Source organism: Triturus cristatus, chromosome 10, assembly GCF_964204655.1.
Source record: "Triturus cristatus chromosome 10, aTriCri1.1, whole genome shotgun sequence".
In the NCBI taxonomy this organism is placed as follows: domain Eukaryota; kingdom Metazoa; phylum Chordata; class Amphibia; order Caudata; family Salamandridae; genus Triturus; species Triturus cristatus.
The window spans coordinates 1164775481-1164919659 of NC_140593.1; the positions used below are offsets into that span (position 1 = coordinate 1164775481).

The following is a 144179-nucleotide window of genomic DNA, read 5'->3' on the forward strand; positions in this document are numbered from 1 at the left end:
ATAATACAGATAAGAATACACATACGTAATGAAAAGTAGGCGTAAATACAGGCGTATACTAGAAACGTCATTTAAAATGATGTCACAAGTGGGTGGATCCATAAGAGAATCCTGTAGTGTCAGCAGAAATATTTGGCAGAGATGCGCGAGCAGCCGCATGACGTGTGATTGACGTGCAACTAGAGGGTGAAGGGGAATTGACATTTAGCTCTACATGTGGAGACAAAAGTCTGGGGGGTCAGGTCAACCTAATCCCAAATCGTATCTAATATCTTTGTTTAAGGAACTGTGTTATCCAAAAGGAATTACCTGGTACTAGGATGCTTGTTTCCAGTCCAGGGAAGACCTGGCCTGGCAATTGGGCTGGACTGTTCCTGTTGGGCGCAAGGTCAACTCCGATTTGCATATGGCTGGGTCTAAACTGGAATGGCATGGAGAGAAAAAAAACGATGGATTTAGACCCAGATCTCAGGACTGGGGTTAATGTATGACATTGTTCTGCATACTGTCCATCTATTGTTCTTTTTGCATTTGTCACCCGGAGTGGGAGGGGTAAGACCCGATGTGGGTCCTGTGCTCTCCATGCCACTGGAGTCAAGCTTTCCTGGCCGATGAGGGCTGAAAGCCCGAAACCGGTCCTAGGATGCTTGTTTCCAGTCCAGGGAGGACCTGGCCTGGCAGTTCCCGCTGGGCAATTCCTTTTGGGCGCAGGGTCAAGACTGATTTGCATATGGCTGGGTCCAAAATGGAATGGCATGGTGAGCAAAAAAAAGATGTATTTAGGCCCAGATCTCAGGACTGGGGTTAATGTATGACATGGTACTGCATTCTCTACATCTTTTGTTCTTTTTGCATTTGTCACCCCAAGTAGGACGGGGATGCCCAGACATGGGTCCCGTGCTCTCCATGCCACTGGAGTCAAGCTATCCTGGGTAATGAGGGCTGAAAGCCCGAAACCGGTCTTAGGATTCTTGTTTCCAGTCCAGGGAGGACCTGGCCTGAAGTTCGGGTTGGAGTGTTCCCATTAGCCACAGGCTCAAGACTGATTTTCATATGGCTGGGTCCAAACTGGAATGGCATGGTGAGCAAAAAAACAATGGATTTAGACCCAGATCTCTGTACTGGGGTAAATGTATGACATTGGTCTGCATTCTGTCCATCTATTGTTCTTTTTACATTTGTCACCCCGAGTCGGACGGGTATTCCCAGACATGGGTCCCGTGCTCTCCATGCCACTGGAGTCAAGCTATCCTGGCTGATGAGGGCTGAAAGCCTGAAACAGGTCCTAGGATGCTTGTTTCCAGTCCAAGGAGTACCTGGCCTGGGAGTTCAGGCTGGACTGTTCCCATTGGTCACAGGGTCAAGACTGATTTGCATCTGGCCGGGTCCAAACTGGAATGGCATGGTGAGCAAAAAAACGATGGATTTATGCCCAGATCTCTGTACTGGGATGAATGTATAACATTGTTCTGCATTCTGACCATCTATTGTTCTTTTTGCATTTGTCACCCTGAGTGGGATGGGTATGACCAGACGTGGCTCCCATGCTCTCCATGCCACTGGAGTCAAGCTTTCCTGGCTGATAAGGGCTGAAAGCCCGAAACCGATCATAGGATGCTTGTTTCCAGTCCAGGGAGGACCTGGCCTGGCAGTTCAGACTGGAGTGTTCTTATTGGGCGCAGGGTCAAGACTGATTTGCATATGGCTGTGTCCAAACTGGAATGGCATGGTGAGCAAAACGATGGATTTAGGCCCAGATCTCTGTACTGGGGAGATTGTATGACATTGTTCTGCATTCTGTCCATCTATGGTTCTTTTTGCATTTGTCACCCCGAGTGGGACGGGTATGGCCAGACGTGGGTCCCATGCTCTCCATGCCACTGGAATCAAGCTATCCTGGATGATGAGGGCTGAAAGCCCAAATCCGGAGCTAGGATGCTTGTTTCCAGTCCAGGGAGGGTCTGGTCTGGCAGTTTGTATTGGACTGTTCCTATTGGGCGCAGTGTCAAGACTGATTTGCATATGGCTGAGTCCAAACTGGAATGGCATGGTGAGCAAAAAATGATGGATTTATGCCCAGATCTTTGTGCTGGGGTGAATGTATAACATTTTTCTGCATTCTGTCCATCTATTGTTCTTTTTTCATTTGTCATCCCAAGTGGGACGGGTATGCCCAGACGTTGATCCAGTGCTCCCCATGCCACTGGAGTCAAGCAATTCTGGCTGTTGAGGGCTGAAAGCCCGAAACTGGTCCTAGGATGCTTGCTTCCAGTCCAAGGAGGACCTGGCCTGGCAGTTCGGGCTGGACTGTTCCCAATGGGCGCAGAGTCAAGACTGATTTGCATATGGCTGGGTCCAAACTGGAATGGCATGGTGAGCAAAAAAATGATGGATTTAGGCCCAGATCTCTGTACTGGGTTGAATGTATGACATTGTTCGGCCTTCTGTCCACCGAATGTTCTTTTTGCAGTCGATATTTTTGTGTCATGATATTTACATCTCAATATTTGTGTAGGCTTGATATTTTGTATAAATATCCCTCAAAGTTTTGAAATATTAGATTGAACAACCAGAAACCATTGTTGCTGAGATAGCCAAGGATAGTTCACAAAGCAGCCAAAGTTCTGCCTCAGCGAGCCACGATCCTTTTAGAGAACCAATTGTTTAAAATGAAGCAGCTATAGTTACGAATGAGGTGGAGACTGCAATGCAGCAAGCAAGAGATAAATCTGTGGATTTTGAACACTTAATAGAACAACTGAACAATAAGCAAATAGAAATGTACAGCAAAGTTAAAGTAAAAATAGGGCATGGTTCTCTCTATGACAAGAAATAATGTGAATGTTCCTTGTTTTCAATTAATCAATCAGGGGTTTGTAGAGAGCAGATACTCACCCAAAGAGGGTCTCAATGTACTGAGGGTGGCAAGGGGGGGCCAACAACTCCTGATTATCATGGAGCTCCATCGAAGATCCAGGTCTTGAGGTCCTTCAAGAACTTGGGGAGTGATGGCGTCTTTTGGAGGTGGAGAGGGAGGGATTTCCATGCTTTGTTAGTGAGGAGGGAAAAAGAGCGTCCTCCTGCTCTGGTCTTCTTTATGTGAGGTACCGTCATGAGGGACAGTTGGGCCGAGAGGAGGGAATGGTGGGGTGCGTGTAAGGTGAGGCAGTGGTTCATGTAGGCAGGTCCGGTATTGTGAAGGGTCTTGTGGGTGTGGGTGAGAAGCTTGTAGGTGATTCTCTAGGTTTAGGTTTAGGTTTAGGACTAGCCTGGTGGTGGGTGAGGTTCCTGTTGATCCTGGCGTAGAGTGTGTTGCCGTAATCCAACCTGCTGCTGATGAGGGAGTGAGTGACTGTTTTCCTGTGTTCTCGGGGGAATTCAGTTGAAGATCTTTCGGAGCAGGCGGAGGGTGTGGTAGCAGGTGATGGCGTTTATCTATCGTTCCATTTTGAGTTTGAAGTCCAGGGTGATTCAGAGGGGGTGTGTGTGGTCCATTGGGGAGGGAGGGTTTCCGAGGGCAGGGGCCACCAGGTGTCAATACAGGCGTTGGGTTTGTGGGCCCATGATGAGTACCTCGGATTTGACTATGGTGAGTTGTAGGCTGTTCTTCATCCACCTGGTGACTGCTTCCATACTGTCTTGAAAGTTGTGTTTGGTGATGTTGGATTCATTTAATAGGGAGAGGATAAGTTGGGTGGCATTTGCTTATTATGCGATGTTGAGTCCGTGTGATCTGACAATGGATGCGAGCGGGCCATGTAGACGTTGAACAGGGTCGGGTTGATGGAGGATCCTTGTGGGACTCCACAGGTAGTCGGTGTGGGTTCAGGAAGGAAAGAAGGGAGTATGACCCGTTGCACTCTGGCGGAGAGAAAAGAGCGGATCCAGACAAGGGCCTTGTTCCAGATTCCCGCGTTGTGGAGTCTGCGGGCTAGCGTGCAATGAGAGACTGTGTCGAAGGCTGCAGAGAGGTCCAGGAGGATGAGGGTAACAGTCTCTCCTCTGCCAAGGAGGGAGCAGATGTTTTCTGTCACCGCGAGGAGTGCGGTTTTGGTGCTGTGGCTCTTCCTGAAGCCTGGCTGGGAGGAGTCGAGGATGTTGTTTTCTTCTATGAAGGCGGCAAGTTGACTGTTGACTGCTTATTCCATGACTTTGGCCGGATATGGAAGTAAGGAGATTGGTCTGAAATTCTTGAGGTCGGTTGGGTCCACCGAGGGTTATTTCATGAGAGGGTTGATCTCAGCGTGTTACCAGTCATGGGGGAAGGATGCGGTCTTGACAGAACGGTCGATAATTTGTTGAAGCTCGGGGGTGATGATGTTTGAGGCTCTGTGGTAGATGTGGTGGGGGCAGTAGTTTGAGAGGGCCCTGAGTGGGTGGTGTTCATAGTCTCGAGGGTGTCTTCAATGCTGAGGGCTGTCCAGCTGTCTAGTGTCAGCTGCGTGATGCTGGGAGGGGTGGGAGGGGGTTCCTTGTGGAGGTTGTTGTTGTTGAATTTGACATAGATGGTCTTGATTTTGTGGTGGAAGAAGGCGCTGAGTCTGTCGCAGAGGTCCTATGAGGAGGGGATGTCTGTAGTCTCGCTGTTCGGTTGGGCACACTCTTTGATGAGGCTGAAGAGTTCCTTGCTATTGTGTGGGTGGGTGGAGATTCTGTCCTGGAGTGCTTTCTTCCTTGAGTATCTAATGAGTTTTGGTGGGTGGAGGTGGCTGTTTTGAAGTTGCTGAGGTCTGCTTGGGTTTTGGAGTTCCCCCATAGCTCTTCGAGGTGCCTGCAGGTGTGTCTGGATTCACGGAGTTTGGTGGAGAACCAGCTTGCTTTCTTTACATGAGGGTTGTAGGCTTTCTTGAGGGGGTGATGGTGCTGGCGCAGTTGATGATCCATTTGTGTAGAGTGTGGGCGGTGGTGGTAGTGTCGTAGTCTGTGGGGATGGGAGCAGAGCTGTTGAGGGTGGCGGCAAGCTGGTCGTCGGAGATCTGGTTTCAATACCTGCACTGGAGCTGGTGTGTATGTCTGCGTGAGATGGTAGCTTTGAAGGTGATTGAACGCTGCAATGGTCGGTCCGAGGGAGTTCGGAGTTGTGGCTAAAGGTGATTGAGTTCACTGCTGTGAAGATGCGATCGAGGGTTTCCTGCTGAGTGCGTTCATTCTGGTACAATCAGTTTGAGTCCGATGACATGGAGGTTGTCCAGGTGAGAGGTGGAGTTGGGGTCTTGGTGGTTGTCAAGGTAGAACTTGAGGTCTCCAAGCAAGGAGTAGTCGGTGGAAGTGATGGCATGCGGTGTGATGATGTTGGTGATGGATTCGCAGAAATGTATGTGGGGTCCAGGCGGTCTGTAGATGAGGGTGCCTCAGAGAGTGGTGGACGGGTTGGTCTGTATCTAGAAGTGTAGGTGTCCAGCAGGTCTGTGGGCCTATCAGTGTAGGTGCTCAGATGAAGGTTGGCCTTGTGGGTAATGGCAATACCGCCCTTGGGGCGGTTGGGGCGTTCCTCCCAGGTGATTTTGTATGCTTTGGGGATGGCGATCGCGATGTCTGGTCCAGAGGTGGCATTTGCCCAGGTTTCGATGAGGAAGGCAACATCCAGGGCGGTGCTGTTGACGAGGTTCCAGATTTTTGTGGGGTGTCTGTGAAGGGAGCGGACATTGAGGAGGATACATCGCAGGGTCTGGGTATGATGGAGTTGTTGCTGGAGGGTGGGGGAGGGTCCTGGGTCTCGGTGAGGGTGAAGGAGTGGCGGCAGTGACAGTGGTGAAGAGTCCATGAGTGTCACAAGGTGAGGAGAGTTTACAGTTGTTGTTGTTGCTGGTGTAAAGTGTGCAGAGAGCCGAGGAGCTGTAGCGCTGGTGGGTTGGGGTACCAGGGTTCCTGGTGCTGGTCACGGTCTGGTCACGGATGGGCGCAGACGGGCTTGCCTTTGGTGAGGCGTCGCAGCGTCCGCCTTTAAGTAGGGGTCGGCGAAGGGTGGAACAGCTGGCAGGCGGGTGTGGGAGGGGCCACGGGGCAGCAGCAGCAGGGTCAGAAACAGCACAGGAAAAAGGGCAAAAAGTGGAAAACCGAAATAAAGGCAAACAGAAATAAAGTAGAACTAGAGGAAACAGAAACAGAAATAAGGAGAAATAAGGAGCAAGGAGTGGGGAAAGGAAGATTCTCAAACAAAAGCAGGTATAAAAAAGGCAAAATAGGAAAACAAGAGTGTAGAAGAGAGAAAAAAGCAGAGAGAAAGAAAACACAGAAGCACAGGAACTCGAACCGGGGTCTGCGGCGGTGCTGAGCGGGGCACCTGCGGTGGAGCTGTCCATCAAGAGAGCAGAGTCCTGCCCAGAAAGTCAGGGGTCTTGCTCAATCTGGCGAGCAGTGTCTGCCATTAAGTAGGGGTCGGGAGGACGGCAAGACAGCTGGGAGGTGGGTGCGGGGAGCAGGAACACTTGGGAGTGGAAGAGGTCACGGGGCAGCAGCAGCAGGGAACGGCACGGGAAAAAGGGCAAAAAGTGGAAAACCAAAATAAAGGCGGCATGCTGAGCGGGGCACTTGCGGTGGAGCTGTGCGCCGAGAGAGCAGAGTTCTGACCAGAAGGTCAGGGGTCTTGGTTGTTTTAACCAATACCACTTTACATCTGTGGTCAAGCTGGCACTGAATAAAGCTTTGTATTTAAAGTTCTAACTGCTTATCTAAAGGAGACTTCAGAATCAAACTTGTCATGTGTAGCAACAGCACCAACAGGATTAGCTGCACATACCATTAAAGGAATTATTTTACATCTACTGCTAATACTACCTGTTGACAACAAACTGGAATACCAGAACCTGGTGAAGCTTGCCATGAGGTATGAAGAGTATTGAAGAAACTGCAGCTTTTAATCATTGATGATGTCATCATGGTATCCAACTTAATGCTTTCTTTCATACACTAAAGAAACCAGCAAATGTTGAGAACAAAATGTGATCTTTGGAGGAAATCATTTAATTGTATCTGTTGCCCTACTTCAACTCACCCCCATAAAAGGACAACCTGTTTAAAAAACACTTGTGCATAATGAAACAAGAAATTCTCTTGACAGTATTGGCAATGTAAATATTTAGTTACACTTTGAATACAAGGAACTAGTCAAAGGTATGCATCAAGCTTCTGATGTGGATTATGCAGATATACCATAGGACATTAGAACAGGAGTTCAAAGAAAACAGTGGAAACGTGTTATGAATAAACCATTTCCATCTAGTATTTCAGTAGCTGAACTAATGCAAAATTTCTTGGAAGAACAGAAGTCTATAGTTTGTTTCATGTCAACACTTGAAGTGTGCTCCAAGTTCAATAAGCAATTACTACAACTGGAGAAAGAAGACATTTTGGAAATTACAGGCATTGATAAAATGGAACATCAAGGAGTCACAATACTACTCACAGATAAATTGTTTCCAAAACCGCAGGATTAGAAAAGATTTCACTCCTTTCAAGAGCAAGTACATTGAAAACAATTGTCATTTTTTTTCTGTCTTGGAAGAAGGTATTTCACTTCAGCATAGGAAAACAGCCATTCAAGAGTGTGTAACCTACGAACTAGACCAGTACAATGAATTCTACTAAGGACTCCCAAAGAAACAAACCAGACATTTTAAGCTAATCCCGAATGTCCTTCTCACCTACTTCTGGGTCTAGACACACATTGTAATATCTCAAAACACTGGCTTGAAATTGAAAAGAGATGTCTCTCTTCAAGGCACTGAATGTTTTAAAGGCATTTTGTTTCTACCATAGGGCAGTGAATCTCCCTGGCACGGGTTATATTTAAAGACGATCTTTACACTTACTGCTCTCTCTTAACAATCTAGCAACTCTTATTTTGTTTGCTTCCTACACCTGATTGCTGAGGCTATGTGTCCACTCTTTAGCAATCCCACATCTGAAGCATGAAACTAATTGGTAGTTCTTATTCACCAAGTTACCTAACATCGGGAATATAGAAAACATTTGAAGAATTTTCTCTTCACCCAGTAATAATCTGGACCTCTGCCCCTCTGTATTGTTTTTGTCCTTCTAGCAGTCTATTGGCAGGACACCCAATTGTGGGTATTTTCTGCACTGTATTTCCTATTCATTCATTCATTCATTCATGTGTACAATAAATAAAAATACAGTTAGGAGGGTAAGAAAGTAGAATGGGTGAAAATGACTCACCAAACTTGGGGATCACTGTAGTGCCTGTGAGTTAGCAGTGGGGGTGACATTATATAAAATGTCACTTTTTACATTTGCAAACACAAGGAGATGATGGACGGAGCAGTGAAACTTTTCAGACACTCACAGATCTGGGTTGAATCCATCATCGTTCTTTAGCTCACTTCGCCACCCCAGTTCAGACCCAGCCGTATGCAAATCAGTCTTGACCCTGCTCTTCATGGGAAAAGTCCAGCCTGAACTGCAAGCCAGGTCTTGCCTGGACCGGAAACAAGCACACCGGGACTGCTTTGGGGTAACACCCCTCATCAGCCAGGCTAGCTTGAATCCAGTGGCAAAGTGAGCAAGGGACCCACGCCTGGGCATAACCTGCCAACTTAGGGTGAACCCAGCAAACACAAGGAGATGATGGACAGAACGCTGAAACTTTTCAGACACTCACCCCCAGTCACAGATCTGGGTTGAATTCATCAATGTTCTTTAGCTCACTTCACCACTCCAGTTCAAACCCAGCCATATGCAAATCAATCTTCTCTTGACCCTGTTCCTCATGGGAACAATCCTGCCCGAACTGCCAAGCCAGGTATTCTCTGGACTGGAAACAAGCATCCTGGGACCAGTTTCAGGTTAACACCCCTCATCAGCCAGGCTAGCTTGAATCCAGTGGTTAAGTGAGCCAGGGACCCACGTATGGGCATACCCTGCCAACTTAGGGCGAACACAGAAAACACAAGGAGATGATGGACGGAGCGCTGAAACTTTTCAGATACTCACCCAAAGTCACAGATCTAAGATGAAACCATCGCAGGTGTGAATAGCAGAATCCTATACAAAAATAGCACAATATACCGGCAGGAGACTTGGTTTAGGCAGAATATATCTCCCAATACAGATATTTTCTCATCAGAACAGTGTCTGCAAGTAACAACTGTTGCAAAGCAACACAGTGCAAAATCTTATGAAGTTTACAAATTCCTAATATTGTAAAATTTTAAAATTTTGCAAATGTCATTAAGATTTGTATGGGCATATGCTACAGGCATCATCAGCCTCAAAATCACTATCCATATGCTGGTTTAAAGATTTTGTATTTTGTATTTTGGGTTTAAGGTCAGGATCAGTTAGCCTCATGCATTGCCACAACGTTTGCCATTTAAGAAGCCTCCTCTTTTTGCTTTAATGTGTTCATCATTTATGTAAGAAATTGGCTTTAGTTGTGAGGGATGTGAGTTCTTCACAGGTAATATGTCTATAACGTTCCCCTCACTAGGAATAAAGAACCCCATTGCAAGACTTGACTGTCGCAGGGTAGCAAAGCAGTGCGTTCAAAGGCCTACTCGGTGGAGGTTGTGTCGGCTAGTACACCAGCTCACTGGTACACAACAATACTCAACAAATCATTGTCCAGTCAGTGGCGTTATTCTAAAAACAAAGGGGCATATTAACAAAGGCTTTATCTCTTATATCTATATCTATCTATATCTAAAAGCCAAAGAAGCGGAGCTAAAAATATCACCCTATCAACAACAGGGTGCTAACATGCAAAATCGCATGTTAGCACCCTTTTTCACTACGCTTCCCTTTGCATCTCTAATGAGATGCAAAGTGGGCGTTCCAGAGCAAAATAATAGGAGAAATGTCGCTAAGTGACATTTCTCCTATTATCAAGCTTCACGCTAACCCTGTTAGAGACAAAAAAAGCAGCGCTAACCACGGTTAACGCTGCTTTTTTACGTCTGCTAATTTCCAGACTTAGCCATGTAATCCAATGGGAGGTGGATTACATGGCTAAATCCACCATGGGCTATCAACAAGGATATCCCTATTATTGTAGTTTTATCGCTGCATTACCAGAGATAACCTCCCAAAATGCCGCTATCGCTGGATTTTTTATCGCCTAGGCGGTTAGCGTTGTTAATAACGTGATAACCAGGCGATATTATCCAGCGATAGCGGGCGTTAAAAAAATTTACGCTAAGTGCCATTAGCGTTAATTTTCCCTGTTCCTTGTTAATATGCCCCAAAGTGCTTTATTACACTCACACAACTAAATCCTTTGCATAAATGTACAAATATGTACCCATCAGATAGATGGAAAAACATTTTGTGACACTCTCAGAATAGTTAACTCCCCGAGCAAGCCCTCAGAGCTGAAAGCAAAGGACCGCTCAAATACAAAACACATAATAGGGGATGTCATCAAAAAAGCATTTTTACTACTTTGTCCAGGTGTCACCACATTATTAAAAAGTACCAACATTCAATAGCATTCAATAATACATATAACCTTTCATTGTCAATTAAGAATTAAAGCTTTATTAACATATGCATAACAGTTCTATTTCTACTTTTAAAAATGCTGCTGTGGCAGCCATAGAACAAAGAAGCGCGAGCCCTGGCATTCCAGAGCCTGTGTGCAAAACCACCAACTTCAGAGTTACTTTAAAACATTGAAAATATATCCCAGGGGCATTAATATTACCCCCATGGAAGACTCAGGGGACAGTTTTTAAATTAATTCCTGGGGAATTATGCAAGGTTTGTTGCAGAGCCCAAATGTTCTGACAGCCAACACAATGCATATTCAATCATAGGTTGCACTTCTGCCCTTCTCTGGGGCACCACAAAGGGCAAGATATGCAAGTTTGAAAGTCCTCACAGAGGCTTCTAGGGCACTTTCCTGGCCTAGGAAATTAATATTTAATAAACGGCATTGCTGCTACTCGAAATGCTTTTTTTGTTTTATGTGAAGCCTTACACTGTTAACTTTACTTTTATTTGAGGCTTGACGGTCCTACCTTTTAATGAAGCACCCGGCATGCATCCATTGCTGGGGCTGTGCAGGGAGCATCACTGCTGGCTCTTGCTGGCCTGACATCCTCCTTCTCACTCCCATCCAGGCCTAAGTGGGCGGGGGAATGCCGGCAGTGGGCTTTGAGCTTCGCCAGACAAAGGCACGAGGAGCAAGGGCAACACACCACCAAAGAATGGAGCCTGCCGCTTGGAGATGGGTTCTCAAGGGTCATAGATTTTCTAGGGAAAGGGGCCTAAGAATGCACATTCCCCATTGAATAAAAACAGGAGGATACACGTAGCTCTGGGGGATGTTCCCTTCCGTGGGGAAATATTAGGATTTCGTGGCACATTGCTACACACTGTGTTTCATGCCTGATCTCCCGGGGGACAAGGTTCCAGCTGCCATTTTCTCTGGCCCAGTAGGGACAATTTTTTAAAGAAAGAAAAAGGTTTCATTGGCGCTCTTGGCCCTTAAACTTAAAATTGGTTTCTGGGGCTTAATTTCATGCCCCTGCTGCAGGACCTGTTGTCTGTGTCATCTTCTGGCACCTGCTTACACCCAGGGGCTTCCACAGCAGCGCGTCCACAGCGTGCCAGAGGAATACCTTCCCAGCTGCAGTCTTCTGGCCCCATGGCTGTGACTTCTCAAAGGAAAGGGCACCTAGATTTCATTGGTAGATTTAGTGGCCATCCTTCTGTGGCGTTTATCTAGCTGCAAAGCCAGTCCACAGAAGATCCAGGGAAACACTCCAGGGTCCCTCAAGCAGGTCCATCATTTTAATGTCCCTCAGATGGTAAAAGGGGCCAGCACCACTGGCTCTGCTGAAGCACTCTCTATCCCTGGGTGCCAGCTGTAGTCAAGTCCTTCAGTCAATTCTTGCAGTGGCACCAGGTGTCTTCTCCTTCTAGCTGGGCATTCGTTCACCATTGTCGCTCTCAGGGCCAGTAAAGTCCCCACTTTTTCTCCCATATGTAGGGTTTTTTACGTGGGGGTGCGGAGTTCTGAAATGTAGGCACCTCTGCCAAATCTTAGGGTGTCACATCATCACTCTATACCTGCACAAACCGTCCTGCAAATCACTGTGGGATTACACATCGTAACTTGAATTAATCCATGGAAAGAACTTCCTGAGAGCTTTAGCCTCCCCCCAACTGACCCAGCTGCCGGATCGCTTCTCCCGAAAATTTCAAATGAGAGCCCCAGGTATGTTTGGGTCCAGAGTAATGGCCGTTGTTTCTGGGGCCTTGGACGTTCCTAGTCCAGGTGCCATGTGAAGAGTTCCTTAACATATGTACATTTCCTTCCCACCTCCTCCTTTCCCAGAAATGGACCAAGCACTGGCAATTGGCTCTGTTGTGTGGGGAGCCCTTTGAAACTTCTGCAGGCCAGAAGAGTAATTAATTGGGCCAAGTCGGGGTTGTGGGGGGCAAAAGCCTGGAATCTGATTATGAACTGAGGCCTAGAAATATGACAGTTTTGCAAGTGCCATAAGGAGAACAGATACCATACCAAGTGACTTTGGATCTGCTCCTGGGGTACATTTGTATCCATGGATTGATATCTGGCTGGTAGCTCTATTGCTGCATAGTGCAAAACTGTACTTTGGTGCATATTTCACCCATAATGTGTAAATCAGTAAAGCACACAGACCTTTCAGTAATTATTACAGATTTATACTTTGAAAGCCCACTCACATTACAAACCGAGTCTACATCAATGCCTAAAGCCATGTTGCAGAGAGTATTTTATTTCAGATAATATATGTTCACATCTGTAAGAGAGATGAATCTTCAATTTCATTGAGTTTTTATTGAAGGTACATGCGGCAAATGCCTTATCCCACTTCCAGCTCTAGCTAATGGTCTCAGTTGTCCGTCTCAGTACCCAGAAAGCCATCACCCTTCTCAGCTCAACATTCGAATTCTATGTCAGGACCGGAGGCGAGGATTATGCTTATATCTCTCTTCGCTTTATTATTACAAAACTCACAGCAGCCAGAGAGATCTCAGAGAAATCAATAAACAATGCAAAAACTACAACTCCCTACAACCAGGGAGGAATCCAAGTACGTAGTCCATCAACTATTTCCATTGCCACCAATATATAGTCCCATGTCTGTCTCCTCCTTTCCTCTTTCTTTGCTGCTTCGCAGCCAGTTAAGTGATTTTCCCTACTTGCTTGTGTTGTATGGTCGTACATAGCTATTTGGATACAGGCGCTTCTTTGACCATTGTATTATTGCAGCGCTGTGTGTTTGTTTAGTGTGGGCAACATTATTGCCTTCGCGAGCGCTGTCGGCGTTTTCTTTTAGATCCCCAAGCCAGCCGCGGGAATGTTCTTCGCTCTTTACGCGGCCGGCCCCCCTGCTTTCGCGCCGCGGTCCCTCAGATGAGGAGCCAAGCCGCGAGAGAAAGGAACAACGAGCCTTGTCCCCGTCTGCCTCACCTGATTGTCCGTTAAAAATGGATTGTATTCCCGCATTGTTAATTTTGAACGCCCCGCAGGGGGTGTGTATTGCGGGTTTTACCCGAGGAGAATGCGCTTAGTAGCGCTGTACATTGCACCTTCAATACCCAGGTATTTTTCCTCGCGGTGAGCGCGAGCACACGCATTTGTGGGCAATTATATAGTGTTTTTCTACGCGCTGGGAGGCAGTAACCCGGGCAGGTTTTTTCCTGAGAGTTTTGCGCGTTGCTGGTTTGGTCTGTGGTCGTTTGGGCTACCCCAAAATTTGTGCAGCCTTCGGCCTGCCCCTAATTACCTTCGTGGTTTTCCTGTGCACTGCACGCTTTACAAGCTCAATAAAGGTGGAATTTTTACTTGCCTTTATATAATTACCTACCTTAGCGGTATGAATGACCAGACAGAGTACTATGAAGAGGAAGTCCAGGAGTACCTACCTTACGATGATGATTTCTTGGATGCAGTGGATTCCTCCATTTACCGGGTGGTTAACGAGGTAGTTGGCCCTATGGAGAATGCCTCTCTGACAGAATAGTGCAGGAGTGCAATAGGGTGACCGCAGTGCACGCAGGTATCGCGGCGTCCCCTGGCGCCATCTCTTTATGACACTTGGCCAGACTGGTGGGTCTTCTGTCGTCCTTGATCCAAGCAATCTTTCCAGGGCCCTTACATTACCGGGCCCTCCAGCGTCTCAAGGCGTATCATCTCTGGAGAGGTCGATCGTTCGATCATGTGGTTCCTCTCTTGGCGTAGGCCAGGGACGAGATTGCATGGAGGTTGTCCCATATGGAGGCGTGGAACGGACGCGCGATATTCGGCTCAGTTCCGGATTTGGTCATCTAATCCGACGCCAGCAGGTCAGGCTGGGGCGCTCGGTGTGGAGATTTTTCCACTGGAGGGGTTTGGTCTCTGGACAAACCGGACCTTCATATCAGTTGCTTGGAACTTCTAGCGGGTTCCTTCGTGGTGCGATGTTGGACCAAGGACAGAGTGCAATCATGCGTCCTATTAAAAATGGACAACATCTCCGCGGTTCGGTATGTCAATCGGTTGGGAGGTCCCCGTCCCTGGGCGTTGGCAAATCTAGCAAAAGACTTTTGGGGTTTCTGTCTGGAACACCATATCTCGGTGACGGCGGAGTATCTTCCGGGCCAGTCGCGGACTGGCACTCGAGACATCTCCACGACTCCAGTCTTTGGAAGCTGGACCCTGCGATCTTCCAGTGGTTGAACAGTATTTGGGGACCTTGTTCGGCGGATCTCTTTGCCTCTCACCTGGACCAAAAGGTCCTGAGGTTCTTCAGTTGGAGGCCGGATCCGATGGCTCTTGCCACGGATACCTTCCTTCAGGATTGGAGCGCAGAACGGGGCTATGCGTTTCCACCCTTTTCAATGATGACGAGGACGGTGGCTCAGATCCGCCGGCAGGGCGCGGAAGTAATCCTGGTAACGCCCTTTTGGAGGTCTCAAGTTTGGTTTCCAGTTCTTCTGGAACTTTCCTGGGATTTTCCAGTCCTACTCCCTCTGTATCCTCACCTTCTTCTGAACCCGGACGGAGATCCTCACCATCTAGTAATGCAGGGGATGCTCCGTCTCATGGTGTGGCGGCTTTCAGGCAACGGGGGATGTTGCCGGGCCTTTCGGGACAGGCTGAGGCCCTCTTGTCAAAAGCTTGGGCAGATAGCACCACGAAGCGTTACCGGTCCGCTTGGATGAGATGGGTTCGTTGGTGTCTTCGAGGAAACCCGGATCCCGTGGTCGCAGTTGTTCCCATCCTGAATTTCTTAGCTAGATTAGCGTCGGAAGGTTTGGCGTATCGCACCATTAACGTGATCAGATCCGCAATTTCAGCCGGTCACGTTCTGCTGGATGGCTCTCCGATTGGAGAACATACATTGGTTTACAGACTTCTGCGGGGTATAAGATTGTTGTTGCCTCCGGAACCTCGCTATTCCATTCTGTGGGACGTCAATCTTGTCTTGAATATGTTTCTTTCTTGGCAACCCAATAAATATCTTTCTTTGAAGGAATTATCCTCCAAGCTCGCCATGCTCCTGTGCTTGGTCTCCTGCAGGAGAGTTTCAGACGTTCGCGCTCTGGAAATCTCAGCACGGACCTTTTCCCCGGAAGGGGTAGTTTTTACGGTAGGTCGAAGTACTAAATCTCATACCAGATCGGTTTCGTACCCGGCTTTTCAGGACACTCCAAAATTATGTGTGGTGGATTGTCTGAAGGCGTACGAAGACTTAACGCAGGAACTCCGCCCTCCAGGTGAGCAGCAACTCTTGATAGCTCTCAAGAAGCCACACAAAGCTGTCTCTTCTCCCACCATAGCTAGGTGGGTGCGCTGGGTCATGCAGGAGGCTGGTATTGACACTAAACAGTTTGGTGCCCACTCAGCAAGAGGTGCTATGGCCTCAAAAGCTTTTGCGCTGGGTGCGCGTCTGGAGGATTTAATGCATGCAGCTGACTGGTCTTGGGACTCTACTTTCAAAAGGTTTTATTTTAAACCGGTACTGAATGTGGCGCAGTTAGTGGTAAGTAAGCTTTGAACTAGCATAATCCGAAGCCTCCGGGCCTGACAAAGAATCGGAATTTGCCAAGCATCGTGATGGCAAGTTCCAATTCTATTAAGGACACGGAGGCAAGGATTATCCCTCCCAGGGCACAATGGTGCAAACCCACCCGTATGGCAGTAAGTAATCAGTCTATTGTTCCCTTGTGGTGATGCTAAGTCTTTAATCTACTTATAACATAGTTCTTGTATAATGTCCCGCATTGTGTATCACATGTAGTCTTGCGGTTTTGTCACAAGAACTTACATTGTTTTGTTGTTTTCAGGAAATAATGGGTCTAAACAAGATCAATGATGGAGTGGCGTGACTTGCGCGAAGAAAGAGGAAGGGAAGAGACAGATATGGGACTATGTATTGGTGGCAATGGAAATAGTTGATGGACTACGTACTTGGATTCCTCCCTGGTTGTAGGGAGTTGTAGTTTTTGCATTGTTTATTGATTTCTCTGAGATCTCACTGGCTGCTGTGAGTTTTGTAATAATAAAGCAAAGAGAGATATAAGCATAATCCTCGCCTCCGTGTCCTTAATAGAAATGGAACTTACCGTCACGATGCTAGGCAAATTCCGATTCTGTCCCTCTAGCTGCATGCAGATACTACACAACCTTTATCCTTCACCTTAAAAAAAGAAAAACATCATTGGTCTTTTCCTCATTCATATAAATATGAATGGTTTACATTTTGTAGAAATGCATGCACTCTAAATTAAAACACACCAATATGCAGCTAGTAATTTATTCATGGTACAAATTATATGTAGTTGTCTTATAAGTCCCTTTTAAAAAAAGTTATTCTTCAGAATGTGAGGTACAATACAGAGGCATTCTGCTTTTGTGTAAAAAACTACGGAAAAAAATGAACATGCTGCATAAATAATTCCTATATTCTAATGCCTGCTCATTTAAATAAATTTGCTGGCATTCGGGCTTTCATTTTCATTGTTTAACAGTTTTTTTCAACCCTGCTCCAACAAATTCATTTTACACTGTCTGCTCCCTTCAGCAGCAGTCATTGTGGCTATACAGCTCTGTCATAATAACACAATACAGCAGAGCGGCTATGTCATTTTCGTATTACAGATTAGTTTAGTAAGAAATGTAGAGACATAGTTTTATACAGAGATTTATACATGCATGTGGTATTGTATAATATGTTATGTTATAGTATGGTAATTTCGCATTAGCATTTAAGATTTTACATGGACATATACATCATGAGCCTCAACATCATTTTTCTAGATTACTCAATGTGACTGGCCAGAGTTTTAACCAATCAAGAAGCTTATTTAAAGATTTTCCAACTACTATTGTCAACTAGGTTGAGCACCAGGATGAACTTGCCCTTTTAAATGCCACTGTTTTTGAGGTAAAACAAGCCTCCTCTCTTTGCCTCATTTTGAAAATCATTTATGTACAAAATTGGGCTCTTAGTTGTGAAGGGTGAGAGTCCTTGACAAGTAATAAATATGTAACGTTCCATTTACTGGGAACCAAGTACGCGGAACCCAAGTAATAATGTTTCCCACTACCTTTTCCCCTATAGTCCCACTTCTATCTCAGTCCTTCTGTTTAATTTGAACAAAATGTCCCTCTGATCACATCTGGTTCGTCTTCTCATTGGTAAAGTGTTCTTTTTTGTCTGAGCCTGTAGCACTATTGGAAGGAAACACATATTATTTCGGAAATGAGAAAAAATGAAGTACAGATGCGGGTCCAAGGGTGTGTTCTTTGTTCAAGTGGTAGGTTTTCTGAAAAAGGTAAATACGCTTTCCCATGATTTCTTTTGAATTTTCATCAGAGTGCGTTTTCTTTCATCTTTATTTGTAATTAATCTGTCTAACGCGGCAGTTATACAATGCATCAACATAATTATTAGTCAACATATTTTCTTTATAAAATTGAGGCTATGAAAGAAAATCTCACTCTAGATTTACACAAGGCAAAATAACTTGCAATAGGGCAAGAAGCCAAGGCTACATAACTTCCACATAGCTGACTATTTTTTGTTATTGGAAATTGCTGATTTGTTCATTAAATATTCTCTTGTGTTCTTATCTGGTCTCAGGAAGATGATGTACATTTTAGGGACAAAGATGCAATAGAGAAGGCCAGCAGCAGAGGATAAAATTGCAAAAATTTCAACAGCCACCAGGTATTTTCCTTTTGTGCTGAGATAGGCTGGTATAAAAGAGAGCCAGACGCTGACAAACACCAGCATGCTGAAGGTGATGAACTTAGCCTCATTGAAGCTGTCAGGCAAATTCCGGGATAAAAATGCAATCCCAAAACTCACACAAGCCAATAGACCCAAGAAGGCCAACATAGAGTAGAACATCAGAATGGACCCTTCTTTGCATTCTGCTATCATCTTTCCATTCATTGTGGTTGTGTTAAGGTCAGGATAAGAGGGTGCTGTGCAAAGCCAGATGGCTCCAATGACAGACTGCACAAAGGAAGGGACCAAGATAATGGAGTTTGAAGTCCTGGTGCCAATCCACCTCCTTAGGTTGCTATTGGGTTTTGTGGCCCTGAAAGCAATGATCACAGTGGCTGTTTTAGCTAATACACAGGAAACAGAGAGGGAGAACAAAATGGCAAAAATAATCTGTCGGAACATGCAGGTCACCTTCCCAGGCTGTCCCATGAAAACCAAGGCACAAAGGAAGCACAGCATTAGAGCAACAAGGAGAATGTAGCTAAGCTGGAGGTTGTTGGCTCTCACCACAGGGGTGTGCCGATACCGTATAAAAATCCAGAGGAACGAGGCATTTTTGAGGAAGAAGAAGACAGAGATTAAAACTAAGGTGAATCCGAGTGGTTCAGTGAAGGAAAGGAACTCCATTACCCTTGGGATGCAGTGATCTCTTTTGCTGCTTGACCAATGGTCAGCTGGGCACTTCATGCGGTCAAACAAATCTAAAGGAAGGTAAATGATATGTTGAGTGTTTCTGCGAGTTTGATGGCAATTACAACAAAAAAGTCAAAATCAAGAAATGTAAATTTCACTAGCAATAAAATACATTTTCAGTCAAAAGACATTATATAATATTGGTCTGTGGAATTGTAGCTGCATATAAGCCTGTGTCATTACATTTCTGGAGTTTCTTACAGGCTGGTCACTCAATTGCCTTTCGAATATGAGAGAAATGGGAAATTTGTGAGTATTCCCAAAAACTTAGCATGGTCCATTTACACTCTGGGACATTGCTAAATCTACTGTTAAAAATTTTGAGCAAATGTGTTCTAAGCCGGAAATAGAATCGGGAGGGAAGTTTCTCCACCTGGGTCCCTATCATACACTGTGCCCCGAGGGCACAACAGGCTTGTGCAACCGCGTTAAGTGCCCCTGGGGCACAATGATATTGTGCGTCCCCATCTGTAATAAAAATTAGCGCTGGCACATGTGGCAAGAACGCTATCATGAGAGGGCATTCCCACATGTGCATAGGGACATGGTCCCATGCAAATGAGGGAATCACTTTGCCTCTGTGACTGCACCACATTTACCAACGTGGGGGGCAGGGGCAAACATGCCTTTAAGAGGCATACTGAAAGTTTGCCACAAAGAGGTGGCACACTTTAAGTGTGCCTCCTAAAGGCAGCCCATGGGGGTAAAGGGAGTCACATGGATCCTTCAGGCATGCCCCTGCAGACGGGCGCAGTCAGTCACTAATTATTGGTCCACAGCACCTTGTTGACATTCCGGGTCTGGATAAATGTATCAGCGTCTACTGAGACAGCCTACAATTGAGTACCATCAACTTCTTGTGCATCCCAAGAAAGACTTCAGCCTCCAACTAAAGTCATGGACGAAAGCTGCTCCTATGACCTTGTCAGCCGAGAGCCACCATCCTCACTGACAAAGAAGGGTAAGTGAATCTACTCACCCTAACCACTGCGTGGGATGTTCTGAATTAAGACCACTCACTCACACTACGGTCCTGATGAAGGCTAGCTGACTCTTATGCGCAATTCTTTGGCTGAAATATATCAACCTTCCACGAGGTGCTGTGGACCAGTAATTAATCCACTCAAGCACCACTATTTAAAAATGAGATATGTTTAATCACTAGTCACTTTTTCATGACTGCGACCACCCAGACAGTCTCCCTCCTGGTGGAGGTTGGTTAATCACTTAAAGAAGCGAACCCTCAAGAGCTTACGACCTGATGAGGACACTACCAAATGAGTGGAGAAAAAACATATTCTGCACACTTTGAAAGAGAAGTTGAGGGTCTCTGATGCAATATCCTTGAGACTTTGGATTGTTGACACAAGTGGATCATTCTTCAATAATTACAAGACTAAAATTCAAGCATACAGGGGAAAATCAGGTGTTTGCGAAATCGTAGTCATTTTATTTCGCATAATAATGTGAAAATGCAGAAAAATATAAACAACATTTTTTCATAATGACTTGGAATGCAAATACATAATTTTGCACTATATTTTAGATAGAAATGTATCCTTGCATCAATGTTTGTTGCAAGGATGTATTTAAACATGCATGTTGTGAATACCAGCAGCTTGCATTCCGTTGATCCTGTGCACTGCAAATTTGTACTGTGAACAATGCATAATTATGTGAAGTGGTGTAATGGATTAATTTCAGGAATATTCCTCACGAATTAATACATGTCAAATGATCACTTTCCATTTGGAAGAACATCACAAAATATAAAATGGGGACAGGAATAGTCCAGAAAAGGTGGAACTGACAAGTGCTCTGGGTCAAGAGCCAATGTCTGTATATGCTGACCCGGAAATTAACTGTACTTGATAGACTGTTTAAGGTCACTAAGATCGGCTGTTGCAAGTATGTGCAATAAAAGGGTAGGCCACATTCATATACCAACTGTTGCTTTGGTTGTTGCTGGAGCTCAAGAAAGTGGCAGTCACGTATGAAAGGAGAACATTGTCTGAGGTGGGAGTGATCAGCCTTGGAAATCTGTATGAACAGGGTAAACTTAATAACTTTCAAGGAATGGTAGAGAAATACAGGGCAGACAAAGTCAATTCTTGGAGTGTAATCATATTGCGTGAATACCAGCGTCTATGTGCAGTACAAGTGGACTAATAGAATGAACCTAGGTTTGTCTGAAAACCAGTGGAGAACATTTAAGGGATTATATAAGAAACGTGTCTCAGAACTCAAGTCTGAAATCTAGACAGTTTAATGCCTGTCATCAGGCTTACCTTACTCCGAAGTGTACTAGGTATATGTTTGTGGTTGCCTCTTCCCAGTGTCCCAGATGCAGTACACAGGAGGGCATTATTATCACATGGTGTGGTGGTCTCTTGGATTGTGAAGGCATGGGGAGAGGTCTTGATTGAGGTAGCCAAATTATTGAGGCTGGTTTATTAATGTACCCCTACTATGGACCCAGTGCCGATACTCGGTCGGAGCCATCCTAACCAAATTGGACTTACCCGTTCAGATTCCTTTCCGATGGGCTTGGTCGGAAAGGAATCTGACTCAGTTTTCTAGATGGCCCATCAGAACCTTTCAGTACTCCCCCAGCCGCTCTTTTCGGCCGAGGAAGTACGATAGCAGTTTTCCCACTGCCGGCCTTTCCAACACAGAAAGGCATTAGGAAACTGTCTTTAAGGGCCCCCAGCTGGGCCCCCATGAGTGCGAGGCCACCGAATGTTGATCCCTGCACCCGGTGGCAGGCACTTTTGGGTGCCTCCCACTGGACCCGGTGGCAGGCACCTTTTGATGCCTGCTATGGGGTGCAGGGATGAACTGCACCTCTGCACTTAACGATGCAAGCATGCATTCTGTTTGAAATGCATGGTCCAATTGTTAAGTATAGGATTGCGGCTGATCCTACTTGCAGGCCTGGAACTGACAACAAGAGGTTGTTCGGTTCCCATTCCTCACCAATGTTGGACGGACTCCGGTCCGTCCGACATCGGAATCGGCCCCAATGCTTGTTGGGCTTGATGTTCAGGTCAAAAAAAGCAAACCGGAGTGCAGATTTATAGATCTACCTCTTTTACTATAACAATTGTGCATAGCCATGACTTGGAAATCACAGATGGCCACTCTGGTGGGTACTTGGATTCAGGATCTAAAAATGTGGGCTGAGGCAGAATTAGCTATCATGAATGCAATAATCAGGCAGTTTGGAGAGATGCCAGGTGTACCGGTCTGGGACACCTACATTGCACAACTGGTGGCACAGTCGGTAAAGTATGAGAGTATGACAATAGGCATGTGAGTGTGTGCCCTACTCTTGATAGTATGTGCCACATTTGAAGATGTAACAAATTCATTGGCATACATGGTTACAGCGTATGATTGTAAAGTGTGTAGTAGTGGGTAAGTGGGATCAAGGGTAGGTTCGGAAAAGTTGTCAAAAAACAGCTTAATTATACCATATAAGTATAATGTTGGTCCGGCCTCGTAGAGTTTGTTTGCGTGGCACTTTTCACCCTAAGTGGGATGGGTATGCCCAGAAGTGGGTCCCTTGCTCTCCATGCCACTGGAATCAAGCTATCCTGGCTGACGAGGGCTGAAAGCCCGAAACCGGTCCTAGGATGCTTGTTTCCAGTCCAGGGAGGACCTGGCTTGGCAATTCGGGCTGGACTGTTCCCATGGGGCACAGGGTCAAGACTGATTTGCATATGGCTGGGTTCAAACTGGAATGGCATGGTGAGCAACAAAACGATGGATTTAGGCCCATATCTCTGTACTGGGGTGAATGTATGACATTGTTCTGCATTCTGTCCATCATTTGTTGTTTTTCCCTTGCTCACTGTGCCATTGGTTTCAAGCTAGCCTGGCTGATAAAGGGTAATACCCAGAAACCAGTCCCAGGATTCTTGTTTCCTTTCCAGGGAGGACCTGGTTTGGCAGTTCGGTCTGGACTGTTCCCATGAGGCACAGGGTCAAGACTGATTTGCATATGGCTGGGTCTAAACTGGGGTGGCATGGTAAGCAAAAGGACAATGGATTTAACCCAGATCTCTTGCCTGGGGGTGAATGTATGATTTATTCAGCATTCCGTCCATCATTTATTTGCGTAGCACTTTTCACCCTAAGTGGGATGGGTATGCCTAGACGTGGGTCCCTTGCTCACTGTGCCACTGGTTTCAAGCTAGCCTGGCTGATGAGGGGTAATACCCAGAAACCGGTCCCAGGATGCTTGTCTCTAGACCAGGGAGGACCTGGCTTGGCAGTTCAGTCTGGACTGTTCCCATGAGGCACAGGGTCAAGATTGATTTGCATATGGCTGGATCTAAACTGGGGTGGCATGGTGAGCAAAAGAACGATGGATTTAACCCAGATCTCTTGACTGGGGGTGAATGTATGATTTATTCAGCATTCCGTCCATCATTTGTTAGCGTAGCACTTTTCATAGCATAGCATGGAGAGTTATCAGCAAATGTGCATTCACTGACTAACTTGAAATGTGTGGGTTAGCAAAATTGTAGTAGGTGAGTATTTGATATTTGTAGTTTGAGGCTTGTGGCCAGACAGGCAGAGAGACTAGGTAAATTGTTGTTCGATATTGTTGGTGTGCAGTAACTTTATATCAGTACACTTGTAGTTAACATAGTGTATTTAAAATAGTTTTAAAAAGTGGACTGACGGGTGTAGCTTACGCACTGACCGCTAAGGTCCGTTTCCTCCTGGAGATTTCATTTCTTTTTTCGGCCATCTAGAGACCATCCTCAGCACTACCTAAGCTGGTCTCTTGATGTCTAAGGGCACTGCGTTCCTGCGGCCCGATGGAAACCTCTTTGTCCCATTTCTACACTGCTGCAGCCGCAAGTAAGTTTTTCCTCACAAAACGAGCAGTCGCCATTTTGTCAGCATGATGCTCATATCAACTTTATGAGCTCCTGAACTATTATCTTCGCATATGTGAGCCTTGCATCTACTTTCCTCACCACTTTTGTTCTTACATCTTTGGCCACAGATGCCCTGATACTGGAAGCCCTGAACCAATACTGTCTCTGCTGGCTGTACGATATTTCATTTCTCCTTGAAGACTCTCACAATATGGTGCTTCAACTTTATCCTGCTCTGAGCCTAATGCTCCTAGCTCATATATTCTAAAGACATTGTAGCACTAGGTTTTCGGCACACGCCACCTTATACGTGATTGAACTTGAAAGGATGTGGATGTGATTATATATAGTTGTTGGACGTTCCCTCAGAAGGTTTTCTGCTCCCTGTTTCCTTGCATACTTGCAAGCCAGTGGGAACTACTGTAAGCTCTCTACTCCACATCCTGCTTTGTAGATGTGTCCCTGCCACATAAACTAGTCATTTTCCTCTGCCACGCAGAGTGCGAACTCCTGTGCAACTATATTAACTATATTCAACCTCCTTTCACCAATCATCTAATATATGGGCAGACACTCTAATTCTAATAGTTAACACAACAATCCATGCGCATCATTAGGATGGCCAGTGACCCTCTTAATCTTGCTAAAGCATCTTCCTCTGGTACCAAACCCAAAAGAGTCAAAGATGATCCTCCATTTCCGATCCAGTCATCTCCTAATACGGTCTTGGACACAGTTCTAGATCAAATTTGTGATTTCAATCCATTCATGAAGGCTATTAATGATAAATTGCAACAAATTGAGGACCGCTGGATCACTGTGGAAAGCAAAATGCTTTATATGGAGCAGTGCGTGGGCCACCTCAGGACATGGCTACAAAAATACCCATGCTAGAACCAGAAAATCAAAATCCTAAGCTTCACACTGAAGACCTTGAAAATCGCAATAGAAGGAATAGTTTACACCTTTATGGTCTACCAGGGAATGTTGTATGCCCTGATCGTCTTTCCTGTTTGAAGACATTTTTATCTGATCTTCTCAGCCTACAATTCTCTGCACCTCTTAATATTCAGTGAGCACATCGCCTGGGCCGTCCTCAACCTCAATCTACCAAACCTCGGGGTAATATAATGCTCTTCTTTTAATTCACCGATCTCATGCATATTTTAAAAGCTGCCAGAGAAAAATGCCGCCTTATTTGGTCTGGTCATAACATCTACATCTCTCAGGATATCTCCAATGCAACCAATACTAGATGTATAGTGTTCTTAGCTCTTCACCCACAATTGAGAACTCTGAACATCCGTTATGGCATTCTTCATCCCTGTCTCTGCAAAATTTCTTACGAAGATGTTTCTTGTTCTTTTGAAGATCCAACTAAAATAAAATTGTTTCTGCATTCCATCACAAAGCTACCTATGGATACAAATGCGCAAACTTAAATTGTTAAATTGGTACTATTTTATGACTTCTCGTTTCTTGCTGTACTCTTAATTTCTATTCCTAAAATGGTTTATATGCCCTGAATTTTTCTACTCTATTTCCAGTTTTTTTTCCTCTGTTGTTTATCTTGAAGATTTCAGGTGCTGACATGCCTGGTTCTTATTTCTGTTTCTCTTTACTTCAGATCTGGATTTTTGTCCTTGATCTGCCTTTTGTTTCTTTATTTTCTTTACTCTTCTCCTAATCCCTATTTATTTCTATTCTCCTTCTCTTTCTTTTCTCTCTTTTTTGTCCATTTTTTCCTTCCTCTATAATTGTAGGAATATGGATTTGTTTTTCTTATTACATTTTCTGACAGCACTTTCATGCTATTCAAATGTTGACAAATGGCGTTTATTTGTTTCAATTGCTGTCTTTACAGTTCGTTTTCATTGTTCTTGTACCCCTGCCTGTGTTCCTCATCATGTTTAATGTTGTCTCATGGAACTTTCGTGGTCTGGGTCATTCTGTTAAACGTCAAACGGTTCTTTCACATTTAGCAAAACTTAATTGTCAAATTGTTTTTTTACAGGAAACTCATTGTAATGATGTTGAATCACTTAAACTTAAGTGTCAATGGGTGGGTTAGGTTGTTTTTTCTCCTGCTGTTAACTGTAAGGGTGGGGATTCTATTTTATGTCACAAATCTTTAAATATTCAAATTCTATCAGCTGAATGTGATGCAAGTGGATGATGGGTATAACTTAACGCCAATTTTCATAACAAGCAGATCACTTTTTCAATATTTATGGACTGGTTAAGTCTAATCCGGACTTTTTGCATGATATTAATCTCATATTGTCCTCCATTACCAACTCTGATATTATTGTTGCTGCTGATTTCAATGATTGGATAGACCCTTTTTCTGACAGGAAATCCAACTGTAAATTCAAACCAGATAAATTGCATAAAGCATTTCAATCCGCTATTACCTCTCATCCACTCTTTGATATATGGGGAACTAGTAATCTTGACCCATATGAATATACATTTTATTCTAATGTTCATCACACTATGTCTTGAATTGATTATATTTTGATCTCAAAATCTTTACTACCTTCCATCCAATCCTCTGAGATTGGCTCCATTTTTATTTCTGATCATGCTCCTGTCTTGTCCTTGTTTGATTTATCTCTTGCTACTTACAAGCATGCCCGATGGAGATTTAACAACTCTTTACTATCTGATCAAAATTTTATTCTAGAAGCTACCTCCTTTATAAAAATATTTTTTCCAGTTTAACAAAGCTAGTGATACTTCCATACACAACAACTGGGATGCTTTTAAAGCCTCCTTCAGAGCCTTTGCTATTGCTTACACTGCTAGAGAGAAAAAGTTGTTGAGCTCTCAATATCTTTCCACTCTTTCCACTCTCAAATATATTAAGACTCTGCAACACACTTGTTTCACTTCAAATCTTCTTCTCATCTTCATTACCTTATTAAAGCTAAATCCACTTTGAACAAACTGGCTACCATTGATGCTTGCAACATATTTCTTAAGATAAAATCCAAGTACCATGGGGGTCAGAAAAAAGCTGGTAAAATGGTGGCTAAGTATTTAAGTCAAATTGGAAAAGAAAACTATTTGGCCTTTTCGTAATGACCTTACTAATAAGTTATTCAATTCCGATTCAGATATTGTTTTTTTTAATAATTATTTTTTATTGATGACAGGTTCCACACTTTACAATAACACTACATATATGAGAATGATGGAGTACATCTACATTGGAATATGTGTCAATAAAGCCAGAACTTCTGCAATGTATCTATTGATGTCATGGCTGAACAGTATTGCTCACTATGTGGCATGTCTTGATGCTGCTTCACACGTGGAGACTCGCAAATACCTCCCCCTATATTCTTTCCATTTTCCCCATATTTGCGACAATTTTCTGTGACTCCCTCTTGATTCGTATATTGTCTTTTCCATCAAAATGCACCAGTCCATGTCCCTCTTCTATGCAGCAATTGCCGGTTTTTCCTGAGAACCCCACAATCTGGCAATGTTCCGCTTAGCGATTATTATTCCCAGCGTCATCCATGTTCTTTCTTTACTATTTAGGTCTTTAGGCCCCCAGATATTAAATAGGCATAGCCCTATCTTGGGTTCTATGTTAATCCCCATCACTTCCACTATATACTGGATCAGTGCGGACCAATATTTTTTTAATGTGTGTAAACTCCCAGACAACATGGGTGAAATGAGATAGTAATTTCCCTGGGGGAGGCCAAGGCCTCCAGCCATTCCTTGTCCTCCATATCTACAACATCTTGTTTCCAGCATGTGTGGAGCTGGATGAGTGGGTTAGGCATGTTATTGATTACCTTCTTGTATGTCTTAGAAATTGACTTATTCGGCATGTATTCATCCACGATTCTGTCTTCAAGTGATTTGCCCCAGCTGACCTGCCGGTACTATGATATAGTCAGTTCTTGAGAGGCTATGATGGGCTCTGGAGTAGAATGTAAACTGCGCCTACACGGGATGGAGCGAATACCCTACATCAACCCATCCCATAGCTCCCATAAAGGTGTGCATCTGTGTTCGTGAGGGCAGCATCTCCCTCGGGGCCCACCGGTCCAGGCGTCCCGACACGATCAAATTGAAATCCCCTCCCATGAGTAGCCATCCCTCGGGGAGGGCAAGTAAAAGCTCTCCCAGGTCTTTAAAGGCTAATGCGTGGAGACCCGGTGGTACGTGCACATACACTAGCTTTTACCCCTCTTAAGCTTGTCACCCAGACCTTTAACGTTCCAGGACAACAGCCTAATTCCCTGTTTTGCAGCTGGCCCCATGCCTGTTGTAGTTAGTTCCGATTCAGATATTGTCAATGCTTTTCAATCTTATTATAGCTCACTATACACGGAAGATACTCATTCCTCTGTACATCACACTCAATCATTGCATAATGATCTTCCTTCTCCTCCCTCCTTGACAGATGCTATGGCTCTCCTTGTAAAATATATAACTCTTCTGGAAATTTTGGGTGCTATCAAATCCCTGGAGAGGGCTAAGGCCCCTGCACCCGATGGTTTCACCTCCTTCCTATTGCAATCTAAACCTGAAGGCTCTTTTTTAGATGCACTTATTGTAATCACACTTTGTGTCAAAATAACCATCCTATCTCATTAATTAACAACGATTGTAAAATTTGTGCAAACGTTCTTGACTCTAGACAATGTAATACCCCTTCTTATTAAACCTGACCAATCAGGTTTCATTAAAGGGAGGCTCACCTCAGTAATGCGAGGAAGTTCTCCAATATTCTTATGTCAGGGAGAGGATATCCCGTTCCTCTGGCTGCACTATCTCTCGATGTTGAAAAAACATTTGACTGTAAAAATTGGCAATTTATGTTCAAAACACTTAATTGGTTTAGTTTTGGCCCCAAATTCATTTAGTTTATTAAGCTATTGCATTCTGAACCTTGTGCTTGTGTTTCGGTTAATGGGTTTCTATCCCCTTATTATAATTTACATAGAGGTACTAGACAAGGTTGCCCTCCTCTTTTATTTCTTCTTTGTGTCGAACAGTTTCTTGAACGCATTCGCTGTAACCCTTTGATTACAGGTTTCCAACATAATTCCTATGAAACCAAATGATCTGCTTATGCAGACAATACTCTAGTATTGAATCCTTTAACCTCCCTACCACCCTTTTTAAAGGAGATTCTCCCTCTGTTATCAATTCATGTTCTCTGACACTACATTTATGTGGTGTCTATCTAAGACTAAATACCTAGGTGACCGGTTTTCACCTACCATTCCTCAAACTCTTACCTATAATTTTAGTGCACTAAAACTTCAGATTCAAAATTTGCTCTCCTCTTGGTTTCCTCTCCATTTATCCTGGTAGGCAGATTGGATACTACAAAAATGATGTACCTCTTATTCTTTTTTTTGCTTTCTATATTACCTTTTAAAATCCCTAACTACTATTTTTACCAAATTAACTCTCTCTGTACCAAATTTCTCTGGAACAATATACCCGCCCATATTGCCCTAGCCAAATAAATTAAACCCAAAAACAAAGAGGGCGTACGCTTTCCTGTTTCTAAGCTCTATCATACTGCATTTTTAATCAGACAAACGTTTGCTCTAGATAAACAATATCAAGACTCTCCCATACCCAGCTAGATTACTTTTGAAAGCACTCTATTAAATACATTTTCTTTTTATGATATTAGCTTTTTGTCCAACTGTACTTTTATATCCATACACCCTATCTTAAAATATTCCCAACATCTATTGCACGCGTTGTTCACTTTTGGCTCTAACTTCTATCAAGCTTTTCTTGCTTCCCCTAGCTGGTACAATAAATTCATTAAGCTTTGTCATACATTATTCTACTTCAAGCATTGGAAGAAAAAGGATATTCTATATATTCATCAACTAGTGTCTCAAAATTGTCTTATACCCTTCACTACATTACAAGACCGCTATCCTCTACCTTCTTCTTTCTTAACCCAATACTCCCAATTCTCAAAATCGTTTTCATTTGCTAGAAACTTTCCTGCTGATTCTACTTCATTTTCTCCCTGACTCCCCCATATTATATCTCTTCTGGTTTTAACCCTAAAGCCTCTCTCATATATAAACTTGTATCCACTCCTATTTCTAACAGATTACAATCCTAAATTGAATCAGCATGGAAGCAAGACCTCTGGATGACCTTCTCGACTCAGCAATGGGACAAATATAGTATAACATTTTTACTACTTCCAAAGCAAGCCAATATTAATCAATCCCTATTTTTCTTTTACAACACAGTGGTTTGTACACCCATTTGTACCCATAAAATCAACCTTCCACCTCACCTCCCTGCTGGTCATGTCTTTTCGCTAATGGCACTCTACTTCATTTAATATATAATTGCCCTATGTTCTTAACATTTGGAAATCTGTCTGGTCTAAATGTTCAAAATATTTCAATGTTGTATTCCATTATCAATTCAGAATGTGTTTCTTGGATCCATGTCTGTAGATTTCCATAATACTTCCTCCAAGTCAAGGTTATTTGATCTTTTAATTGCTCTTGCTTTTAAGGTTATTCTTACGTGTTGGAAAGATACTTCTAAAATATGTACATTAACATGGTGGAACTTTATTTGTGATGAGCATGGAATTTCTACTGCTTCATCTTCAGTGTTATCTCAGAAAATGAAATCTGAATTATTCGGGTTACCCTTTACTACCTTTTTATCTTCATACTCACCCCCACTGTAATTTCTATTCACCTCCCCTTTCCCTCTCTTCTTTTACCCCTTTCCTTTTTCTTTTCCCCTCTTTCTCTCCTTTCTCTCTGTCTTAAAAAATATAAAAATGGCTAATGTTAAATAGATAATCTATTCTCTTTTCTTTACTTACCTTATAGCATAAGATTATATTTTCAGCTTTTTAATGTGACATCATCATATTTAGTATTGTATTAATCTTAAATTAGTGATTTTACTATGTTACTTTCCTTCCTTATGCTGCTTGTAACTTTAATACTTTTTATTCCTAATAAAAATTATTTGACAACAAAAAAAAAGTGGACTGACCTTGCACATTGTTGTGCATTGTGTTGTTAATCATCCACCACTGCGAGAAAGTTTCCCATGTCTTGAAGTAGCACAGAAACTTTGATAGAATAGGCTTGGTAGTTGTTTTGGGCAGGTTTTGGCTTTCATACTCTTTACTCCCCCAACAGAATAGTGGAGGATGAACCACCCTCTTTCTGTGACAGAAATTATATGCTGGATACTGTGGATGGATTAGTGATTCTCTGTTGGTCCCTATGTCATGTTTAGGGCATAACACAAATAAGGAAAATGCCATGGAGGTGGCAGACAGTTGATGGACTTTTGTCAATACTCTATATATGATAGGTGAACCTGTGGCAGCAGACTGACAAATAGATGGTTTTTGACTACCTGTCTGCACCCTCATCTAAATCAAGCCCATAGTTCTCCTGGTTGAGCCCTGCAACATCACCCTACTCTAAGTTATACATGGAGTTTCATCTCAGTGGATTTAATGGTTGAGTTGCCTCCACCAAAAGGATGTACAACAGTTTTAGTGGTCATTTTAGTGGTCATTACCTACTTCACTAGAATAGGTAATTTTATCTCTTTGAGGAACCTGCCCAGTGCTTAAAAATCACTCAACCTGTTTGGGAGGCTGAAGGAGAGGGAAGATGGGTCAGAAGAAAATTAGACCATTCAGAACACTAGACCACAAACCGTACTACTCACTTCCACAGTCCGAGGTCTGTTCTGGAACATAAGTGGCAGATGTCTGCACTCATTGAAAGGAAAAGGGCAGGAATGCACTCAATTTGACGTCCTTTCCTTTCCTCACGCTGGCTCTCATTTGGCTGCCTGCATTGTAAGCAGGATTGTTTTGTGAAAAACAATCCTGAGAGGCATTTACCTCTTTCTAAGTGTGCTGCACAATGCATCACACATACGAAGAGTAAAAAACAAGGAGAATAAAGATATTTCTCCTTGTTACATCTCCCCTGGGGAGGCATATAATTTTTATGCAATTCCAGGTGTACCACTAATGGTAAATATGGACATGCGCAAAAATCCATGGGTGGACCATGGAACACCTCCCTACTTGGGGCAGAATAACACAAGACTGCAATGTGCGCTGCCGTGCTTTACTCCAGATTTATCATGTCATGCAGGGCCATGCAAGTTGACCTTGAGTGGTTTGATGAACCTGACTTTAAAGTTGCGTCACCCTTGTGCCTCCTTGCATGGCGCAATGGTACAAGCATGACACAACACTAAAAAAGCCATAAGTTATTCCCCCCCTGTATCTAGAAGATGCCAAGACATTCCAATCTCAGAACACCTAACTATTGTACATAAAGAAGAACCATTCCTTCTACATGCCTACCACAATAATAACAGTAGAATAATCATATTTGCAACTGAAATTACTATTCTAAGGCTAAGATAATGTGAAACAGGCTTGATGTATGGAACTTTCAAAATGTGCTCTCCACCATTCACACAGAGATTTCACCATACGCTACAATATCCCTCATTTATGCACTGACGCCTTATAAACAAAATGCAACTTTGCCTGAACCATTCTAGAGGATTTAACATTGTGGGTAATACTAACCACATCATTTAATCAAACCAAACAAGCTTCTTCAAACATAGATGGATCCAACTATGCAAGACTCTCAGAGTACCTCTGCTTCATAGACTTCTGTGCCACTTTTGATTATATTGATCATGGAAAATTAAAGGGCGAAATTAGCTCATCTGCATGCCCCATCGGCCCTCTTGAAATTACTAATTTGATTACACACAGGTATGAGGGTGCAAGTCAAACTAGGGTCAGGGTCACATCTCTCCAGGCGCTTCTCACCACCAAGGGAACGAAGCAGGGCTGCGTCCTTGCCCCACCCTGTTCAATCTCATTTTAGCTGACCTAGTGACAAAACTGGACTGCTGCAATTCTCAGGCTCCGAAGCTGGGTGGGCTAACCCTTGCCAATCTCCTTTACGCAGATGACCTGGGGCTAAAAAGCCATACCCCGATAGGTTTGCAACACCTTCTTGATTCCATAAAAGCATATCCTGTAGAAAATGGCCTAAGAGTCCACTTAAAAAAACTTAAAAACAATGGCATTGCACAGCACGAAAAGAAAACCATTAAGCTGGCCAATCGCCTGCCAGCACCTGGAGACAGTGTCTAAATACAATTACTTAGGAATCATCAAAATCATTATTGATAAAAGGGGTCTTTCAAACCACAGAAAGAGGCCTTGAAATGAAAGGGAAATGTCCTAGCACTGACCCTAAGAAATTTGAAGAAGAAAGTGTTAGGACCGACTCTAACACCACTGCTCAGGGTAATACCGGCAAAACTGACCCTGACAATAACCTATGGGAGTGAGCCATTATGGGGAAGGGATGCATCAACGTTTGATAGGATCATGGTGGGATTCTATGGAGTGATCTTTGGTATCCCCAAAACCCCTCTACTGCACAGATGCAATTGGAGTGCAGACTTCAGAAACAATCCCTTGCCAGGGAAGACACATTCATCAAGTACTGGCATAGATTCAAGAACCTAGATACAAACAGACAGAACGCTCATGTATGGCTCGAACTATCTACCAGGATCCACTCTCCAACCATGGCCCATCTTAATGAATCAGTCACTGCACTTGGCCTCCAGGACGCTTGGGAAACATCAACACCTCACACCAGCTTCAAAAAGCTAGTAAATAAAACCATCAAATTGGTCTAGTCAATTGAGGACAAATCAGCAGTGGTGGGTAGAGCTACAGCAAAGTAACAACTCAGCCCTACTTTCATATGGGATACACAAACCCAATAAAAGAAACATTTCTGAGTTACCGACAGGGCTTATTACTATCACTTCTACACCATCCACCCTGGAAACGTACCACCATTATGACTGATTGCTGGTTGTGCCGTAAAGGGAAAGAAGACATGGTGCGCTTGGTGTGTATCTGCAAGGAGCTAAAGGCTGAGCGAGGAGCCATGTTACACCCACTTTTTACCCAAAGAAGCATTTTATCATTCAGACAAGTGGTCTTGGCCTTTCTTGGCCATGGCGCCTACTTAAACTGCCGTTTCATGAAATCTCCTGTACTGTCTGCCTGCACCTAGCTCGAAAGACCCCCTTATTTTTAAAACAAGGATGTACAAACACTACTGCAACCCCTGTTTTTTGTTCCTCTTCCTTTTAGAAAGTTATAGAAACACTGACTAATAAGTATATAGGTCACCTCAAGGTTAGGGGGCAAAGTTACTGTGGCCTGAACTTGCTATTTTGCACATAGACAATCTTAAAATTCTCTGTACTCACTTAAAAGCACTGATGATTGCTTAAATGTACCATAAGCCTTTATGTCCGTCATGACCAGCATGGCTCTTTGGTTAGATTAGAACAATTTGCTAATCTCACATACTGATAGACTAAATGGCCATGCCCCTGATTATCTCACTGTGCTTTAGTTTTAAGTTTGAAACAACAAAAACTTTCCCTTGCTGCTGCAAGCCCTATCTCTAATGGTCAGCCCTCCTGCACTATAGAATTAAAGACAATTTATAGATAGCTCAAGTCATCATGTTTTTTTAAATTACACTGGAAACCTCTTGACTTTGCACATTGTTGATTAATGTTTATGCATCCTTCTAGATATTTTAGATATACATTCAATATTTTAGATCGCCGAGAATGCACAAACAGATTCTATACTACTTGGAGTGTGTGCTGAGTGCTGATGTTGGAGTCCAGAAAGAGAGAATTACAATAGTCCAATCTGGACATAACCAGAGCTATTGCAACCTGCTTTCGTGCTGACTGAGGGATAAGAGGAAAGGTTTTCCTAAGCATGCTTATGAGCCAGAAACAGGTTGCTACAGTGTGATTGCCCTAGGCATTGAGTGTAAATTCAGTATATAGAAAAATTCCAATTTGTTTGTCTTTCCCCACTGGGATGGGACATATGCCTAAGGTGTCTGGCCACCAATTACTATTCCAGCTCAATGAGCATGGGCCAAAGAGCTAACCCTTAGTTTTGTCACCATTTAATTTCGGAGAATTCCATCCCATCCAGTCTGCCACTGCTGACGTGCATTGAGAGAAGTTTTCTGCCGTTGTGGTTAAGTTCTTGGGAACTGACAGAATAATCTGTGTATCATCAGCATATAATTGCACCTGCATCCCTAATCCTGCCTTATATCCGCAAGTGTTGACACATAGAGGTTAAAGAGCATGGGGCTTAATGATGAGCGCTGCAGCACTCCACATGGCAGGGGAAAAAAACTCTGAGTCGAACTGCTGTAACATCACCCTCTGCGAATGATCCCTAGGGATAGAAGACAGAAGGGCAAAAACTTGATGTGTGAAACCCATATCTTGTAGGCGCTCAATCAGCAGCAAGGGCGAGATGGTAACAAATGCTGTACATAGATAAAGGAGTATACAATCCGCGGCTGAGTTCAGGGAAGTTCCAGGTCCATGATACTTCCTGAAACCGAACTGAGAATTGTTCAGCCATCCCTGCTGTTCTACAAATTCCATCGGGGGATATTTAGATGTTTCTCTAGAATTTTAGCAGGACACACAAGCAGAGAATTAGGGCAATAGTTTTACAGTCCTTACTATATTGAGATAATTTTTTGTTTAGAAGGGGCAAGATGACTGCCTCCTTCCATCTCCGGGGTTAAGACCTGGAAAGAATAGCTGTGTTCATCAAAATAGAAGGTGGTTGAGACACAATGCTGGATACCACGTGTAGGATTGCTGGTGGATAGAATTCCAGAGTTGACCCAGATTTAGTATTAAGGATGTATTGCTTGGCCCCCTTAGGGGTAAGGGAGGGGAAGGGTGAGACTAATTTAGGCTCTTGGTCCTGATGCTCAGACGTCTTGGAGGGTACTGGTTGAGGCTCTCTAACTGGGGCTTACTGTGCATGCAGATTTGAGGGTTTAAGCACTTCAAAACCATCAGAGATGTCAACAATTTTAGATTGAAAGAAATAAGCTAGCTGGTTGCAGAATTTTTTTGAATCTTCGTGCTCTGCTCTCCAGCAGCCGGAGGGGTTGATCTGTTGGATCACCCTTCTTTGGCAGAAGTAGCATTTTCAATTTTCTGAGTGCAATATTTAGATTTCTCTTCAGTCAGAGCTAAATTTTATTCCCTAATTTGATTCCTATAGATGACTTTTTCTTGCTCTTCCTGGTTGTTCCTCCAGATTCGCTCTTTTCGGAGACACACCTGCTTGAGCAGTCTACGATTATGCCAAAGGGCTGATGGAGAAAGCCTTTTTTTCATGACTTCGCTAAGAGGGCTAGCCTGTTGGTTGCGATCTCCAGTCACTTAGCAAAAGCATCAGAACCTTTGTCTACATCTTCCGAAATCTCAACGGGTATGCCATCCAGAGTGTTGGACAAGGCTTCAACCAAAACCACTTTCCAATTTCTTACCCAGGATTTACTCTTAGGGGGCTGGCAACTTCTAAATGTGGAGGAAGACATAAAAGAAAAAGTGACTGCTCCATGGTTAACCAGCTTAGGGGAATGACTGATTGATAGGACACCCTAGAAAATATACCATCTAGGTTGTGACCTGCCTCTAGTGTGGGGGCTTTCACCAGTTTAGTCGTTCCCAAGCTGGACAAGGTTTTGATAAGTGCTAGAGAGTCTTGGTTGTTGTTCTCTTCAAGATGAAAATTAAAATCGCCCAGGATGGTCAAGCACCTATTAATCATAAAAAGTTATATGAGGTATCTTAGCTCATTTAAAAAAGGGAGTCTGGGTCCTGGAGGTCTATATACTAGCGAACCTCCAAGGGAACAGGTAGCTGATAGTATAAGCTTAAAATGCAGTGCTTGACAAGTCTTTAAATACTCGAAGAGACATTTATACTGAGTTTTAAACACAAGAGCCAATCCCCCGCCAGGACTAATCACCCTGTCCACTCTTAGGATTGAGTAATTTGTCGGAATGGCATCGACTGAGTCTGGACCAGGGGTTTCATTGGCCCACGCTTCAGTTATAATAACCCAGTCAACTAGAATATAAACCCCACATAATGCTTCTAAATACATTATTAAGCATGTATTTTAATCTAACAATTTGTCAATTAATACAACAAAAACTGAAAATAACATTGTAAAATTTATATACATAACATCATATGATTTTAACATTCAATACCTGAAATAATTATCAGAACTACCACAACTATTTAATAAGAATATTGCTAAAAATAACATTTTATACAATAATAGTTTATTAAGCAATATATTTCACAACAATATTATAAAAGCACTAAAATCAATATGGTTACCTTTGAAATATCTGTCCACAATATTTTTTATATCGCAAAATTCCTGCCACAATATTTCTGTATCACAAAATATGTTTTTCAGTATTCTGTCAAAATGCTCACCCAGCCTGATTTGAACAAAACACATGCTTGAAAATGAAGCCAGTGGAGCTGTTATCGGTTGGGGATCATGTCATTGAATTTCACCCTACTGTTAATCAACAGGTCCAATTTGCACCCCTGTTTTCAAGGATTCCGGAGCAGAGCTTTATAGGTCAGTCAGCAATGCACTATGAGCAGCTATCACCTCTAACTTGCTTTTAATTGTTGCACTTACTTTACTTCAGCCTAGTGGCATACACTATCACACTTCAGTCCATAAACTTTTGTATTCATATCTTAAAGTATTGTTGTGAGTTTGTGAATGAATTCACCTGAGTCATTGGTGATGCTTCCATCGGGGCAAGGCACACAGTTGAAACAGCAGATAGGACGCCCTGCTATAGCTGAAATCCTGTATCCGGCTGGACAGCTTTCACTGCAGACAGACCTCGGCACCTGTGAGAGAGTGGGTGTGTGGGGTTTGTGAGAGTGTATGAGGCAAACAATGAGAAAGAAAGATCATAAAGAGACACTTCTGCATTATATTAGTGGTCAGGCCATAACTAGTGAGCACACTATCACACTTCTTTATACTTCTTTATCTCATGCACCATAACAGTATACAAAATACACGTTTCCCCTTTCAATTCCTCACAGGTTATTTTAAATGTGGTTTTAGATACTAGCATGAATAACATTGGCAACTGTGTGCCCTGTGGGCCTGATGACATCTTTGTCGCTCTGCAGTGAGCCGCTATGCATTCCGCCCTTCTCCAGCACTGCCAAACCCGCCCGCGCTTTGCCCACCGGATTTAAGTCCGGCGGGCGGCCCTGTAGCGGCTAGCCTATAGCGATGCTTTTGAAAGCCTCATAGGAGTGTCTAAGGAAGGCAGCGCTGCGGGCCAGCTAAAGTGCGTTCCAGTATGGTATGGACCATAAACTCCATGCTGTCCTGGAACTGGAGGTGCATACAAACAGGGGGCACACTATGTGCCCCTGCATGCACCCCCATGCACAGGGGCAAAAGGGGGCCCTGTAGAGCCCTCTTTCTTACCTCACTGCCTCCAGTAACATGAAGGAAGAACCTCCATGACACCAGCGGCAGTAAGGAAATTCGTAATATGGCATATTGCAGCCTTCAGACTGCTGCTTGAACCCCAGGGAATGAGCTTCCTTGGCGGTTGATGTGGTCTAATAGCGGTTTAACCATCTCAGTTGTAATACAGCGGGTGGTCCTGCAGTCCCGCGGTTGTCAGACCACCATCCCGACTAAGGCGGTCTGTTGGACCGTTGTAGTCGTAATTCGGCCCAAGTGTTTATGTGCCTTTTAACATATTCAACTGTTTATTACAAGTATTTTGCTTTCATTATTCACCCTTTTCATATTTGGCTGCTCCAGCGAGCAAAGATTACAAAAAAGAGTCATTTGTGTTTAGAGAGGATCAGGTAGGGGTTTAGGAAGAGGCATGACCCACCCACACAAGAGTAAGCTGACTGGACTACGGGAACGCCCTCTACGCTGGGACCACGGCCAAACTACAGAAAAGACTCCAGCGCATTCAGAATGCATCAGCACGACTCATCCTGGACATTCCCCGACACAGCCACATCTCTGCACACCTGAGAAACCTGCACTGGCTCCCCGTCAACAAAAGAATCACGTTCCGACTCCTCACCCACGCACACAAAGCTCTCCACAACCAAGGACCAAGATACCTCAACGACCGCCTCAACTTCTACACTCCCACCCGCCAGCTTCGATCGACCAGCCACGCCCTCGCCACCGTCCCCCGCATCCGAAGAGCCACAACGGGAGGAAGATCCTTCTCCTACCTGGCCGCCAAGACGTGGAACTCCCTCCCCACCCACCTCCGCCTGACCCAAGACCACCTCGCCTTCAGGAAGCAACTCAAGACCTGGCTGTTCGAGCAGTAGCAAGTCCCCCTCCACAAGCGCCTTGAGACCCTCCGGGTGAGTAGGGCGCTATACAAATGCTTGATTGATTGATGGTACACAGAGTGATTCAAACTTAGATTTACCAAACCATGCAAGGCCACCGTGCATAACTCTAAGGCAGTGCAAGTCGACGCCATGTGTTACACTGTATGGTAGGGCTTTATGTGGGGGAACGTGGGTGTTCCCATGCATAAACCAATGCATTTTGATGCATTCCCAGATTTACTAACACTAGTAGACCTTGGAAAGCATCAGAATTGTAGGCTTTCCCAACTGAGGCACATTGAGGAGAAATATCTTTATGTCTCCTCATTGTTTCCTATTTCTAAGTGTGCTGCATTCTGCAGCACACTTAGAAGGAGGAAACTGTCTCTAAGGATTGTTTTTGTACGGTAAGGTGCCTGTTCCTGCACAAAACAATCCTGCCTAAAACATAGGTACCCTTGCACAATGATGTAAGGGTGCCTGGGTTGGCACACAGCATCAGATTAGGAGCTAGTGCAGTCAGAGAGCAAGAATGCACCATATATAGGGGGGAGTGGCCAGCCGGCAACTAAGATGGCTGCACCGGAGTAGAGCTCCAAGAAATTAACCCTAAAATCTGCTACAATTATCCAAATACAGCCCTTGATAACTACCTCCCTTGTCGTCCGGAGGGTGCTGGGATGACTTAGACCGAAGATCGTGATCTTCTGACTTGTCTGAGCTTAGGTACGGGGGAGCGGCCGTGGACCGGGGGAATCGACGGGTGGAGCCCCTGAACCACAGATGCCCAAGGAGGCGTTGGCCTGCATGGTGCGTGCCACAGGGGGTAGGCTTGCTGGTTCCTAGCTCTTCCCCCCCGGTTCTGGTTGCTGACAAGCAGGCGATTGGCGGGGGCACGAAAAATCGCAGAGCGGGGGCTGGCTGCGATCTCGACAGACGGGTCCAACAAAAGAAAAGCAGCCGCAGCAATCAAGGCCCATCTGGGCTGAGGTAAGCAGGAGTGGCCGTGGACCAGGAAGGTCGACGGGCGGAGCCCCTGAACCACCGATGCCCTGGAAGGCATCTGCCTGCGTTGTGCGCTCCGCTGGGGCTAGACTTGCTGGTTCCCAACCTCTTCCCACCAGTTTTGGTCGCTGAAGAACAGGTGATCAGGGGGCATGAAAAACTGCTGAGCATAGGCCACCCACGATCTTGAGGGACAAGCCAAACCAAAGAAAAGCAGCCTAAGCAGTCGGGGCCCATTGGCACGCAGTTCACGACTCACCCAGGACAAAAAAGATGAATATAGACATGGTGGGGAGGCAACAAGGGACATGCTGTGACGGGCCCCCCGGACTGTGCAGCGGAAATGACCCCTGGCTCAGGAAAGCCCAACATTGAGGTGAGGAGCATAAACTAAGGGTGGACCCACTTGGAGATCATAAACAATATTAATAGGGGACAGCAAGATACACATGGCCAGTACTTAGGTGGGTGGCGGCAGTCTGAAGTGGTCGTGAGAGATAGAAAGTGGACCCCATAAGAAGTGACACATTACAATATATCACAGGATTGGAGTCCCCCGTGAGGTGCCGTCATATTGGGTGATATACAGGAGGCGCCTGGTGACCATCCAAAGCGAACTCACAAGCCATATACAATAATACTCACCTTCACGTTGCAGTAATAATATAGACGAGCGAGGCAAAAGGGCCACACTGAACCTTTGACTATCATACACAGAGACAATGTTTAAGTGTGACCCTACGTCATAACTTCAAGGCCGAATCTGGGGAGGACAAAAATGAAACAGAGAGCACAAAGCAACAGTCAGAGGAGGTTGCCCTGACCTTGCAGGACACAAGGGGTACGCTCCACGCTCAAACATAAAATTGCCTCATTCACAACTGAGATGACGCTAATACATGCTGACCTGTGCAATTTGGGAGAAAGAGTGAAAACAACGGAAGTCTCTGTTATCTCACTCCAGTCTTCCACAAAAACACAGGAAGGAACAGTGGAGAAACTCAAGGCCATGACAGCGGACCTGGAAGCAAAACTCGAAGATTACAAAGGGCGAGCTCGAAGCAATAACGTATCCTGGGAGTACCAGAGAGGACTGAAGGACCGACCACGGACTTGTTTGTAGAAGACTTGATACAGAATCACTTACAGCCCCGCGCTCTCTCCCAATACTTCTCGGTGGAGCATGCCAACAGGGTGTCCGGAGGACCTCCTAAACCAGGTGCGCCCCCACGCCCCATTCTCGCCAGAATATTCAACTATATGGACAGGGACCTAATACTACAAACTGCGCGTACTGTCCCTCCACTGAAAGTAGAAAATTCTGCTATCCCTTTCTTTCCTGACTTCACAGGGAAGGTCCAGAAGATGCGACGATCCATCCTGGAGTTGAAACGTATCCTTCGAGAAAAGAACCTAAAATACGCTATGCTCTTCCCGGCAAAATTACGGGTGTTTGCGGAAGGGGGATCAGATTCTTTCTGGTCCATGAGGAGACCTGAGACTGGCTTGAGGGGTCAAAAACCCCAGGATCCCAAAGACCCAACTCACGAAGACATATGCAGGGGCAAGAAGGTCAACACAATACCCGAGAACTCAAGGACGGCCCTCGAAAGGAACTGGGTCAAAATGGCACAAATAAATAGAGAAGTGGTCTGCCGGATAATTATTGAATTGTGAGTGGGCCATAGAGACGTCAAGGAAAACTGTTTGTTTGGCAATAAAGAAACCAAAGTCAGTTAAGTAAACTGAATATGGGGAAGGGAGTCATATATTAGAATTTGGGACCACTCGGCTCCTCACCTACAATACAGAGCTGGGAGTGCAGTAATGTTAAACATAGTGCACTTGGCACATATTGCTTTGTTTTAAAAAAATGTAAGATAAGGGCTTAAAAGGAAGTGAATTTAGGGATGAATGACTCTTTGTAAGGTTTCGACTTGGACACGTTCCTCTACGCAAGGTTCAAAGGGAAGGGATAAACAGGCACTCTGCATAGTTGGAGGTGGGCGGTTTTAAGTCCACGTTGCAGTGAGGTGCGATGGGATGGGAAAGGTATTTGCGGGACTGTTACTGAAATGTTTAACGTTTACTATGTTATATGGTGGAGTGTGTCACAGTGCATGGTGCATTTGCAAATTGGTGGGTAGACGACCACGTTTGTGACTTTCAACAAAATGGAATGCAGAGCGGCTTGCATTCCGCAGAGGAGGAAGATTTAGATTAGTGCAACCACTTTCTCCGGCCCCCTGAGGCATAATCCAAAGCAACTGAATGAACAACGACCTTAATATGGCTTCACAGGTGGTTTGAATAAAGATACTTTCATGGAACGTCAACGTGTTGGGGGATAGAATAAAACGGGTAATAGTATTGCAATATTTGAAAAGACAGGCCCCTGACGTTGTTTTATTGCAGGAAACCCATAATCAAGGAACCTCAACCAATGCGGCTACAAATTGGTTGCTCAAGCTGGTTACACCAGGGGGTCACGGGGTTGGGCATTCTCATCCATAATTCATCCCCCTTACAGATCTAAACTGTGTCACATGACGCACTTGGTAGGTTTGTGACTCTGTCGGGAAACTGGGAGGGAAGGTTACTTACCATAATGTCCCTCCATGTACCACCTAGACTGCACCCCTCGACCTTGGCCGACTTGGAAACACACATACTTAATTTGCCCGAGGGTGATTTGTTGATAGGGGGACTAAAAGGATAGCCCCTACACCAGAAAGGTAAGTGAAATTCAATAGTAAGAATTAAAAAAGGAAAAAATGAAAAAGGTTTATAAACAACAAAGTACCTTGATAACTAGATGACTCTTACTATTGAATTTCACTTACCTTTCTGGTGTAGGGGCTATCCTTTTAGTCACTCTAAAGATGTAAGCTATATACATACAGAATTAAATCATGCTGGTTCTTTGTAAAATATCTGAGTGATCCCAGATTCACAATTACAGTATGAAGTCTATAAATTTTGTTAAAATACACTACCTGCCTTATTTATAATTATTATAATTAACCCTTTACAGATTCCTTCACATCATTTATGGCTTGTTGCCCCTCCTGTTGGTGGCCCTGAAGAAGGTGTTTTGTCACCGAAACGCGCGTAGGCCCCTTTCCATCCAGAGGAGAGGTCCCCAGAGACTCAATACTATCTGAAACAACTGTATTTGCTGTTACTTCTTTGTCCTGGAGACTATGCCAAACAACCAAATGTTTAATGCTATATTTTAATATGAGTATGACTGATGTATGTGTGAGAGTATGAATTGTTTTTTTTATATGATTAGCTACGGGATCATGTGTTAGGGTTTTGGATACTATCAATTGAACATATATGTGATAAGTTAAGAAAATAATGGAGAAAATTTCTCAATGAGTGTTTATAAAATTTAAAAAAACATAAATAAAAATTGTTAATAAATATATGGATTTCTTTGTTTAAATTTTTCTGTTGTTGGCAGGTGAGAACTCTTTGTAGTCTCAAATAAAATAACATAGGTCCTGAAAGAGCCTTTCTTTAATATTTTTAGTTTTTTCCCCCTTTCTCTTGGACCTCAAATTACTTTTAAGGGGGGCCTTTCGCTTAGATTTATTGCACAATCAGACTATTCAGATGTGTTGGGGGGTGGGGAGGGTGGTCCTGCTCCAGGAAGAAAGAGGTCCAAACATTAAAAAGCGTGTGTGTATGTGGGGGTGGTGGGATTGTTTCGAATAGGCAGATGCACAGTGCACGAACAGAAGGAGAGAATGAAGCTAGACAGATCTAGGACAAAAAACAATGTAAGGTTTTGATATAGCAGTGATGGAGCTCCACACCAGACAACATGTGTGATGTGTCTTTTGTACCAGTTACATCTTCAGCATGAGCTGCTGGGCATAGAGTAGAGGTGGAGACCCCCTCCCACATCGCCCAATCCTGTGTGCAGCCTAAAGGCTGCAGGGTGTTTTGAGTGAGAGGAGGGTGAGGGACTTGTCTGTCCCCACCTCTAATGGTCAATAATTAAATATAGGGGAGGGCAGAGCAGAACTCCACAGAATTCCATGGAGTTTTTATGCAGCTCTGCTGAATTTCGCGTAGTGCAACTCTGCGAGCTCCACCTACCCTTAGTCATTTTGGGCGTCTGGATTCTTGGAGTACAGGGGTGAACCAGCTCACTTTCTTCATATGTCTTCTGGTGGCTTTCTTGAAGGGGTGAAGGTGTCTGTGCAGTTGATGATCCAGCGGTAGAGGTTACGTGTGGCGGTGTTTGTGTCTACTATAGTCGGTGGTGGGGTGTTGACGAGGGCAGAGGTGAGCTAGTCTTCGGTGACCTTGTTCTAGCTTCTGTGGGGAGGTGCGGGGAGGTGGTAGGCATGCTTGTGTATGGTGTTTTTTTTTTGAAGAAGTGGATGCAGTGGTCATCTGTCCAGAGGGGTTCCATGGTGTGGCTGTAGGAGACGCTGTTTCCTTTGGTGAAGAAGGGTCGAGTGTGTGTCCCGCAGTGTGCATGGGGGTGGTGACTAGTTGCTGCTCCTCTGTTGGTGAGGTTCTCTAGGAGGGAGGCGGTGTTTTACTTGTCGTAGTTGTCCAGGTGGAAATTTAGGTCTCCGAGGAGGATGTTGTCTGTGGAGGTGAGGGAGTGGAGTGTGATGAGGTCAGTGATGGTATCAGTGAAGGGAGTGTGGGGGCTGGGTGACCTGTAGATGAGGAATCCATGGAGGGTTAGTCTAGATCTGGAAGTGGAAGTGGAGGCACTCCGTGAGGGACATTGTGTCGTCTAGGATGGTGGTCATTTTGTGGGTGTTTTTGTAGATGATGGCGATGCCTCCTCCTGGATGGATGGGGCAGTCCTTGCATAGGGTTTTGCATTCAGCTGGAATGGTGATAGGAAAGTCAGGTGCAGAGTTGGCATTGGTCCAGGTCTCTAAGGGGAAGGCAATATCAGGCGAGTAGGAGTTGAGGAGGTCCCAGATTTCAATGGCATGCTTTTGTAGGGAGAGTACTTTGAGGAGGATGCAGTTGAGTGGTTTGTGAGTGGTGAAGTCTGGTAGGCTGGGAGATGCTGCTAGGGTACGGAGGTGGGTGACGGTGCAGGGACAGCAAAGACAGGATAGAGGGTGTTGTTCGCCGTCAAGCGCAGGCAGTTGGCATTGGGTCCAGGGTTGAGATCTGGGAGGGTGCTGGAGTTGTAGCAGAGGCGAGTCGGAGAACCAGGGTCCCAGGCGCAGGTCGCAATTGAGCCTAGTTGGGCTTGCCTGTGGCATGCCAGCAGCAAGGCTGCTGCTTGGCTGCACAGCGGCCACCATTAAGTAGGGATTGGGGGGAAGGTGGGTCAGCAGGGAGGTGGGAAGGTCACACTGGAGGGGGAGGGGCAGCTGGGGCGGCAGCGGCAGGGAGAAAACATGGGAGAATGATGTAAAGGGAAGAGAGAGAGCAGAAGAGGGCACAGTGAAAAAGGCAATAGAGGCCTAACAGCGGAGTACTCTCACACTGGACCACAAGGAATGAGGCACAAGCAGGAGCCTGCAGGTGGAAGAGGGCCTCAAACACTCAACAGTAGAGTGTTCAGGGCTTGGGGGCAGCACTCAGTGGCAGAGCTGTGCATGGGGAGAGCGTTACACTGATTAGGTCAGGTGGTGCAAGACACCACCCAAGTTCAGTGCACCCAACAGCAGCTGATGCACCACTGGGCCAATATCATTGACTACGAGCAGGACCTGCTTGACTTGCTTGGTGTAGAGATTACGGGGCTCGGTGAGTAATTATTTTTTGTGTTTATGCTCTACAATGCTAACTTTTTTTTATGAATAGCATGCTGATCACACTCAAAAGTAAGTTAAGTTTAAGTTATTATCAAGTGATCCTGTTTGGGCTAGTCAGGTGTTTGGCGCTACCTGATCATACTCATCTGTGTTTGCTCTGGCAGATTATTTAAGAAGCCATTGCTGACTCCACTGTCCTCCTACGATCAAGATAGTGAATTAGTGATAGTGAGTTAGCTTTCTCTGTGACTTTCTTTATTTAGCTTGTACAGTCCCAAGCAAGCTCTCATTGATGTGCATTATGCATATATGCATTGCAAAAAAGGGAGACCGAGTTATCCCATCTATAGGGTTGAGAAATGAGAAAAGAATCAAAGATCATTCATTCAAATGGATTAGTTCCAAATGTAGTTTTTGTTAAGGAAATTTTGAATAGGGATTTTAGAATTAGTATGGCCAATTCATTAGTCAAGACTAGTACTATAGGGGATCTGATTTAGAAAAGTCAAATGCTACTGTGTTTGCCTGTCAAAATATTGTTGGTGAGATTAACTACTGTACCACTAAGTAATCTATTGTTTTTAATTTTCTTTATTTCTTATTCATTCTGTACCCTAGGGCAAGAAGAGGAACAGCTCAGAGGCCGGTCCGCGAGCCAGCGAGGAGGTGACCAGTAGTGCAGCTGCCAAAGTTTCTGCTCATCCCAGAAAGTCTTATTATTTATAATTTCCTTAACGTTTACCTCTTCCCACTATTATACTACTTTTAATTTTGCCTTGTTTATATTTTTTTATATTGTCTCCTTTTTTCCAACTCACCTATCCAGTTTTTGTTTGATGCTTGTTTTCCGTTCATTATCTTTTTATCCATATTTCATGTTTTTGTGACTTTCTCCTCTCTGCACTAGACTCTAGTTTTCTTCTGCTCTGTTAGTAAGCTTCCCCTCTGCCCTACATATCTTGTGGTAATGTCAGACTAAGAACATATTTTTGGTACTCTACTGTCTACTGTGAAGATTGCAGGCTCAAGGAAGCTAGTATTTTTCACCGCGCATGATTGTTGAGAAGGCTTTATTTTTCTAGCTCATGCTCTAACAGTTAACAAGAGAGTTGCCATAGTCATGGACCCCCACCCAATGTTGTGCTGTAATTCATTTATACAGTATACCAGCAGTTTCCATGACAGTGCAGCATGGCTGGAAAGTATGAGGACACATTGCATTTGCCAACCAACACCAGATGTTCTGCATTGACCATTATTCCACCCTTTCAATGTGTTTCAGTGACTTATTGTCAGAATCGTAGGCTATATCTCTGCCCCTCCATTATGAAACATTTGTGGTTGGCTTGACTACCTGAATTTTCTAACCTTGTCAACCAACAAAATTGCACAAAGTGATATTTTTGATACTGCTAACCGAACTTTAGTGATGTATTGCAGTTGTATTCTTTTGATCAAAAACAACAATATTGGCATCAAAAAAATGAGTCATTTGTTTTTCTACCCGCACAAACCACCAGTGCTTGGCCAAGTTCTGCTGTGGAGGAAGTTGGAGGGGGAGACACAGTGGTAGCAGTGATGTGAGACTCATGAACGCCTGCTTTAGCAGCTACAGTGTTGGTTCGGTTCTTATGGCCTCTTCTTTCTACAACTCAGCAAAAGCTCACATGATGAATGCTACAAATGATGGCTGGATGGAAAGAGGAAAGAATGGAAGGTTAAAAGAAAGGATGGGCGAAATAGTGAAAGGATGCATGGATGCTTGAAAGGATGCGCGGGTGGTTAAATGGATGGATGGACAAAAGGTTGGTTGAAAGTGTGGATACTGAATGGATCGATATATGAATAGATATATGGATTGGAAATTTGGGTGAAAGATGGATGAAAAAAGTAAAGCTTAAATCATGGTGACTATAGAAGAATGAAAAATGCAGCAAAGTACCTAATGTGCTGGCTAGCATGCCTCCATTAATTTAGCAAAACAACTTGTACTCCATGGTGCATAATGCCTTACTCATGAATGAGAGGTCATTTATGGTTATTTTTCCACACAAATTTCAGTTTTTTTCCTACGAAAGACTTTCATAGAAAAAAAACAAAATCACTCTTTTTTAATCTGGTAATTTTCTGCCTTAAATCTTTTCAGCCAGGCAGTCAGTGAGACATCTGGTTAAAAAATGGCCCAGTGACTCTACTAATTACATCAAATTCCAATGGTCCTAGGTGGCCAGCAATGTACTGCAATTGTGCCTCTATTTTATTTTGAACAAGTGTTTGCACATCATTGTTTACAATGTGTCTTTTTTATTTATTTGATTTTTTACTACTCCTGTTGGTCCACCACCACTAACGAAACTGCAGGAGATAGTGGCCTAGCTGTCCAGACTATCCAGAAAGAATACAGCCTCCTTGTGGCTCTGGAAGAAGAGAAGGTGGAAGCTTCTGCCTCTCACCCAAGTGCCACTTTCTCCAGCTTCCAGACCAACACATCAGTGTCAGCAGCGCCGCCAGCGTCAGGGGCCCTAATCCCCCCTTTCACTCAGACCGCCACTTGCTTGTCGCTTTCATTCAGCGTATAGACGAATTAGAGAGCAGGATGGCCCAGCTGGAGCAAAGCCTGTATTTCTTCCCTGCGTAGAGGATGCCCTCTTCTAGACCTTTTACATTTTTTTGATTTTGTGGGAGGGACATTTGTTGTGGTTGGGGACGGTGGGAATTGGTGAGGGCAGTTGTGACAATTTTACACTTTGTTTTGGACTAATTGTTGGAAGTTTACTTTGACCATTAGTTGGAGAGACTTTATATATTTGTTTGGGGAGAGGGGTGGGCCTTCTGTGGGTGGAGAAGGTGGGTTATGCTTTTGTTGTACAATAAAGAGGAAAATTATTTTATCATACTTTATGCCTGATGCAGTTTTTTGTGTTTCACTCTAACTTTGCGCTGCTGCCTTTTGGGGCAGCATGTTTTATTTTAATCTGCTTATCAAAGTGTATACTGTTTAGTTAAAGTTAGTTATATACTCCTGTCTTACTACCCTCTGAAACTATTATCGACCATATTGTCATGACCTATATTGCCTACAATAATGAAGATAAACAATTACTTATCTGAAGTAGAAGTTAGTTACTTAGTTAGTTACTTACTAACTAAACTTATTTATTTAACTCCATAGTTCTCTTACCTCAGTAGATGACGTGATGACTGCTACTTCTCTCAATCTTTTAAAACCTTAGTTCCTGCAGAGTTCCCCAAGGTGCCATACTTAATGGTGACGGAAGTAGTACGAGGCTAGTGAGCTATCAGAGAAGGCATCACAAGCGAGGTCCCACTCCCAACTAGGTGAACTGTAGGATTAATCAAAAAGATTATTAATCACAGGCAACTAAATTGTAAGAAAAACACAGAGTTAGTGGGTTATATATCTATATCATAGCTTTACAAAAATTGAGACCAGATTACCATCACCATGACACATCAACAAATCCTTGATAATATAACAAAAACTAGCAATTTTAACCTTATTCTGAGCTATGCAGAGTTGGCAATTAATTAAAACTAAAGTTATAAAATCCTTGAGTCAGAAAAAGTGGAAAGTCTGGAGTGGACAAGGTTATGCATTTATGCAACACAAGGCCTGAATGATGATGCTGCCGACTGATGTTCTTCTATATCAAAAATATGGATACATTTTATGTGTGGGTGGGTAAATGGGGCCTGGATGTGGGATATTGCTTAGACAATGGAAGATCCTGCAGTGAGCTGGTGTCTCTTTCACCACGTCCTCTCCTCTAAGTGTATGATCTGTTTATGGTGTAAATAAAGTCACACCTCAATAAATCACACAGCCCAGGAGAGGAGGGTTAGGGTTTGATGAATGGATGGGATAGGGTGGGAAAGGGTATCTGGGGAAAGGTGTGGCAAACACAAACAATGCACAAACACAGCAACAATATTCATCTGGGCGTTGAGCAGCACATCATCATCTGTCTGTTGTGAGATCTAGGAAAAAGTGGAATAATCCTTAAAAAATTAATGCTGTTATGTAGTGGGCACCTAATGCAGGCAGGGGGACGAGGGGAAAATGGAATAATAGTTAATGAAAGAATGCAATTTTGCAGCTGTGCTTCTATGGCGAGCAGGTGGTCGATGGCTGGTGGGAAGATGTAAAAAAAGAAATATAGATTTTTTTTAACAATCAATAAAATAAAATGAAAAAATCAAATAAAAGAAAAATAAGAACAATAACTAATTGCTGGTAATCCCAGGGAATACTATGGGACAAGTATCCTCTAGTAATGCATCCCTGTTGGGAGGCAAGAGCGTGCCGGTGAAAAATGCAAAAAGCATATATCAAACTGTTAATACACAAATGCCAAAATGATCCTCAAGCATAATATGACAGTGATATCAGGGAAAAGTAAAATACAAAAAGGCATAGCCCTCTCCTATCAATATCCCTTTGAAAACTGGAAAAAGGGTGACTTTACAAAATGGCCACCGGCCACGTATTCAATCAACAACAGCAAGCAAGGAGGCATGGCCACAACACATGCAGGCCTACGGCAAAAGCACACTGACTGGCTACACACAATGGCCGCTGGCCACATGGTCAAGCAGCAAACAAGGAGGTATGGTCACAACAAACAACACATGCAGGCCTATGGCAAAAGCACACTGGCTGGCTACACAACATGTTCAACAACCACTTGGTCAAGGAGCAAGCAAGGACAAATGGTGGCCTATGGAAAACACACACACTTGTTGAATACAGAAAATAGCCATCGACTCCATGACCGTTCAGCAAGCAAGGAGGCATGACCTCACCAGAGAACACATGCAGGACTATGGCAAAAGTGCACTGGCTGGCTATAGAAAATGGCCATTGACCACATTGCCAAGCAGCAAGCAAGGAGGCTTGGCCCCAAACAAAGAACACATGCAGGCCAACTTTGGAGAACAAAGATAAATTATGGTCTATGGGAAACATACATACACACATATGCACACACACATATACACATAAACACACACACTGGCCAGGCAAAGGAGGCATTGGTAACACTGAAGAGAACACTACCATTAATTCAGAAATCCCAAAAACATAAAATATCTTAGCTATAAAAATATACATGTCACTGCACATCCTCCCAAGACATCAAATAATACCCCACATATAAACTTATTGTACACACAAAAACCATGAAATACAAACAAATCCCACATTTGTAAATTAATCCAATGCCATCCCATCCCTAAATGATGTTTTGAAACTACATATAAAACAGAAACAGTTGTTTCATGCACCCATCACTAGTACTGGAATGGGCCTACTGACTGGATGACCCTTTGGCAGACTAGGCCACATAGTATAAAAAAAGAAATAGCAAATTTACAAACATAGAAAAAATGTACTGAACTGTGCAACATTGCTTCTTTACAAAAGAGAACAATTAAACCCCAAAATATAACTAGGCCCCTATTGAAACTGAAGGCCACCCACCACAATAATTTTTCAAAATCAAAAAAAGAAGAAATAAACACTGGTGAATGCCCTCTGTCAAATAAACAACACCCTTATACAAGAGTATTTAAACGTACTTATGAAATTTCAAAAACAATTTTCTTAAATCCAATTGTGTATATATGCATAGACAAAGAGAGTGATCCTTCCTGCTCCGAATGAACAATGAAAAGGAGATGGACAAAGCACTGGGAGGAGACCACTGGACAGGACAGGAAGTTGACGTCTCTGGGCCCCTTCATTTTTGTTGGGAAAAAAGTAAAATAAAAAAAGAGTTTTTTGCACTAAAAACCACCTTAATGGTCCGTTGGAGAATAGTAACTCGAAAATGCATTTTTTAGTAGATTTCTCTGCTTCCCGAGTAGAGAAGCTGCTCTAGGTGCAGCCACTGTCGCTTGTGCTTGCCAGTGTCATGACAAAGCGCCAGAAGCTGCGCTAGAGGCTGGTAATTCTCACACGCACTCGCTAGCGGCTGGCAAGTCTTGTCACGCTTGCACCAAAACAAGTCATGCGCGTGCCAATAGAAATAAAACTCTGCTATGCAGCAGAAGGCGCAATTTATTGGGAGCTCCACATTCCAAGTGGAATGCAGAGTTCCTGCATTCAAACTCCATGAGCAGCGTGAATTGCTCAAACCAACCCTACTTAGGGGGGAGAACTACTTTTCTTATTAAGCTCTGCTTCATGTGAGGATATGATTCCCCTTCTCCCCCTCTAAGATTAAGAGCCTATCTCACCCAGATACTGGAATCAGTTTCCATGAAAGTAAACCCCAATACTCAGAGCTCACTCTTCTCATCTTAAGGGCCCTCTCAAAAGCTGTCAGTCATTTGTGTATGATATCACCCTCATGGTACTTAGGGACAATCCCATTGGGTAGTCTTGGGTCAAACCCACCACTCTGGGACACTTCTGTCTCCTGTTTGCTTCCACCTTTTTTTTCTCTACCCGCCCTAGTGGTTCTCTTCTCCTCACATGCCCACTTCTTCTTGGCCAGGGCCAATGTCTCTGCTTCTAGCAATATGTAAGCCGGCTGTGCCTCAAGCTCTCTTTCCCTAAATTACAGATCTGGCTTACCTCTGATGGATCTTCTTCCTCCACTAGCTCTAGACAACGTCCTGGTCACTGTGTTTGCGGAGAGGTGTTCAATGTCCTCATCACTGATGTTTAGGGTCTTCCTCCCCCATACTTCTACCTATGGGGACTCATCTGTGTTAGAGTGTTGATCATCTAGCTGGGCTTCTGCCAGGCCATAACGGTCTTTATCAGCAATTTAGAAAAAACAATGGTTAATCAATTAATAGTATTCTGCATTGAAAAGTACAAACAATGTTTGCACTAGGTCAATTGTAGTTGTCCAACTAAAATACAGAGTTGGTGTTACTTAACACAAGATGTGAATCCCACCACTGTGCACCAAATGTAGGAAGGTGGGGGTATTCACCTTCAGTTAGTCATAATACCATGATCACTAATAGGTCCAGTCAAGTCTCAATTAATGAATCCTTTCTCAACCGCTGGTACCTTAGCAAACAAGCAGTCCGGCTTGGATTAAGTTAGGAGACAGGTATGTGTAAATAATTTAATATCACCAAAACAGAAAATACTTAAAAGACACATCAAATAACAATGCAACAACAATTCATACAAATAGAGAATATGTTTATCTTCAAAACACCAAGCAATAAAAATCCAATGTAGGGAACCGGAGATATGAATTTTTAAAGATTAAATCACAAATCATGCATTTGAAATCAAAAGCTTAAAGATCCACTCACGGCTATCTAGTCACACTGGACCAGGACAAAGTTAAAGTTTTATGTCGGCTGCGATGAAACACAGACATGATAAGCAGAGGGCTAGATCGCAGTCAAAAGTTTTCCTTCGGATTTAGATCTCAGCAGACGGGTTACTCAGTCAAAATGGTGACCGATATCCCATCCGCTGAAATTTAAATCGCATAGGATATAATGGGTTTTATATTTCGATGGAGTGGTTATCTGTGACAGAGTAATCCGTCCACCGAGATCGACATTTGGGGTGGGCAGAGCTTGTGGAGTTAAACCATGTGGAATTCCATGCATAAAAATTCCATGAAATTCGGCAAGCCAGCAGAGTAGCCCGACTCCCCAATGCTTTCACATGCTACATGGCCACACCTAACCCTATGAGGAAAGACCCCAAGCCTTTTCCAAAGCATTACAGGGCAGAGCACTGCTTTCAATTATCCTCAATGCAGCATCCGTTCCCTTGACTTTTCGCATGAAAAATGTTTACTTTGAAAACGTCACATGATGGCCTGTAGCACAACATCGGTGCAAGCCATTTAGAACGACAGAGGCAAACGGTAAAAATTTGCCTGTATTTTTTATTTTATGTTATTTTTTACTGGGTAGTTTGAGTAAGGAAGGTCGCGGTCTGCAGGAACAGCATGCCCAGGTGCTGACCATCTAGCCAGCTTTAATTTCAGCACTTGAGAGAGGCCGCATGTGGAGGTCAAGTCAGTGGTTCCTCTGAAAGCTGTATGATTTCCAGGATAAGTAGCATGCACACTGCACAGTGTGGGTTTTAAACTGCTGGAGGCCATTCATCCAGACATTAGTCCTGAGAAATTGCCTTTTTATAAATATCACAGGAATGTTGTCAATGTTTGGAGACATTTTTTCAAACAAAGGTTTCTTTGTATGGATTTGGATTTTAAAATGGCAAGTTATTCTCTCTCTATTTCCCCTCCTTTCTCTCTGTCGTGTCCACTCCAAGAGAATGAAAAAATTTTTTTTTGAGACCTGAAATGTCAGCCTACCCTCGTAGACGCAGCACTGGCATACACATTTTCCATTCCCAGACCCTGTACTGCATGAATTTTATGACAACATGTTCTTATTCCCATTTCTGTCCTGCCACATCGGTATTACTTTGTGAAGCTCTCACTTTAATAAAATCCTTTCAAAATGTGTAAAATGTCTAGAACCTAAGTCACAAAAAACAGATCCCGAATCATAAACATATGCCTCTGTGCCACTTCCTGACACAACCTCCTGTATACCATCACCAGTGTCAACTTCCTCTCATACCACACAGCACGGTATCATCCTAGTCCAACACTTGACTGCAACTCTCCCTTCACCCACTACAACACTGTCGTCTACACTGGGCCCCAGATCACCCCTTATGCCTTCCATCCATCTAACTCACCTCACCTCTCAAAGAGTAGCCTAACAACGAAGAACCGAGTGCCAGAGGAAGCACGGACACGGTGTGCCCTGCCCGTGGGTACTGCAGCGCACCTTCCACACAGCCAGACCACCCAGGTTACATTCTAACGAAGTCAGAAGCACTCATTACAAAACAAGGTCAACAACATCGCCATGTTCCGTCAAAAGACAGAGGAAGTGATGCACACACTGGGGGGATGGGGCAGTGCGAGGCCATGCGCACAGAAAGGGGCGAGCAGCACGAGTTGGGTTGAACGGTGGGGGCAGCTCTAGTTGAACCAGTGGATCGAGAGGCGGGGCATGCTAGAAAGGGCAGAGAGACAAGGAACTGCCCAGGGCTAAGAGACAAGTAGGAGACAAGAAACACTCACAAAAGCAAGAGAGGTACTATCAGAGAACATTGACAAGTTGATAAACTAAACCTCCATAGGAAATCATCAAGATAGTAGTCATGATCAACAAATGACAAACAGTCAGAGGAGAGATCATGAGACAAAGGTGTGGTCTAAGGCAAAAATGTAATCATCAGAAGAGATTTCACTTCCCTTTTGAAGGTGGTGGTAGACCGGATAGGATATTTTTTTGTGGAATATCTGTGGTTTCAGCAGCAGGGGGCGGTAAACAACGTTTACCACGAAACTTTTTCCCTGCAGGTAATTATAACGCGGTCGTAACAACGACTGCGTTGTAATTCCGCATACCATTACTCTGCAAGTTGGAACAACGACTTGCGGAGGGGGGGAGACGGTGTTGGATTTAAAATCCAACACCTTCCCTACTGTCCGCACAGACTGGAGTTGGAATAGTAAATTATACTATTCCAACATCCAGCGCCCCCCCTCCGCAAGCTGGACAGTGTAATGACTCGTGAGGTTACTTTCTAGTGCAAGGTCAGGCAGGTCTACTCATTTCACAGGTACCACATAGCAGGTTCGGCCGTCTTCTGATTTAACCCTGGTCCATCTATATGAATCATTATGTGTATACAGATGACACATTTAAAATGCCTCAAAGGTTTTTATAGAAAGGTAAATGTACATGTGTTATATATGTATTATTTTATATTTTTGTAATTTCAGTCTATTCTAGCACTGGCATGTTGTAATGCTAGGGGGGAAGAAAAATCCAAATAATTGTAGCTCACACTCTCTATTTCACCTTCCATTTCTGTCACCTCTTTCTCAAATCCTAGGTTCTCCTCTACCTGGCATTGTGACCAGAAAAAAAATATTAAACACTAGCTTCAAGTAAATAAAAAGCTTCTTGTTGACCCTAACCTGTTATGTGAGTGTAAAAGAAAGGATACTCTAGTTCAAAGGTTTCCTTTTATATTGTTTTTTTTAGTTGATTTAACACAGATATGAATGTTTTATTACATGGGGGTATGTCATATTGATGTTCGCATAGTAAAGTGTGATGGACATGTCTGCCATTTTGATGGAAGAATATACTACATACACACTCTTCATACCTAAACCTCCTCCATCATGCAGGTCCAACTAACTGTCAGCCCTGATGTGATGGCTTACACATCTAAATATGGCCCTACCAGTACCAACAAAGTAATAACCAAGGATGGTGATTCACTTTACAGAGAAAACTGATGGAGATGATTATTAAACTCTAGATATGGCAAATGGTATACTGTCTGCATGGCGGGTGGATGCATTACCCTGAGATGAATGATTAGCAGCCAGTACACCAAACTCAAGAACAGTCCCTTAATTTTACCTAGACATCATTTAGACTGCAAGCTTTTTCTGGAGGCTTGTTCGAAAGACCTTAAGCCAATTTCTTACCTGAGTGAATTTTCCTCCCCAGTAGATCATGCTTTGGTTGATGATAAGTTGATGGCTTTGTTGCGCTTTAGCATCGTAAGTGCCCACTCTCTCCAAGCTGCTGGTGTTACTGGATGTCATGTGCCAATATAACAAGTCAAAGAAAGCTGGAGAGTTTCCATTTGCATCAAAGTATAGGTCTTTTCTAGCAATATTCCTTCTCCGGACAGACTTCACATAGTGCAGCATCTGCAGACATAATTCATTTATGAACAGAATACCCCAATAGTAGAAAGGAACCCCAATAATAGCAGGTAACCAAAACTCATTGTGGCCAAGGAATATGGATCAATATGTAGCAGCCACCTGAATAAGTTCATGGACTCCCTGTGTTAATTATAACTACAGTTATTCAGCCATATTGCATGTGGCTTCCATAATTTGACGCAATTAATTATGTGGATCCTAGTTTAGATTGTTATAGGGAGGGGACATTGGTACTTTATAGGAAAACCTTCACACACAGCAAAGAACATAAATAGAATGTGCCAGAGACGTTCTGTAAACGGGTGACATGGTGAGTTCATTACCTTTGAACCTTAGAGGACCAGGTAGGTCGGATTGATCGAACTACAAAGGACATGCTCTATGTGTCTAATAATGGAGGGAGGAGGTGCATTTTCTGTAATTTCTGAAGACAGTGATGTGGTAATTTGGTAACTGGTCAGCTATATATGATTTATGGAAAGGTCTTTAATGACTATGCGTGTTTTCATTGTGATTAGGTGTTACCAATTCCATCAAGTGTAAGATCCCTTGAACTACTGAAGGGTTTGGCATAATTAAATCTGATATTATTGGTCCTTTTATGAGGGTGTGTGAAGTGGACTACCACACCAATGTATGGTGATGCTGAAAGAGAGAAAATGCTGCAGACAGAAGAAATAGGTTAAAGAGAGCACAATTGATGTGTTTTCAGTTTGTTTTCAATTTCTTCCTAAAGGTACAATGATGGAGTGGAAGGTGAGTGTCCAGGGGCAGAGCTTTCCACAGCCAAGGAGCAAGTGCCGAATACAAGCATCCTCCCTGGTTAGAGCAATGAAACAGAGCTTTTGATTGGAACATCAAGAAGTATAATATGGGGAATAGATTTTCAGACTGGGTGTAAAATCATGGATTGATTTACGAATGATTATTGCCATATTTTATGAATGGAGTAAAGGAGAATTTGCTAAATATGCAATAGTGCTAGGCATCAAGGAGAAACTCCCACTGAATGAGGTAACTTAAATGTTTCCTGTCTGCAGTGTTCTGTGAAACATCCTACCCATTATCCTGATGTTTCCATGGCAAAGGATTTGTTGGCAGGTGGTGTTACTAATGCATGTAGAGTGAGATCTAATAACACACAGAGATATACATGAAATATGGTCCATCTTTGACCAAGCAAGGAATCTCACTGTAAGCTATGAGCTTCTGCGGGAAAAACGTTTGGAATCTGTGGGGACCCAACGTTTCCTACCACCTAGTATTCTCCCAAGTGTTCCTATAAAAATGGTGCCTCTCTTGTGTGGGTTAAGGCTATTGCCCACAACAATAAAAGGCCTCAAAACACAACATGGACACATTACATTTTTCAACAGAAAACAAAAACAATTTTTGCAAAGCATCTAGCTATAGATTATGATCCTTAGTTCAGCTGTCACTCAAGGAAACATAGCAAATGCGTACATTTTTTAAAACTAGACAACCGTGGAAATACAGGGTGACCTTGTTTGACTCTTAAAAGGTTTTCTTACCATGAAACCCTTGCAAACGTCAAATTTCACCTGAAATACACATATCTTCCTCACATTTCTGTGATGGAAAGTTCTGGAATCTGTGGGAGCCTCCAATTTCCTATCATTTCCCCAAATGTCACTTATGTGAGTAGGCCTAGTACCTGCAATAGGAAAATCTCCAAAACACAATGAAGAGAAATCAACATTTCCTGTCACAAAAAATTATCTGATTTGACAATGAGGGAGCAGTTTTGTTTTGTCCAGGCATCGATGACCATCCAGTAAAACCTATCAAACACAGACATTTCTGAACACTAAACACCCAGGGGAGTCCTAGGGTGGTATGCCTCACGGGGATCCCACAAGGTTTTCTTACCCACAGTACCCTGCAAACCTGAAGCTTTACCTAAATTTGCATATTTACCTTGCATTTCTGTGATGTTAACTTCCGAAATCAGCAGAAATCCACAAGATTATTACCACTCAGCATCCTCCCACTTGTCTCGATGAAAATGCTACCTCACTTGAGTGGTTGGGCTTGGAGAAGTGCACACGGCAGGCACAAATTGGCAGGGCAGAAACGTTGCTGGGGGTTACATGGGTGGGTCATGCTTGAGAGGACCCTCCCAACACATTTGCCTTTAAAAATAATCCCTGGTGTCTAGTGGGCCAGATGAGTGCTAGTCCATTAAAAGGGGGTGTTTTCCAGCTAAAAATTCCCTCCCTATTGGTCTAATGGGTATTCTGCTCACCTTCAGGGGCAGATTGGAGGAAAACATCCTTCCATCTGCCCCTGACGAGGTGCAGAAAGACAGCAGGTTTTTTGGGGGTAGGGGTGGGCTAGGCTTGATGTCTGGGTGGCCCGCCACACCCATTTATTCCCCTAAAAACTTCCCTGATGTCTAGTGGGCTTTCTGCCCCCAGATGGCAGATTGGAGGTAGCTACCTCCAATCTCCCCCATGGGAGGCAGTAGACTTTTGAGCCGGAAGAGGAGGCATAAGGTCATTGTAAGGGAGACACCCCCCCTCAAAAAATTGGCCCTGGGATCTAGTAGGTGGATCCCTGCTTGGTGATCACCCTCCTGTGGCAATTTCCAAAGAGAGATCCACTATGGAGTAGTACCATGGAAAAGGGAGAGTTCCCATTTTCCAATGACAACTCCCCTTCCAGATCAGTGCCGCTTGCAATTGCGCTCAGAGATCTTAGACTCTATTTCTACCTAAAAATCTAAACAATCATATATCTGGTTTCCCTTATAATATTTTTATTGTGTTGATGTCATTTTGTTGATTGAATTTTAATCTATTTTCCAAATACAATTTGGGATTTATATTTTTGGGTATTTTGACTTTTTGGTGCTGCATGAATACTTTACACTTTGCTCTAATGTAAGCTTTTCTGCTCAGTGCCATAGATACCGTGGGGTTGTGTTCAAGTTATTTATTTATTTAATTTGAATATTTTGTTTTAAATGGTACAAAAAAGGATTGTCATTTTTTGGATATATAATATATAGAAAATGGTATCTAACCAAAACATGCAAACCGTTATTCATGTAATGATACAGTTTGCTTGAGGTAAACACTGAACCCCCAAAGTCCGTATTTGATCTGTGCTTAGCAGAACTGCTGAATAAAGCATGTAGTTGATGAGTCAAATAGTGAACCCCAGGCTCTCAGACATTTGTGAGTGGAGTCAGCTCAATTTGCATAAAGTTCTTCTCTCTGTGGTGCCTTGACCCTTTTATCAACCCTATCTGAAAAAGTGGGGATCCCTTTGGTTTTCCAGGGTTGCAATATTATATATGTGCAACTACCACTGCAATATATTTGAGTTTTTGGAACTTATGGGCTGGTCCTTATAAGAGAGAATAACAGAATAAGTGAATACATAGATTGCATGAAATTTGTGTAGGAAACGTTTTTTCAAACAATCACAAATCAAGTTTCAAAAAATGATATAATCTATCACGCACCCAGATGATTTGGGACCAGTTAGCTTTGCTCAAACTGCTACGTCTGCAGCAGGAATCTGAGTTGCTTGGAAATATCTTATGCACCCGGGTGGAGGAATAGTAAATGAACCATTTCCTGAAAAATTGCATTTTATGATAGTTAACACTACTTGGTGCTGAAAAATGAGCTCATCAGCTTTTCTACAGATGGTTTCTCTAATATTTCTATCTTCTTCTTTTAGCCATCTATTGGAAATTTTACCAAAAATGTTAGACGTTTTGGCACCCACCAGTGTGTGCCTCCAGCCCGCTTCTTTAACATAAGTAGGATTTTCAAAATAATTCTGCACTAATTTCTCCTGTTCATATGTCGATGACGGTGATATATTTTTAAGAAACCATTGCAACAATTTTTAAGCAGATAGTGTTAATGTGGCTATCTCATCCCATGTTTCCTACATACAGATCTGATACCTTATGATACCCATTCATTTTCCACCTGGCAACTAAAGCCTGATCTAGATGTAAAAAAAAATGTGAAATTCTCTCCATTTAGCTATCCCAACCCTAATCTTTGTGAACAATGGTTTGTAGTTCAATCCATAGAAATATTCAATACTATTTGTGAGTCTAATACTCAGGTATCTTTTCGGTTCTCATTTAAACAACATTGAAGGTTCTGTAATAAACCATCTGGGATTCTGCTTCTGCACTGAAGTATCTTGGTTTTCAACTTAATCATTTTATATCTCCCTAAAACTTGAAATAACGGAAATTTTCCAAAAACCGTAGTTTGGCAGTCTTTGTATTATTCATAGTGTTTTTTTTTGCATGCCTGTTAAGTCATAAACAGCCCTGAGTAATTGATGTCTTCATAAACTTTCTGCTGAAATGCTGATTTGCTCGAGATGTACCTAAAATAATAATTTTTTTAAAAAATCCCTGGAGCGCTTTTTCAGCATTCTCAAAACACTCTCTGTTCTTATTGCGGGTATGTTGGATCAAAGAGTCATATGTAGTTCTGTCTGATTTTCCAAACTGAGCCTTTCTGTCCTATAGCCTTTTTTCATAAACGTTTCCATTAAAATAAAAATGTGTGATCTTAAAAGCTGTCCAGATCACATTAAACAAGGAAGAATTCAGATGTATTTAAAAAAAGAGCTTTGAAATATGTTTTTATTAAAAAACCCTGTTTTTAGTATAAAAGTCCTATGAAAACAATGTGCTGAGCGTATGGAAACCACATAATCGAAATACCATTAGGTAAAAATAACATGGAATAAATTTTACTGGATTTAGTAGTCAAGAAGAAATCTATGCGAATCACTGAAACATATATATTCTCTTCTTCAGGGAAATTGCGCTCTCCTGGAATCAATAGCCATATAAGCTTGCTTGTTTTGTGCTAAGATTGTTAAACTCTGAAGGTTAACTTGTTTCTTTTGTGGAGTAGTAATATCTATCAATCAATCCTAGGAGATTGAAAAAGACAAGATAACGGCTTGGGGTTATCTTCTTTTTGGAGCATAATAACTGACCAATGTAGTTCGTACGACGGCAATTGTACAGTTAACCCAGCACCATTGCCCCCCTTTATCGCTTTTCTATCTGTAATCTGAGGTGATAAATGGTGAGCGATAAAAATAGCAATTCCTTATGTGCTGCTTCTAAGGATGAGAAACACTTGAAACCTGCCCAGGCCTTAAATATCTGCAAATTGCTTACCTTAGTGGATGAGACATGGGTCTCTTCAAAAAGGATTATATAGGGATAACATATCATAACCCAATCATCAATGACCTTGGCATTTTGCCTAATATTTAACATATTGGCATTGAATGATAAAATATACAATATTCTAATATTAGAGTCCAAATATAGCATCATCGTAAACTTATATTTCTGTTTCCAGACCCCTACCCTCTTTTTAACAATTCTAAAAACCTTTCAATGGAAAATCTTGATTTCTAATCTCTTAAAGTGCATTGAGAAATGTAAAGAGGAAGTTCATAACAGTGCTTGCTAATAAAGTGCTGAGTAGAGATATACCAAGTCTAAATACCCCTAAGAACAGAGAATGCAGCATAGATGACAGCTTCATTTTGCATTTGTACCTTTTTTCCCTAATGTGAACTCCCTGTACCCCTCCATTACCCCAAGCTATGGACAGGGATCTGCCTTAGCACCCAACGGGCCCCATCTCTAAGCCAAAGGGATTCTGGCATCATGACAAGGACCTGGTTTTGCAGCCCCTGTGAATGATTTACCTCCAACACTCCCAGTGGAATTTCTTCTTCTCTCTCTCTTTAGCAACTATCAGCTATCTCATGATTATGTAACCTCGTTGAGCAATTACTAGAGCAGTTACTAATACTCACATCAACCCCCCATGTCTTTCAAATACAACTAACCAATTATAGCAATTGTGAGACCCCAGAAAGAGGAAGCATGCTGTTTATAACTATCAAACAATCAGGGATTCTTTTAAGCTCGCTACTGAGACACTGGGGGTGGGAGCAGCTCTGGTCAGTTGAAGAGCCAGTTCTTGAGGGACTTTCTGAAGATGTGCAGGGTGGGGGCACGTCTGATGGCGATCGAGGGCTCATTCCAAGTCTTGGCTGCGATGTAGGAGAAAGTTCTGCCACCCGTTCTTGCTCTACGGATATTCCTAAACTACCTATGCCTGCACACACTTTCAGGTGCTCTTGACCCTTTGTTGTATGGCTTTAGCAAAAACCAATTCCTTAATTCTTTCATTTTCAAAGTGAAATAATATTGTGCAAGGATATTGATCAGATGCTCGAAGGTGCACTAGAATTCAATGTGCCTGCACGATAGTCAAGTCATGGGAGGTATTTTGACAAAACTTTGAGTAAAAACTATCACGTTACAAAAATAACAAGTTTTTAATATTGTGATACACAAATATCGTGATGCAGAATTTTTGTTTACAAAAACAGATTTTTTTTAAGGTATATAATATTGTTGTAAAAAATATCGGTGTTGCTAATATTGTTTATTGTTTAAAAATATAGTTGCATATTTATGTATTTTAGTGTATACTTTAATTGTATGTGTTATAAATTATTTGTATAATTGTTGGTAATGTTTTTAAATATAGCTTTTTAGTTATTTTATATTTAATTCATGGTTAATTGTAATTTATAGTGTTGTAGCTGGTTGTGAGATTTCTAGGGATAATATGTGGGAAGTTCATTAATTACAATTAATTAAAATTATTTTTTTAATTAAAATTACATATTTATTTGATCATTAATAATGTAAATTGTTTAATTCATATATTTTGAAAGTTATGTTTTAGGTGTGGGTTGTTGGGGCTGTAGATGTAAAGGGTGGAAATTTAAGACAACTAAACAATTAGGTGCCGATTCCGATCCGTTAAAAAAATTTACCGTCCGACTCATATCCGTATTTTTTTACGTACGAATCGTACAACTACCGTACAAACTGCGAAGTACGATTCGTACGTGAAAAATACATACGAATTGCGTCGGGAAAATGGTCCGAGAGGGAGCCGTAAATTTTTACGTCCGAATAGCGTCGGGAAAAGTGTCCGATAGGGAGCCGGACATTTTTACGTGCAAATCGTAAAACAGAAGTCCGAGCGCGCAAGTACGATCCGTACCGCCCGTCCGAATACACAACCGCATGTAAAAGGCCCCGTACGGAGCAAACGCTGTAGCACACATGTACACGGGTAAACTTGTGTGAGTCGTACAGCCCCCCCTCACCCCGCACATGTCAGCACCGTACCCCCTTATGTCAGCACCGTACCCCCCTCCGCACCGTACCCCGACACCGTAGCACAGCCCCGCACCTGTACGCCCCGTACCCCAGGACCGTACCCCAGCCCGCCACCTGTACGCGCCGCACCCCAGGCCCGTCTTCCAGCCCCGTACCTGTACGTGCCGTCCCCCCACCCCGTAGGTACGCACCGTCCCCCCACCCCACCCCGTGTAGGTACGCTGGGGGTACGGCGCGTACCTACGGGGGTGGGGGGACGGCACGTACCTACAGGGGTGGGGGGACGGCGCGTACCTACGGGGGTGGGGTGGGGGGATGGTGCGTACCTATGGGGGTGGGGTGGGGGTATGGCGCGTACCTACACGGGTGGGTTGGGGGTACAGCGCGTACCTACGGGGGTGGGGTGGGGGTAAGGCGCATACCTACAGGGGTGGGGTGGGGGTACGGCGTCTACCTACAGAGGTGGTGCATACCTACGGGGGTGGGGGTACGGCGCGTACCTACGGGGGTGGGGGTACGGCACATACCTACAGGGGAGGGGGGACGGCGCGTACCTATGGGGGTGGGGTGGGGGTACGGCGCGTACCTACGGGGGTGGGTGGACGGCACCTACCTACGGGGGTGGGGGGATGGTGCGTACCTACGGGGGTGGGGGGATGGCGCGTACCTACAGGGGTGGGGTGGGGGTACGGCACGTACCTACGGGGGTGGGGGGACGGCGCGTACCTACGGGGATCGGGTGGGGGTACGGCGCATACCTACATGGGGTGGGGGGACGGCGCGTACCTACGGGGGTGGGGTGGGGGTACGGCACGTACCTATGGGGGTGGGGTGGGGGTACGGCACGTACCTATGGGGGTGGGGGGACATCGCATACCTACGGGGGTGGGGTGGGGGTATGGCGCATACCTACAGGGGTGGGGGTAGGGCGCGTACCTACACGGGGTGGGGGGACGGCGCGTACCTACGGGGGGGTGGGGGTACGGTGCGTACCTACAGGGGGGTGGGGGTACAGCACGTACCGGGCCCCCTTTTCCTCGTGCATCGCGGCGTACTTAGCTTTTCCGGCACTTTTTGGCTCCCGTAAAAATTTAGCCGTGCGGAGTTCTGTGGGTACAAATCGTACTTGCTGGGCCGTAAAACGCTGCCTGACTCTGTGCGGACGTCGCATACGCGCTGTCCAGGATCGGAATTGTATGTATTTTTTAGCCGCACGGTGTTTTTTACGATTCGTACGGAAATGATATTTCTGTACGAATCATACTTCCTGGTTTGTACGGTGGATTTCCCGGGTAAAGAGTCGTACGGAGAAAACGCTCCATACGACCATTTGTACCAGGTTTTACAGGAGCGGAATCGGCACCTTAATGATAAATTCTTAAATAATTAATAGTTGATGATTACATTATTATTAATTGTTTAATTGCTCATTGCCTGAATTTTGTAATTATATTTTTCAAGCTATATTTTAGGAGAGTTGTTAATGGGTTTGTAGGGGTAAAGAGTGGGAAGTTAATTAAAGAATAATTTATTCACAATAATTACTAATTTATGATTAATTATTTTTTTGATAATTAATCATGCAAAATGTGTAATGATCCTTTTTTTAAAGTTACATTTTAGGTGTGGTTTATTTAATTTATAGATGAATGGGGTGGGAAGTTAATTAATTAGTAATTAGTTACAAATTAATTATCAAATATTTTTTAAATATTTAATTTATTGATAATTGTGGAAATTCTTTAATAATATAATTGTTAATGTTATACATTGGCTGTGTTTTGCTGTCTTTATAGGAGAATAGGCTGTGAAGTTATTGAAGTAATAAGAAATAAAAAAATATGTATTCATTCATCATTTTTTAAAATGTATTACTTGATATGAAATTGTTATACTTTTTTATTTCAATTGCATTTTATGTGTCAGCTCTTATGTTTGTGAGGATATAGTGTGGTATTTTAATAAAATTAATAATATTAGCTTTAATTGCTAATAGTTTTTTAATGTAATAACTATGTAATTTTTGTATTAAGAATATTACATTATTTATTAATTATTAGAGTTGTTAAAATATGTTATTTGTTTGAAGTGCACTACTCTCTCTCTACTGCTGGACAGAGTGGAGTGGGAGCAGTACATTTTACCCCTCTGATGTCCAATGCTTTCCCTACTGTTGCATAAACTTTAGTGGGAATAATAAGTTTTACTCCTCCAGTGTCCAACTCCTGTTTTTCTGTTGCAGAGACTGGAGTGGGAATAGTACGTTACCCCTCCATTGTCCATCACTTTCCCTACTGTTGCACATACTGGAGTGGTAATAGTATATTTTATCCCTCTGTTGTCTAACCCTTTGTCTACTGTTACACAGACTGGAGTGGGAATAGTAAATGTGACCCCTTCGGTGGTCAACGCTTTCCCTATTGCATAGATTGGAGTGGGACAGCAAATGTTATCAGTTTTGAGTCCAACACTTTCCCTATTGCTGCACAGACTGGAATGGGAATTGAAAATGGTATCCCTCCTTTGCCCACCCCTTTTCATCTGTTGCACAGACTGGAGTAGGAATAGTAAATTGTATTCCTTCAAAGTCCAATGCTTTCCCTACTGTTGGAAATATTGAAGTGTGAATAGTAAATTTGACCTCTCAGTGTTCAATGCTTTCTCTACTGTTACATAGATCTGCCTTGGGAATAGTACACTTTCCCTCTTTGGTGTCCAATGCTTTCCGTACTGTTGCACAGACTGGAATGGATATAGTCAACTTTACCCCTCCGGAGGACAGCACTTTCGAACTGTTGTATACAATTCAGTAGAAAAAGTATATGTATTTTTCACAGATATTACTACTTTTTAACAGTGTTAAAATATATGTAATATTGTTTGTTAATTTATTTAAATTTCTAGTATTTTGTCTATGTACATATAATGAACTTTTATATATTGTTTAATTATTTTTGATAAATGTATTTTTTTCTTTTAATTTGCTATGTATTTTATATATATATACATGGTCTCAGTGTATACCTCCATTGTACATAAAGAGGGTCTAAGAGCCAGTGAATTTTTTCTAAGAACACATTCCTTGAGTCTTCTGAATCATACACAAATGCTTCTTTCTGTGATGTCATTTTGTTTAAACAACAAGGTTTTCATTTTTGATGGGCCATTTTACAGGCAGATCAGAGGTAGGGCCATAGGCACCTCATTCACACCAACATACTTGAATCTGACAATGAGATACTGGGAGGCAGAGTGTATATGGTTAGATGAGCTTGGAGAAGGTTGTCCTCTGGGTACGTTATATTGACAACCTGTTTTTGATAAGGGAGGAGAGTTTGAGGAATTGGAGTGTTTTCTAAAATCTTTGAACCACAACGCTCTTAAACTAAAATTCACACAGACCATCAGTGAGCAGGAAATTGAATATTTGGACACACAAATCTACATTGAGGATGGGAAGTTCTGAACGACCCTGTATAGTAAACCGACTGCCTATAACAGTATTTAGGCTGCTAACAGTGCACATCGCAAGGCTCTGAAATGGAGCGTGCCACATGGATAGTTTATAAGGACATGGAGTAACTGCTCGGAAGATGATGTATTTGAGGCACAGATCAACGAAATTTACAAGAGATTTTAAAGACAGGGTTATCCAGTGGCAGTAATGAATGATGCTAAAGTCAGAGTAAAGAAGCTAAAAAGAGAAAACCTACTGGTTCCAAAAATGTCAAAAAGAGTAGCTATTGAGCCAACAGTGTGAGATGGTGAGCTTTGTGACTGACTTCGATATATCAACTCGAGGTATTGAGGAGGCTCTGGCAAATAATTGGAAAATGATCAGAAATGATGAAGATCTTAGAACTCAGACCTCAGAATACATAAACATCACATACAGAAAAGCACCTTTACTTGGTAACCGTTTAACTCAGAGTTACTTCTGTGGATCGGAAAAAGGAGTGAATCTAAGGAATTGGCCTGGTACACCTGGCTTTATGAAATGTCATAAATGCAAGGCATGTAGATATGGTAAAAACCAGGTTGGATATTGAAACTTACACTGGCCAGAAGAAGAGAAGCAAGGAATGAATACTCTGTGAGACAACACATGTGGTGTACATTTTGAAATGCAGATGTGGAAAACAATATATTGACAGCACAGTAAACAATTTAAAATTGCAAATTTTACAACATATAAGAGCAGTAATTAATTGAAATGTTAAGTAAGTACTGTCAAAACACATCTGGAATTAACATGGTGGTAATCTAAACAACTTGACATTCTCTGACATTGAACACATTCCGTTGAGGATTAGAAGAGGAGAACGATAATTGATTCTGAGAAAGGCAGAGTCTAAATGGATTATATTAGTTGGAACAGAGATTCTGTGGGGCCTGAACAGTGATGCAGAACTATACACATTTTTGTAAAAGCTTCTTAAAAAGTAACTAAGGGTGCAATTATCAGAAAGACCTCAAAGTTAATTATCGATTTGAGAAAAAAACATATGTTAAATTGATTGAGATATTTATTGTAGGAGAGTAGGATCTGCTTCACATTGGTACCCCCACTTTTTGCTGGTGTTTCACTGTTTTTCGACTTTAGTCTGGCTAGGACCCTGCTATTCAGGGCCCCAGCCTAGCTGCTTCCTCTCTAAAATGGTTTCCATGTACATTAGGTACATTACTAATTGCATTCTGGAGTTCCTTATAAGCCCCTAGTATATGGTATACTATGTACCTAGGGCATAGGTACCTCAGAGGCCTACCAGGGGCTGAAGCATGTATTATGCCACCACTGGGAAGCACTCCAAAATGACACCACAGGTCTGCTACTGCAGCCTGGATAAGGTGGTACAAGCACCCCTTACTGAGATATAGGTTCACTATATCTCACCATATACTGCACATACAAATCTATCAGTCACCCCTATGCCAGGCCTTATCAATCCTGGAGGCAGGGTGCTTGGTTATATGTGAGGGGGTGCCAAGGCATGAGCTGAGCCCCTCTGCAGCCTTCCGAATCTCTTCTCCGGGGTTGTCAGTAGTGCAGCCTGACCATATACTCTTAAGTGCATTATATCTTAAACGGTTAATGCTAACTTTGGACTGGCTGCACGGAAACATGTTGTGTTTGGTGTCAAACACCTTGGAATCATACCCTACACCAGTAACTGGTGTGGGAGTTTGATCCCTTCCTTCTAGAGGGAGAGACATGACAGCAATGGTACACCAGGTAGAAACTTAACAGAGCCCTGGCATCACAAAATGGATGCCACAGCCACAGACACAAGTCTGACCTCCTACTGCTGACCGAAACTCCGGCAGGGGAGGCCTGGACAATAGGTTTCCTGTCACAGGGAGGTGTAACCACCTCCCAGACAGGATTGTGTGTATTGGGGCTGGGTGGGAGCACTCTCTGAGTGCTTTGAAGTCTTGCACTCGGGGCACACTTTGTGTCCCTGTGCATAGTCCAGCTCAAACCAGTTCAGCGGCTTCCAGCCCCTGCTCTGGCGTGAACCTGGACAATGGAAATGGGTATAGCCACCTCTCTTTCCAAACCCTCCCATAGGTGGGTCCCCAGAGTATGTCCAACCCCCTACCTTAGTATAAGTATGGGACCCCTGTCCTTAGGTCTTTAGATTACCCTGGATGAAACTCTGCAACATATATCCTGGACCTTCGACTTCCTGTTTTGACTAGAAGATGGAAGAAATCTCCCTTGGGGTCAAGGAGTGACTCCCCTGCTTGGCAGGCACCAACAAAGCATTTTGCCAGTCTGTATCCTCGGAGCTCCCGCAAGACTCCGAAGTAATTGCAGCCCAGGAAGAGGATTTCCAGACATCTCAGAGGCCGACCTGAGTCCCCAGCAAAGCTGAGACCCGCAGCCCTCGTGAGTAGCGTGGAAACGGGACTCCTGGTCACCGTGCATTTCTGCAAGTGCATTGACTTCTCATCGTCTCTTGAAGTCGTGCTTGGGCTAACTTGAATCCACCGAAGATTGTCGTTCTGGTCATTCCGAGTGACCCATGGGCTGCCATTTTGTGTTTCTCCTCGAGGTCCCTTCCCGATCTCTGGTCCGTTGACTGGCGGGTCCCTGAGGGGGTAACTTTGTATTTCCTTGGGCTTCCCTGGTTGCTCCAGACGTGCCCTGACTCCCAACTAAGTGGTGAGTCTTCCAAACACTGCAGCACTCGACATCCTTCGTGGGACAGCTCGAATCGAGCTCCTGGTCATCCTCGACGCCTCCTGGTCCTCGTGGCTGAAAAGTCAAGCATCACCTGAAATCACCCGACATCGGTGGGCATCTAGTGACCCAGACTGTTTCCCCTCTGCTTTCAGGTTCTTCTCATCTTCGATCCATGCTTGGATCTCTTCGGACACTTCGCATCTTCATGGCAGCAGCACTTCTTCGCCAGCTCCCATTGAAATCGACGACACGACTCGACACCAAAAGACACCTATGCACCCGGCTTCCCTGTGTGCGGTAACATGAATACTCCGGTGCTCCCGTGGGTTCTAGCCCTAGAACTTCCTAATGCCAAAAGGGTTTGGTCCTGACTCATTTCTAAGTGTCCCTAATCTTTAAAAATCTAACCACGACTTTCCCCATAGAAGCTAACGGGAGGTCACGGCTGTGTTCTCACACTGCACACGGCCCCTGTGTCACTACTTTGGGTGGTTCCTTGGGGTCCCAGCGATTCTACAGGCTCTAGGCCTTGTGTCTAGTTAAGTTGTGGTTCTTATACCACTATTTTAGTATATGGTTTGGCTCGCCCCTAGGGCCTGACGTGTATTTGTGCTATTTTACTGTGATTATTGAAGTGTAACTTATGTGTTTTGACCTCTAGCCTCATAAAGAGACTAGGAGGGTGTGTTTAGTAATAAATGCATATATTTTATATATATACCTGGTGTGGATATCTTTCATTTAGTGCCTCAAGAGATTATAGACTGGTAAAACAAGCAGCTTTACATTCCTTCAAGACTTAGCCTGAAGGCTGCTCTCCATAGCTACCACTAGGATAGCTTTCAATAAAGGTTGTCTTTACCCTCTAACCGATAAGGGTTTGTTTGGACTGATACAAGGTGCCCACTAGAACTAGTGGACAGCATATATCAGGCCAACTTCTCACAGCATTGTTTTATTTTTTTGGTTATATTCCAAGCTTAGCCGTTAAGTCTTGCTTCATTCTTGGTTCCAAACACCAACACACCATATACTTGGGCGCAGCCCTTCGCCCCATGTGGCACACCACCTTGATTCACGGGGTATAGGTTTTTCATCATCCCTGTTACCCCCCGGCCTCTTTCTCGTCACAATACACGTTTGTTCATCAAGCTTGTAGTATTGATGTTCACACATGCCTACACACTAGTGGTGCAGGATTTGCATTTCCCTTTTTTTTGTGTGGCGCATGGTCTTTTCTTTTCCCTTTTTCAGTAACATCCTGTGAATACTTATGTTTGTATTTCACTAATATGTTGTTGTTATGGCGCTTTGTAAGTGGTGCATCACCCTCTGTTTTTAGGCAGCTATCTCTGTTAGGTCACTCAAAGGTCGCGCATTATTTTATCTAATAGGCTTACAGTGTTGACTGCCATCTCGTGCCATCAATTTGTTTATAGTGGAGCAGGCTTTGCAATTTCTACTTTCGCGGCATATTATATTATTTTATTTTATCTTTCTTTGCATTTTTGATTTATTATCCTGTGAGTGGTGATGGATTTATTTCACCCGTTTATTGTCTCTATGGGCGCTTTCATGATGGGGCCGCATCAGCTGTTACACACGCGTTTAAGCAGTCTTTTTGAGTTACGTCATTCCAGGGCCACGCCAACCAGGGGCCTGCCTAAGTACAAAGACAGGCTCGGACAGGGCCGCAGGGAGAAGCGCAGGTCATGCTGTGGAATGCGGATATCGCACGCACTCCACCAGCTTCCCTGTGCTGCAAGCCGTCTTTCCTGCTGTTGCCTCGCCCATTATTTTAACAAGCATTTACAATGCAATAGATCTCGCATTTATTGGAGTTGGAGCTATTGACATTGTAAATGGCAATGTTTTTAGGTATGTTTTTTATGTGGAGTGATAATTTAAAGAAAAAAGTGCATACTGTACCATACTATAAGCTTCCATAGCAACTGCACAGAAAAGCTAAGGCTATGTTAACGTAAAGGGGTGTAAATGGATGAATACAAATATGAAAAAAGAATCTTAAAATGCAAGATGGAATGTATAGATGGTGTGCATGCAGCACCCCCACCTCCAGCGCCTTCGGGGCCAGGGTAGGTGCAGCACCACCACCTCCAGCATCTTGGGGGCCAGGGTAGGTGCAGCACCCCCACCCCCAGTGCCTTGGGGGCCAGTGTAGGTGCAGCACTCCACCCCCACTGCCTTGAGGCCAGGGTAGGCGCAGCACCCCCACCTCCAGCGCCTTGTGGGCCACGGTAGGTGCAGCACCCCCACTTCCAGTGCCTTGGGTGCCAGGGTAGGTGCAGCACCCCTGCCTGCAGCACCTTGGGGGACAGGGTAGGTGCAGCACCCCCACTTGCAGCACCTTGGCTGCCAGGGTAGGTGCAGCACCCCCGCCTCCTGCGCCTTGGGTGCTAGGGTAGGCGCTGCAGAGCAGTGATGGATGGATTGGGGCGTGCTGTATTGTCCCTGGGCATACCGAGGCTGGGGTGGGGAGCAGTGACGGGGAGGGAAAGGGGAGGGCCGCTGTCCCTGGGGAGGGAGAGGCTGTGGTGGGGAGCAGTGACAGGGAGGCTGGTTGAGGTAGTGGGGTGACCGGAGATGGACTAGGGGACGGTCGCTGTCCCTGGGGAGGAAGAGGCGGCAGGAGGAGTGAGTGGGAGGGAGTGACTGAGGAGGCTAGCTGAGGATGTGGGAGGAAAGCGCATTCCTTGCCTGGACCAGGGAAGAGCCGGGGTCCTGCCGAAGCCAACAGGCACACAATGCAGCTGGCTGGCACACACACACCATACCTTGCACACACGCTGACTCATGCTTACATACACTCTGACACTCACACACAACTTGTACACACGCTGACACTCTCCCACACACAACATGCTGACACATGCACACCATAACTTGCGCACACATTGGCACACTCATGCACACACTCATACTTCCACACACACACAACTTGCACACTTGCACACACACACACCATAACTTGTGCACACACTGACTCGTGCTTATATGCATGCTGACACACACAACTTACAGACACACACACAACTTGCACACAGGCGACACTCACACCCACCACTTAATCACATGCTGATACACTCATGCACACACCCATACTTGCACACAAGCTAACTTATGCTCACAAATACACACACACCGACACGCTCATGCATGCACCCACAACTTCACACACACTGACTCATGCTTACACATACGCTGACAAACCAACATTTTGCACACACACGGACTCATGGAGGGCACACGAACTACTTACTGCTTTACGTGCTAACACTTTGAAGTAATGAAAGCAGCGATCAATAAAACAGCAGCACTGTCCATAGGTGGAAGCACAAGGAGAGCTCGATAGCCAATGATAAATCAGCGCCAGGATTGCTGAACAATTAAACATGAAATAAAATACAATTGTATGTGTTAAGTAAGAGAAGCAGCCATGACGAGTTTGTGTTCTGCTCACAAGAGGCGCCTGGTTCTCTGTGAAGGCAGCAAGTGTTTTAATAAGTACACATGGTAAAATAAATAAGTTAGCACAGGCGGGCTTGCAAAGGGAAGCTCTTGTACACCCATGCATTATTGATAGATTCCGTCTCCAGGATCTTGCACTGGGGATAGTGGGTGTGAGATGAGGCCGAGATGCGGAGCCTAGCCGGATAAGCCGCTGCTTGGAACGGACACCGAGCATAAATAAACACAGGCAAAGCAGCCAGCTAGCGCCATAACTGAGCGATTACACCTCAGGATGCGACCTTCCAAAGGAGGCGCATTTACATAAACGCGACTCATTACACTCAAGGTACCGCCTCGGCTGCTTTTTCACACTTATTCCACATAAAGAGCTTGTATTCTGGCTGCGCTTCAGCGCGGACCACGGAAAAACACAGTGTGTCTGCTGAAATCCGCCGTCGGCAGAAGTGGCAAAGACTTGTTTTAGCAAACCAGTTTTCATGGCCCGGTTCACGTACCAAAAAGAGGCGACCAGTCCGCGGGCCTAATGGGTGGAGCACAGATCAGTAGTTTGCCAAATGTGTTGCATTGTTGAGCGTACTAAAAAAGAACAAGCTGTCGCCGTTACGCACTCAGCAGTGTGTTTATTTTCGCATCGCGCTTTCACTGTAAGTGAAAGTGAAAGCGCAATGTTAAAACAAGCATCGATCTCTTGTCTTTATGGGGCCATGTGTTTCTAATTAGAAACACATGGCCCCATAAAGATAAGAAAGTGCTTTGCGACAGCAGCAAAGCAGGCCACCGAGTCCGGATCGAAAAAGGGCATGAACCCAAAACCCTCATTTCCAATGGCAGGCCACCGTTTAGCATAAACGGTGATGCCAGCCAATGGAAATGAGGGGCAGGGCTTCAAACCCTCTTCTGAAAGTCCTCCTTAACAATAAATCTTGCCGAGCGAGCAGCGCATGCGCTGCCACTCTAGGCAAGACCTAAAAAGGATGCTTTCGGGCCGGTCATTTGATTCTGAAACCGGGTCGAAGAGAGGACTACTTACGCAAACATCACAGGTATCTGACACTGCCCTGTCGGTTGCTTTGTTTGTAGCTTGCACTTGCGAATCACTTAGGGCCTTTATTTTATTATATTTTATCCCAGCAGTGGAGGTATATTTTGAAACTTACTTCGGCTTAGAGTGCCGTATTTATTCTTACATGGGTTTGTGTCCCCCACGCTTGCACTTTTCCTAGCAGCCTGAAGGTGCGACACACTTTGTTTTTAAAGCTTGTGGGCATGGATACATATGGTTTTGCATCAGCATTCCACATCCCTCATCATACGCTTACCAAGGCTGCTTCATACATACTGTCATGTCACAGGACACTATGATTTACTCTGACCATCGCGGAGCCTTTCTGTGCTCGCAATTACATGGTCAGAGAGATTAGGAGGACGGGCTGGTAGGCGTACGGCTTCCCCCCACCCAGCCGCACCAATGTGTGCAACTTATATGAAATAACTGACCCTGCATTGGCAACATTTATAGATTGATGCAGTGTCGGCCGGGGAACGGTGAGGATTGCTGGAGCCACTCGGAGCCTGGGAGAGCGGCTCTGACGTGGGAGAGAGATGCGGAGAAGCTACAACGCTCATGGGAGTCGCAAGTCATTTCCCATTGGGGCAGAGGCGGCACAAGCTGTTTGGATGATGGAAAGGGTGAAGACGCTCGAAAGGGCAGTGTAAAGACAGCGCTGGATGTAAGCTGCACTGTAGCTTCCCAGTATATAAATAAAGGTCAGTGGAGCTGCATAAGAGGAAAAGGAGGTTTGCAAATTCAGCAGAGTGCTTCTATGGAGAAGAGTATATCGTCGCTGGCAAAATCAGGCATCCTCCCAGATAAGATTTCCAGGTATACCCTGCGTACCCGTGCTGTCGGGAAATTGGTTGGGGTAAGTTCTGATTTACAATTACAATCAGTCTCAGAGGTCCAAGGTAAGACAGCCTAGCCCCAACATAACTGGTAAGATGAGGGAAGTCAGTAATGCAATTGGGAAAGAGCCCTCGTGGGAGGAGACAAAAATCTCCCCCCCAGGTCAGGGTCACTCCCTCCCTCAAAATATTTTATAAATTCTTGACCCATACAACAACAATAGGGGTATCCAGTGGAAATTCAGCGACTATGTCTCAAAGGGAGACTGAGATTGGAAAGGTCCATTATGTTCCAGCAGAGGTCAATATTGCCTAGGTGGCCACGGGTGGTGCAGAGGTGACTGGTGGATGTGCAGTAACAGCTAGGGGGCATTCCAGATATCAACACAGAATAGGTTCAGCGCTCTGGAAGTAAGAGATGAGGTTGATGGTGAAGAAGGACCAAGACAGGAAGAACATCTTGTTGTAAAGACAGAGGGACTGAATCTACAATCCAACACCCTGCTGGCCTCTATCCTCTTGGGCTTAAAAGAGGAGATCAGAAGTAGATTTATAACATCAGAAGTCAATCAAGCAGATATACAAGCCTCCTGTCTGGCTTTGGCACAGAAACTAGATGATGTTGCGGCACGGATGAGTGCATTGGAGGAATATGTAGGGCTGGTAAGAAAGGACATCACAAGGAATACTGATGGGCTGGGGCCACTAGTCAAGGAAATTTAGGACTCAGGGAAGATCTGGAAAGAGTCAAGAACCATTCACGGAGAAATATTCTGAGCGTCTTGAATATTCCGGAAGCTGAAGAAGGGACCAACATTAAGGCCTTTATAATTAAATTGTTAAAGGAGACCATCTTCAAAGATAGGCCAGATATCAACTTGGATAGTGAGATGCAACTAGCCCTTTGGGACCCCTTCAAACAAAATACGCAGATACAGAAGCAGAGGAGAATTCTTGTAAATTTTCTCTCATATACGGTTAAAGAAACAATTTTGACTGCTGCCTTGAGGAATGGACCATAAACAGCCCAACATTTTACAGGCCAGATGTATGTCGATCTACAGATCAGAAACAATGGGAGCTAGGTAAAAGGATGGATGAGTTAAATAAACTTGGAGCTAATGTGGGACAATCAGATGCGTAATTTCCGGACAGTGGAAGAAGCAGACAGCCTAATCGACACTATAAAGAAGAAGGGTGTATCCTGAAGGGTATTTTCGCCTAATTAAAAAATGCTATGGGTTAAGGAATTATAGAAACACAGGGATGTTGGATGAGTGGTGGGTGTGAAGTGGGGTGCTGGAGCGGGTAATGATACCCACCCCACTTTGCATGTTTACTAATTAGATTAATTAATTAATCGTAATCAAATTAATGGATTGAAGTGGAATTAACTAATCAACCTTATTAATGACTGAAATACATGTGTGATTGCTTTGCATGACTTTATTAATTTGTAAACTAAAATATGTACGCATACTAATGATAGATAATTAGAATATTGCATGATATATGTCGCTTCTGTGATGTATTTGTGATTTGTGCTTTACTTTGTAAGTATAAACCCGCTTAAGTGCTGCTTATTGCTAGATAAATACACACACATATGGGTATTAGTGAGGGAATAACATTTATTTAGTCATTTCTATGTATTAATTACGTTTTGTGTTTCTTTTGCTTAAGTTAACCATTTGGGCCTATCGAAAGATGGTTGCCTTTGGTGCCTAACCCAACTGCCAACGCTGAACAAGGCTTGTGTGAAGTGCGCCTGCGCTGACGCCAGCTACAGTGGCCTCATCATGACCCTAACCAGACTGTACCCTTCAAGGTTGCCCTGGGACACAAGCCAGCTTTTCTGAAAGAACAATAATGTGCTACTAAAAACCGGAACAATCATGTATAATGACCTCAGAGACTTTATTTTGGTGGGAATCCTGTCAGACGATTTCAATTGACCAATCAGAACATTTGAAGACCCGTTTTCAATACAAATTGTCAATGATTTTTACTATAAATTATGGTAGAATAGAGAGGTTGGTGCGGGTTCGTTTCTGGCCTTTCTCGATTTCCTGACGTTATGCTGACGGAGAGGATGGTGACACTGCAGGTCAGCTGTTTGCCTGAATCTTTGATGGACTGAATTAATGCCCAAACTCCTGATGAACTGAACTTACTAAATCTTGATGGGCATAGATTTGCGAGACTGTCAGATTGACATAGAGGACGTCAATTAGCCAGAAAAGGTAAATATGAATGGCAACTTGATCAAATGAACGATTTAATTTGCAATATTAATATAAAGATTGAAATTGAATATCGACAGAAATGAGTTGGGTTGTTTATTCATTGGAAATTTGTTAATGAAAAGGTTAGAGAATTAGAGCTAAATCAGCAACTAACTGATCCATCCCAATTTATGAGAGGAATACTAAAGGTGAAGTTCAGGGCCTAATGAGTATCAGAAGGTTGCATAGATTTGTCACTCCTTAGGGTAAAGTGGTATTTCCTTCTCATGCCAGCGTTTGGAAGATAATCGCCTCCCACACGGATTAATGGTGAGTGAATGTTGGTGTTATGGGCCCCACCAGCGAATGTATGGATAATGTGTGTATGTGAGATCTTTGGTCTGTGACGGAGGGAGGGATTTTGTAATCCACGCTGGAGCAGTTTTTCTGGTAGCAGGATGATGGTTGTTATTGTTTTGGTTTGGTGATTATTGCTTGTACAGTGCTTATTGATTTTTGGTTATTGATTGGTATTGATTTATGTACTAACACTCCATGATGAGTTACGTTGAGTTATTTGGTATTTGCACGGCTTCTGGGATGTAGGAAGTCGGACGTTTGTAACGGTTCCGTAGTAGAGCAGAGGTAAGCGCTGCTCTCGGGAAAGACAGAATTGTTGTTACCCTGTAGGTACACAGGGGAAACGTGTGACAATTGAAGTTGCACAACGCATTGTCTGGGTTCGATTCGGTAGCATCGTCGTGTGTTGCCATTAGAGACATTTTCTGTGTGAGAGAAGAGTGTATGATAGTGAAGGTTACCTGTGAAGTTTTGGTCTTAGGTACCAGGGATCCAATTGGCATTCCGATAATGCTTATCACTGGAAAGGTGATAGGTACTCTCTGAGCTTGTTAGAAGGACAGAGGAGAGGTAAGCGCTGCTTTGTTAACGTATGTCATAATTCTGTAGTAGAACAGACTGTTTGCTGTTCTCGGGAAAGACAGGATTCTGTGTGAATGTACTACATTTTCTTGTGTGAACGAGCGTGAATGTAAAGGCATTCGGGTTAATTGCGAAACTCTGGGTTTATTTCTCAGGAGCATTGGGTCTCCAACTTAGGTGCCGATTCCGATCCGTTAAAAATATTCCCCGTACGAATCGTATCCGGATTTTTTAACGTACGAATCATACAAGTCCCGTACAAACTGGCAAGTACGATCCGTATGTTAAAAAATCAATACGAATCGCATTGGGAAAATTCCCCGACATGAGCTCGGGTCGGAAAAAGTGTCCGACACGTCCCCGGACAGTTTTACGTGCGAATCGGGAAACTGAAGTCCGAGCGCGCAAGTACGATCCGTCCCGTCCGTCCGAATGCACAACCGTATGGAAAAAACACCGTACGGAGTGAACTCCCATGGCAAGCATGGAGACGTCCAAACATGTGCCCGCATACGTGCCGAACACCCCCCCAGCCCACCCCCCAAGTACGCGCCATACCCCCAGCCCCCCCATGTATGCACCATACCCCCAACCCCACTGTACGCGCCGTATCCCCACCCCACCCCCGTATGTACGGTGCATACCACCACTCCCCCGTATGTACGGTGCATACCACCCCCCCGTATGTACGGTGCGTACCCCTCGCATGTACAGTGCATACCACCACCCCCCCTATTTACGGTGCGTACCACCACCCCCCCATGTACGGGGCGCACCACCACCCCCGAATGTACGGAGCGTACCACCACCCCCCGTATGCACGGTGCGTACCACCACCCCCCTGTATGTACGGTGCGTACCACCACCCCCCCATATGTACGATGCGTACCACCACCACCCCCCGTATGTATGGTGCGTACCCCCCGTATGTACACGCAGTAGCCCCAGCCCCCGTATGTGTGCGCCGTACCCCCACCACACCCCTGTAGGCACGGAGCGTATCCCCACCCCATAGGTACGGAGCGTACCCCCACCCCGTGTAGGTACGGAGCGTACCCCCACCCCGTGTAGATACGGAGCGTACCCCCACCCCACGCCGTAGGTACGGAGCGTACCCCCACCCCCGTATGTATGGTGCGGACCCCCAGCGCGTAGCGCTGGGGGTCCACAGCGTACCTACGGGGTGGGGGTACGCTCCATACCTACGGGGTGGGGGTACGCACCGTCCATAGGGGGGGTGGGGGTATGCACTGTCCATAGGGGGGTTGGGGGTACGCACCGTCCATAGGGGGGGTGGGGGTACGCACCGACCGTATGGGCGTGGGGGTACATACCGTACCCCCAGCACCCCGTATGTACGCGCCGTACCCCCAGCCCCCCCCGTATGTACGCGCCGTACCCTCGGTTCACGTATGAACGGCATGTACCCCCAGGCCCCTACACCCTGCCCGTGCCTGTATGCACCCTACCCCAGGCCCCTACACCAGCACCCTCACCCAGCCTTGCGCATGTACGAGTCGTACCAAGCCATAGCAAATGTGAGCACTGTACAACAACATGGCCGATGTACGCACCTCACAGACGCGAAAAACACACGTACTGAACCAGGACACTGCAAAACACCACAAGGAGAGTCAATTCGAATCGCACAACACCACAAAACACGTCCAACAAGCCCAAATACATCCAATACACTGACCTGCAACAGCCAAACAGGTAAACAGAGGCCCAAAACACAACCACTCCTTATAACACACCCACCCAAAGTTCAAACACAGCCACACCCACAAATGGACCAATAAAAAGGGCCCACACACACAAACCATGAGCCTTTGCAACAGACCCACTGCTGCCAGACCCCACAGACAACGCACAGCACCATACTTGAACCTTGACTACACCTTACACTTGCACACCTTCACACAACCACCTTCACAAACACCCCCTCATCACAATCACACACACACCTTCACAACCACACACACACACCCACAACCATCCACACCCACACCCCACACCATGCCCACAGACAGGAATCCAAAGTTCACAACAGCGGAGCTGGAGATCCTTGTCAACGAAATCATCAGAGTCGAGCCACAGCTCTTTGGAACATTGGTCAGACAGACCAGCGTAGCAGCAAAATCAGCCATGTGGCAGAGGATCGTCGAGAGGGTGAATGCTGTTGCGCCCATCAGAAGGACCAGGCATGAATGCCAAGCCAGGTGGTACGATCTGCGGAGGACGGTCCGTCGCAAAATGACTGACGAATATAACCAGGGGAACATCACTGGAGGTGGCCCACCCCGCAGACTGGTACACTACCATCCCTGGGAGGAGAAGGTGATGCGCACGCTGCCGCCGGTGGGAGTACACGGAGTAGAAGGAGTCGCCGAGCCTGGTGAGTACACAAACAACTCACCTCACATGGGGGGAACCGCATCAACAACCCAACTCACAATAATGCACGCAACTACCCCAAAGCCATCACCGGACACAACCACACTCCAAAAACACGCACATGCCACTAGCGGCTCCATGCCCCATGCACCAAGCAAGGCCATGCCAAGTCACAGGCCACACAAAACACCAACACAAGACAGGATGTCCGTGATGCCGGGAGGGTGGGCCTCCAAAAAAACATTGTGCAACTCAGAAGCAGACACCAATGCCCTCAGCCCATATGGCCTAGGGCAGAGCTATACAAACAGTGTGTCCCAACACTGTACTGTGTCGCCTGCAAATGGTGGCCGCGTCGCAGGATGACATGGGTATGAAGGCCCAATTTGCACATAACAGCAGCTAATGAAGAGGCATCACTGTGAAAGAGTGTCAGCACACACCACCGCAGCAGCGCAGACTCCGAGACACTCTGCCCAATGGGGGCCAGGAGATTCTAAACAAAGCCACATGAACAAGCCAATGGCCTTTGAAAGACCTGCAAAGTGTGTGTGCCCAGGAAGCTGGGCTGAGGTGACAGAGGGTGACAGACAGACGGAGGGAGAGGGAGGGAGAGGGAGAGAGAGGGAGAGCGACAGAGGGTGACAGAGGGAGACAGACAGAGGGAGGGAGAGGGAGAGAGAGGGAGGGAGACAGAGGGCGACAGAGGGAGACAGACAGAGGGAGGAGGGTGACAGAGGGAGGGAGAGAGGGAGACAGAGGGAGACAAAATCACCCTTGGGTGGTGTGGGCATGTCCGCTCGTCAGCAGGTGGACTGTGTGCATGTTGACAAGGTCTGGCAGTGTGTGAAACACCCCTTTTTCATTTGGAAATCACTGGGCCATGTGTCAAACTGTGCATGAGTAGATCCTTGCTGCAGGCACAAACCTAACCTTACACCCAGTATACCCACTCACTGTGTTTGTTAGAACCCAGTCACAAATGCATAAGTTACCTACCTGCATTCTCCATTAGATATGAAAAAGCACCATTTGCCCACATACAGTGCAACACGTAAGCCGGTTCTGGATCGCTCGCTACGCACGCTCGCTACACTGCTCACTGCGTTAAAAAATTATGCAACAACAAAGAGTGTGTCACACATAGGAAAAGTGTTGAAAGCTGTAGCCAAGGGACATACCCATGCACCATGCACAATGCACAGGGACTTGCCAAGTACAGACAAGGTAGATGACACTTGGCCCTGCTGTAGGCAGCACAAGGCAATCCTGTGACCACTGTACACTCAAACACCAACTCCACATGCCACCTACCTACCAAAGGAACTCACATTCACTGTCATGCCAGCATGCACCATGAGGGTTAGACACATCACCTGGTAGACCCAATGACAAATCATACCACACCCAACAGCATGCCTGGTCACACCCCCCCCCTTACACAAGCACACACCCCCGGGGCAGCCAACGCAAATTGGCACTCCCACAATGGATATGTGACACAACAAGACCAATCCATAGCCAAATAAGCATCCCAACACTCATTAGACCAGGAGTACATATCAATCTGTCCCCCGCAACATACCCATCCACAAGTGCACTGTGAGAGGAATGCTAGACATATCCAACTACCCAGAGGAACTGTGCCAACTTGAATATGTATGAAACATGGATGACGCATGAAACACCATTAACATTGTCTCTCTCTCACACACAGGGCAATGTCGTCGATCTCCCCCCAACACTGGGGAGGAAGAATCACAGGACCAGGCTAGGCGTGACGATGATCCCACTGGCAGCGACGACTCTCACCACACCGTGGATGACCCCGACCAACCTGGCCCCTCTGGTGCCCAAGCACCTGCAGCACCTGCGTCAGGTACAACTGTGCCAACCACCACCCCCATTCCTGCCACATCCCAGGATACACACAGGAGCCCTGCTCGCACACAACAACGCAGCCAGTCTGACCAGGAGGGACAAGGTACTCCGGGCACCCAGGAGGAGGCAGGCGATCCCGCAAATGCCATCCCTCAGGGGTCCCGGAGACCCGATGTGCCCACAACGGCACGCCAGGCTCAAGTGGGCAGGGGTGGTGGGAGTGGAGGACGGCGGAGGCGCGAACCTGACCAGACAGCTGAGGAACCCGTTATGTCACACGTCCGCAACATCCTGGACACATACCGGCGTGACACCAGGGGCATCAGCCAGGTAGTGGAGACCCTCAATGAGATTAAGAACCTGCAGGCCAAGCAATATGCCAGTCAACAGCAACACCAAGGACGGATGGAGGCAAGACAGTCTGAGCTCGTGGCGGTGCTAACGGACATGAGCCGTTCACTCCGTCGGATTGGTGAAAACATGGGCAACCCTCCCTGTGCCACCAGGCGAAGATCACCACCAGCCACAGGGAGGGATCAGGAGGAGGAGGATTCGTCCAACGGAGCATCACAGACATCGTTACGGCCTGCTTCTGAGGGTCCCCGGAGGAAGGTGGGTCGTCCATGCAAAAGACCGTGAGAGTCAGCGGAGCATTACCATCTCCCAGGTCACCTGGCCTGGGACCTGGCCCTCTGGCGCAACAGCAGCACCTCATCCAATGACATTCTCTGCCACATGGACTTGCTGGTCACTGTCTGACCAATGTTGACAAAGACTGTGGCATGGACTCTGATGACTTCCAATGGCAAGGATCCCAACTCCCCCTGTGAACTTTGGATCACAGACACCCGGCGAGCACCTCTTTACATCCTCCCAAACACGTACCCCACCACCGATAAAAATCATAAAAATCACGAGATGATGCCGTCATTTTGCTTTATTCCATAACATGTGTGTGTTGGAAAGTCAAACCATGCCTGAGTTTTGAAGTAACTCCAACCATGCATAACCTGGGTCTGAGTCTGGCACAGGACACACATGGGTCACAATGTATCATCCAATACAGACATGGAGCACCATACTCACCCGTGATGTGCCCAACCAGCTGAGGGGGTGCCTGCACAACTGTGTGGACAGACCTATTTCGGAGAGCAACAGTCATGCGCAGAGGTCAGGGATCATCTGGAGTGTCCTGGGGTGGGAGTCCCAGGTATGTGTAGCCAGGTGGGAGAACTATGTCCTGCATGCTGGAGTCAGGTGAATGTGGAGAATGGTGGCCAGGCCAAGGTTGGATGCATGGAGATGGCACAATGGGGTCTTGGATGACAGTTCCACAAGGTTGTGTTGGGGTCGTGGTCGTGGGCTGCATCCTGAGTGTGGGCGTGGATTGTGAAGGTCATCCTGCAGCTGACAGTGATCCATTGCAGCTATCTCTGTTGGATGGTGATGTGGCTGGGTTGCCGGATGTTGAAGCAGAGCTGTGCAGATGCACCCTGGATGTGGACAAGTATCATGGGAGTTGTAACATACTTCTCCGTAGAGTGCAGGGTAGGATTAGACACGGATGTTGTAGTTGACCTGGGGGATGGTCTGTCTTGCCTTGAGGTGGATCGAACTGTGGATCTTGTGCATAATGCAGAGTGTGCTGAAGCCTGAGGTACAGATGCTGGTGATCAGCATAGCACATGTGAGCAAGCAATCCATGATGCACACCAGCTTGTGTGCGTGGATACTGTGTGCCTGTGCAGGGCCCTTGCGGGTGGGACACAAGCAGTTGACCCAGCTGTAAGGGGACAATCCGCAGATGAACACCTCAGTCGTGTACAAGTTCAGCATCAGGTGGCCGATGTTCAGCCATCTGCCAATGGATACCATGCATTATTCAATATGAGACTGGCAATGACTGCGTCTTTGGGGAGGGTGAGGAGCACCTGGCTGGCAATGGGACACCAGATGATGATGAGAAGCAGTGCGCATGTCATGGTGTAGAGGGGGATCCTGGACACTGTTATACTCCATACTTGCATATATTACATTATTACTGTGCTTGTTATTATGTGCTGTGGAATGTTATGTTGCCTAGCTACCAAGGTTAGAATTGTGGTGGGGAGTTGAGCGAGGAGAGCGGTTGGTGTGGGAGGTGGCTGATCCTGGCTCTCGTCTGCTGTGCAGTTTACATAATAAATTTGAATTGAACTCAACTCACCCTACAAGTCGATCACTACAATTTTTGGCGACGAGGATGGGAGACGGCACGGAGAGGCTTAAGAGCGCGTTTTGTAATTCGGCCAAAGGGTGCCTCATTTTTTTTGTTGGAAATCTACCCCTCTCGGGTTTTGCTAGCTTCATGAGCCTCACTGGGGAATTTTAAAGACTTTTTCTGGTTCTGTTTTGCAGTTTTGAAGTGATTTCTCGCACACGCGCGTGCGCAGTCAGCCCACGTCAGTTGCTTGGCAACTGTTCCACCTCCAACGAAGCGGAAACATCCTTTGCGTCGGAGAATGGCATCCTAGCAACCCAGCGACGCTGCGCGTGTCAGCGCGAGAGTGTCTCCGATCTTTTCGTCAAAGAATTGCATCCTAGCAGCCCAGTGACGCTGCGCGTGTCAGCGCGAGTGTGTTCGCTTGGTCTATGTGGAAGATCTTCGACACTCTGCAAGTGCAAACCATTTCATTGTGTGATCTCTATATTACGGTGATTCACACACCTTCATTATAAAGGCTGGTTACATTAAAATATTTACGATACAGCGGTGATTCACACACCTCCTACAAACAATTTCATTGTGTGATCTCTACTACGGTGACTCACACACCTTCATGATAAAGGCTGGTTACATTAAAATACTTACGATACAACGGTGATTCACACACCTCCTACAAATAAAGTGTGATTCAGGTCACAGTGATTCACACACCTTTGTTCTCAAACTCTGAGAGATCCTATACATTTACATATTTTGGTTGTGCTCGCACACACTTTGTTTTCTCGGTCTCTCTTTTTCACGCAAATTTTTGCAAGTTGGTTCCATGCTCTGTTTCATGTACTAACAAGATCTTTTCAAATTCTTTTTATCTTCTCATTTTTTGTGTATACCATTATCTTTTTCCCCTTGTGTCAGACGCATTATTTTATTTTACACAGTTTTTACTATGCAATCTGTTGCTCCTCCTCCTTCTTTCCTTGAATCTCCTGGAGAACCACCTGTAAGGTGGGAGATTTGGTTTGATGCCTTTCAAACGTATTTGGGAGCAATAGGTGCATCAAGATTCAACAGTGAGCGGAAAAAATGGCTACTGCTACATTCACTTGGTTATGAGGGGCGCTCCATTTTCAAACATCTACCAGAAACTGCTCATTTGCCTGATGATGTAGTTGATGTTTATCAAGACACTATATTAAAGCTTAAGACCAGGTTTGACAAGCAACCCAGTTTAATGGTTTTACGTCATAAATTTCTTAAAAGATACCAATCTGAAAACGAAGATGTTGACTCCTACATTTCTGCTTTAAGAAGACTTGCTTCCTTCTGCGAATTTGAAGTTTTCACTGACCAACTGATCCGTGATCAATTCGTCTGCCATTGTAGAGACAAGCAAATACGTCAAAAACTGCTTTCTCTAGCCAATCCTTCTCTAGATTAGACTGTGAAAATTGCCAAGAGCATTGAAACATCCCAGGTGTCCTTAAAGGAGCTGGAGGATAAACCCACTGATCCTGTAAACGTGGTTACTTCTAATACTAAAGTCAAAGTCAGTGACAACAAGTCTTCTGTGCCCAAGAGCAGTGTACATAAGTATCCAAACCCTAGTAAAAGTACTTTGGATTTTCAAAACTCAAGGCAAATGTGGAAATCCACCACATATTAAAGGTGCTAAGTGTCCAGGAGCAAATGTAACTTGCAATTACTGCAAAAAGATTGGACACTTTGCAAAAGTATGCATGAAGCGTAAATCATACAGAAGACCTGTTGCTTGTGTTATGGAGTCAGATCAAGAATCTGATCCTGAAGTTGTATCTGTTGTATCTCTTACAAATGATGTTGTGTCCAGTATTGATGAATCAAGTGAATGTGTTGATCCCATTGCCGAGATTATTGTGGGGGGAAAACCACTTAATTTGTTGGTTGATTCAGGTGCAAAAATCACCATGATAACTCATGATCTGTTTTCCGAAACTTGGGGAGAAAGACCACTTCAACCTCCAGATCGTTCGCCAGTTTCATATGAGGGACGTAAAATAGACCTGTTAGGGTTCTTTGAGGATGATCTTGTTTTCAAAAACAGGAAAATTACTGGGAAGGTGTATGTGGCAGTAAAGGGTCTTAATATTTTAGGGTGGTACCACCAAGGTCTTTTCAAAACGATTCTTAAACCTGGTACTGCCGAACAGGTTCTCCTTGTGTCTGATGATATACAATTGTGTCAATGGAGTAAACGTTTTCTTTCTGTCTTTTGTGAAGGTTTAGGTACCATTAAAGGGTTCAGACACAAAATTCTTGTGAAAGATGGAGCACTTCCTGTCAAGCACAAGTTGAGGGGTGTACCTTTCAGTGTGTGAGAGGATTTAGAAAAAGAACTTAAATCATTGTGCGACCTAGGAATCATTGAGCCCACAGAATCCTCTCTCTGGCTTTCACCTTTGGTCGTCGCACGCAAAGAATGTGGGAAATTACGCGTTTGCATTGACTTAAGAACTCTTAATAAGGAAACCTGGGTCGACTCTCACCCGTTGCCTAAAATTTCTGATCTTTTTGCAAGTGTTAGAGGGTCTAGAATCTTTTCAAAACTAGATCTAGCAAGTGCTTACCACCAAATTGAACTTGAACCTGAATCTCGTCCACTCACTGCTTTTGTATCTCCTTTAGGGACTTTTCAGTACAAACGCATGCCCTTTGGTCTTGCCTCTGCGGCTTCAGTTTTCCAACGTGTCATGCAAAATATGTTGGGAGGGATTTCAAGGGTACTTGTTTTCCAAGATGACGTTTTGATAAATTCGAAAGATTTTGCCACTCATAACTCGATTCTCGAGAAGGTACTGTTGACTTTCCAAGATCATGGTGTTGTCGTTAAACCTGAAAAATGCATGTTCCTTACTGAGGAAATAGAATATTTAGGTCACCTGGTTTCAGGTGAGGGGATCAAACCCAGGCAAGGTTTGCTTGAAGCTATAATTAAAGCTCCAACGCCGTGCGACAAAAGTGGTGTAAAGTCACTGCTTGGTTTATTGGAATTTTATTCAAAGTTCATACCTTATTATGCGACCATTGTTAGGCCCATCAGTTCCTTACTTGGCAAAGGTTGTTTATTCGAGTGGTCGTCTCAGTGTGAAACGGCTTTGCAGTTTGTAAAGCACTCGCTTGCTAAGAGCAATGCTTTAAAACCCTTTAATCCTGTTTTAGCTTCTTGCATCACGGTTGACGCCAGTCAAGTAGGTTTGGGCGCAGTTCTCACCCAAGATATTTCAAAAGGGGAGAACACAATCGCTTTTGCGTCAAGGGTGTTGAGAGGTGGTGAACTCCAGTATTCAGTCATAGAGAAAGAACTCTTGTCTTGTTTGTGGGCCATTGAGAAATTTCAACCCTACATTTGACCACAAGCCTCTTATTTCTATTCTTGGGGGTGGAAGTAACAAATGTTGTTCTCCTAGGATTCTTCGTATGGTCTCACGCCTTATGCAGTATCAATTTGATGTTGTACATGTCGCTGGGGGAAGAAACCTCAGAGCAGATTTTCTTTCTCGTTTTCCTGTAAAGGAGGATGAAAATAAGATTTTCTTTGACGAAGGTGGTGAAGAAGATTTCGATGATTGTTTAATAGCTTCACTTGACTTAGTTGAACATGGTATTCAGTCTGCTGAGTCTTGGATTAAAGCTCTCTCTGATGATGACATTCTTCAACGTGTTTGTGGGTTGGTTAGGTCAGGTTGGCCAAGGGAACGTGCTCTTCCTCATATTTTTCAACCCTTTTGGAAGGTTGAAACAGAAATTTCTCTAGAAGATGGTGTGTTGTTAAGGGGGGACAGACTTGTTACTCCTCAAAGTCTTAGGAAAGACATCATTCTTAAAGCTCACGAGGGACATTTGGGTTCCACACTCACAAAACAACGTGTTCGTGAATTCTTTTGGTGGCCTGCAATGGATAGTGATATTGATGATGTGGTCATTCACTGTCACATTTGTAAATCTGCGGACAAGGGTTTGAAAACTTTCACTCCTCCTCTTCTGCCTATTGAATGTCCATCTGAGCCATGGTCCAAAGTCGGTTTAGACGTCATGGGACCTTTAGAGGTTCTACCAGGCGGATGTCGTTTTATTTTGGTCCTAGTTGATTATGCTTCAAAATGGCCTGAGTTAAAACTTGTGAAAGAAGCCTCTACCAATAACATTATTGTGTTCTTGAAAGATCTGTTTTTGAGGGAGGGTTTTCCTGGCACTATGATTACTGATAACGGTTCACAGTTTACCAGTACTGAATTTGATTCTTTTCTTAAATCATGTAATATACAACACGCAAAAAGTTCGCTATATCATCCCCAGTCAAATGGTCTGGTTGAGAGAATGAACAGGGTGGTGGGGAATTGCATCAAGTGGGCCAAGTCGGGTAACTGTGATATTATTAACTCCCTTAATAGTATGCTGTGGTTCTACAGGACCATTCCACACTCCACAACTAAGGTTTCTCCTTTCGACGTACTAAGAGGAAGGAAGCCTAATAAAAGTTTTAAGCCGGCTTGGATGAACAAGTGGATTAAATCAGTCCTGGATATTGACAGTCTTATGCTCTTAGTAAAAGAGAATGTTTCCAATTCTCAGTCTAAGCAAAAGTCTTGGTTTGATAATAAAAGAAGTGTGAAGATTGTTCCTCTAACTGTAGGAGACCTGGTTCGAGTTAGGTCGCCTGTGCACTTGAAGAAAGGTGAAAGCAAATTTGGCTGTCCCATTTCTGTCACTAGGTTGGGCAAGAACTCTGTGCAAGTTGAAGGGGGTAAATGGTGGAATGTCAGTAAAATTGTAAAGGTCAGGAATACTCATGATGGTTCTAGCTCTGGTGCACACTTATGCAATGATGGTGGAAGTGCTATTCCATCTTCGTTTACTAATGGTGGTAGAGTTGTGCCTTCTGGTATAGCTCGCAGGAAGAGTTCAAGGGTTAAAGTTCTTCCTATGAGATACCGTTTTTGATGTGAAGTGTTTTACTCTTAATTATTTGTTAGGAAGTTCAATCGATATGAAATGTTTGTGTTGTTCTTATAAATGTGAATTTTTCTGTCCTTCTTTCCATGTATAAGTTAATTTTGTCACGGTTAATGAGGAAGGAAGAAAAAATGTTATTTGCTTTCTTTATTTTAGTTTCCTTTTCGTTCATTTTTATTATTCTTTTCTATTTTGAATTTTCGTTAAAAATGTATAAGGTCATATTTTATTATTATTGAGAAAGGAGGATATGTTATACTCCATACTTGCATATATTACATTATTACTGTGCTTGTTATTATGTGCTGTGGAATGTTATGTTGCCTAGCTACCAAGGTTAGAATTGTGGTGGGGAGTTGAGCGAGGAGAGCGGTTGCTGTGGCAGGTGGCTGGTCCTGGCTTTTGTCTGCTGTGCAGTTTACATAATAAATTTGAATTGAACTCAACTCACCCTACGAGTCGATCACTACAGACACATTGTAGACTGACACGCTGAGACATGATACCTGTGCCATGTGTCCCACAACGACACCATACTACATGCAGAGGCCTGGAGTACCACTCCCATGGCCTTGTTGGGGTACAGAGCCGGTGGGGAGTAGGAGGGACATGACCTGGTTGGTGTGACAGGGCCTGGAAGGCGTGCCAGCGCTGTGTAGGCAGTTGGAGTTGCACACTCATTATGCAAAGGTGTTGTGTGGGCGATGAGTGCATGCCTGAGTGCATGCAACAGATGTATTGGATGGACATTGCTTGGTGGGTGGCCTCAATATCATGGTGCAGCGTGATGTGGCACATGCAAGGACATGAGGCACGTGCAATGTGCACGTAGCATGTGCAGACGGTCCAGCCTTTGCCACCGCAACTGTGTCACACACAAGCAGATTACACCAAAATGAATGGGTGGAGGGAGAAAGGGGGGTGTGTCTTAGAGGTGTGTGTGTGAAGGCAAATATAGAAACTCTGTGTGCCCTTGCTGCAGGGCCTGCAGCAGCAGGCGCCATGTCCTGAAAACCATGCCACAAGTTGCACACAAACACAAGCATGTCAGAAAGGACTACTGCAAAAGGTGTATGATAAGGAAGGAGTGTCTGGTTCAACATGGCACACACACAGACAATGGGTGCACATGCAGCAAAGTGGCCGTTGTGGGGACTGAGATGCCAAAATACCTACACAGCCATGTACATCATGCACAATACATATCATAATCCCTGACAAACAGCTTGCATCTTGCTACTCTACACATAGACTCATATGCACAATCTGTGATAACTATGCCAGACATGCCTCTTGCACAGTGGCAAGAGACCTGCATTGACAGAGATGAGGCACCTTGGAGGCTGAGGGACACCTTTATTAGTCATGTTTGACGGAAGGCAAATGCATCTATATTAACAGATGCACATGTCATGTGGATGAACATGTGGGACCTTCACTGGCACCCCCCTTTGCACCACAGATGCAGGTAATCCATAGAACTGGCACACAAGTGACGGGTTTGAGGCATACACCCCGTGCTGCTCACGGAGAGGCTGCTATTCACCATTGAGCCTCTAATGGGGATGTCCCACACTATGTCAACCCGGTGCATCCCGTATGTTTCCGAGGGCAGTGTTACACACATTGATGCCTTCATCACAATCCACAATCACATTACAGATGACTGTCACCAAGTGTGACTATCAATTCAGGTGAATCCAGCTCCATGTCATGTGCCCCATGGTGATTCTACATGTATGCAAAGTAACCAAACATGAACAGGAGCAGTGCACACACATTCCAAACAAATAGCATCCCCAAAAAGCCGTGCTGCATCCCTTACCCTAAGGAGAATTTTTGACATGTCCGTGCATGTTACGCTGATTCAGCACACGTTGCTGTATTCATGCATGAGGAATAGCAGGAGCACAACAATGCCATCAGCAGACAGCATGCGCAAATACCTGGGGATGAGAGACACACAAGAAGTGAGCCAAAAGAAGCACATCCGCATGCATGGGCATGTACTCGACACGTATAAGGTTGTCAACATGCTAGGTGAAAATAGTGTCTCAGGAAAGACATTCTTTTATTACACCATCACTCGAGTGACACATCCAAACACACCTCTGACTCACTTGCCATACATGCAGATGGACCCACACATTGCAACACATGCCACACAAGGCTCAATGCGTGCACACTCAGACACTGCAACTCACCACTAAGCAAAGAAGTTGCGTATGAGCTGGCGTACGCCTACGGCAACACAACCATAGTGATACGGACACTACACACGCATGTACGGACCGTATCCCTATGGCGTACGCCTACGGCAACACAACCATAGTGATATGGACCCTACACACGCGTGTACGGACCGTATCACTGGAGTAGTGGTGCCCTAGGGGCGTGGAACGCACCGTACCTGTGTGTGTGTATAGTAAAATTACATAGGGGACACATGAGGGACGAGTATAAGGGCCTAAATGCATGCTGGTTGTCATGGAGACCGAGTTTCAAGTTCAAATATTTTCAATTTTTAAACCATGCAAAGCCCCTCACTGGGGTAGGTTTAAAGGGATTGGAGGAAACGTAGGATGCAAAGGAGATTGACCAATCACTCTGTACTCCTGTAAATGAAACATGCCAGCAAGGCAAATATAAGGCAGCCAGGCCCAATGAGAGAACACTTGCCTGCACAACCTTTCATTCCACACCACTGCTGCTGCTCGTGATTCATCTGGCACCATGTCCAGGTCTGTGGAGAGGGCCCAGCCATTCACCCTGGAGGAGAATGTGGCATTGCTGGATGTCATCCTCCCACAGTACCCCAGCCTGTATGGGAGACCAGGGGAGCAGGTGAGTGCTGTCTCCACTAGCTTAGACTGTGCCCCTTTTTTGTGACTGTCACTTCTGGCATTGTGTCCAGGTGTGACAGACATGCAATGTTGTTTAGAGTGGGTCCCAGGGGGGTGAATGCCTCATGTCTCCCATGCAGAGCATGCTGTAGTGCATGTCTGCACTCCTCACTTGCATAGTGCTTACTGTGACAATCACTGCATGGTGCATGCCACATTCAGCCTGGCTAATCCTCTTGGGAATGTTGTTACTACAGCCCTGATGTGATTCTGTGTTCCCCCCAGTATGACAGGTGACTGTACCCACAGATGTGTGTGAGTTGAGTGTACCTGTGGTGAGAGTGTCCAAATGATGTGTTCGTCCCCGGACATTGGTGTGTGTGTAAGTCCCCTGTCATGTGGGTGAGTGTCTATGTGGAGTGTTGCAGCCCAGATGCATGAGGGATGCATATACCCTACCCATCTGATGTGAGCAGGGAGCAGTGCTGTGTGTCTGACGTGCTGGGCTAGCCCAACACCTGTGACACCCCCCAGTCAAGTGGCACATGTGCAGAGTGAGGTTTGTACCCGCAGTTGCCAATGGCAGGTGATTGTCCTGTGCCTGTGTGTGTCTGTGTACTCTGCTGAGGTTTAGTCAGTGGCCGGGGGCATGTGACTGCTGTGAGATGCTGTACATAATCCTGGTGTAGCTTGTGATGCACAGTGTGAGCCATGATAATTGATTGTGTCGCACCCCTCATTCCACCGGTGTACTTTCAATGCCACGTAGTGCATTTTGCCTTCCCCAGAGGATAATGTCCCTATGACAAAGGTGCAATGAGTCTGCTGCATACTTTGCCCTGTTCAAACAAGCCAATTTGTTCTAATGTGTGTCTCTGTGACATGTAGCATGTATATTTAAGTAGTCTCACTTTGTCATCCTCACAGGTAGGCGCCTATGCCAAGCGGGAGATTTGGAGGCAAGCCGTCATTGCCGTGAGGTCGGTGGAGGGTCGGAAGCGGCGCCTGGCCCAGGTGAGGAAACGCTGGCAGGATATCCGGTGCTGGACCAGGAGGATCGCCTGGGTCCTGCTGGGGGACTCACCAGAAGGGAAGAAGAACCGTGGGCGCCGGTGCCTGACCCACATCATGAAGCGTGTGCTGGCGGTGGTCTTCCCTAACTTGGATAGGCACTTACTGGAGAAGCAGCAGCAGGAAGGGGGTAGGTACATGTGTCTTTGTTGTGTGTCACCAGCTTTTGGAGGTGCGCAGTCGCATGGATACACTGCGAGGGTTTATATGTGCAGTGCATATCCTGTTCCACAAAGTCAACCCGTGCTGTTCTTCCTCCCTTCCCCTCCTTGACATGTGTTCCCGGGTCTGTGGGTAGTCACTCTTGCACAAGGTTATCTAGGCTGCCAGTTAATCCAAGTGCCCAATGCTTGCAGCATCATGTGTGGGGGTGGTGTGTTACATGTGTTGGGACCTTGCCTGTGCCCTGGTCAGTTCAGTCATTGTGGGGTCCATGTTAGTTGCCACTGATGCTGAGTCCCGACATAGGAGTGTGTCTTACAAGTGTACTGCCTTACAGCACGCATGACCAATGTTGTGCCCTCAGACATGATGTGCATGAGTGGGAGATGTGCATAGTGCAGGGACGATCGCTTCTGTTGCTGTCATATCCATACAGGACCATGGAGGAGTGTGGCCACTACAGTCCCCTGGGGCACCTTTTCCTAGGTATCATGTGTGTCATCCAACAATGTGGACATTCTCTGTGTCTTCAGCATAGGTTGGGCTCTGTGGCATTGTACCCTGGCCTAATTTGTATTTACGTAAAGTGTGCTACATGTGTCCACTGTACAGGGTGACCCAATTTGGCTTGTGCATACACACAGTGGCCAGTGCCTGTGTGTCTTGGTGCAACTATCTGATGATGGTTGTTTGTCAATTATATGTGTGGACAGGCTCACAAGGGGTACTTTGTGTACACTCAGGATTTAATGAAGGGCATGTTTGTAATTCCCGAGTAGGAGTTGTAAGTACTTCCTCTGTCTCAATCACATTGTCTCAGGAAGGGGGGGGGGGTTTGTGCAGGAAAGGCCTACATGTCCAAACCTTATGTCTCCTTGCCAGGTCTGGCCTGTGTGTGATGATTGTCTGAACATACACTCAACATGCAGTGACCCAGTCATGTTGGGCATGGTTTAATGTATTTGCTAAGCAGCATGTGCCAAAAGTTAGGAGACATGGTTCCTGCTCATCCCTTTTTTGGCAACGGTGTGTGGTCCAGATGCTGTGCTCGACTGTCCCCAGAGACTGGCTCCTTTGTCTAATTTGATATCAAGTTATTTGCTGTTGTGTCATGCTCTCCATTGTTTCCCAGTGGCATGGTGGGTCAACCAACTGTGTGGTGCAGGGCCTACATATGTGCGTAGTATTGTAGATGTTACTCATGTTGTTTTTCATGCTATGCACTGTGACCTATGTAGTTTTGGATCATGTGTCATGTGTATACAGGTGTCTGATTTTTCCTGTCTCTTCACCTTGCCCACAGCATCGTCAGGGGAAACCGAGGGAGACACTGGCACGGACCTTGAGGGGGGATCCAGCACCGGTGCAACCAGTGCTGGGGAGTCTGGCGCAGCGTGTGGCACGGAGGCTGAGGGGAGTGAGGCGGAGGACCTGTCCAGTCCCACCACCGACTATGACACTGACGGGTCCGAGGCTGAGCTCCCAGAGGGGCAGAGGCTGCTCCCAGAGCTGAAAGCTGCACTCCATCTCTCGCCGCCCCCTCCATTCCCATCAACGGCCTCCCACTTGCTCGGGTCCCTTCCCTCCGTGCTAGGCGACAAAATGTCTCCTTCGTGCCAGGCACTGCAGCCCCTGCCCCTGTCTCCCCTGCTGCCGTCAATGCCGAGTCTGTGGACATTCTGTGGCAGTTGCAGGTTGGTCAGACATCGCTGCTTAATGTCCTCCATGGCCACACCAGACTGCTGACACAGATGGTGTCGTACATGGAGGGCATGTCAGCAGCGATGTCTGACCAACGGATGTTGCTGAAGTCCATAGACTTGTCACTGACTGCAGCAGTGGATCTCCAGCAGCGCTCCGTCCCCCCCCTACCCCTGCACCATCCACACTTCCCACTCCCATGCCTGTCCCACGCACACACAGACGTCCCCATGCACGCACCCCACTAGACACAGGCAGCACACCACCAGGGAAGGCCAAGCGCACACCTCCTGTCACGCACACACAGGGGGAAGTAGGCACACCCACTGGGTCAGGGGGCAAATGGCAGCCACGCAGCCACAGTGGGAGTCTGCAGTCCTCACGACCCACTTCCTCCAAAACCACTCCCCTTAGCTCCCCTGCCCAACAGTCGGACAAAGAGTCCTTCATGGCCAGTCTATCCCTCAGACCCAGTGTGACACCACCCCGCAAGCGGTCGAGAAAGTCCCCAGGCAGGGGAGTTGAGTCCCCCCCTGTCCACACCCTCCCCCAGTAGCGCTGCAACCCATCCCTCCGACACCCCCCTCCTTGGGGCCTGTGGTTCATTCGGGTGCAGGGGAGACGCTGGAAGAGCTTGCAACCATGTGCAGCGCCCTGCTAACCACCACCTTTGGCGCTGCCCCCCCCCTGTGGTGGAGTCGTATGTCCCTGCACCCACAACACCTACCCTTGCCCCTCCTGTCCCTGCGGTGCCTGGTCCTTCCCCCCTACATGATGCCCCCCCTTCTGTGGATGATATGGAAGAGTGAACTGTGCAGGCAAGCTAGGGGAGACGCATCCCTAAGTGTCCCCCACCAGGACTTCCACATGGCCTGGCCTATGGGCCCTGTATATAGTGGACATTTCTTTTGCTATAATTTTTTATGCTGAATAAAGCATTTTGGTTTTCATTTGCACACGAATGCTTTTCTGGTCTTGCTGTTGGTGGTGCTGCTCCATGATTTCGGGTGGTGATAATGTGTTAGGTGTCTGGGAAATGTTGTAGTGTGCTGCTCATGGGGTGGACCCTGATATCTGTGTGCCATCACAAGGTATCTGCAAATAATCTTTGGTCATGTAAGCTCTTACTGTATGGTGACATTGTCCCAAGGTGTGTTCCTTCCTCTGTGGACCCTGACATCTTCCCTGCTGCGTGTTTCCCAATTGTTGTGCTGAGCTCTGTCTATATTTCCTGGGTGTGTGACGGATCCCTTCAACTTTGGCCATGCATGCTCAGCAATGTCTCCACCTGCATCATTTGTGGCATCCTTGGTGGTCACTGTACTTGTGTATGGAGTATATTGACATGACTTCATGTGGACATGTTCCCTTTTACGCACTATGCATGTGTGTACTCCCAGCCTTGCACACATGTGTTACGTGTTCTGCAGGGTCTTTGGGCACCTGTCTGACAATTGTGGGCATTGTATCTGTGGGTACTCCACCCTTTTCCTTTCATGGGAGGCAACAACTTGTCGGCTGCCCCAGCACCTGTACATTCCTATCAGTCCTGGAATGTGCGTGACAGTGTGTGTTCCCTTTGGGTCTCTTAGTTTAGTAGGGTGGCACATGAATATACAGTCTTGTTGCATGCTCTCAGTGTGTGTATTGTGCTGCCAGCGCCAGGGGTGGGTAAGCATGTGTCATTTGTCATCACACCCACATGTGGTGTGTCATGCAGTGGGGGATGCACATCCACCCTCATGGGAGTAGGACACTGCTGTCAGTGATGTGTTGGCATGCCACTCTCAATATAGTCGCACTTTGTGTATGCCTTCATGCACCCATGGAGTTTTGCTAATTGTAGGATGGTGTACACACCACCATGTCTCTGTCCACTGCTGGGAGGACTCTTCACCCACCCCTCCTGTGTCTGGGCACTGCTGGGAGGACTCTGCACCCACCCCTCCTGTGTCTGGGCACTGCTGGGAGTGAAAGGCACCCACCCCTCCTATGTCTGGGCACTGCTGGGAGGACTCTGCACCCACCCCTCCTGTGTCTGGGCACTGCTGGGAGGACTCTGCACCCACCCCTCCTTTGTCTGGGCACTGCTGGGAGGACTCTGCACCCACCCCTCCTATGTCTGGGCACTGCTGGGAGTGATAGGCACCCACCCCACCTATGTTTGGGCACTGCTGGGAGGACTCTGCACCCACCCCTCCTGTGTCTGGGCACTGCTGGGAGTGATAGGCACCCACCCCTCCTATGTCTGGCACTGCTGGGAGGACTCTGCACCCACCCCTCCTATGTCTGGGCCCTGCTGGGACGACTCTGCACCCACCCCTCCTATGTCTGGGCACTGCTGGGAGGACTCTGCACCCACCCCTCCTGTGTCTGGGCACTGCTGGGAGTGATAGGCACCCACCCCTCCTATGTCTGGGCACTGCTGGGAGGACTCTGCACCCACCCCTCCTGTGTCTGGGCACTGCTGGGAGTTGTAGGCTCCCACCCCTCCTATGTCTGGACACTGCTGGGAGTGATAGGCACCCACCCCTCCTATGTCTGGGCACTGCTGGGAGGACTCTGCACCCACCCCTCCTGTGTCTGGGCACTCCTGGGAGTGATAGGCACCCACCCCTCCTGTGTCTAGGCAATGCTGGGAGGACTCTGCACCCACCCCTCCTATGTCTGGGCACTGCTGGGAGTGATAGGCACCCACCCCTCCTATGTCTGGGCACTGCTGGGAGGACTCTGCACCCACCCCTCCTGTGTCTGGGCACTGCTGGGAGTGATAGGCACCCACCCCTCCTATGTCTGGGCACTTCTGGGAGGACTCTGCACCCACCCCTCCTGTGTCTGGGCACTGCTAGGAGGACTCTGCACCCACCCCTCCTGTGTCTGGGCACTGCTGGGAGGACTCTGCACCCACCCCTCCTGTGTCTGGGCACTGCTGGGAGTGATAGGCACCCACCCCTCCTATGTCTGGGCACTGCTGGGAGGACTCTGCACCCACCCCTCCTGTGTCTGGGCACTGCTGGGAGTGATAGGCACCCACCCCTCCTGTGTCTGGGCACTGCTGGGAGTGAAAGGCACCCACCCCTCCTATGTCTGGGCACTGCTGGGAGTGATAGGCACCCACCCCTCCTATGTCTGGGCACTGCTGGGAGGACTCTGCACCCACCCCTCCTGTGTCTGGGCACTGCTGGGAGGACTCTGCACCCACCCCTCCTGTGTCTGGACACTGCTGGGAGTGATAGGCACCTACCCCTCCTATGTCTGGGCACTGCTGGGAGGACTCTGCACCCACCCCTCCTGTGTCTGGGCACTGCTGGGAGTGATAGGCACCCACCCCTCCTGTGTCTGGGCACTGCTGGGAGTGAAAGGCACCCACCCCTCCTGTGTCTGGGCACTGCTGGGAGTACTCTGCACCCACGCCTCCTATGTCTGGGCACTGCTGGGAGTGATAGGCACCCACCCCTCCTATGTCTGGGCACTGCTGGGAGGACTCTGCACCCACCCCTCCTGTGTCTGGGCACTGCTGGGAGGACTCTGCACCCACCCCTCCTGTGTCTGGGCACTGCTGGGGGGACTCTGCACCCACCCCTCCTGTGTCTGGGCACTGCTGGGAGGACTCTGCACCCACCCCTCCTGTGTCTGGGCACTGCTGGGAGTGATAGGCACCCACCCCTCCTATGTCTGGGCACTGCTGGGGCTGATGGCCACACACCCCTATGTGTCTGTCTATGGGCCGTACCCCTACGGCACCCCAACAATGGCGGTACGGCCCGCACCCACGTCCCAAAGGCATGGGTACGGGCCGTACCGCCATTGTTGGGGTGACGTAGGGGTGGGCGTGGTACAACCCGTACCCACGCTCTTAAGGCATGGGTACGGGCCGTACCCCTACGGCACCCCAACAATGGCGGTACGGCCCGTACCCACATCCCAAAGGCATGGGTACGGGCCATACCGCCATTGTTGGGGTGACGTAGGGGTGGGCGTGGTACGACCCGTACCCATGCCTTTGGGACGTGGGTACGGGCTGTACCGCCATTGTTCGGGTGCCGTAGGGGTACGGCCCATACCCACGCCTTAAGAGCATGGTTACGGGTCGTACAACGCCCACCCCAACGTCTCCCCAACAATGGCGGTACGGCCCGTACCCACATCCCAAAGGCATGGGTACGGGCCGTACCGCCATTGTTGGGGTGACGTAGGGGTGGGCGTGGTACGACCCATACCCATGCCTTTGGGACGTGGGTACGGGCCATACCGCCATTGTTGGGTTGCCGTAGGGGTACGGCCCGTACCCACGCCTTAAGAGCGTGGGTATGAGTCATACCACGCCCACCCCTACGTCACCCCAACAATGGCGGTACGGCCCATACCCACGTCCCAAAGGCATAGGTACGAGCCGTACCGCCATTGTTGGGGTGACTTAGGGGTGGGAGTGGTACGACCCGTATCCACGCTCTTAAGGCATGGGTATGGTGCCAGTTCGCGTCCATGTCGACTTCCGTTGTGGCGGACGCAGGCCTTGGTGGAGACGCCCCCGCCCCCCGAAGTGACCAGGCCCTGGGGGTCAGGTATGTACAGGGCATGTATGATTTTTAACTTGGGTGGGGGTTATGTTTCCTGCCCCTGCCCCCCCCTTTGCCCCTGGGTGTTGTTCTGACCTTCTGCGGCATCTGCGTTGGTTCCTGTACACCAGGTGCACTGCTATGAGGGCCGGGATGACACGTAGGTTGGGGTCAATGGCTGTCCGGGCGCATACAGGTGCTCCTTCTGCGCATTGTTCTGATTTCCCAGCAGTTTTTGGCTGCCGTAAAATATAATCCGTGCGGAGTGATGTGGGCACGGATTGTACTTTCTGGTTCGTGAAACGCTGCCTGACTCCGTCCGGACGTCACGTCCGCGGTGTCCCGGATCCGATTTGTATGTATTTTTTTGCCGGTCGGTGTTTTTTACGATTCGTATGGAAATTGTGTTTCTGTACGAATCGTACTTGCGGGTTTGTAAGGTGTTTTTCCCGGGTACGGGTCGGACGGAGAAAACGCTCAGTCCGACGGTTCGTACCTGGGTTTTACAGGATCGGAATCGGCACCATAGTGTCTTAAATACTAGAGAAACAATTAGCTAATGCTTGTTAGAAGGGTGAAGTAGAGGGATGTGCTACTTTATCAACGGAAGTAATGATTCCGTAGTAGGGCAGATGTAAGCGCTGCTCTCGGGAAAGACGGAATTCTCGTGAGAAAGGTCTTTTGCTGTTCTTTGGTTAGCGAAGCGGACAATGGAGATGTTTCTATGTTGTTACTAACAGAAGTGTAGAAATTGAAACAAAAACTTACGGAGCAGATTTGTAAAGGAGGGGTAGTCAGGAGCAGGAGCAGGAGCTGCCGCAGCGGCTGTTGACGTCAGAACGACCGCGCTGGGATTGGACAGTCGGTCAGAACTGTGAAACGCTCCGGATTGGTGCGTTAGTGTACACAGCGCTAGGAGTGGAGAAATACAGGGTGACGTAGACGCTCCTTATTGGTGCGTTAGTGTGAGTCGCGCTGGGATTTAAGGATTGTGACAGTGACATAGCCGCTCTGAATTGGTGCGTTAGTGTGAGTCACGCTGTCATTGGATAGACTAGCTAAAGAGAGACAAGTGATACGTGAAAGGCAAGAAAATGTATTACGATTCACCAGAAAAAGAGAGAAAAACATGGTTAGGAAGAATCAAGAAGTGGTTTACGGAGGACTAACCAGTCAAAACTGGGGAAGGACAGTTACTTCCTCCACTGAAAACCCCTGCATCCTTTATGATTGCGAAATATGGGTATCATACTTGTATTTGGTTAGATAACTGGGTGAGATATACGAAGGAAAACGGAGTATTAGCTTTTCCAGAGCATGGTTCATTTAATTTGGCTGTTTTGAGAAATTTGAGAGAGAAAATGATGAATTTAGAACCAAGACCTAGACCAACGCAGTTTGAGGCTTTGACGGAATGGGAAGACGAAATGCATGAACGAGAGAGACAAAGAAATAGTAGAGGATATAGGTACCTGTTTGGAAGAACATACGGACATGAAACGCATAATGATCGAATGAGAAGATGGCGGGATGCGAGTATGACTGAGGGTGTGTTCCCTGTAAGAACTGTAGGAGAGAATGAAGGATGAAAGTGTGTAGAAAAGAGACATAATGTGGAGTCGAGAGGGTATGGAGTGAATGAGTCCGAGGATGATGTTCTTGATGATATGTTCCACCACCGTATCGACCAGAACCAGAAATATTAACTCCAAGTGCCCCAATCAGGGAAACGATGCGAATTATAAAATCGGAACCAGAATCAATAAGTTTGGGTAAAAACAGTGCTACTAGAGAAGTAGAAAAAAGATCAGAAGAAAGAACAGATGGCGAAAATTCTGTAGAATTAGCGAAAACGACCCTGGAATTAACTGAGAAAATAAGAGAATTGACCAAGAATCTAGAAGCGGTAACAGTTCCAGTAACAATAGGTCCAGTAATGCCTATTTTTGACAAACAGAAGGACAGTGAGCATTGTTTGACAGTCCCTTACAGAAGTAATAAACCAGTAGAACAACCAAGAGTGAGTCAGAATGAGAATCCATGGAGGCAGACTATGAGTGTAATGGAACCGAATTTTACAAATAATCCATTTATAGATCAGAATTGTGCAGAGAGACGTATGACAATGTTAGAGACAGTGTCAGAAACACAAAAAGATTTTGGACACGGAAGTGTAGAAAAACCAGTAGGACCATCGACAGAAGAGCTAAGTGAATGGTTAAGGAGCTTGCAGAGGAAAGACAAAGAATCCCAATCAATTGATGTGGCCAAGTTACGAATGGTATTGGAAGAATTAATAGTAGGGACTATCCCGACAGAAAAATTGAAAACCTATCAGGATGAAGAATTATTATTTTTGTGCAAGAGTGTGACCTGGAGAGCAAAAAACTTACATGAAAGGTTAGAAGAAGTAGCAAATGAGATAGGCATTGATATTGAAAAAGTAAAAGCCTTACAGAAACCATATAGAGTAGATTTAACTGAAAAGGACATTGAGAATATGAACACCACAGGACGAATAGGTCAAATTAAGGACATAATCAATTTGCTGAGAAAATGGGGAGACATGGATAAATGGAGAAGCAGGTGGTATAGAAAACGTGATGATACCTCAGATAAGACATTTTCAGCATTTCCTGTATAAGAACAGGAGAAGGTAGTGACAGAATGCCCTATGAGAGAGATTCCAGGAGGAGGATATGTACATGTCCCATGGACAAGACAGGATATTTTGTCTTTTACGAATGATTTCCCTCGACTACGTGAGAAGCCCGTTGAGTGGTACAGGCAGGTAGACAGATTTGTGAAATTGTCTAAAATATTATGGATTGATTTGAATAGTCTGTTTGACATAATTGTACCAGCAGATCTATGGACAGAGTGCAAACTTATGATTAATTGGCCAACCCAGGAATATCCTAGGGATCCTAAAACAGGAGCTCCAGATCCCGAGGTGATGAAGAAATATTAGCAGGTTATGGTATTTTTTAAAAACAAAGTGCCCCCTAAAGAGACAGATTGGGTAAAGATTGATCGAACACACCAGGAAAGTAAAGAGTCAGTACATGCATATTACGAGAGGCTAATATTAGCTTTTAAGCAGTTTAGCGGAGATGAGAATCTGAGTGAAAAGGATTTGAGTCATTTTGTATACAGATTTGTATATGGTTTACGTCCAGAAATTGGTGAAATGATTAAACAGCATACGGTAGATTGGCAAAACAAGAAGATAGATGAAGTATTGAGACATGCTAAATACTTCAGTGATGAAATTGAAGCAAAACAGCGGAAGCTAAAAGAGAAGGCAATGTGGGTACAGGTAAAGGTAGCGGAGAGACACGAAGCACAATTGGTGGAACAAGCAGGGTCAAAACCGAAATTTAATCCTGGGAAGTATAAAGGGAATATTGAAGAAGCTAAAAAGAAATTTCTGTGTCATATTTGCGGCAGGCTAGGGCATTGGAAATCCGAGTGTAAGTTTCCCCCGAGTACTAATAATGAAAATCCATCATTGAACCCACAGGTGCAGCATGAGGTGAGTGGTCAACTGCAGCAACAGCAGCAAGTTGTTCCCCCACAGAATCAGGTGCCAAAACCGCCTTTTCCACAGAGCAGAAACACACAGAAGTATAGTAGTGAATTGGGATTCTACAATGAAGAACAGATAAATAAGCTGCCACACGCTAGCGCTGTCTCGCAGTATTGGCTGCAACGCGATGAGAGTGACTCAGAAGAGAGCTATTGACGGTGCCGAAGGGAGGAAGAAGAGTGCGTACTTGGCACAACTCTAGAAGTAGACCAGACAGGACCATTTGTAGATGGGAAGGTTAATGATGAAAATATTACTTTCCTAGTGGATACTGGTGCTACTAGATCAACTGTTAGATTAGCTGATGTTAAGAATCTTCCTCTCTCGGATGAAACGATCCAAGTAGTTGGTGTGTCCAACAGACAGATTAAAACATATCTTACAGACCCAGTGAAAGTTAGCATAGGGAAATTTTCAGAAATGCACTGCTTTGTGGTGTGTGACACCAGTCCTGTGAATTTATTAGGTAGGGACCTGTTGTGCAAAATGAAGTGCACTATATTTTGTACTCCGGATGGAATAGCTTTTGAAACACCAGATGATGATGTATTGTATAAATTGACCATAGCTAACAGAGAAAATGAAGTTACTGAAACACATGCTGTATTCAACCCTGATGAATTACCTAAAGAATTGAGACAATCTGTAAAAGCAGAAGTTTGGGATTTCACTGGAGAAGATGTAGGGCTAATGAGAAATGTAGATCCAATTAAAATAACAGTAAAGGAAGGAGTAACATATCCAAATGTTCCGCAATACAAATTGACACCTGAAATAATTGAAGGTGTAACTCCAGAAAATGATCAGGCAAGGAATTTTGAGAGAAATAATGAGTAGTCCATGTAATTCACCGTTAATGGGACTGAAAAAGCCTAATGGGAAATTCAGGATAGTGCAAGATCTGAGAAAGGTGAATACAATTGTGGTATCATGTTGTCCCATTGTACCAAATCCATCAGTGATTTTATATCAGATTCCCCATGATGCAGAATGGCATACAGTGATTGATCTGTGTCATGCTTTCTTTTCCATCCCATTGCACCACGACAGTCAGCACATTTTTGCATTTCGTATTGGTGAGCGTATTTTGGCATGGTGCCGAATCCCACAGGGGTATACAGAAAGCCCCTCAATATTCAATCAGCTATTAAAGAAGTCTTTGGAGAGTCTAGAAATGCCAGAGAGCTCTGTATTAGTCCAATACATTGACGACCTTTTGGTGGCGTCAAAAACACGTGAAGCTTGTGAGGTAGACACGATTGCCTTGCTGAATCACTTGGCAGATGGAGGACTTAAAGTGTCACCAGCGAAACTACAGTTTTGCAAGAAGGAAGTACAGTATTTGGGACATAACATTGAGAAAGGACTAAGGAAAATAACCATAGACAGAATCAGTAAATAAAAGGAATGAGAGCTCCCATGACTCAAAGAGAAGTGAGAATGTTTTTAAGAATGGTTGGATATTGTCGTCAGTGGATCAGCAACTTTTCCTTCATCGCAAAACCTTTGGTGCGATTAACGAGAAGTGATGTGAAAGATCCCATTGAATTAAACAAGGAGAAATTGGCAGCATTCAGAAAATTGAGAGATGGTTTGTGTGAAGCACCTGCATTAGGTATGCCTGGCTATGAGAAAGAATTTGAGTTGTATTGCAGTGAGAGAAATGGATGTGCCGTTTCTGTGTTGATCCAGAAGCATGGAAAACTGAGAAGACCAATTGCATATTTTTCATCGATGCTTGATCCAGTAGCTGTAGCTTTACCTGGATGTTTGAAGGCGGTGGCTGCAACATGTCGAAGTTTGGAGCAGAGTGAAGGAATTGTGATGGGATATCCATTGAAAGTGTCTGTACCTCATGATGTAGCGATTCTGTTAACGAGGAATCATACTCAGTATATAACACACAGTCGGCTGACTAAATATGAGAAGGTCATATTGGGTGCAACTAATGTGAGTCTTGCAAGATGTTTGAATGTGAATCCTGCAACTTTGTTGCCTGATGCTGAGATTTTGGAAGTAAAAGATGAGGTAGATCATGATTGTTTGGATGTACTTGATTTTTGTACAAAACCACGACCAGATATAAAAGATGTACCTTTGCCAGAAAGTGATTTTGTGATGTTCGTTGATGGGTCATGTTTGAGAACAGATGAAGGAGTGCTGCGTGCAGCGTATGCAGTATGCACAGTCGCAGCAGTAATAGAAGCGCCCTATCTGAAAGGAGTAAAATCAGCCCAAGTAGCAGAACTTGTGGCTTTGACTAGAGCATGCAAGATTGAGAAGAGTGTGAGAGTGACTGTGATAACTGACAGCCAGTATGGCTTTGGAGTGGTCCATGACTTTGGCCAACTATGGCTACAAAGAGGTTTCCTGACCTCAAGTGGAACTCCTATTAAGATTGCAGAAGTGGTTGGAAAGTTGCTTGAGGCGATACAGCTGCCTAGACAATTGGCTGTTGTAAAATGTGCTGCTTATAGTCAAGGTGGTGATTATATCGCCATCGCCACAGGAAACAGGTACGCCAATGACATGGCACAGTATTGTGCACAAAATCAGAATTCGGTCAATCGGGCTAAGGAAAGAGAAATGTCTTCTTGCTCATTAATGTTTACTAACATTGTTGGAACTTGGGAAGAGGTAAGGCAGTTGCAAGAAGAGGCAGGAGATGAGGAAATGAGACAGTGGGTAAAAGCAGGATGTGCCCCAAGGGAAAAGAATCATGTGTGGATCTATCGAGATGGAAGACCAGTTATGCCTGACAGCATGATGTCTACCATGGCACGGATGTATCATGGCCAGGGACATATAGGGAGAGATGCCATGATCAGGTCATTTAAGCAGACCTGGTACAATGCAAAATTCAGACTTGTAGCAGAAAGTCTTTGTCAAAGATGCCTAATATGCCAGCAATACAATCCTGGGAGAAAGACAGTAGTGAGTCTGGGAACGATAGGTCGAGAAGGAGGGCCTTTCACCAGAATGCAAGTAGATTTCATTGAGATGCCTCCCTGTAACAGACTGAGGTATGTTTTGGTTGTGGTCTGCCTATTCTCTAGGTGGGTGGATGGGGATTTAAAGGTGGTAAAGATCCAGTCTTTCCTGGACTATATTTTATTTGTGGGAACAGGGTATATTATTGTTTGCCAGACCACTGGTATGGCACATGTTACGTAGGCCTGGTCTTTCTGAAAAATTTTCATATGGATAGAGGAGAAAATGGTGTACATAGCTTAAGTAATCATTTAGCGCGGAGTAAGAGAGAATTCTGGGCAGAAATTGTAGGTGACATTTTTGACGCATTGATACCAGCAGTGGGAATAACTCTGAATGCAAACAAAATTAGAAAATTATCAACAGTAGTGGATCGCTTGTCAACAAGCACCGCTGGAGGATTTTTATTGGTAAACACTGAAATGGTTGCCATGCGTGCTATGGTAATGCAAAATAGACTTGCCCTTGATATATTATTGGCAAAAGAGGGTGGAGTCTGTTGAATGCTGAAGGTTCAACATTTTTGTACTTACATTCCTGACGAAAGCAAACATCTGAAAATTTATATCAAGAATATTACCGAATTGCATGATGAATTAGTACCACTGGAGGTTGAAGGTGTTTGGGAAAAGATTGGAAAGAAAATAGCTGCTTAGTAAGTAAGTATAAACCCGCTTAAGTGTTGCTTATTGCTAGATAAATACACACACATATGGGTATTAGTGAGGGAATAACATTCGTTTAGTCATTTCTATGTATTGATTACGTTTTGTGTTTCTTTTGCTTAAGTTAACCATTTGGGCCTATCGAAAGATGGCTGCCTTTGGGGCCTAACCCGACTGCAGACGCTGAACAAGGCTTAGGTGAAGTGTGCCTGCGCTGACGCCAGCTACAGTGGCCTCGTCATGACCCTAACCAGACTGTACCCTTCAAGGTTGCCCTGGGACACAAGCCAGCTTTTCTGAAAGAACAATAATGTGCTTCTAAAAACCGGAACAATCAAGTATAATGACCTCAGAGACTTTATTTTGGTGGGAATCCTGTCAGACGATTTCAATTGACCAATCAGAACATTTGAAGACCCGTTTTTTATACAAATTGTCAATGATTTTTACTATAAATTATGGTAGAATAGAGAGGTTGGTGCGGGTTCGTTTCTGGCCTTTCTCGATTTCCTGACGTTATGCTGACGGAGAGGACGGTGACACTGCAGGACAGCTGTTTGCCTGAATCTTTGACGGACTGAATGAATGCCCAAACTCCTGATGAACTGAACTTACTAAATTTGATGGGCATAGATTTGCGAGGCTGCCAGATTGACATAGAGGACGACAATTAGCCAGAATAGGTAAATATGAATGGCAACTTGATCAAATGAACGATTTAATTTGCAATATTAATATAAAGATTGAAATTGAATATCTACAGAAATGAGTTAGGTTGTTTATTCATTGGAAATGTGTTAATGGAAAGGTTAATTAGAGAATTAGAGCTATATCAGCAACTAACTGATCCATCCCGATTTATGAGAGGAATACAAAGGTTGAAGTTCAGGGCCTAATGAGTATCAGAAGGTTGCGTAGATTTGTCACTCATTAGGGTAAAGTGGTATTTCCTTCTCATGCCAGCGTTTGGAAGATAATCGCCTCCCACACGGATTAATGGTGAGTGAATGTTGGTGTTATGGGCCCCACCAGCGCATGTATGGATAATGTGTGTATGTGAGATCTTTGGTCTGTGACAGAGGGAGGGATTTTCCACTCCACGCTGGAGCAGGGGTAGGGGAAGCACTGTTTATTAGGCAATGGATCTACGGAGATTCCTCCTCCTCTCTGGTGGACTTATAGGCATGTATATGCTTGAAAGTCAAGGGAGGGTTCCCATGGGTGGGAGAGGGTGGATAGAGGAGGGAGGCAGGGCACAGGGTGGGGAGCAGTGGGGAAAAAAATAAGTCCTCAGTATCTGTATTAACATCTTTCCTGTCTTGGGCCATCACTGGAAATACGTTTTTTTAGAGATGGGGGAATGACAATACATTACAGGTGTTGACCTGGAATGTGAATGGTCTTAGATCAAAAAGCAGGAAAAGGTTGAAGATTAAATATGTAGATGATTTTAAAGTCCAGGCAGTCATCTTACAAGAGACCCATTTAACCGCAAGTGAAAGTAAAGAACTTTTTAGAAAAGTAAGATGGATTGAGAGTTACGCTGCCTCTGATCAAGTAGAATATTGTAAAGGGGTAGCGGTATTGATTAGGAGGGGTTTTGAAATTGAGCTGATCTTTGCTAAAACAGATAGCTCTGGGAGGTGGGTTTTAGCAACTCTTAGATGTTCAGGTACAGAATTTGCCTGTGTGGCTTTCCATGGCCCCAATGTGGAAGATCCTCAGCATATAATAGATTTACAACTGACACTTGCGGGGGTAACAACCCCCATAATTATTGGGGGTAATTTCAACACCTTACTGGATCCAACTTTAGATAGAGCCACTAGTAGGGGGGGCAGGCTGAAGCACAAAGGACAAGGCAGACTTTGAAACATATGCTATACAAAATGGGCTTCATCGATACATGGAGATATATAAGGGGGCAAAAATGGGGATACACTCTCTATAGCAAAAAATATAACCATTTCTCCAGGCCAGACTACTTTATAGTGGATAGAGTCTGGGCAGGCAGACTGAGAGAGGTTAATATGCTGCCAGGACATATATCAGATCACGCTGCGGTTTGTGTAACAATAACCGGATTAAGAGCAAGCCATAATGTGATATGGAATTTGAAAAGATACTTTTTATTGGACTTAGAGGTGTCTACTCCCTTGGGAAAAAGAATAAAATAGTTTTTCTTAGATAACGCTCACTCAGCTCCCATAGGAGCAATTTGGGATACCTTTAAAGCATATACACAAGGGGTTTTACAAAGCCAGGCCACCTATAAGAACAAGCTTGGAAGAGTAGAATCGAAAAGTTTGGAGGAAAAAGTCAGGATGCTCGATGGTAAATTACAGCAAATGTCAGGGTCTAACCAAGATGTAGTGAACATAACGAAGCAGCTGGAAGAGGCAAGATTAAAGTATAAGATCAATTTACAGGCAAAGAGTCGTGAAAAGTGGGCAGTGGGGCGCATGCAACAATTCGAGTATGGAGAGAAGGCAGGAGCTTTGTTAGCATGGAAGTCAAGGGCTGAGAGATCATGTAACTATATTGGGGAATTAATTATCAACCTCCAGGGTGAGATCTCAAATAAGGAAGAGGAGATGCAGAATAGCCTGGTCTCACTTTTCTATGAATTATATACGGAGGAAGTATGATCAGATAAAGGGGCCTTTAAGCTGTGGTTAGATCAGTTAGGACTTCCAGTGCTTACAGTGGAGGGTAGGAAGATAATGGATGCCCCAATCACAGAGGGAGAGATAAGAGAGCAGCTTTTGCATCTAAAGAACGGGAAGGCAGCAAGTCCGGACTCATTGCTGGTTGAGCTGTATAAATTAATCACTGATGAAATGGTTCCGGAAATGGAATTATTGTTCAATTCAATCTACAAGGGGGAAGAGCAGATTCCAAGTTCATGGAGGGAAGCTACAATAACGTTGATCTTAAAACCTGCAAAGGACCCAAGGAGAGCCGATTCATATCTGAGAATGTTGTTACTTGGGAACACCTACCATAACACCCATAGCACACCTCCCCATCGCAATGTGAGGCAACACAGCAACTTGCTCTGCACTGCCTCGCACCATATCTACAAGACTATGAAAACCATGCAGGGTGGGTTTATGCTGCCTCGTAGATATAGATTTGCAGTGTGCGATACCACAACGTCATTGAAAGTGATGCCCCGGTGATGCACAGGGCTCATTTCAGGGCTCATAAATGAGCCCTAACGTCTCCTTGCTTATGCCTAGCAAACAGTGACTGAAACTGCACTTCAATGGCCAGGTAGCTCACTCTTTCTTTGCCTACTTCAGGGACACAAGTCAAAAATCTCCCGAGTGCAAAGGGGTTTCACCTACAACTCGCCCCTTCCAAATGCTGAATTCAGTATCCAATCGAAATTCCATTTTAAGAGTAGCTGAAACGTAAATTAATCTATTATAAATTGGGTAATTTTTCTAGTATTCACAGACTGTGAGGTTTATTTTACTAAGAGTAATTTTACGACTGCAAAGACTCCACACTCATGGCGGGGACTCTGCACATAAAAAGATGGGCCTATTTCTATCAGTAAAAACAATCTTGTAGTTTGTAAATGTTAAACAAATAGTAAACTTACAACAAAAGTATAAATTCACTATTGTAAAGCAGGCCCATTTGTGTCTTTTTGCTCACTAAGGGGCATATTATCAAGAAACGGGGTTAAAATTATCGCTGCTTTAGCGGCAGAAAACTGCCGCTAAAGCGGCGATAATGGGCTTGATAATATGCCCTTGAGAATGTTATGTTAGGTCAATTTATAACGCGCACAGATACTCAGCAGAGTGCCCCGGCGCGAACTTTGAAAAGGGGCCTTAGGCTAAGACTATATCCAAAAAGATGAGTTTTTAATTTCTTTTTAAAGATCACAGGATCATGAGTGTAACGAAGCGCTAAAGGAAGAGCATTCCAGGCCAGAGCGGCCTTGCGCACAAAAGAGCTCCCACCCAGCCTCTGACGTGAAAATCTAGGTGTTAACATCAAAAATTGGGAGGAGGACCGCAGCTGTCTCAAGAGGACATAGAAGCAAGCCTCTTCTGAAGATATAAAGGGCCTAGGCCATACAGGGCCCTATGGGCAATGGCCAGAGTTTTGAATCTTATACGTGCCTCCACCGGGAGCCAATGTAAGGAGCGCAGATGAGCCCGCATGCTACACCTACGGGATATACCCAGCAAGAGTCTGATGGCCGAATTTTGGATGACCTGTAATTTATTCAAGAGGTAGACCGGAATGCCCACGTAAAGAGCATTGGCATAATCAAGTCGAGACAATATCAGGGCCGAACTTGGAAGGAAGGGTAAGAATTTCCTCAGAGCTTTCAAAATACCAAAGCAAGATCCGACTAGCTTTTTAACCTGGGTAGAGAATGACAGATTCTCATTTAACTAAACCCCAAGGTTTTTTACAGCAGTGTCCTTTGCTTTGGGCAGAGGAAAGCCAAGGGGCCAAAGACTCTCTCGAAAGTTGTCAGGAAAGACACCGTACCTCCGATTTCTCTTCATTACATTTAAGCTGTGTTCTGGTGTCAACATGGGCTTCTATTGGAATTCTCTGCGGCATATTATAAAGCCCATTATCGCCGCTTTAGCGGCAGCATTATGCCGCTAAAGCAGCGATCATTTTAACGCCGTGCTTGATAATATGCCCCTTAATATTGTTCAATGAAATTATGTTGCTTTTTCATTAAAATTGTTTATATTGCTTAAATGTAACATACACTGCTTTGGGGAACTTGCACCATAACTGCGAGGTTTTGAGTAGAGTTTATTTTCGACTGGTGCTAACACCTAACCAGGCTTTGTTTAGTACATTGTTAAGGGTCCTGCCTTCTCAAATTATGAACCAGTTTTCTGAAAAGACTCCATTGAACTCTGTGACAGCAGCAATATGGCCAGTGAGAGAATTATACACAAAGCAACCTATTGTTTTCTTGCAGCAGTGCCCTTTAGCAGAGTGCACCCATGTCCTCACCTGCCAGGGTTGGAAGTTTTGAGAATCTGCACATGAGCGGTTATTGAAAGGTCCTTCATTTGGCTTGCAGGACATCAGATCATCCAAGGCTTGCGCCATGGCGTATATAGCATTGAAAGCAGAATATGTAAATCTTGAATTAAACACTGAAGCGTCAAGGTCTTCAAGATGTTCAGTCCCAGTGCAGGGTCTTTTGCCAACTGCTTCTTTTACCATTCCTGTTATATTCAGCTCCCTGGTCCATGCACAGTTGAAGATGTGCTCCCAGAAATGTGTCATGAAAATGTCCCCAGTATTCTTAAATGGATGTATTTCATAGAAGAATTCTTTAAATCCTGGAATTTTTCCGTTGTACACTGCTATACCCAGTGTGCCATTCAGAATTTCCCAAAAAGTTCTCACGGAAAATACTGAAGAAGGCACTATGCTTGTAGTACCAATCCATATTTTGTCTGAGATCCCCATAACAGATATTTCCTTTAGTATTGGAATAGCATGAGCTTCAAAGGTATACCAAACAATCACTTTGGCTGTGGATCTGTGCAGTATGCCTGTGATGTGGTCAACAGAAGCTTTGTAGGCATCTGTCGGCAGGATCTCAAAAAACTCAACACATATTCCATTTTTTTCTGCCTCTTGCTTCAGAATCTGGCTTTCATATAGACAAATATCATTATTGGAAATCAGGACTCCAATCCATGACCATCCAAAGTAAAGGAAAAGCTGCACGAGTGCCAGAGGCTGAGCATCAGTGCTAGTCACCGTCCGAAGGAAAGATGGAAATTGGATTTTGTCACTCAGGATGGGATGTGCTGCTGCATAGCTAATCTGTTTAAGAGAGAAAAGGTTCTGCAGTAATTTAAAAATTATTAAAACTGGGACCAAATTCCATAACCTGTGCACAGTTGCAACATATACAGCAAATGCTTTTGCATTGTTTTATCTCTTTTCCCAATAGTAAACAGATCAAAGATGGCATATGCCTACCACATCCATTATCTTAAGTGTAATATTTGTGCACAAAAACAATGGAAATTGTAAATGAGGATTCACATCTCAAAACAATACCTCTACTAGTTATGTGCCAATTAGCACCCATATCAGAGAGTTTTACACAGGTAACTACCATTAGGTGATAAGTGCCTGCACAAAACCTGGAGCCAAGACACAATCTAATGGTAAAATGTCAACTCATTTTATTTGCATCCATTATTTGTTGTACTTGTATATACAGGGATTGTATAGATTTATGATTTCATGTATCTAAGAGTTAAATAAAGAATATAAGATTGACATGAATACCAGATTGCTCTATTTCATATAATTGAAACAGCATTAAAAGTGCCAAATCACCAGGCTGTATTGCTTAATATTATTTAATGTCCTAAATTATGTTCTACACAGTAAAGCATTTTAATTTCCAGCTGCTTTATACCTTCCTGCAATTACTTCAAAATAATTTTGCACTAACATTCTGTAAGCTCGCCATTTGTAAAATGTCATTTTCATTGGTCAAACAGTGCAAAGGTCCTTTTAAGTCTGACCTAGTTTGAGCAATTCCATTAAACACAAAACAATATGCAAATACAGGTGGGATCTGAAACAGCCCCACTCAGCCTTTAGGTTATTCCATCAGTCCCTTTCCTGCTGCACAAGAGGTTTAACATTCATCCCCTTCAAACCTCGTTCACAATTTTGGATCAACGCATGAGACAGCATAGAAATAAACATGTACAGTGTATGATGTGAGAGGACTGGGAGTAAGTAGCTAGCTGTACTTCAGAGAGGTACAGGAATAGCTTACCGGTCATCATTAAAATGTTCCACCTGATGAACCTCACAGGTTAGCAATGTCAGTTAACTTTGTCATCAAGGAGATCAGAAGTCATTACATTGTGTTAAGCATATTGGGAGTACCTTTACATAGCAGTTGTATACATAAGGAGTGCCTTACTTTAAGCATCTAATGTACGTGTGTGTACGTATGTGATGTGGGCTCATGCATCTATAGGGTTACCAGAGATAGGAATTCCTTAGATGTTTGACCCTTAATGGCTTTGCTTCTATTTAACAGATCTCCACCAAAAAATTCTAGACCTATTCTTACTTCTACATTGACAGATGATGGAAAGTTTTGTGGTGATTGATCAAGCAAAGTGGAAAGAAAAAAAGGTTGTGTGAAAACAATCTTTGACCCCAATGCATTTTACAAATACTTTTTGTGTTGGATGTTGTAGCAAAATGGCTTGTAATGCCATTTTACAGGAATATACATTAGACTATGTAGATGATTCTGCTTCTTATTGCAAGTGAAGTTATAAAGTGGTTATGAAGTTATACATTTGAAAACCTTAGTGATGTATGTAGCACAATACCACGAAAAGATTGCAAATGTAAAATCTCAGATTTACTACATGACCAACTTTAAGACCCATTGATAGTCACATGTTCATGTAAACTAATAATCAAATACACAACAAATAGAATATATCTTAATCTACATAAGTTTCCTTTGCATGCTCTCTGAAACACCAAATAAAACTGTGCCCAGCAAACCACACAAAAACCATCTTCCTTAAGCACTCCTGTGCTACAAAATGGAAACATGACATAGAAGCGAGCTCCACAATCTACAATATAGAGGACATGATAATTGATCACTAAGAAAAAAATAATATGAACAACAATGATTGACTTTCATTAATTTTGGGCTTCATATGTAGCACAATACTATTAAAAGTAGAAAAGAAGCCGAAGAAATGAACTAGACTGCATATGTAAAGTTTCGGAATAACTATATGAAGAACAAAAAGTCACATTTATGGCCACATGGTTATGTAAACTAATAAACAAATAGATAACACAAACAATAGATAAAAAGAAAGAAGTCACAATAAATCTGATTGCCACTCCGTAGTCATAGTTAGGATTTCCAGAAAAAGGAATTCCTCAGATTATTGCTCCGTAATATCTTTCCGCCCGTTTGACGAATCGCCACATAACTTTACAGACCTATTGCCTTTTTTACATGTTGCGATATATGCACATTTTTGTGGTGAGTCATTAAGAGAGTGCAAAGACAAAATGTAGGGCCCCAAAACAAATTCTTCCACCAATGTGTTTTCCATAGACTGCTGTATTCAACATACCACAAAAATGGCTGAACATATTTACATGAAATTCGGCAGGATTATACATAATGGTACACAGATCATCTTTCCGGGGTACAGAAGGTAAGTAATGTAAGTATTTTTTAGGTTATAAGACAATTACATTTAGTGGTATATTTATAAGAATTGCCGCTAACCAGTGTGTGCTTTAGTTATTTTCTAAACGCTGCCTACTGCCGAAAACTATCACCCTGTTACCGGCGTAGGTACAATACGTCGCTACATGGCGATGGTATCAGCTAGCTGCGGTGAAAACTGCCCCCAACGCTAGCGTCAAGGTGATAAGAATGTTGACGCTAGTGAAAGAAAAGTGACGAAAAACTCATGTTAGTCATGCCAACGTCACTTTTCTGCCTCTAGAGGCACAAATAGCCTATAAGTCCACCTCAAATGATAAAAAGCAAATAAAAACAATGGAGTGCAGAATGGAGGAGCCAGGGCTAAGTTCAGCACAGGAAAACAACACCCCCAAGACTCCCAATAGCCAGGATGACCAGAAAGAGTCCCAGGGGAAGTGGAAATGCAGTTTCAAGGCTCCATTTATGTGAAGAGGTGCATCGCTGGTGAAAATCAGTGATGCAGCACTTTGCACAGCTCCATCCTTGAGACTCCATGGCAGCTGATGCCTGGAAGGGCCGATAGTCTCCGGGGCCTAGAGTCCTCGCTGGGCCTTGGTTCTTAGACCCAGAGTGGGCGGTGGCAGTGCTGTGGAGCCACTGTGGCCTGACGGTGGAAGTGGACCATGTCGGGGCCATGCCTGTGGGCTATGGCTGTAGACATTGGGGCGTTGTCAATTGCCCTTACCTGCTGGTGAAGTCTGGCAGGTCGCATGGAGACACGTTGCTGACCTGTGTGAGAAGACCGCCTGGTGCCCCTTGGAGCTGTGAATGGTAGAGGCGCTCCTGCAAACCAACGTAGGGAGATCTGCATCACAAAACACGTGCCACCACTACATTGGGGAGATGATCAATAGTGGGCCGTGCCTATCTGCATCAAAGGCCAGAGGATGTGGCACTGCCCAGACGCTGTGGAGTGTGAGGCCCCTGAGCTGTGCTGAACTTGTGTTGCAGGAGTGTTACTTTACGCCTAAAGAGATACTGTTGCATCACCTGCATCGGGAGCTTCCCCGGAGGGCGTGTGGGTGACTGCTGTACCCAGGTCTGTGAAATCCCACCTGGCTGATGCTCCTGCTGGCTGAGTCACAGATCTGGGGAGAGTGCACTGTGTCAATGTGTGGGTGAGGAGAAGGTGTTATGTGGAGCTGGGTAAGCCCGGGGGTCGAGTTGGGCCCAGGCCTAACACCTGTGGGAAGTGCGCACATGCCCTGAGCAATCCTTGTGCTATGGTTGACCTACAGCACCGAGGGCACAGCACAAGCATGGTGGAGGGACAACTAACTGGTTTAAGTCAATGAGATTGTCCCTTGGTGGCAGCAGGTGGCAGGGGCAGGGGTGCCTTTTCGGGTCCAGGCACTTGGGTATGCAGCTTGTTCTGCCGTTACTCGCTGGGAAACTGGGGAACACAGAATCTGGTCGCCACTGTTAGATCCTAAGAAGTAACCGAATGGTGTTGCCTTTCCTCGTACCCTGTTGGTTTGCTTTATGGTGTAAAGGAAACTGTCCCTTAGTGCTCTTGCTCTTCCCACAGCGCACTACAATCTGGTAGCTGCTGCTGCTGTCCCCATCTGCTGCTGCTGGTTCCTCTGACCCGGAGCTCAGGTGTTCGAACCCCTCCTCCACCTGCAGGTTCCTGCCTGCGCCTCATCCCTAGTGGGCAGCGTAGACCTGGAACACCCTGCTCCTTCACCTTAGGCAATACGCGTTGCAGACCTAATTCAGGAAGGACCTCAAGACCTGGCTCTTCAAATGATCCTCCACCCAGTCCGACCAGCAACCCCCCTTTCCCAGCACCTTGAGATCCTCACAGGTGAGTAGCCACGCTATATAAGTCCCAGAATGATTGATTGATTTCCCTCTGTAACACCTGAACAACATTTCCTGGCTAACATACCCTGCTTGGAGGAGCGAGGCAAGCTGGCCACACTGCACTGCATGTCATACATAGTGCCTGGGCATCTGGCGCAATGATGGGCTCTCTGTACACAGGGGTGGCATTGACACCTGGCAGGTCCTCCATGTCAGTGGACCAAAAAGACTGGAGGTCACCGGGGCACATGACAGCAGACACTCTGGATGCCAAACTAGACTCTGAATGCGAGGCTGTGGAGAAAATAGGTACCTCCCTCGAACAAACACGCTCGTCCCTAGAGAGACGCATTGACAGAATCACAGTCTACTTCACCCTGGAGCACGCAGATCATCACAAGCTAACTGACAAGGTACATGACATTGAGCAAGAAGCGTCCAGAGTCCACCCCATTACCAGGAATGCCGCATTGGAGGTACAGCAGCTAATGGCACATATGAAGTCACTAGAAAGAAGAGGCAAGGATGCGGGGGACCACTTCCGGCAGAACAACGTGTTGGTGGTGGGACTGCCTGAGGGAGCAGAAGGAGCTGAGACATGGAGGTGTGATCTACTGCCAGAAGTGGCACTCTAACCATTCTTTGTTTTGGAGTGGTCCCATGGTCATGATTATCCAATGGAGGATGGGGGTGAAGGGGTTAGTCGAGCCAACTCATAGGGCTTCTTTTCCCTGTGTGTATGATGCGGTGACTGGAGAGAGAGTGGCGCCACCTTCATTAAGCAGTTGGCACCCGTTAGGGAACTAAAGGCCCCAGAATCCATTGGAACACATGGCTTGAATGAAGATCAGGCACAGCCCTGGTTGTGGTACTCTATAAAGCCCCTCTCCTTCCTGGGGCCTGACAATACTGGTATTTCCTGGCTGAAGATCCTGCCCACGGTAGTTTGCTCCCCTGCTGCTTTGGAGGCAGTCAGCGTTTACAGTGCGCTGGTTTCTCGTCCTCATCGGGTGAACAAGCTGCACTGGAGTTCATCGTCTCACACTGCCGTCAGCACTGGAGACCGCAGGTATTGTTGGCCCAAAGTTGGGAGCGAAGTGCAGGACCGCTCCTCCCGCAACAGTGACTGTGTATTGAAGCCTGACTCCATTGTTGGTTATAGCGGGTTAGCATGGGCGGTTTGCTGTACTCGCTGCGCTGTGCTTTTGTTCATAACAGCGGACGAGTACATTAGGTCGCTGTGATTCTAACAGCGTGTGCTTTCTGGCTATTGTACTTTGTGCCTCAGGCTGCGAGGCAGCAGTACCCCGGCTCTCACTTCCAAAGGAACTAGTATCCTCTTTCAGGATTTTGGCAGTATTTGGGGATCACTCTTTCCTGGATGTTACCACTGTGAGCCTGATTGTGACATTGTTCGTTTATTCACGATTCCTCACATTATCAGACTAACCCTCAGACTTGGTCCACACATATCTCTCTGATAATTGAAGTCTCTCTCTCTTGTCTAACGGATTATTGTTTTGTCCAAGATGAAATGTATTGCTGCAGAAGTGTTTGTGACTATGCGTAGCAGTACTGTACCTTCTAGTTATTTGTTGTGTATGTTATTCCCCGTACTGCATCTCACATACCTCTCTTCTTTTCTGTACACAGCACTTTCCAGTGGAATGGCTTCTGAAGATATACTGAGATATATGGCCAGGAATAGGTATAAGAAGACACCCACCTGAGCAGCATCGTTTGTTGTTTTATTCACTTCCCTTTCCCCCGGAGTGTTCCCGCTCAGTGCAGTGTGATAAGGAATCTGTGGGAGTTTGCACACAGGGGAGTAGGGGTGCTTACTTTGAACCTTCGTCCCTGCTGGATGCCTGTCAAAGGTTAGTGGCGTATCGTTGTTTGGTGCTCCTGACACCCATTAAGTGACGGTGAGCCATGCGCACCACGGACAGGACCTAGTCCCCTTCTCTTCTTCCTCTGACAGGGATCGTGACTCTGTCCTGACGGAGGTGTGAAAGCTGGGGGATGTAAAAGTGGATAACGCCACAATACTTTTCTCCCCTGGCTATGCCACAGGGGTGCCGAGGCAGAGGGAGTCATCCCTTCTTTTCCCAGCAAGGCTGCAAGTGGTCTCAGATGGTAAAACGAGAATGTTTAACACCGCTGTACAGGTCTGGACCTGGCTGGAATCTACTGGTCACCAGGAGGTGCGGACAGGGAGTGAAGAGTCTGCGCAAAAAGCTGTCATTCACTGAAACATTCGTAGTGGGAGGTGTAGGAGGAGCAGGCCTCCCTGCTACAACTACAAGTCACCCCCATTCTGGTGCAGGTTATACAAGAGAGGTGAAATATGCTGCATGCGGTAGCGATGATGCATGATTTCACTCAGAGATAGAATGTCGACACTCCCCCTGAACGCTCCCCCAGCAACACTGGTTCCAATTCAACAAGGCCATCTGGTACGGAGTCCAGGGGGCCCCCGGAAGTGACTCTTTAGATGGCAGATAACCTAATTTAATGTTTGCTGGTTGTGCATCTCTCCTTCTTCCAGAGTTACAGGCAGCTCTGGGGAGTTTCTAGTTTTCTGTGGTTCCTGGTGTCCGGCTTCCTGTTGCTGAAGTTCCGGTGTACAGATGTCAGCACTTAGAGCGGATCAGATCAAGTTGTCACCCAAAGGGAATGGAGCAGATGTTCAGGTGAGCGATGCATATTAGGGGTGTTGGTGGTCTTCTTGATGCTCCAAGCTGCAATGGCGGGAGGTCCATGGCGTTCTTGACCTTGCCAAGGATAGATTGTTAGAGTTCTTCTATTAACCCTAGCTGTATTCTTGCAACACTGTGATGTCACATGCTTGATGTTCTGGTAGCACAATCTGCCACAGAATGTTTACCAGACTACGCAAAGACTCTTTACGTGGCGTTTCATGGACTTGTAAATATGTGCCCCTTTCACATATTAAACAATAAGAAAGGGGCATTCAATGGGTGTTGCTATGGGCGTTCCCACCCCAAAACAATGGAATCTGAAGCCTTCCCAGGTTTACGAGGAACCGTACACCTTCAGAATGCGTCAGAATCTAATACCAACCCTAGGTGACGTTTAGGAGGCGCTACAAGGATAAATGTTCTAATTTCTCCTCTTTTTCTCACTTTTTTTTATGTGCGCAACATTCTGCAGCACACAGAGAAAGAGGAAATACCCTGGATTGATAGGTTTTGTTCAGGGAAGGTGTCCCTTCTTGAAAACTATCAATAAACTCTGCAAAACAGTCACTTTTGCACCATGGCGTAAGGGTGCCTGCGTTGGCGCATGGCAGCCATTGTGCGTCAACGTAGGGGAAAAATACAGGGGGTTTATTCATGAGCCCCTTTGGGCAGATTAAAGCGGCCAGTGTGTCATTTTCATGACGTACTTGCAGTGTGAATTTTGCACCATGTTGCTCCGTATTTACAAAGTGATGCATCTAGGCATATGCCTGACCTTATGAAGCCCTGTGCCACATTATACCTGCGTCAGGTATGATGTATGCAGGGTGGGCGTTCTCACGCAACAAAGCCTCGTAGGAGTGGTGCAGTGAAATCTATCATATTTAACTGCAACAATTCTATGATGCAAACACAAAGAGATGATGGACGGAGTGCATAAACTTTTCAAACCCTCACCCCCAGTCACAGATCTGGGTTGAATCCATCATTATTCTTTAGCTCACTTTGCCACCCCAGTTCAGACACAGCTATATGAAAATCAGTCTTGACCCTGCGCCTCATGGGACCAGTCCAGCCCAAACTGCCGAGCCATGTCTTCCCTGGACCGGAAACAAGCATCCTGGGACTGGTTTTGGGCTAACAGCCCTCTTCAGCCAGGCTAGCTTGAATCCAGTGGCAAAGTGAGCAAGGGACCCACGTCTGGGCATACCCTGCCAACTTAGTGCGAACAAAGCAAACACAAAGAGATGATGGACGGAGTGCTGAAACTTTCCAAACACTCACCCCCAGTCACAGATCTAGGTTGAATCCATCATCATTCTTTAGCTCACTTTGCCACCCCAGTTCAGACACAGCTATATGCAAATCAGTCTTGACCCTGTGTATCGTGGGAACAGTCCAGCCTGAACTGTTGAGCCATGTCTTCCCTGGACCGGAAACAAGCATCCTGGGACCTGTTTCAGGCTAACAGCCCTCTTCAGCCAGGCTAGCTTGAATCCAGTGGCAAAGTGAGCAAGGGATGCACATCTGGGCATACCCTGTCAACTTAGGGCGAACAAAGCAAACACAAAGAGATGATGGACGGAGTGCTGACACTTTTTAAACACTAACTCACAGTCATAGATCTGGGTTGAATCCATCATCATTCTTTAGCTCACTTTGCCACCCCAGTTCAGACACTGCTATATGCAAATCAGTCTTGACCCTGTGCCTCATGGGAACAGTCCAGCCCGAACTGCCAAGCCATGTCTTCCCTGGACCGAAAACAAGCATCCTGGGACCGGTTTCGGGCTAGCAGCCCTCTTCAGGCAGGCTAGCTTGAATCCAGTGGCAAAGTGAGCAAGGGACCCACGTCTGGGCATACCCTGCCAACTTAGGGAGAAAAAAGCAAACACAAAGAGATAATGGATGGAGTGCTGAAACTTTTCAAACACTCACCCCAGTCACAGATCTGGGTTGAATCCATCGTCATTCTTTAGCTCACTTTACCACCCCAGTTCAGACACAGCTATATGCAAATCAGTCTTGACCCAGTGCCTCATGGGTCAAAATATAAATATGGCCTAGCTGCATTTTTGTATTGCAGTAACCTGAAGTCATGCATGGTGCAGCATTGGCAGCACAATACTTAAGTAGGATTTACAAAGCAACACAAGGCAACTATACGTGGCCCATGTTTATTGGTAAATCTGGGGAAATGCAAGGCAGCATAATTTGCTATTTTGCATTATTCTGCACACAATAATCAACCTTGCTTTTAAATTTCACCTACATTCATGCACCATGCCACTGCACCATATTAATTTATTTTATTTTGCAGTATTTGTAGAGCACAAACACTCATACCCAAAGGGAAATCACAGAACTAATACTGCCATACATTCAGTCAGCAAGAATACTGGTGAAGGAGCAGGTAGTAGATAAGGTCTATTAACTTGGAAAAAAACATATTTTCAGTTTTTCCTGAAGCTACAGAAGTCCTCAGTGAGGCGGATGTTCAAGAGAAGTAAATTCCACTGGGCTGCAGCCAGATAGATAAAAGAATGACCTCCACCGCTAACTTTCCTGATGCATTTTGTTTTTGCTAGAGCTAGATTTGAAGATCTCAGATTTCTGGTGGGTTGGTAGAATTTCACCTTTGATCTGAGAATCAGAGGACAAGGGGCATGAAGAGCCCTCTGAACAATGCATAGATTTTTTAATTGTGCTCTCATTTACATGGGCAGCCAATGCAGGGTATTTTGACAGGTGGAGGCAGAGTCTTTGTTGCAGATGAGTTTCGCTGGAGAATTTTGAATCACCTGCAGACAAGTAAACAGACAATGAACCATCTGCACATAAAGAGCATTTCTGTCATCTACTCTACTGGCAATTAAAGCCTGGATCACAGTTCTTCTCCAATCGATTGGAACACAACGGAAATGTTTCCTGAGAAGTTTAAGCATGCCAAAACATTTGTCACATGGCCTAGTCCTGCATGGATAATGACCAATCAATAAGCACTCCTAAAGTTTGTTGCTGCTTTTTGGGTTCCAGCACAGTACCCAGGGTTGCAGACCACCATGATGCATCCCAAATGTGGTCAGCTCCACCAAACAAAAGATCCAAACCATTGAAGAAGAGAGGTATGAAGCCCAATCTCATGGAATTTTTTATTCAATTGGGGGCATATCAGCAACAATCGGCGAAAGTTATCACTAAGCGCACTTAGCGCTGGCTAACGTGGATTTTTATCGCTGAGTTAGTGTGCTATTAGCAACGCTTATCTCAAAAGCGATAAAAATTCTAGCGCTAACTGCCTAACGTGAGATTATCGCTGGAAACCCAGCGATAATCTCACGAAATGTGACGTTAGCTTGTTGATAGGGCCTCACAAACTTAGCCATGATATCCACCTTCCATAGGATATCATGGCTAAGTCAGTCCTGAAGCAGGCATAAGGAAAGTAGCGATAACAGGGGTTATCGCTACTTTTCTTGCCGCTATGGTTCATAGCGTGGGGCTTGATGATAGGAGAAATGTTGCTTAGCGACATTTCTCCAGTCATGTCAGGTCAGGAACGCCCACTTTGAATCTCATTAGAGATGCAAAGCTGGGCGTTAAGAATTTGTGCGCTAATGCAAGGTTTCACGTGTTAGCGTGACCTTGCTAATTAGGCGATAAAATTATCACCACTTTTCGGCCGAAAACGGCCGTCTTGTAGATATGCCCCCAGGTTGTTTGAGACTGTGTCAAATGCCATAGAGAGATCTCGTAGAATCAGGGAAAGGATATAATCTACTTCTAATCTAATTTTTTCCAGAACAGCCAGGAGGGTACATTTTGTGCTCTGAATCTCATCTGCAAAGGATCTCACAAATTATTGTCCTACAAGAAGGCTGTCAGTTGGTCATTGACAAGTCTGTCAAGGAGTTTGAACATGTATGGAAGCAAGGACAAAAGTTTATGTACACAGCATTCCTCAGTGAAAAGTAAAAAATTTTAACCAGATGGTCGTTCAAGATGGATGTTAGATTCGAAAAAATGAAATGAGGGCAGAAGTCCAGTCGAGAACCAGACTTAACCACTAGCATTATTTCCTAGAACTGTTCCCTAGATACACAATTACCTCACATCACTCTAGTGTATGCCACTCCACTCTACGTCACTCTCTTCAATGCCACTACACTGTACGCCACTCCACTATATGATATTCTACTCTCTCCACGATACACCTCTCCACTGTATGATACTCGACTGTATACCACTTCGCTCTAAGTTATTACACTGTCTGTAATTCCACTGTATGCCACTACACTGTATGCTCTTACACTGCACACACCTCCAATTTATGCCACTCCACGGTACATAACTTCACTGGACACTACTCCACTATGTCCTATTCCACTCTATACTGTTCCACTGTATGCCACACCACTCTACGGTGAATGTCACTCCACTCTATAATACTCCACTGTATGCTATTCCATTGTATGCCACTACACAGTATGCTACTCCACTCTATGCTACTCCATTGCATGGTATTCTATTCTACACCACTTCATTCTAGGCTATTTTGTTGGATGCCACTCCAATTTATGGCACTCACTGTATGTTGTAACACTCTACTCCACTCTAGTCTTCACCACTCACTGTACAACACTCCACTCTATGGCACTCCACTATGGCACTCTATTACACTGTAAATAACTCCACTCTACACCCGCCCACTCTACACTATTACACTAAATGCAACTCCACTCTACACCTGCCCACTCTACACCATTACACTAAATGCAACTCCACTCTATGCCACTTCAGTGTACACCACTCCACTGTGTGCCACTTCACTATACACCTCTCCAGTTTATGCTATTCCGCTGTATGCCACCCCACTTTACAACCCTCCACTGTATGCTATTTCACAGTATACCACTCCACTGTAAGCAATTACACTCTACTCCACTCTAGTGTATGTCACTCGAGCCCACGCCTCTCCAATGTATGCCACTTCACTGTAGGTTACTTCACTATATGCTATTTCACTCTATGCCACTTTAATGTATGCCACTCTACTTTACGCAATATCACTGTATGTCACTGCACTATATGCTACTCCAATCTACGCCACTCCAGTATATGCTTCTGCATTCCACTCTACACCACGCCACTGTATTCCACTCTAAGCTATTTAACTGTGCACCACTCCACTCTACACTATTACAATATTACACTGAATGCAACTTCAATTTTGCCACTCTATTATATTGTATTCAACTCTACCACACTCTTCTGTACTCAACTCCAGTCGACACCTCTGTCATTTACTACTTTATGTGCTATTTTACTTTCGGCCACTCCACCAAACAACACTCTTCTCTGTGCCACTCCAATGTACGCAACTGCAGTCTATGTTACTTTACTTACTGTATGCCACTCCACTGTACGCTACTCCGCTATAAACTATTCCACTCTATGCCACTCCACTCCACTCCACTCCACAACACTGTACGCTTCTCCTCCTCTCTATTCCCATACACTCCACTGTACAAATTTGCACTTAACTTTATGTCCGTACACTCTATTGTACAACACTATACTCCACTCTACGTCAGCTTCCATCAATGTGCAACACAGCACTACACTCTATTGTATGAGACACAAGTCCAATTTATAACACGTTCCTCATTTATATGCTAAGCCACTTCAATGAAAGCCACTCCACGCTACGCTAATCCACTATACCCTAGTCCACTCTATGCCACTCCACTGTACACCATTGTATGGTACTCGACTAAATGCTAATCGAATCTACAGCACTACAGTGTACACCAGTTTACTCTACGCCACTCCACTGTATGAAACTCTCCCCCATTCAATAAAATTCAACCCTATAAACTTTTACTGCACTTTATGGCACTCTATAACACTCCATTCCACTCTATCTCCATTACACTCCACTGCCTAAGTCTGTACTCCACTCTGTGCTCTGTACACTCCATTTTACATTCCTCTATTCGACTACACACCACTTTTCTATACCCTACAACACAGCATTCCACTCTAGTGTAAAAGACACCACTTTAATTTATAACAATTTACCAGCTATGCTACACCACTACATTGCAGTCCTTGCACCAATTTCTCCTCTTTTAGGAATGCAGTTTGGGACTACACAGTTTTTTCTGCTACATTTTCCATTGGTTTTGTTCTTTCTTAATCACTTAGAGGGCTGGGATTGATCATTCTCACATCCTATATCAATCAATTATGAAAGACAAAAAGCTTGGCATACAAGGGCACTTGAAGAAATAAAAATCTTAAAATTGTCAAATGGGGTATGAAATGTGAAAGTACTGCAACGGAATATGTCCCCAGCTTCCATTAATTTACATAAGAAACACATGGAGACAGTAATACAGTACGTTTTTAAGTAATCTCTATGTAAAAAGAAAGTTAATATGATTTAACGTTATTTCCTATGGGGTTTTTAGTCTCTGCCACAATTATTTTCTATGAGAGATTGTTGCAGTATCACTGGTTGGCCATATGAGGTGCTGAACTTACTACTGTTTCTCTTTTAGCAGCAGTAACTTACAATTGTGCATTTAACTCCACTCCTTTTTTCAGGCAGTGGAGATGTGTAGGATTACACTTTTGAGTAACTTTACACTAGGATTTTATAAATAGCCAAAAATAGTTGTTTCTCATAAAAAGAGCAATTACACAGTGCAGGTTACCTCTGTGAATAACCCCACAAATGTTAACAGGTGATTTTCACTGTAGCTATTGCTTGGGAGAAACAGAGAACATTGGATCTTCTTTTCCTGAAAGAAAATGATTTCAGGGGGAAGAGACACTCCATTAACCGATAATTCGTATTAAAATCTGATTGTATTTTCCGACCGATTATTGTCCTATTACAGTATATCTAGATTTAGTAGAATATTCCTTTTGTTTTGTTTTTTCTGCTGGAGATACAGTAGACCACTTACACAAAATCAATATGCTACAATTTGTTTCATTAAAAATCCAATTGTAAAGGCAGAAATATAATTTCCACCAGTGTAACCTTTAGTAGCCGATTGCATTTCTAGAAATTCATGAAGTAAAGAAGGGTTGCATACCTGAGGAATTCTATTGACCCCAAGGACTCTGGCCATGGACACAGATCCAGCCGAAGGAGCATCTCCAATGAATCCAGCCAGCTTGGAGCATGAGTGGCAATTATATTTAGGGGTGGTCTTGTTTTGGCCTGAGAGCAGCCATAGAGTTCCTTCAGTTGCCCCTGCCTCTGAGTAGCAAGAGTCAAAAATCTGAAATCCCAAGGTAGTGTTTGGCAATAATTTTTCATTTTCATTGATTTCTTTTGTGGCAAATACCATTGCCAAAATACTTTGATAGATGTCTGTTGAAATTCTGAAATTGAGTTAGAGAAATACATCCATTATAACACACACTGCATTTAGGAATAAAATGCGATTTTAAAGATCCACCAAAGATGCAATAGATTCTTTTAAGAGCACTTAGGGAAACCTGTTGTGTGTATCAAACTAAGGTTGGTCATCAAGAGCTTTACAATAATGGAATAAGAGCACTGGCCAACTGGCTACAGTCCTGTTCATCTGAAGGGAACAATGTTTGCTAGAAATATGCATCCACCAGCTTCCCAGCTACCTATTAGGTAATTAAACTCTGCCCTGTCACTCTCCTACGACCTCTAGGTTTACATTTTGATTGTACCACAACTATATACAGGATATTCACGGAATGGGACTAATTTGTTTTTCCATTGAGGCAAATGTGGTGTTACCTCAGCAGTACTCTAGAAATGTGTGGGCTTGCAGCACTAGTCACATAACGGACACTGTTCTCATGTAACTGATAAAATATGCACCAGTGTGTGTCATGAGTGTAGCACAATCGTAAATGAAGTAATTTTAACATTAACTTATTATTTGTGAAATAATGCTGGGCGGATAGCACAGAAGAAATTATAGGTGATGCTCTTCCTTTCTTTTGTTTTTAATTTTGTGATGAGGGAAACAATAAAGGTATTGGAATCACCCTTACACAATTTTAGTTTTTGGTTACTTTTAGGTAACATAGGGCTTGATTACAAGTATTGATGGTATTTATTACACATGATAAATAATGAGACCCCAGGCTATGTTATTTATCGGGTGTGATATACAGCACTTAATATGAGTTTCGCTGGAATAACATGCACCAAAATCCACATGATGTGGTAAACACCATATGGTTTTCCCCTGTTAAATTTCGGCAGGTTTGATTTGCTGACATTTAACAAGAATTCAATAGTTATCAGATGTGTTAAATAACACTCAACTTGGAATTCAAAACCTGAGTAAACAATTCTTAGTTGGGAAGCATGGTTGGCTGAGGGATGCACCCAGGCCATGCAGGAACAACCACTCTAGTCAGGGTAACCTAGACACACACTAAAAGACAACCTGTGATCACAGCAGTCAGACTTATCTTAAGAGGCAATGTGTAAAGTATTTGTGCAACATACACACACACACACACACAAAATGAATACACCACAAAATGACTGCACACAGGTTTATAAAAATAGATTAATATATTATGAACAAAATAAGACCAAAATGACAAAAATCCAATGTATTGAAATTGTGATATTGAATTTTAAAGAAATAAATGTTCAGAAGTCATTAGCGCTGAAAAGTACTTTAGGTCGGGAAAGACGGGGGCAAAGTCAAAGTTCGGGTCAACCATGATGGAGCACTGGCTGGCTACAGGACCTACACAGGCCCCGCTGAACAAAGTACCATTCCTTGTTGAAAACAGCAAGATGTGTCAATGTTGAGGCCCACATGTGCAGGATGCATCAATCTTCTCCACGCAGTGAAGGCGATGCGTCAGCTCCGAAAATGGGTGCTGGAATCAAGAGACATTGAGTGGTGTGCCAGATTCTGCCATGTACTCGAGGGGATGCCTCGCTCTCACCAAGCTGCAGCAGCAGTGATAAGCTCTCTGATGCTCGATCTCTGGCAAAGAGCTGGTTCTGAGGCAATGCGCTGATTTTACTCCCACAACCGGTTCTGCAGCAAGCAGACAGGAGATACATTGAAGTCTGTGTTGCAAGTATCTGGGCCACTTCCAGTGAGCCAGGCAGAAGAGCAAGGGTAGAAACTTTGATATCTAGCAACAGGAGGAAAGCCAACAGGCCCTTGGAGGTCACTTAGAGGGAAGGCAATGTCCAGCTCTTCTTCAGCAGAGTCAGAGAGCAGCAGGACAACAAACAGAAAAACAGGCCTTCTATATCAGTATTCCAGTTGAGTCCTTTCAACAGCACAGCAGTTCTTCTGGTAGAGCTTCACGTCTGCTTTGAAGGGGTCAGTGACCCACTACTTCTATACAAAAGTGCATTTGATGCGGGGGGAATTTGAAGCAGCTCTCTGAAGTGCAAAATTATCCTTTTCAACCCAGTGCTGTCTGCTAGGCTATCTGGGGTGGGGGGAAGTAATCAGTCCTTTGTATGGGGACAGGACTCAGCCTATACATGTGAAATGTTACCCCCTTCCTTCCAGAAGAATGAAGTTGTATGTAGATGGGTACTTGGACACACCTATCCTTCCAGTGTTGTGGATGTTTAGAGGGAATACACAAAGTGTAGCTGTCACCCACCACAGACGTGTATTGGAGATAGGATGCAAATCACAGTGTAATAAGCAGAGTGAAATGTCTACTTTCTAAAAGTGGCATTTCAAAAATAGGCATGCCAAATCCAACTTTACTAGTAAGGAGGATTTGTCATTACCATTCCAAACATATGAAACATGAAAATACTACTCTTCTCTGTTCAAGAAGTACATCTTAAAAGTGTATTAAGGAATTCCCAATGTTAATCTATGAGAGGAGCAGGCCTCACAGTAGTGAAAAACGAATTTGGGTGCTTGTGTGTTCACTACCAGGACATGTAAAGATTAAACACTCATGTCCTACCTTACAAGGCACCCTGCCCTTAGGGTTAGTTAGGGCTTACCTTAGGGGTGCCTAATTTGTAATAAAAGGGGAATTTAAGGCTTGGCAGGTAGTTTCAAATGCCAAGTCTACGTGGCAGCAAACTGTTCACACACAGGCCTTGTAAAGGCCGGCCTGAGACAGATTTGAAAGGCTACTGGTGTAGGTGGCACAAACAGTGCTTCAGGCTTACTAGTAGCATGTAGATTACAGGCCTTGGGTATATGGTATACCACTTTACAAGGTATGTATAGGTAAACTAAATATACCAATCAGGTATACACCAATGATACCATGTTTAGAGAAAAGAGGACATGCACTTTAACATTGGCTAGTAGTGGAAAAGATTTCGGAGTCCTAAATCCCCAAATAGAAGAAGGACGTGCATGGTTTGGAAGGGGGGTCCGGAGGCCTCAGGGTGAAGGGGGGCTGCTCTGGGCTCCGCAAATCAGATTCCAATAGCCTTTTTGTGTCAGACAGACCAAGTCGGAAAGGCTGTCCAAATCCGACATCGTAATGCATCGGTCGGAAACGCGGGCCATAGAGCTGTACAATTAGGCTTCGATCAACTTGGAGTTTCGGAATGCCCATCAGAATCGATTCGGATTGACAGAACAGTTAACTTTCCATTGTAATCAGTCAGCCGGATATGTTTCAGAGTCGGTCGGAAACATAGGTTCCGAAACGGTTTAGGAGATTCCGAATGCCATTCGGAGCCTTCCTGACTGACATCGCAATTAGGCCTTAAGTGTCTAGGCATGTTTCGTTAAGACTGGAAGGACATGATGCTCCCTCTCTCTAAACTCCGCCCTTCTCACTTTTCATTTTTTGAAGCATAGATGAACACTCCACAGATCATTCTAAACATAGCTGAGAACTTTAAAATCATTTTCCAGACTCAACATACAGGTGCCACGGGTTGATAAAGTCCATGTCATACATTGGCAACAGATAGACCAACCCCAATAGCATGGGTAATGGATGACAACTGTTCCCTTAAAAATTAAATACAGAAAATACTTGTCTAATTACCTTTGGCAGATTCTGGCAAGTGGGGGCTCCACGAATTGGAAGTTAGGGGCAGGATAAATACTCTCAAGATGAAAGGGTACGAGGACCCCAAAGATCACATCTCCTTTTGTGGTATACGCCTCCATAAAGCTGTTGTGCAGCTGACAGCCTATCAGAGTGTTGTGCCTTGCCACAGCAGGAGAGGCATCTACCCAGGGGAGCAACAAGAGTACAATCCCGAAGAGATCCATCTTGATTCTGCAGAAAACTGGATCTATAAATGCAAAATAAAGAATGATGACTGTGGAGCCCTCAAATACACTGGTTAAACAAATCCATAAATCAAACTATAGCAAAATGTGCGTGAGAGCTATTATCAAAATGCATTGCACAAGAGGTGCTGTCTTTATCAAATTTAGTAACGTTACCTTTAGCTGAGATTTACAGAGAAAGACTCTTCTTAAAACAGGTCGTATACAAAGCATCAACAATTATCCCAAATGAAACAGTAAATGTTGAAGGTTTTAGCAAAAGATAGTGCAGCAACTGAAAACCTGGAATTAGGAACATGAGCAGGAGACATCTAATAGGGCATAAAGGAATGGGCCTAGAGGAAGAAGAATGGTGTGAGGTTTGTTTTGTCACAAGAAACCACAAACTATACTTAAAAAAACAGAAATATTAGATGTTTGCTTTGCCATGAGAGAGCTGTGTTACCCTTAATCCCTTGCTTAAGGGAACTTGAAATGCAGAAGTTAGATCTGTAGGAGCAATTCTTCCTCTTATCTCTAAGATTTGATCTTCAGATATCAGCAAAATGCACAGGGTAACATTTGTCAGAGTAGTTAACTAACATGCTAGAAGTGTGTTTTTTCAGACAGAGAGGCAGATTTACAAGGAAAGTGAGTCAGTGCGCACCGCTAGCCATTTGGCGGCGTCGCACTGAGTCACTTTCAAAGCACAAGGATGCGACATATTTACAACAATATGTCGCATCTCTGTGCTTCCCCCTGCACCGGTGCACTAACTGCTGCCATGCTCTGATGCAGGCAGCCTTGCACCATGGTGCAAGGATGCCTGCGTCACGGGGATGATTGCTTATGTGCAGGAAGGGTTTCCTTCCTGCACATAAACAATTGACACCGGCTGCAACAGGAAACAGCCATTTCCTGGCGTTGGAGGAGCTGCGCCACAATGCGGCTTAGTTCCACTGAGCATATTACAAATTCTGCAACTGCCAGCCATTTCATGGCGGGCACCCCACCATCAAAAGGCTGGTGGTGGAGGTACAAGAGCCCCCATACCCCCTGCCATGAGTATACATTCAGGGAAGCACAACCTGTGCCCCCTTGTCGGCATTCCCCCAAAGTTACAGCATGGCATGGACGTCACCATCCATGCCGCGCGGGAACTTTTTTTGCCATTCCCATTGCGGTGCCTGTTTTTCCGGGCACCACCATGGGTATGGCGAAGGACCGTCTGCCCTACACGAGTTGAACTTGTAATGCAGCAGGCGGTCCTTACACAGCCTTGGCGCATCTGTACTGGCGGAGAGCCGGTGCAAGGGCACCAAATCAAAATCAGGCCAAAGGCTTCAGCATGTCCATTTGTCCTGGCTACCTTCCTGGGCTACAAGGCTAGCAGGGCCCACATTGTGTGAGAGGTAAACTGACGAGGGTCAAAGATGAAAAAGAGGCGCTGGAGGCAGTTACTATGAGGGAGACCTCACAAAGAGTCATCAATGGCATTATTGACAACAGCCATGCCCATTGAAGCTTGCACGCCCTACAGGCAGTGATTGCTGAGCACACCAGAGCTAAGGGGATGAAACGAATCTACAGGGACTGGCACAAGTAAATGAAAACTTCAACAAAATGTGGCTCGACAGCAAGCGCAAAAACCATCCTGAAAAAGACTTTACTGGCATGAAAGAAGTGCTGGTAGGTCAACTGGCTTCTCTCACACAGGCAAATGTGCCTGCCTCCCTGTACCACAAGTTGTCCCACCTCAAGGGAAACCTAGATGAACAGGAGCATGCTGCATGAGATGGTCGACTGGACAAATAAAAAGCCAGAGCAACCTGTTGATGTGCCTGGCATCTTTGGACAGAATGAGAAGATTGATTTTTTTTAAGACAGCAAGGATACAAAGATTACAAGATACAGAGCCTCCAGCGCTTTAAATCTCCTAGTTGCTTTTCACAATTGTAAGAGTGATCCTTGGTGTGGTATAAAGATACCTTAAATTACTTTTTTCCAAAATGCTGAGATTTGTGACTACTGGTTGTTTTGGGCGAGATATGCTAGTTTTTTATTTATCAATTATTATTGATCAGAACGTAATTCTACACTTCATGTTTGTTACATTGTTTATCTGGTGTGTCCAAATTTCCCTTTACCCAATGAACATTCTTGGTACCGATTCCAGTACTCACTAGCAGACATCAAGGCTGCTTCTTGGAAAATGGCAGCAGCCTCGAAGGGAAGAAAGGGATGAAGATTTGAGCAGGACGAAGTGGATGAAATTATGAAAGCAAACATTGGGAAAGACAATTGGTCTGGCCTTATGTTAGGGGTGGTGTTGCGAAAGTGATTGTGATGTTGAAGTTCACTTTGTAGCTGGTGAACATAAGGGGCATACACAGTAAAATAGTGTTTAGTAGATGCTTGTGGCAAAGGGTCTGTATTGATGCCTTGATGCATCTTTGAAAAGGCCTAAGTGTGTGCACTTTTTTACCATGTAATCAAAAAAGTTGTAATTCCAACAACAAAACCATGACACAAATTAGAAACAAATAGGCATGCAATGGTGCTTACTGACAAGTACTCTCTTTTTCATAAAAGCCCAAGGCAAACAAGCAGGAAGCACTTTCCAAACCAAAGATCCATAAACCAGCACTTAAAATGGTGTTGTGTCGAGGGGGGCGTGGCTAGCGCCCGACGAAGATGGCGGCCGGTCCGTAGCTCTCCCGGGCTGACGACAGCGGAGACGACACGGACACAGTAATTTCTGCACGCATGGCCTTGGCACAGGAGGATTAAGCGTCTGAATTGCTGAGGAGTCGAGGGAATTGCCTATCGCATTGTTTGGAGCCCTGCCGGCAATGTTGTCTTTTGTGTGAGTTGCGGCGTGGCTTTTCTATGGTCGCGGCCGCCATTTTCTATGCTCACGCTGACGGAGCTTTTCTTTTTTCAGCGTGCTAAATGCGACAAAGTTTTTTTTCTTTCTCCAATGCGTTACTCTATCCGGCAGCTGCTTGCAACGTTGAACAACTTATTTATCTGCCTCCTTAATGTGCCACTCGATCTCACCGCTCAGTCCATACATGTGTTTTGATGCGGCCATTCTAATTAAGTCACCATTTTGTGAGACTTTCTGCTCAACCTCACCTCCGCGCTGACTGTATCAACACATGCACTTTGTTCTGCCCCTATTGTGAGGTGGTCCTTATCTATTTCTTCTCTTGGCTACATTAATTGTGACTGCTTCTTCATGCTGGCCATGTATTTTTTTTTTCCCACCGGCCTGTGACATCTTGCAACAAATGAAAGGCATATTCATGGCATGTCTTTGGAGGCACCTTTAGATGGCATAAAGTTGATTATATATAATTTGTGTCTGCCCCCTTTGATCACCTCAATGGCTGTTTATGCTTTGTCTCTATTTATAACATTGTGGCTATTTTACTGAACTGTACCTGATCTTATGTGTCTTTTTGCATCTATATTTATTTATATTACACTAACAGGCAGGTATTGAGGTTTTGCAAGGTGCGTTACCACTGGTATCGATTTTCTAATTACATCTTTATCCTAATTAATGGGAAGAGTAACTAAACGTTTTTCTCAGCCTAAATCCTCCACACGTAGATTCATAATACACACCAGGTCATGTTACAACTGTCTATCCATGGATGAGTCAACCAATGCCTCACCTAAAGGTGCGTCGACACCTACTACTCTTCAGCCTCTAGTGTTTCCAAAGCCTCAAGTAAACGGTTGAAGAAAGATCCTCCTTCGCCTCCTAAACAACCTACTTCAGTCACAATGGACCTCTTGCTAGAAGAAATCAGGGCCTCGCGTCCTTTTGTTGAAGAAACCAACTCTAAACTACAGCTTCTCTCTGACAGATAGTCAAATATGGAAGAACGTGTTAATGCATTGGAACACAATGTCGATTCCTTAAATTCTTCTACCTCCAATGTTGCCTCCCTCTGTTCCCAGGTGTCAACGTTACATAAACAAATTGAAAATTTGGAAAACAAAAGCAGGAGAAATAATCTTTGCATTTATGGATTGCCTGAGGGAACGGAGGGTACAGATCCAATTGCCTTCTTTACATCGTTCATTACAAAGCTTCTCAAGCTACAGGACGGTACTTCCCTTAATATTCAGAGAGCCCATAGGTTGGGCCCGACACCATCTTTGACGTCCTCTTCTGCAGGAAAATAGCCAAGAGGAGTGATCTTATATTTTCTAGAATATACTGACTCCCTCAAAATTTTATCTGCAGCCAGGGCAATGAATCGCATTACCTGTTCAGGGGCCTCTTTATTTATTTCTCAAGACTATGCTAAGTCAACTGCAGATCGACGCAAGGAGTTTCTGGCATTAAGACCGCAACTCCGTTCCATAGGTGCACGATATGGCCTCTTTCATCCTTGCTTATTTAAGGTGATCATCAATAACAAAACTAGTACTTATGAGGATCCAGTAAAGCTCAAGAGCTTCCTCTACTCCTATCACGCCGACTCTATGGATACTTCTCCATCAAGTACCAAAATAAACATTTTTGGTTTCTGAAATGTCTTTACTCCTGCTACAAGCTTTAATTCTGTTATTGGTTTGCTTGTGGGTTGATAATCAGTAAACAAAGCAATTTTATGTTAATCTTTTTCACTTATATGATTGCTCTCCTTTCTCTCCTCACAGATATTCCCGTGTTGTTCCTCCCCATATGTTCCAGCATCCGTTGTTTCTGTTCTCCTCTCCGTCTTCTCGCGTGGGCTTTTGGACACGTCATTGTTCAGTGTGGCCTCACACCCCTCCACCCTTCGTATGTCCTGGATTGTCTGTAAGTCTTTGATCTTATGCATTCTTCTTTTCTCTTGTATTATGTTATTTTTCTTTTATCTCTGTTTTACTCTGAACGTTCTGTCTTGTTCTATTTTCACCTCAACATTCTTCCCTATTTCACGTTACCCTTTTACATTTCAAATGATATCTCTTTATTGCATCTTTCTTTCTTCTCTTTTTTTCTTTTGTATTTTAGTTGATTTATTTTGTATACAGTTGGTTTGTTATTTGGCACAGTTTAACTTGTTTAAGGATTTGTTTCAATCGGTGTTTACAGCATATATACTGTCTTAGTCTATGCCTTTAAAATTTGTCTCGTGGAATGTCAGAGGTTTGCATTCACCTATTAAGCGACAGAGAGTTTTGACTCATTTAGTTAAATTGGGAACAGATATCGCATGTTTACAAGAATCTCATTTGGCGGCTGAAGAATCTGCAAAACTTAAAAGAGTTTGGGTGGGGGAGGTCCTTTTTTCCCCGGGTGATGATAAACGTAATGGAGTCCTTATTCTCTTTCGCAAATCCCTTTCTATTAAAATATTACCGCATTGTGCAAATACAGTCGGTAGATGGTTATTTGTTAAATTTGTGGTAGATAATGCTGCAATCTCTTTATTGAATACTTATGCGCCTACAGTTGGTGACTCCTCTTTTTGGACTTCCCCAGCCCAACAAATCGCGCAACACTTCGATGATTGCAATGAAATCCTTGACCCTTTTCTCGATAGGAATTCGTCAATCCCCTTTGTCCCTCGCAAATCCCATAAACATTTTACACAAACAATTAAGCAACAGAAACTTATAGATGCTTGGAGACTTTGTAACCCTACGTTGAGGGAGTACTCTTACTACTCCCCGACACAGCATACTCAATCACGATTGGATTATTTTTTATATCCCACAAAATATCTCAATCACTAGTGGCAGCAGATATCGGCTCTATCTTAATATCTGACCATGCTCCTATCACTGTTCACCTTGATGTTTTGCTGAAACCTAATTTGTCTCCAAAGTGGCGTTTTAACAATGCCCTACTTCTAGATTCAGCATTTACGTCCTCCTTTGTTTCTTTCTTTAATGAATACTTCCTTTTCAACCAATCAGACACTATACCTTTTCATGTGGTGTGGGATGCATTTAAAGCATCAGCCAGAGATTTTGTTATTAGATTTGTCTCAAGAAAATGAAAAAAGGCGCAACAAATCACCAATGCCCTCTTAGCCAAAATAAAGAGATTGGAGCACTCTTATTATTCTTCCAAATCCAAAGTTTGTTTGTCTGAGCTTATAAAGGCTAAATTTAAATTTAACCAAGATACAACTAATAATGCTTCTAACTATTTATTGAAGTCTAGTGCAAAATGTTATGGTGGCCAAAATAAAGCTGGAAAATTACTAGCCAATTATTTAAAGGTTAAGCACAACAAACTTAATATAGAATCTATTTTTGATAGCAATCATACATTGAAGTTCAAAGATGAAGATATCCTTAATGAATTTCTCCAGTTTTATAACACATTATACATATCTGAAACTCTCGCTTCTGACCGTTCCATTTCTCAATTTCTGTCTGAAATTCAATGCACCTCCAACACACGTCCAGATCTTTCACTTTTAGAATCTGATCTTACGCAGAAGGAGCTTCTCACTGCCTTAAAAACCCTCAAAAAAGAGAAAGCCCCTGGCCCGGATGGCTTCACTGTGGAATTCTTTACTCACTTTGCAAATCTACTTATTCCTAAATTACATACCCTTATAAATACTTTCTTACAAGCAGGAGAATCTTCTGGCTCTTTCTCAGACGCCCTTATATGCCTTATACCTAAAGACGGCAAAGATCCACAACACTGCAAAAATTATCGACCTATTTCAATGTCAAAAGCCCTAGCATCGCGTTTGGAATCTCAATTGCCTGACTTATTAGGCGCAGAACAATCCGGTTTCGTCAAGGGTCGACTAATTACGGATAACACTCGCTTATTTTTTGATGTTCTTTCCAAGGCTTCACGTGTTCCTCACTCCTTAGCAGCAATAGCTTTAGATGCAGAAAAAGCATTTGACAGAGTCGAATGGTCATACCTTTTACATACACTTCAATGGTTTGGTTTTGGTCCAAAAATCATTGCTCTAATATCTATTTTATACTATAACCTGAGAGCGGCTGTATGCGCAAATGGCGGTATTTCTTCCTATTTTCAACTTGGTAGAAGTGTCCGACAGGGCTGTCCGCTTTCCCCGTTTCTTTTTAATCTTGCTTTAGAACATTTTCTGTTAAGAATTCGTCAGACTGATAACATTCATGGTTTTACTTTTAAAGAGACTAATGTCAAAATGGCAGCTTATGCTGATGATGTCCTTTCGTTTCTTTCGCAACCTCAGCTCTCTCTTCCAGATTTTTTAGAAGAGGTTGATTCCTTTGCATATGTTTCTGGATATAGATTGAACAAAGATAAATGCGGAATTCTGCCTCTCACAAAATATACTTTTAAGGCTGACTTTGCTGCTTCGGGTTTGACATGGAGTCCTCAATACATTAAATACTTAGGTTTACATTTTACTCCTTCCATTTCAGGAACCATATTACGTTGTATGGATAATTGCGTATAACGTGTGTCCTCCTTAACAGCAAAATGGCATCCTTTGTACTTGTCTTGGTGGGGCCGCCTAGATACCATAAAGATGATGCTTTCTCCTATAATTTTATATACAATTTCTAATATTCCATTTTCTATCCCCTTAAAATATTTTTATAAAATTTTATTCCATGTTATCCTCCTTTTTATGGAGTAACAAGAAAGCACGTATGTCTGTATCAAAATTGGTTCGCCCAAAGTCAGAGGGTGGTGTGAATTTCCCTGATTTCCCTACTTATCATAAGTCCTTCTTATTACATCAGGCTTCGAGATGGCTCTCTGAATCCTATATATATTGTCCTCTTTGGGTCACGCTGGAACAGTCCTTCATCTCCCCATTCTCATTCCAAGAATACCTGTCTTTCACGCGTAAACCCCAGTCTGTGTCCACTCCTATAATTAAACATACATCTAAGATTATACCGTCTATCTCCTCCTTGAATTTTTACGATTGGATCTCTTTTCTCAATTTTACTATATGGCACAACTGTTATATTTTAATAAATAATAAGCCTATATTTTGGAAATCTTGGAGGCAAAGGGGTCTGATTTGAGTGCGTCATTTATATGTCCAAGATGAGATTATGTCCTTTGTACACGCCAGCAGCTCTTTTGACCTGCCTGCATCTTCTCGCTTTAAATACTCCCTCTTGGTACAAGATCTTCAAACTGCTCGCGCACAATGCACAGCTTCCCATCGTTCTATTCCACCTGAATCTGTTCCTGCAACTAAGCTACAGGTTCTCCTCCTTAACAATTCTAGGACTTCCGTCATATATAAACTTTTACATAGTTCACCTATTCCAAGAAGAAAAACCAAGGTGGAATTATCCTGGGAAAAGGATCTTGAATTCTCTTGGTCTGTGGAGTTTTGGGATAGAATTTGGCTTAAACTTAGGAAATCCTCTAGAGCTGCAAGCACCATACAAAAACTCTTTTTTATATATAATAGGCTCCTACTTTCTCCACTCACTCTCAATACAAGATATGTTGATCACTCAGATAAATGCTGGACTTGCTCTTCACCAAATGCTGATTTGCATCACATGCTCTTTACATGCAAATATGTTCATAGGTTTTGGGAAAAAGTATGGTTTCAAATTAATTTGATTTTTGGTTCTTGTCACCATTTCTCTGTTTCACATATCTTCTTGGGAAGTCTATCCCCTATTTGGGAGAATTGTAATTCCAATGTAAAGATAATAGACTTATTGTTAGCAGTCGCTTTTCAACAAATAACTAAGAATTAGAAAGACTTTACTAAATTATCGTTTCAAGCGTGGTGGTATGCTGTTTGTTACAATCTTAGATTGGACACAACATTTGTGTACCCGCTGCACATGGCATCAAAACGTTTGGATTTGTGGACGCCAGTCACGCTTTTTATTGATGCTAGTGCTCGACGTTCTCTGTCTCTCACTCCTCTCCAACAAGAAGTGACTAAACCTCCATGACTTCCTCCATGTTGATGTTATCCAGTTTAATTATATTTGATTTGTAATTGGTATGTTAACATTGAGTATAATTATCCCTTTTTTCACCGTTTAAAAAAAAATGTATGTGATATTGTTATTTTTCTTGTATACAATATGTTTATTGGACTTACATTCATGCCCTTTGTGTTTTATCAAAACTGAATTGCTTTATTGTATGTAATTTCTTCATTTTTATTAATATTGTATTTATTGCATTAATGCATTCTCTTATCTCAATAAACTTACCTTGAACTTAAAAAAAAAAATGGTGTTGTGTCAGCAAAGTGAAAACCATCAAAGAGCACCCAGTGGCTGCAATCTAGCGAAAAGGATTTACTTGAGTCCCATCACTAAATCCGGATGAGAGCACAAATGGGACAAGGTAACCAGAATCATGGTTGATGTACACCAATATGTCTTCCCAAAAGACAGTTACTCTTGCTACAAAACTGCTGGTAGTTCAATTCTAAAATTAATTATTTGCATTTTTGTATTTCATGAATGACTTCTAATCTCCCTGTGGACAGGAGCTCCTTTCTTCTTGACAGCTTGGCTACATACAAGTGCATGGATCAACTATTCTTAGGCGTGCATGGATCAACTATTCTTAGGCATCAGCTATGGGGTACCAGTGGGTGCGGTTTGTTAATTCATTGTCAAGTAAATTTATCTTCTGATGTTTTGCCACATGTTCCTATTGTACCAGCACACCATATGTAGCTATTATTTTACAGAATATTGTATGCCTGGAGAATATCATGTGCAAAGCACTCTGATACTCGATGGCTAGTTCGTGCTATATTAAAACATAACTAAATAAAGAAATCTATGAAATTCTATGGCCATATTCAAGCAATGACAAACCATGAAAAACACACGAAAACTAGTGGCCGGAGCGGGGCATTAACAAAAAGCACTGAATATTGCTGATTGAGATGGCAGAAACAGAGTAGAGCTCACTAGGCACAGAGGAGGTAGTGATGGTTCAGCTTAGCCACAGCACGGCTTGGCGTGGTCATGGGACTTTGCTCTTGGTGTAGCCAGACAAGGTCACCTTGCTACGCCTGACGCACTGAAATAATAACAAGTTTAAAATTCTACTGCTGCTCCAATTATGATTATCCTGGTCCAGGAAAGCCCATGGACATAGACAACTGCTGGCAGGAAATCAAGGCTATGTGCTACTCACTGACGGAACAAGAATTAGGTGGCACCAAGGCAGGGAGTGTAATTTTGCAGTAATTTCGATTAATTATGCTACAGGAAATAACACAAGTTTTGCACACTGCTACTCAGAAGCCACTTAGAAACATTTTACAGCCATCTTATTCGTCCTTTTAGCTGTCTGTATCATACACTGGGCTTAGGACCACCGTCACACAAAAGTACAATAAAAATAAAAGAAAAGGTATTTAGAACAAAGCCATTATTCTTTATCTCACACTGCCGTCACGAAAACAATAATGCAAAAATAAATCAAAATAGCAATATAGTAAATTATTATGTGGGACTACACTGCTGTCACAAATACTGTAACATAAAAGTAAAATAAAAATAAGTAGGAACTATGCTACACTCCAGAACTTTCTAACAAGTACACAAATTAGTACTGTTTTGCTCGATGAACTGATGAAATCTCCAGTCCCACGTGCTGACACACACTTTGACACAACCGACTTTAGCATTTAAGGATAGTTGCTCACACCACTCTGTTTGCCAGACCATCAGTGGTGCAAACCATTGGCATCCTGCCATGGTCACTAAGAACTTAGTATCAGACTCGATGGCTTACCAAAGCATGAGTTGGCACAAGCACAATAGGGTACAGTAGGATGCCAGAAATACCTTCTAAATATATTAGTATTCTTACATTTTGGTAGAGTTGAGTCCACCACGTGGACATACCAACCTTCACTGATGTAGACAATCACACCTTAGGCAGCGCTGGCCCTGGAGTGGGAGGGTGAGGCACTCACTATTGAAAGAAGGAAAAGTCTACACTCTTCAAGGCAGAGAAGGTTCTGTGGGCACCAGAGTACAGAGAGTTTTATACCATGTGTCTCAGCTGCCAAGGCTAGCTGGCAGGTGCATGGGCACAGCAAGATCTTGTCAGGCTCCCTTGATGTCTCATTCAAATGTCTCTTGCTGTATTTATAATTACACGTTACCAGTACATTGATTTATCCATTTCCAAAGCAACAATGATATATAATTTGTAGTCTTGGAAGATAGTGTTTACTGGTGGCAGGTATGACGTGATTTGAGCAAAACATAGTTATTTTATTTAGTATTCCTATGACACGTTTTCCACAGTGCAGGGCAATTGTACTTTAATTGGATCTAGCAGTACTACCGACTCCATATTGTCTACGTAAGGAAAAAAGTCTCATGTTTGCACTGTAGAAACATGTTCGGCTGTCCCTACAGGGCAGACGCCTACATTCCAATTTGGTTATTTTAGCCACACTGACTGGCCACTGTGTTTTATGGTATGGTATGTATTCAAACTTGTTCCAAACTGAGGTCCCAAAAATAGTTTTTGTCTTGGGCCCCAAAATCCTTCTGATAACACGACATGACAAAATGGGACCATGGGAGCATGTTTTGGTGATGGCAGCCCATTCATTGAATCCATTCCTTAGCCTCCAGCCCCCCAGAAAACTGCTAAGGATAACAGTATGCCAGTCCAGTACTGACGGGTCCAACAGAAACTTAGTCATTAGTATATTCTGAATAACTGCTCTGTTTCCTCAGGCCTACTCCTCTAGTAACCCGTAAACATTGGCTGGACACTTATTGCCATTGTCACATTAATTCAATATCACTTTTTCCATATCGGGGGGCTATTGCAAGCCTCTTGTAGGCTCTCCATTGTAATCATAATTTGTTGAGCCACCGGTTGAGTCTATCATCCCCTTGGCTGCCTTTCACAACCCACTTACACCTTCTGTAAGGGATGTAGACAGCTGTACCTCTGAGCACCACCAGCTCCAAATGAGATCCCTAGACTGGTTCCACATGTCAAGTGAACAGACCATCTGAGGCCTTTCCCACAGTTTCATTATGCAATTTTGCACCAGTGCAAACTCTGCAGCATGACACTTGTCCTATCATGTGAAATGCAGTGCCGTCCCTCCTTGTCACTTAGAATAAAATTGTTAGACGATTGGAGATGGTGGCCTGTGTTTCATTTGCATGAAGGAGCAGCGTGACAGAATACTCTTAGGCATTAGCCAGATAAGTCAGGGCTACTGAGGCACAGTCACCCAATGTACCCTTTCTCATGAGGTACACATGTTTCTGCTTGAAAGGTGGCATTGGGTGGAGAGTTGGAGACTCATACCTTTACTCACTTCTACAGGCAATAGCCTGCACTTCCTGGTATGTACTAACTGTGTAAAGCATCATGACATCATTCAGTTCACTTCTTTCTACGATTTTACTCTCATCACTGGATATGTTATAAAATATT

The 144179-nt window shown here is 44.5% G+C and overlaps 1 protein-coding gene across 1 annotated transcript; it reads right to left on the minus strand.

Moving 5' to 3' along the window:
- Window positions 1-18008: 18008 nt before the first annotated feature.
- Window positions 18009-117962, minus strand: LOC146796853 (extracellular calcium-sensing receptor-like). Its single transcript, XM_085631390.1, has 8 exons — window positions 117911-117962; window positions 115287-115360; window positions 112731-113558; window positions 56445-56672; window positions 55790-55849; window positions 49850-49908; window positions 36395-36540; window positions 18009-18928 (listed from the first exon to the last, which is right to left on the minus strand). Exons 1-8 carry the CDS (start codon window positions 117960-117962, stop codon window positions 18009-18011), a joined length of 2367 nt encoding a protein of 788 aa, XP_085487516.1.
- Window positions 117963-144179: the final 26217 nt, after the last annotated feature.

Bases quoted from the DNA above. Each gene is read 5' to 3' on its own strand.
- LOC146796853 (XM_085631390.1), bottom strand. From the start codon at position 117,962: ATGTATGACATGCAGTGCAGTGTGGCCAGCTTGCCTCGCTCCTCCAAG. The intron at 49,909-55,789 runs GTGAGCTACAAT...ACTTTTTCCTAG, and splicing joins TGGAAGGTGAAATAGAGAGT to ATCTCACAACAGACAGATGA. The intron at 18,929-36,394 runs GTATATTTTCTA...ACCTTCCTTTAG, and splicing joins GGCAGGTCACAACCTAGATG to ATTTGTTTGACCGCATGAAG.